Raw genomic sequence first — 141,395 nt, 5'->3', positions numbered from 1 at the left:
AATGTGTCATTCAAGTCATTTAAAAATTAAATATCGCAAACACTGTCAAATAGCTGTAGTATAAAAGGAATAAAATACATTGGGAGGTGCTGTTATTGAAAAATAATTGGAAACCCTGTTGTGGTTTATTCCTCACTTAGCGTGTAAATACCTTCAACCGAAGAATTTATGAAAGCGTTTTACTAAGTATGTGTTTAAACAACTGCCCTTTATAAGTTTTGATTGAAAAGGCTGTCCATTCTTTTCTCAGTACAGGAAAACTCCTTCATGTCCGAGTAATAGTACTATGTAGTACAGATTTGGTAGATAGAGATTAGGCTGAAAAACGCTGGAGTATTCCTTTAATTCAATACTGGAAGAGTGCAACACTAATGTTCAACAATAGGAGTTCATTCAATACTGTAGATCGTAAAGATTGTAAATGTTTATTCAGTTCTATAAGGTACTTCTGTACAGTAGGTGCGAGAGTCATTTCAATGCTGTATCTTTCATTTTAAAGATGATATCTATTATAAGTGCTATTAACATTACATATAAAGTGGAAAGGTTTTCTGTGCTTGGGTCAGATGAATGAATGAAATACTCAATTCACTGGTATTTCCACATTCTTACTGCAGGTCAATTCTGCTATTTAGGCAATTTGTCCCTTTTATTGCACAAAAACAGGCATTTCTGGATTCAGGGTGAAGAGATGACAAGTTCCCAGCTCTGCACTTTTCACACTTGTATTACCAATGACAACTGTCATCATAGCCAATTAATCACCACAGATTAGTTCACAGCGATGTGCCTATTTTTTTCTAGATCGTCTATGTGTCAGCTGTCACGTATTATTTGATTAATTATAAATACACGTATATGTACTGTGCAAAAGTCTTAGGCACATGCAAAGAAATGCTGTATACCAAAGATGCCTTCAAAAATAATCAAATTAAATGTTTATACATAAAAAATACTATAAAGAGTAATAAATAAATAAACAGTAATAAACTAAACAAAGTTAATATGTGGTGTCACAACCCCTTGCTTCTTTGCTTTAAAAAACCCACTAGTCTCAGGTACAATTTGTACAGTTTTATAAGGAAAGTAGCTGGTAAGTTTTACTGAGCATCTTGAACAACCAGCCACAGTTCATCTGGAGACTATGACTGTCGCACTTGCTTCTGTTTTTTTCACCTGCAAAACCCAGCAGCCTTCATTATATTTTCATTATGTTGTGTCACAGTTCATGGGTACTGTAATAACACTGCTACAACATAATACTTACAATGCAATTACGACTGTCACTCAAATGTGGCTTTATTAAGCACATTCCACAAGCAAGAATTAGAAAGACAATCTACAGAATTTCACATTTTTCCTGAGATTAAGAAAGGAGGAACAGGATAACCCAAATAGGCCAAGAACACAGGAAGAGAGAAGAGGAAATGAATATAAAGAGCACTCTGAGGTTATAAGGAAATCGTAAGAAAGTAGAAGTGATATAGCAGATCTTTATGTGAGATGCAGCACTAATAACAAGTCATTGTTGCAAAAAAAAAGAGACTATTTGTGATATGTGCAAGCATATTCTAATGAATAATGAATTGCCCTACCTTTTAAATAATGTAGCACTTGAGTAAGGCTTGCCTGGCCATCATCATATAGTAAGCTTTAGGTCAAAAAACGAGAAGCGTCCTTCTGACTAATGATCATCACACTGCAGGCATAAAACTGGTAACATGATTGCAAATATGGAAGCTGCACAAAGGTTAGGAGAGGAGATGTGCTTGAAAGTGTGATGATTAAAAATTGGTGTTTCCTGTTGTCCAGAATTTATAAAGAAAAAAATATTTACTTACTTACTTACTTACTTTCCTTTATTGTCCACAAATGGAAATTTGTCTTTGGCTTCACAACACATTATAACAAGACCAATATAATAAAAGACACTTACATAACAACTCTAAAAGGTAAAATACAATTAACTCAACATTTCACTTTAGCATACACATATATACATTCCCACATGTACATATATCTGCATACATATTAATATTCATGTCTCAGCATTTAAAATTCTAACTGCAGTTGGCACAAATGACATCTGATACACATTTTTACTTGCCCGAGGTTGTCTAAAACGTCGCCCTGATGGCAACAACTGAAACTGACAGTGCAAAGGGTGTAGTGAATCCTCTATAATAACTAAAGCTTTTTGTTTAACTTTAGCTGTATAAATATCATTTAATTGTTTTTGAGTCTTTCCTACAATCGCATTAGCTATATTAACCACCCTGAACAATTTTTGCTTTGCTTTAGCACTCACATTTCCATACCACATAACCATATTGAAAGACATAATACTCTCCATGAGACTCTTATAAACCATCTCTAAAATATGCTTGCTCACACCAAAATGTTTCAGCCTTCTTATAAGATGCAACCTCTGCATTGGCTTTTTAAAAATATAGTCAACATTTTCATCAAAAGTCAGGTGATTATCTATAAATGTTCCCAAATATTTAAAACTAGTAACCATTTCCACTCGGTGTCCATTGAGTATCAAAGGTTGTAATTGTTCAGGAACTTCACTTTTATTTCTACTAATCACTAACTCCTTAGTTTTATTCACATTTATCTCAAGTGCACTCAATTGACACCAGTTCTGGAGGGAATTTATATAACTATAATACATTTCATTTCTTCCAGTTCCACCTTTATACAAAAGGCCAACAAGTGCCGTATCATCTGCATATTTCAGTAAACTAAAATGTGGATCTTGAATTTTAAATTCGTTTGTGTACAATGAGAATAATAAGGGTGATAATATTGTTCCCTGTGGTACTCCTGTATTTAAAATAATTGTCTTTGACACTTATTAGCGAGCACTCTTTGGCTGGTGTAGGAAATGGCTGCTCAAGCTGTTGGAAGCAGATAGGATCACCCAGTGACCCAGTGCAAAGAAACTTTTGGCCGACATTATAGAGATGTCTAGATTCACCCTACCTTGATGAGATCGCAGCTAGACAGGGCTGCTGGAAATGAATGATAAACAGCGTCTTTGTATGAACCACAGACAAGGTCAGACAAAGCTTAAGTTTGGTCATTACTGGAGAGGAAATTTTATTTTTAAAAAAACATCAACAACAACAAAAAAAAAGTAGTCTCAGGAGATGCCCAGGAGGCAGAGGTGTGTTTTAACTGCCTGCTATGATCCATCCATCCATTTTCTGTGCCGCTTATCCTACACAGGGTCACGGGGTAGCCTGGAGCCTATCCCAGGGGACTTGGGGGACACCCTGGACAGTATCATAGCCCATCACAGGGCACAATCATACACTATGGGCAATTGGGAAATACCAATCAGCCTACAGTGCATGTCTTTGGAGATGCCAGGGGGACCAGGGGGAGAACATGCAAGCTCTGCGCACACAGACGGACATGGGATTCAGACTCCAACCACGAACGTGCAGGGCAAACGAGCTAACCACTAAACCACCACTAACCACTAATGCCCCCAAAGCTATAATCCACAAAACAAATATTCTTACTTTGACAAGAAGTATGAAGAAAAGATGAGGGCTCCCTCTAGTGGTTGTACTCCAGTTGTGCACTCTTGCTCCCGTTGTAGCCATAATAATAAGTACTCGTGGCTTTTGGACTGTATTATGATGTAATGATTATGTTAATGACTACTACAGACTCATTATGTTGTTATATCATACAAGTAATATCTATCAATTTAATTTTAATGTTAATTAATTGCATTTTTTATACAACTGAATGGACTATACACATTTGTATTGGGGTTATGGTAAACTGATTCATTACATTCAAACTTTGGATTTAAAGTTATGTTTTTAAAAAAAAGGGGGAAACAAATTGTATGTATTTAGTGCTAGACACGTTTCAAACACCCAAAATTCATTTAAAAAAACAACAATATTTGACAGTTTAGTCCTGTAATGACGTTTAGCTTCGGCGTCGCTAGCTACGTGTCGTCATCACCCTGCGACAACGTTTTCTCCACTGACCATGTGAGATGAGCCTCGCAGGGATACAAAACATTCAAGTGAGGATTCTGTGATTATTTTAATAGCTTTTTGTACATAATATACTGTAATTAATCTGCTAAAGATTACGAATACTAAAGTTTTGCTTTGGTTTGATTACTGACAGAAGTTTAAGACAACTACAGCTTCTCTGATGCGACTGGTTCTATACTTAACAGTTAGTTTAATAAGTTACACATACATATTTTGGGGAAAAAATAAAATAATGTATGTTCTTGCTAACGTCTTTTCACTTTTGAGAAGTTGTTGAGTAAAGATACACAAAACGTTTTATGTTTGTTAATTTATGAAACTTTGCACTTTGGAATTTGAGTCAAGATGTTTACAGGAGAAATGATGTAAAGAAAGTAGATTTGGTCAGTGTGTGATACAGTTGGGGTCATAAGTTTACATACACCTTGCAAAATCTGCAAAATGTAAGTATATACATACACACACAATAATAACTGAATTTACATAAATGAACCAGTTCAAAAGTTTACATACGCTTGATTCTTAATACTGTGTGTGTTACCTGCATGATCAACGACTGTTTTTATGTTTAACTATTACAAAAGCTGCAAACATTCACTGATTCTCAAGGAGCCAATGTGATACATTAAGAGCCGGGGGGTGTAAACTTTTGAACAGGATGATCAGTGTAAATTGTTATTATTTGGTCTTCTGGGAAACATGTAAATATTTTGTCTAGCTTCTGAGGGGCAGTACTAAATGAAAAAAATAAGATCTTTGAATTTACACACATGAACCAGTTTACATACGCTTGATTCTTAATGCTGTGTGTGTTACCTGAATGATCAACGACTGTTTTTATGTTTTATGATAGTTGTGCATGAGTCCCTTGTTTGTCCTGAGCGGTAAACTGCCCACTGTTCTTCAGAAAAATCCTCCAGGTCCTGCACATTTTCTGCTTTTCCAGCATCTTCTGCATATTTGACCCCTTTCCAACAGCGGCTATATGATGTGAGATCCATCTTTTCACACTGAGAACAAGTGAGGAACTCGTACACAACGATTACAAAAGGCGCAAACATTCACCGATTCTCAAGAAGGCAACATTAAGATACATTAAGAGCTGGGGGGTGTAAACTTTTGAACAGGATGATTGGTGTAAATTGTTACTATTTTGTTCAAAGATCTTATTTTTTTCATTTAGTACTGCCCTTCAGAAGCTACCTAAAATATTTACTTGTTTCCCAGAAGACAAAATAATAACAATTTACACCGATCATCCTGTTCAAAAGTTTACACCCCCCTGGCTCTTAATGCATCACATTGGCTCCTTGAGAATTAATGAATGTTTGCAGCTTTTGTAACAGTTAAACATAAAAACAAATCAATGATCATCCGGGTAACACCACGCAGTATTAAGAATCAAGCATATGTAAACTTTTGAACTGGTTTATTTGTTTAAATTCTTATTATCTTAAAGTTATTATTTTGTGTTGTGGGCTATATGTAAACATCTCTTACGTGAAATCGTGTATTCAGGGCAGTACTAAATAAAACAAAATGCAATTTTTATGATCCTTCTTTTTTTTTTTAATTAACATTTTGCAGATTCTGCAAGGCGTATGGAAACTTATGCCCCCAACTGTACTTTGAGTCATCAAAATATTTAATCTGCTGATTGACATTTTCACTGATTATCACAGAAATTGTTTCCAACAAAATAAAGCACCTTTGTCATTTACTACATCACACCAGCAAGGTCATCCAAAGTGTTATATATTATAGGAAACTCCAACCTGAACATATTAAACAGTTTTACACTGACTTACTTATGATGTGTTTAGTGATGCTGGTGATAATTTTATGATTGTTGCTGTATTTTCATTATTCCTGTGAGAAGATATTGTTTTGTCCCAGGAGGACATTGTTATTGCTAGGCATTTAATAGGAGGAAAAAAAATCAGCAATCTCAAACATTAGGGATAGCTTTTTTTAAAAAAAAAAAAAAAAAGGAAGCGCTTCTTTTCTCACCCACCATTTTCTAGCGATGTTCAGCATAATGAGAAATCCAGTGTAGGAGTAGTGGAGACATTGGAACAAAGTCCCAGAATGCAATGCAGCTATACGATGCAGGTGCACTGAGTTGTGGCAGAGGCTCGACTCTAGCGATCTACGAGATGACGAGCCTGATTGTGATGACGGCTGTATTCGCATGAAAGTTGAAGCTTTGGAAGCTGATCTGTTTGGAGTATACAGATGAAGTGATGAGAGAACTGGACAAACTAAAGAATTAAAGTTCTGCTGCTTTGCTTTCTGTAGTTAAGAGATGAAGCGAGGGCTTAATCCCACTGGAACCAGTAGGAGCAGGTAGTCGAACAGTTAGCCAAAGTGAAAACATACCAACATGTAAATGAAAGAAATTTTAACCAAAAAGTCATCTCAGAATTTCAACACGAAATAAGTCTCTTGCACAGCTGAAAGTCACATGTTGGTTATAAACACTGATATGTGGATTTGACCTTTAAAGGGAATTAATGTAATAGTGCGATTGCTTTCACTCGCTATTAATATTGCTTGCATTCATCTTTCAGATACAGAGAACTAGAGGAAACTTGAAGTGTGACTGAATGCTGAGCACATTTTGTTTGCTTACTGTGATACACTGATAAGAGAGAGATGGTGGAGAAGATGGGAGCAAAAGATCAGAAGCATTTTGGTGAACAAGGGCAGAAGAGGATGAAAAAGAAGCCTGATCAGAGTAAAGGAGGAGGAGGAAACAGCAGCCGTGGTGAGGAAGGAGGGAAGAGGAAGCGTCTGGATGCGATGACTGTGGGCTATTTTCGTCGTGTGAGTGAGAGACTGAGCGAAGGATTCACAGACGATGAGGAGCGAGGTAAGAGATTAAACAGAGGCCAAGGTCATGTCTTACCCTACAGGCACTGTTATAGTAAGAAATGCTCTTGGATCAGTTTCAGCCTGCTGTACTTCATTCCAGATCTTGCTTCTTGATTTATGATAAACTAAAAACTAAGACCATTCACAGGCCTGAAACTGTACATTATAATTTCACCCACACATTTAAAAAAATGGCTGTTTCTTTCCCCCAGCTCTCTTTGTTGAAAACGTTCTCTCAGAGGTGAAGGGACAAGCTGGCCTCGTCACCACGGATATGACGGGCAGTCTGGCTCTCCAGAAGCTTCTGTCATTGGCCAGCCTCGAACAGGTGGCAGAGGTCCTGGCTGAACTGGGTGGAGAAACGGGATCAGAGTTTAAAACTGTGTCATGTGACAGATGTGGGGGTCATGTGATAGAAAGTGCCATCAAACAGATGGCCAAGTGGACAGGTATGAATAACACAATCAATAATGAATCTATGATTGATAACAGTGAGTGATAACAGTGAGCGTTATGAGGTGATTTTTATCTGTATGACACCGATTATTCACTATCCTGTGCTTACCAAGATCAGACTGATGGACTTTGCCTTTCCCTGTAGAGGACATCCACTCTGAAGAGAAGAGCAGCTCTGGAAATGAACAAGAAGAACCAGAGGCCGAGAACTGCGGGATGCTCGAGGATCAGGTGCTAACTCTGTGCCGAGTGGTGAGAGAGAATATCGTAGACTTCATCAAAGACCCTCACGGATCTCATGTGCTTCGAACGCTTATACACGTGCTCGCGGGATGTTCGGCGCAAGAGCAGTCTGGTGCACATCCAGGTGGGAGAAACGAGTCTCTCACATATAAGTACAACCATCATTATTGTGTACTACAGATTTATTTCTGTATGAATTGGTCCTTTTATCTGTAGAATTGACCAATTCATAGTTTAGTATCAGTTTTAATATTTGTTGGTTGCACTCTTTATTAGAGATACAGTAGGGTACAAAAATCTGAGACCACATTGAAAATCTTTTTTTATTATCTAAAATTGGAAATAAACAAACCTTTAGAACTGTAAAAAATTAAATCAAAAGGAAATGTACAATATCTTGAATATTCAAGATTCTGCACTATTATTGAAAATTTGTGATATTGACCGTGTACCAAGTCCAAGGTCAGATTTATACAAAAGGTCAGATTTTCCTTGAGTCTTATGCCATGATTGGATCAGCGTTAGTGAATTAGCTATTATACAGAGCACTGATCTAAAAAATGTAATTAAAAATGGAAGATGGGAGAATGTATGTGATTTTTTTTTTCTGTAATAGCTAAAAAGCAGAAGAAAGCGGAACCTGAGCTGACCGACTTTGAAGCACCAGCATCATTCTGGTGGGAGCTCAAGTACCTTTCAGAGTCTATGATGGAAAATGTTAATGGTGAGTGCCATAGAAGTTATCATATTAAAAAAAAAAAAAAAAAAAAAAAAAGAAAAGTGACCCTACATTCTGAGTCATAATCTTTACAAATGTCACAAAATCAGTTCATTATCCTACCATTTACAAGGTTTTTTATTTAACTAAAGTAGACAGAATGTAGAAGAGAACTCACACTCGTTTTTTTTCTGTTCGTTCCTCGCTGTCATAGTCTGTGCCACCAATCCCACTGCCAGCGCCGTGCTCCAGACCCTACTGACCATCTGCCACAGGAAGAGACCCATTCTAGTTAAAAAACTAAACAAGGGCATCATGGAATACCTAACATCTCTGAGCTCAGCTCCTGGAGTCAGGTCAGGATGATGGATGAATGGATGGATGGATGGATGGGGGAGATGTGGGTGGATGGATAAAATAATGGTGTAATGGGTAGATGGAAAATAACACTAGGATGGATGGATAGGATTAATAGATGGATTGATGTGAAAAATGGATGGATGCTGTTGATGGATGGATTGGACATATGGATGGATGACTGGATGGGACATATAGATGGATGGGATATATAGATGAATGGTGGGGATTGAATATAGGATGGATGAATGGATACAGTTGACATTTGGATGGGACAGATGGATGGATGGATTGGATGGATGGGATATATTGGATAGATGGATGGGACATATAGGTGGATGGAATGATGGATGGGATATATTGGACAGATGGATGGAAAGATGGGACATATAGGCTAGATGGATGGAGGGATGCAAAGGACATGGAACAGATGGATAGGTGGACTGTACTTATGGATAGAAAGGGGAAAGGGTAAATATGGATAGAAGGAAAATGGGTCAGGTGGATGGATAAGTTTAATAGATGGATTGATGTGAGTGATGAATAGGTGGGGTTGATAACTGGTTGGATGATCATATGGATGGATGGTTAGGACATATGAATGGATTGGGAAACAGCAATGTGATTGACAGATGGAAGAATACAGTGGATGGATGGATGAATGGAGGACATATGGGTTGATGGATGAATGTATTGTACACATTGATAGAAGAAAGTTAAAATGGGTCAGATGGGTAGGATTAGTAGATGGATCAATGTGAGGGATGGATATTAAGGACATAAGGGATTGATAGGATAGGTGGATGGACACTACTTACGGATAGATGGGTTTAGGAAGAGAGATGAGACTATAGATGGATGGATGATTGGACAGGTGGATGGATATGAATAAAAAGATTCCGTATCTCACATCCATCTAAACATTGTCCTGTATCGTTCTGTCTCTGCCTTTCCCTTCTCTCTCTCTCTTTCTCTCTTTTCACAGCCCCCTCTTGGTGTTTCTGAAGGACCAGTCATGCAGTCGGCTCATCCAGACAGTGTTCCAGTTCTCCCATAAAGTTTTGCTTCGAGACACCTACAAGAACCACCTGAAGAACCAGCTCATGCCTCTGGCGCTTCATCCGTTTGCGAACTACACCATCCAGTCCTTTATAGCAGCCTCGGTCAATTACAAAGTGGTGTGTAATTCAGATTTCTACACAAAGCACATCAGCATGATAAACCAGCATTATCTTTATCATCAAGTCTCTTCTAATGCTCTTCGGTGCTTTCTTAAACCTCTGTCTGTTTCTCTCGTAGTTTCTGAAGGTGTTTGACGAGTTGGCGCCTGGGTTCGAGGCGATCCTGGCGGCGGGTCACATGGGGGTCATAGTGCAGCTGGTGGAGAGCTGCGTGCACAGAGAGGAGAGGCAGGCTGACATGCTGCAGCGCCTCCTAGAGGTGAAACTCTGTTACTATGTCTCTCCAGAAGACCTCATAGCATACAGGCTTTTAAGACTATTTAAATGTTTACATTTTATTTCCAGTATATATTTGCCATTTATTTTACTTCAAGCCTAAACTTAATAAAACATGTTGTATGATTAAATCCTTTCAGTAAAATTAATTTAAGTGCACAAGCTTAAAAAGAAATATCAGTGAAAAATCTGATTTTGTTTTGAACATGTATATGTGCATTTTATAGCATCATAAAATATAATAGCCGATTAGGTTTTAATACAAGTTTTACCACAGTGAAGGGGGCGGAGCTGGGGGCTGGGGGTGTTCCCAATTTGCATATTCATAAAATTTGTAGGGACTTGTCTGTTTTTTCTGTTGTCTGATGACCTTTTTCATGAAAGCGCCATTTCAGGCAAGTTATTTAATACGACTTAAAATATAATTAAAAAAAAATTAAAAACTTTAAAACTTGTATATAAGTGATATTGTTTATTTTATTTGTTTATATTTGTGTAATCAACTAAAATTTTAAGTGACATTATTATTATTATTATTATTCAAATAATATGTATACTATTATTTTCAAATTTTGTTAAAATACTTTTAATTATTATTATTACTATTTTGTATATGAATTATATTATTTTATTTATATTTCTATAACTATTAGCAAAAATTTGAATGACCTGATATTTATTTATGTATGTGTGTGTGTATTTAGCTATTATTTACTTTTTTTTATATTAAGGCACTGGCTTTCTGAACAAGGCAAATTTTAATATTATATTAAGAGACCATTCTACTAAATCATGGACCACACTGTGGCTGTGGTGTTTAGTAAAGTTAAAATACCTGTTTTCCTGCATTAAACAGCTTTAACTGGATTTCCTCACAGGCTTTTCACTGCAGTGAGCCCTCCACAAGGCACCTCTCCTGTCTCCCTCTCTTCCTGTCCTTACTGACATATGAGGTGTACTATAACACAGAGGCAGCAGAGGGCGACGCTGTTCCTCAGGTAACACACGCACCTCACACGCCTCAAACAGCTTTGTTAAGAACCTGACACAAATGTCAAACACTGGATAAAAAAAAAAGACCCTGACTGTAGGAGCAGTTGGGTCCAAAAGTGAGAGTTCACTTCCAGGAAACAGTTATGAAAGCAAGTGCAGTTTTGTTTTATATTACAGTCAGCATGATACATACAAAAAAAACCAAAAACAAAAATGAACACATCATATGAAAAGTGCATATTCAGAGTCAAGAATTTCTTGAATTGTAAGTATTACCTGAGTAAGGTTTTGTATTATATTTTCTGTAAGGTTTTATGATGATTTTCATTATACTGTAAAATATACTTGGATAATTAAAAACATATAACTGTATGTGCATAATTGTTCTCTATATTTTTGGTAAATATTTTAACTAGTTGAAAACAGCTTGTACATAATGTCTGTCTCTGAACATAGAAATTATACAAAAAGAGACTGCAGAAATGATCTGAAAACATGGCCAATGTTTTCAGAGGTTCTTTTGTCTATCATGAAAATAAAAACAAGTTTTAGACCTGTAGTCTATGTTCACAGATTTTGCGTTCCTTATCTTTGCCTACATCCTTGTTTAATCTGTGTTTTACTGTGTTTTATACCCCAGCACCATTACGCTCCACATGGTATGGTGATGTTTTCTCAGGGGAGACCTTTATTTAACATTTATGGAAGGAGTCTCCAGTGTCAGCTCTTTGTAAAAGTCAGTGGTGAAGCTGTTATTAGGTTTTCTGACACAGGAAAGTCTTCAAGATGAAGGGATTTGTACTTTCTGTACTTTTTTCTCTGCAACATGATGAGCTGCTTTTTTTGTCTTATTAACTTCATGAGAGAGAAAAAAGAAAGGAATTGTTTCACAGACGTTCCATAACGTTAAATGTGACTATAAACGGATAAAAAGTAAATCGTTCTTTAATTAATAAAAATGATGTAAATGCGTCAGATGAATAAAACACTTCATCAACAAGGGGGAAGGTGATTATTTTCCTATAACATCACTCCTCGTTGTGTTTTATGTCTTTTAAAAAAGGGCCATATAACTGCAGGTCATCATCACGATTGTTGTTGGCCTTGTTATTTTTAGAAGAACTTACTTTGTGGTGTACAGACTCTCATCATCTCCGTTCACAGATTTGAGTAGAATGTAATTGTTGCCTGTGTTTTGTTGAAGCACCATGTTGCTGGAACAGTGTGTTTGCAGACATGCACCTGTTTTTCAGCAGCTGGCCTTGAGATTAGGATGGTGTGATAGGACGGTGTTTTTCCTCTGCAGCGCCCTCTCTCGATCTGCTACCACGGCTCGCGCCTGGTCCAAGCACTGGCCCGCTTTAAAGACCGCTCCATCCTGATGAACAGCCTGCACAGCCTGAGCAGAGAAGAGCTGCTGCGCCTGGGCACGGAGCAGACGGGCAGCCATGCCCTCCAGGCCCTCGTCACGCTCTCCAGTGACAAAGGCAAGGGAAAGATCCTGAGGAAGCTTGAGGTGAGACAGAAGAAGAGAAGGGACTCTGATGATCACCACAGTGTTGTCACTGATTTCAACCTGTCTCTCATTTCTGTCTCACTTACGCAGGGACTCTATACTCAGCTGGCCTGCTCCAAATACGGCAGTCGTCTGCTGGAGGCCGTGTGGAGCAGCGCCACCATCAGTCAGAGGCAGAGCATAGCAGAGCAGCTGGGTGAGCTAACCAAAGATCGCTAAGAGAGTGTAGCTACTTACACATGTGCTGCTCACCAGAGCTGTAAAAAAAAAAAAAAGTCTAATCTCTTCTAACTCAACAGTTGTCCTTCTAAATTTGTGTTGCATGTCATAACGTCATCTACAGTCATTTAAAATCACCTGAAACTCGTTTTAAAGATTTTTTTTCTATATTGAATTTTATAAACGACAGAACAGTGTGAAGAAAAATGCAAAAAAACACACAGCTTCACCTAAACTTAACCCTCATCATCATTTTTTTTTTTCGGGTTACAAATGTTACAAGATTCATTCTTAGAGTTACAATAGCAATTTTCGGAAAGTGTACAGGTTTTCATAAAGTTATCATGGGCCATAAAAAAAAACAAAGATACACTAGAAGATGGCGCATAATATCCCAGACCCAGATTATTAAAATGATGTACTTAAAAAATAAATTTAAAAAAAATGATGGAGTAACAATTACTACAAGTATTACAGTAAATACTCTGATTAGTGGATGAACCAAAATTTATTTATTTTTTTTATTTATTTTAACATAATCCCAAGGAGGGGTCAACAGTTACTGGATTTTTGGTGGTTGTCATATTAATTTTTCAAGCAGGAGAAGCCTAGCAATTTGGGAAGCCTAACAACTTTAGTGAACTTTAGCGACACAGCCTGTGAAGAGTAAAATACGAGTAAAATTATGGCAGTTGCATTTCTGTTTCTTTCACCAGTTTACATGAATATGCAATATCTCTACATGCACCCATCCTCTTCCCGCTGGAAAACTGGTGTTACATGGCCTGTATATGCATATTGGTACATGCTTGGCTGTTATCTTTCACATGTTCAACACTAACTCAGTTTTTACAGTGAAAAGAGAGAGATAAAGGAATCTGGCAAAATCTATCCATGAGACATTTCACACTTTTGACCAGTCTCATAATCGTGCCAAAAGCATGTCATGTTTATAAAAAAAAAAAAAAAAAAAGGGGTGACTTTAGAGATTGCATACACACCTAGAAATGTGTTGGTTTTCATCTGAGATTGCAGTGATCAGCTACAGACTGCATTTTTTGTCTTAACTTCAAGAGAGAAAAAGAAAGGCTGGTAAGGGAACAACAGTTTATAGCTGCTATAATGTAAGTGATAACAAGAACTGTCTTGACTCTTGGATGTTCCACAACATTAAATGTAACTATTAATGGTTAAAAAGCATGACATGTCACTCTTTAATTAAAAAAAAAGTTTGCAATTTTCTGTCATATAAGAAGAATAAAACATTGCTGTCACATATATAATTTTTTTTTTTTTTGCGACTGTAACAGTAACAGTCCCTCTGCATCGGGCAGCGTCACACCATTCCTGTCGTGTTTTATTCCTTACTCAGAGCATAAATACCTTTGACTGAGGTACAGATAGACTGAGATAACAGGAATTAACTTGTTTTGCAAACATTGACTGTAACTGTAAACAGATAAAAATGAAAAAAATGAAAGTGTGGTTCATTAATGAATTCAAAATTCTAACATTTGGCAAATTGCTGTGGTATAAGAGGAGTAAAAGACATTGTTTTAGGCAAATAATCAACTTTGAGGTGGTAAGAGTAAGTACGCTTTGTGTCAGCCCACATCACACCACTCCATCACTGATTATTTTCCTATAACAGCATACTCTCAAGTGATTTATTCAATACTCATCTGCTTGATGTTGTTCTAAGGGGGTGCAAACTTTTGCACTCAACTCTCCTGAGCACAGTGACATTATTTCTAGTGCACAACCTGCATGTTTTAAGGCTGAGAGCAGTTTTCCTTTGCATTTGGTGAATGAACTGAAAGAAGTGAAATGAATTTTTCCCTTCACGCTCAGCTTTTCCAGTTAATTGGCTTATCTACACTGTTGTACTTTAATTCTTATCTTGGTGTGAACCTATAAGAAGATGTCTGCCATGATCGTGATAAATATTACAGTGCAATCCAAGCTTTAAGTAAATAAAAAGCAGCATCATATATATGTTTAATGCAGTATAGTTAAGCAAATAAACTGTAATAATCGGTGTGCATGTTTTCTCTCAGTCCCCAGTGAGGCTCAGCTGCGCTCGGATCAGTTTGCACGCCACGTCTGGGCGAAATTTGGCCTCACACACTTCCAGAAGAGACGCGGTGCCTGGATGGAGCTTCAGACGGGACAATCGAAGAAGAGAAAGATGTTCAGTGACATTCTGGAGTAACTTCTTTGAACTGGTACTTTTTTTTTTTTTTTTTTTTTTTGCAGGGCTTAAACAAGTGTTAAATCACCTCCTGTGGACTGAAATCCTACACTGTTAACACAGCTCCTACAGAGTTACAGTTAATCCTCTGGTATTTGATTTGGTCAGAAGTTAACTCTTGAGCTTTTTCAGTGTAGGTGACGAGTACAAATAAAATTCTGCATTTTTCTATTCTTTGCAGTTGCACTCTCATCTACAATGTCATGATACATGAAGAATTTTCATGATAACACAATGTTTATGAAATATTTAGGTTTGGCAACAAAGAGTCACCACAAGAGAAGTGCCATATTTAACAGTGATGTCAAATCTGAAATTAAAAAAATAAATAAAGGATAGATTTTATCATTTAATAAGCAGTTTTTGCTGTATCAGTGGACTTGATTGGAAAAGTGTATTGAAGCCTAATTAATGATGATATTTCTATTGTATAACTGCATTATTATTTCATGAGGCCTTAAGCAGAAATAAATCTTTTGTATGTAAATTATACATTTGTGAAACTTGTACTTTGTGAAATTCCAAAACATAAAGCATCAGACATTGATATACTGATATGTATATCTTTATTTATTTCTTCCTTTGACCTGTAACAAGCATTTATGGTGCTGATGGTGGAGGTGTCATGAGTGATGAATATCTCACAACCAGAAAACGAGTGAAAGAAGGAGAGCAAGAGTGAGCAGAGTGCAGCTGTGACTTCTCCTGCACTCTGTCTTTCTCACTATCTGAGTGGGAGAGAAGGGAGAAGACTGCGAGCCTGATCACAGGGGCGATGTGACATTCAGCTGCGAGAATCCCCTGACCGAGTCAACACCAGCCTGATAGAACGCTTCACACGAGAGCCTGGGAACGTCAAACAACTCTCACTAACGGCCATTAACGTCAGCCGGTGTGCAAATGAGTTAAATTAAAAGGCCACTGTGGTTTTGTCTAGAGCTCCTTTACATCACTCATCTGCAGAGGTGTAGGAGATTCAGTGTGGTCCATTAAAGAACAATAAGAGTTTTATGTAGTGGTGCGAAACAGTCGTGCACCGATTAGAGGCGAGATTTCTTCTGGCTGGGTTATTATTATTGATAGCATTTCTTGCATATAATTTCTCACAAATTGCTTTGTGAAATTACTTTTTGATTCTTTTTCACCATGCAAGTGTTCTCACCTATAATAAAGTATTCAATTATAGCCTGAGAGTGAACAATGAATAAATGAGGGATTTGACAGAATTTAATTTTTGTCCTTAGTCGCCAATAGTGGGTAAATGATAATAAAATGTAATATATAAAAAAACTCACTTTATTCCCTTGAGTCATTTAATTACTAATAGAATCGTTTATTTTTTTAAATCCATAAAATGAAACAGTATAACAGAAACATTTTGCATTAACTGAGTAAAAAAAAAAAAAAAAAAACAGACACTTTACTGATGCATTGAGCCACAATGTTTTCTAATAAAACCTTTGCTGGATGCCTACTGAAACAAACGATCCAGGATCCAGGCCCACTTTCCCATTTCTAAGTTCATCTTAAATGATAGAGAGAGTGGTCAATGTGATGCGCACACTACCATTTAATGTAGCTTTTGGTGTCACAATGTTTTGGGGAAAATCAGTGTAAATAAATAGATCCTTTAGATCGTTTATTGATCCTGTAATGAAAAAGGTCATATTTAATAATGCTATTGAAGGCTAGGCATCAGAACAAACGTTTAGGACCTTTAAGAGAATGTTTCCGGTTCTCATTTCGGAGTAGTCCGTTCTTTTCACGGATAAACTCATTACAGCGTTGTAAGTGTCAAACTTCAGGGACCCTTTCTTCTGTGAGCCGGTGACAGTCATCAGGCTTGATTCTCCCGCAGGACCCTGAATGTTGGGGATTTCCTGGGGGGCTGTGAGCCTCCATAACCTCCCTCCTCATTAGTGATCCGTTGATGGATAGCGCAGCTAATTGTGGACCTGCGGATCAGCTCTGGAGCTGCCCATCTGCTCCGGTCCTGCAGCTGTGGACACTTATCAGTTAGGAGGTCCTTCAGTGGAGTTATTCCAGCTGGGTAGCTCTCTCTGTCTCACACACATTCACAGAGCAGAACTAGCTGATAGTGCATTGTTCTGGTGCATAGCTTTGTTGCTTCTTCTATTAACATTGTTCTGAGATATTAACATAAAAAGCATTTGATGACGGTTTCAGTTCCGTGTGTCGGAATTGTTCCATTTTTGGGAAACGTAAACCATCACAAAGCTGCCCTTCAGAGTGATACGCTGAATATTAGTGAGGTTTCATAAACCTGGGACTGTTTTATTCCTCTTGTTGCTATATTCATCTCTGATGACTGTGTGGTGGCCTGGGAAAACCCTTCTGAAAACTATGACAACTGAAATGTGTTTCTATTTTTCATGAATCTCAACCAAAAGTAACAAAAAAAGTTCACATTTGAAATTCTGTAGTTATCTCAGACGTGAAGAGGAAGAAATTGCATTTCAACATTTTATTCCAATTCCAGAAAAGCACAGCACATTGTTTCAAAAGCAGCTGCTGTTTATTTATTTCATTGCATTTAATTTAATGTGCAGTAAATACGGTATACAAATTACATGTTCAATTTATATGTTCAATGATTTAGCAAATTATACATTTACAATGGGAAATGTGTCGAGATTTTGATCATAAGTGTCATCCACACCCCTTCTTGCTCCAATTATTGCCAAAGAGTTCTATTACTAAAGAGTTTATTGTCCATTGTGGAACTTGTTCCTGCTGCTTTCAGGTCGTCCTGCAACTCTTTTCAATTGACTGATGACTTCTCTCTTACCTTCCTTATCATTAGTTTGAGATCATGTTGTGAAATCATGCATGCTGCACCTGTAATTGTGGTTGCATGAACTTTCCATCTGCATTTTATTAAACCAGTTTTACCGAATCTCTTTTGTAATGACATCTGGTGCAATTTGCTTGAGAAGTTTTTTTTTTTTGGCAGCATTTATATCTGGAACTTGATATGTTTTTATGTAAACTTTACATTTATATATATTTTTAGTATAGTATCTGAATACTTTTCTCCCTGTCTTTTTTTAAAATATCTTTAGGCTTATGAATTTTTTCCTATTTACACATTATATGTGTAAATTTGAAGTAGATATATGACGAAGTATATTAAATAACAAAAACAAAAGTGCGAAGTCCGAATACTTATTTCTCCTCCCTGTATTGTGATCACGCCGGATGTCTGCCTCACTCTTTTCTTACTGTTGCTTTGTGCGAATCTTAAAAAAAAAAAAAAAAGAAAAATTAGCTCTCTCTTCCACTGACATACACCAGGGGTTTTGTGGTTAAAATTTCTTTTTCTCCCTGCTAGGATTTTCTTGTTTGTAGTGTTGGCACTATGTGGTGGTGACTGATTAATAATAATCTTCTAGCTTTAATAATTAATATTAATTAATCAAGATTCTGGCTTAACCATTACATTCAAAAACCTTTTTAAAATAAAGTTGAGATAGAAGAACCATAGAAAAACTTTTTTTTTTTTGATTCACAATTTTTTTTTTTGTGAATTTTTGTTGTGGCTTCAGAGAACCCAGTAAATGTTTCCCCCCACCGTAAATGTTACCATCATGTAGAAGAATCTTTCTGGTGGAATATGATTTGTTTATTATGGCAATAACAACAAAAAAAGGCCCTACTATGAGAAGAACCTTTTCTTGAACCCTTATTTTTAAGAGAGTAGCCTGCATTTTTACGCATGACACAGAGGTGGCATGATTATGATGTTAGATTGGACTTGAATGTGTGCTGTGAGTTTCCAGCGATATATAAAAATATAGATATTACCCCACTTCTGGGAAATCGTTTGAAGATGAGCAAGTCTTTGCAGCGTGTCACAAGCACAACACTCAAACTAGCGCAGAGCAGTAAATTAGTCACAGGCGACTTATAAGATCGGATCTTTAGATTAGATTAGAGCTCTGTAAGATGGAATTAATAATAGTACTGGTGAAGAGTATTGTGTCACTGTAAACCTTTCCTTTTTAGGATACAGTGTTAGAATTTTTCTTTAAAACGTCATTATTATCCTACACCACGTTTCTATGTTTGTTTATTGCTTTTTAAGACCAATCCATTTCGAGCCTGCGCCTTCCTCCACACACAGCCGCTCACACACACTCCGTTCAGTCTCAGATTTCAGAGAGCCGTACAGTTTGACCGGCTGTTTTAACTTTTCTCTTCTAATTAGGCACAGGACTGAGAGATGCTTAAATGGATCCCTCATCACCAATTAGCCCGATCTCCTTTTCATGCTGCCGTGCAGTAATTAGCTCAGTTGTAAAGAGAGAGGGGTGTGTGGGGATGTGTGTGGGGGGGGTTCGGAGTGAGCTGGAATCGGCTATCTGTCTCTGTGTGAGGTGTTTTTCCACTCCAGACAGCGGAGAAGGACTCAATAGGAGATGGGTTGAAATCAGTTGTCCAAACGCCCACATGCACGGTGAAGGCCGAGATAGGCGCAAGAAAAACAAACAGAACAAATACATTCTGTATGTGACGATTATTAGGAAGGTGCCTTTGACGGGATGAGTTGAGAGAAGGATAAGATTGGTCTTTCGGAGAAATTTAGTGCTGAAATTGTGTGGTTAAATGTTGTTCTATCCCTGTTCTAATATGAAACAGATGTTCGAGTACATGTGGAGTTTACTTATGAATTTTTCCACTGGTACAAAAGTAGGAAAAAGTTTTTTTTCATTAATTTAATATGACAAACAGTTTTTTTATTACAATTTGTTATAAATAATTTTTTAAATTTATTACAAATTGCAAGCTTGACAACTGATTGGTAAGTCAGACTCTTAGTATGGCTGGGTGATATGACTATTATTCGATATCAGATAAATATCACAGTATGCTTTTCTGAAATATTGTGAGATATATATATATATATATATATATATATATATTTTTTTTTTTCCTATAATTTTCACTTTAATTTTTACAGATGTTTACAAAAAAAAATTCTCCTTTTCAGTGTTAATTTTTTTAATATAATTTTTTAATTTAAAAAGTAAAAATACAGTTCGTTTTGTAGGCACTAAATAAAGAATCATTGACCAGATTTTTTTTTTTTTACACCACTTTATTGCTGGCAGTTTGTGACCAAACCTATATATCATGATGCATATCATGTATCGTAGAAATACCTTTGAGAATCATGATATTTTTTTTGTCATATTATCATACCCAAACCTACTTTTTAGGTTGAAGGTTGACAAATAGGACGGTCTTCCTCAAATAAAATAGTCCCTATGAGTACATTATGAACACATAGGCCTACTATATATACTACTATGTTTAAAAGGACGGAAGTGCTATAAGTGTTAAAAAAAAAAAAAAGCATTAAAACTCAGAGCAACTCCTGGCGCTGACAGAATCCGTGAGGCCCATGCTGCCAAATACAACAGTCCATCCATTAGGACCTTAGCATATGGCCTGTATCCGAAGCCTGTTTCCTGTAAGAGCAGCACTAAGAGCTGCTCAGGGTTTATGGAAGGCCGAAAACGGACGAAGTGCCTAAAAAGACGTAGCATGTAGGAAATCCATGCGTTCAGGCTGCGCACTGAGGGTCGCCCGCGTGTGAGGTTTTTGGCACTCGCTTACAATGGAAGGATACGGCTGTTATTCTAACGATGGAGGCATGAATAGAATGGAGGCCCGGGCGTCCACGTCTCATGTTGGATGGATCTGATAACTGATGGATGAAGGTGTGGATGTGGTTTGTCCTGAGGTTTTTTCACATCAGTGTATGTTCATGTGGTGTCAAAAAGAGATGTTGGATTTGACTGATGGATTAGATGTTCTGTAAATACTTTAGGATAAGAAAAAAAACAGATCTCGAGTATATATAGCTTAATCTATCAACGGTTCTGAAATTAAAACAGCTCAACGTCTGCCGTTTAAGAGAGCGGACCCTCGGTTCCTGATAAACATCGCCATCATTTCACACAGTTTTGCCCCATATGGTGGTTAGCGGGGGCCTACCTAGAGCTGATTTTCCCTCACTTTCGCCAAATCAAAACACGAGGATTGTCTTTCATCTCAGGAATTGCACACGAGCTGACCTCATCGCCCAGAAGAGGAGAAAAAGGGTGTTCAGCGGGCAGTACAGGGCAGGCGTGGATTTTATCATGAGCCTTCACGCTCTCCAACTGGGGGGGGGGAAAAATGGAAATTTGATTAGCAACCTTGGTAACACAATGGCGAGGTCACAATAGTCCTCATAGCTAGATATGATAGGCAGAAGTACACGCTAGATAAGGTATGTGGTGTGCCATAATTCACCAGTCTTGAATTATGCCTCATATTTCCTATTTACTGATTGTTAGTCAGGATCATTGCATGCATTTGCTTTGGATTTGTCCACTGTGACTGGCAATGGTTAATAGTTTCAGATTGCGATACTGTTCAGGAGAGCAGGGTGACTCATTAATAGAATTTAAAAGCATTATGGGAGCTGGGCTTAATGCGATAAAGACCTGAAATAAGATGAAACGGTCCTGTAGGCCGTCAATGTGTTGACATCTGTGATGAATCTTTTGATGTCATAAACGTGATGGTGACCGTAGTTGAAATGTGCTGTTGAGGGGGAAAAAAAACAGTGTATGGATCATTTGGTCCTCTCTGTGCTCCAGCTTGAGTCTATTATTGATGTCATCTTGATCCAATTTGATGAATTTTAGGGGTTCGCCCAAAGAGAGGGGCCGTCCGGAGCAAACCCAGGTCACGTTTCTCCAGATTTCACCTCGTTTCTCGCGCTGATGCTCACACACACACACACACACACACACACACACACGCACACACACAGACGCACACACAGACCACTAATATCTACTAATAATCATGGCTGATGTATGGTTATTGCCTTTGCTTTTGTGTGAATCTCCAAGATTCCAGCATACTCATTTAGCCAAACCTATCTCTTTCAAGTTGACCTTGAGCCAACCATTCTTATGTGAATGACTGCGAAACCTTGCAGAATCTCATTCAAGACTAAACAAGAAACAGGTTGTTCTAGAACGCACTTTACTTAAATAGAGTGCCGAGGTACAGATTAATCCACTGCCGTGCCAAAGGTCACTAGCACTAATATGCCTCGAGAGATCTCGCATGCAGAAAAAGCCATAAGCATTGGAGCCTCCTCGGTCTGGATTGTGTTGCGTAATAAATCGGTTACCAATTTGTTTTCTAAATTAAAACCCATTTTGCCTCCACCCTCTGTCAACCTAAGACCCTGTCTCATTCCTTTAAATCTAATTTACTTCTCCTTGGCCCATATCCGCAGCTGAAGCGCCTGGCTTTGATCCGCCCATGCCTCTGTGAGGTAATGGCACAAGCGGTGCCATGTTGCATTCAGCAATGACGAGAATCATAGCCGTGGAAGCGCGAGGTTGTGGCCCGGCCCGGCGTCCCGTGGCCTCAGGCGGCTTCAGGACCTACTCACACTCACGCTTTATTGAGTCTGGCAGGTCTGAACTTTGTGCCCCTCACATGAGCTCGCTAAGGTGATGAGGTGAAAGGTAGAACATAGATGGAAAAGGTGTATTTTTTCCTGAAAGGGGGCTTTGTGCAAAAAAAAATCACCAGAAGGATGGATAAATTTTCACTCTCATATTTAATAGATAAATACAGCTTTGAATATTCCAATACCAGTATCAGGTTCCAATATTGTGTTCATTTACTCAATACCAACATCTGATACCACGTGATACTATGTGACTTTATCATGCTGATGAACAGACGACACAAAAAGACAGCGATCTGGACGTTACTTCATGATTAATGATGGCAATCAAAGCAAAGCAGACAGCAAACTGTGCTCTGCATCCATACTGTTAACAAATGTTGTGTAATATTGTTCTGCTTATTTAATTGTCCGTTACATCTGGATGGGAATAGACTCATGCTTTATTTTGTCATTGCGTCATGACTTTAACTGAAAAAGGAACACATCCAGAGGACATATGAGATACAAGTCAGTAGCACCCTAGAGAAGCACAGAGCAGGATACAAGTGTTTTTACAACCATTTCCACATTGCAAATACAATAGCTGTTGTCAGCCATGCCATTATGTCCAATAAGAGTCTCATTTGGCAATGAGCCAGGTTCAGGAAAGGAAGTCACAATGTGAAAGGACCTGAAGTTTAAAGGTTGAAGCTAAGACAAGTTTAGGTGCTCTTATGTATATAGGGAATACAAACATTTTATAGATGACATTTAATAATTTATAAACATTTGATAATTACATTTGATTCTGCATCAGACATTTTATTTGAAATCACTAGGTACAGTTTTACACTTTAATTGACTTCTATACAAGGACTTTTATGGAGCTTGGACTTTTATGGAGCTTGGACTTTTATGGAGCTTGGACTTTTATGAAGCTTGGTTTAAACTTGCTAGGGATTCGTTTGCCTTTAAAACATATCATTCAAAATTACATTTTATGCTTTTGAGATTAAAAAAAAATTAAAACCACAAATACAAATCTAAAAAAAAAATCCCCAAAATACAAATTTTTATGTAAATTAGGCCAAAGTAGACACTTTCAGAATGGTCAAACTCAGCATTTATCCAATCACAGTCATCTGTCACGCTCACATCCATGAAGTGAAGTGAAGTGAAGAGACATGGAAACAAAACGCAACATAGAAACCGTAACGAGGTACATGCATCTAATGTTTTTATTTTCTACTAAAATAGCTAAATTCCTATTAAGCAACTAACTTTGGCTGGTAATGTTGGCATAGCTTAACAAGATAATGTTGGCATAGCTTAACTGGCTAGAACATGAGCTAAATAGCTACACTGGGAATATACTAAGTGTGAGTGTTTAATGTCACTGTAGAAAACTAGCTATTTGTGTAGAACATTAAAATTGTGCTTGATCACTCTGAAAACATGTACTTTTCCCTGGAAATCCCGGATGCTTCACGTTTGGTGTACTTTACATAAAACCTGTATTGTTGAGATTTGTATTTAGGGATCTGATTTTTTAAATCTCAAAACCGTGACCTGTAATTTCAAAATATAAATTTCCTAAATACATCAGAGGAAAAAAAATCTTTATTTAATGTGATGTGTATATAACTCAAATATACAAAGTTCATATTCAAATACTATACACTATACACTTTGGACAGTCCCTTGTAGAGTTCTACATTTACAAATTCTTATTTTAAATTTAATAGTTACTGTACAACAATACTCATGCCAAGTGTTGGTTGAAATCTCAGCTATGTTTCACGAAATTTGGAAACATTGGGGATACTTTGGAGAAATCATGGTAGTGGGAGCAGACACCAGTGAGGACTCTGCAATGAAGATCTTGTTTACAGCACTGAGCATTCTCACTGAACAGAGAGAGAAATGTGACTCTGTGGAGTGGACTTGTGGTTTTTGGCCACTCTCATGAACGGTTTCGTCCCAGAACCTCAACTAAAGGTTGTGTAAGATTTTCAGAATCTCTGGTTTCTAAGATTACCACAACCCCAAACCTCATCTAAGTGAAATTCTAACCCATCTCGTGGAGCAGCTTGAACCTTACTACAGTTCTACACAAATAGCTTAAAGCTAAGAGAATTAGCCACTAAACCCTACTGCATTTTGGGTATTATCAGCTCCAAAGTATAAAAATCAACAAGGATTAAGGATGGCAAATGCAGTTTCCTTAATCTTTATGTAGCCTTTGTGAGACAGTGGAGCGTCTTGTAACTCATCCTTATCCTAAAACTAAAAACTCTCCTAAAACTTTAATCCTAACTCTATTGTGCTTTAATTGTCAGTTGAAAGATTGTTATCTTGTTAACATTTTGAACATGAATACATGACAAGCAATCTTAGAGAGAAAAAGTTCCATGGCGCCCTTAATAAATCTTCAGTTTGTCCCACTAGGGGAACCTTTTAAGATTCTACAGTGAACCCTAGAACAAAGGGTCTAATAAAGAAAGCCAAAACCATCACCTTACGTTCATGCTAGCAAGTGACAGGTGACCAATGAGATTTTCTAAATTCTATGCAAATTAGTTTCGACATAGTAAAGCGACGAATCCAAACGATCGGCTTGAATGATTCCTTGAACCAATCCTATGGTGCGTGGGGGCCACAATTTCTTCAGTTCACAACTCCTGCATGCACTTAGTTCCCATTTACTGTTTGCTGGGCAAAAAATGTAAGGAAAACTTATAACCGTGGTTTCATCTTATCTTGTCATATAAGACCTAATGTTAAATGTGTATAGAGACATTATGGAGAGAAATAAAGCTTGAAAGGAAGTAGCAGAGATTATTGGTGCCTTTGGTGAGTGAACATAGCTAATCTTTCAACGAAGCTAGTATTAAGTCTAGCATGTAACTCAAACAAAAAAAATCAAACAACCAATTTTCATACTGATTAGTGCATTATTTAATTTATGTTTAACTAGTTCCCTTTTAGAGGTGTATAGATATAGCAACTACTGTTTTGCATCAGGAATAAAAACAAAATGCTGAACAGTGTGTACACCTAAAAGCAACAACAGTAGCAGTTGCTACATGTCCACAAGAGACAAACTGCAAGCAACAAGAGTGACTTGTCCCCTGCTAGTGTAAACCATCCAAAGAAGCCTGTGAGCAACCATTTTTTCTTGTCCATACAAACCCAATGACAAATCCTTCCTTCACACTGCAATCATCTGTACAGTCCACTTTAGCTTGTGTTACACCCGAGTCCCGGCCAGCGAAACTGACAGCAGTGACAGAGCCATCATCTCACACCCGCTGCCCTGCTGCCCTCAGAGCGTCAAATTCCTTCCTCTGGCTCTTAACACCTGCTCCTGACACCCATCTGAAGGACAAGAGGGGGGCAGACATGAGAAAGAGAAGCTGTTATGGCTCAGGGTGTCCTATAGTAAGCACTCGCCGCTGGGTGGGCATTTGAGAGGCAGCTGCTAGGCCGGGTTTTTATACAACGCTAAAGAGTCGAGGTCTTGAATTGAGACTGTATTTCTTTGACTTGATCTGCTTAAACCCTGTTTTGAAAACACCAAGCTGTAGATCACTTACACTAAGCAAATGTTGTTGCCTTGCTCAATATGTGATGTAAACCATCCCATAAATCATGCTAGACAGTAGGGGTATAATGCAATGACACTATCTGTATCTGTATCTGTGTAATGCTCAAAATAGCCGTATCTGTATTCAGATTCAAACCTGAAGTGGGTGTGGCCTAAACTAGAAAAGTTTTTTTTCTTGTTGTTTGAAAGCTATCACTATGCCTCTATAAACACTGGAAAACACTGGGGAAAAACCCAGAGGTAGAAATGCCAGCACTCTCACCATGGTGTCTAAATTCTGGCTCTGACAGTTCTTCAATCTCAACTACATCACTCAAGTTCATAATTGTTCTTAACTCTAGATGTGCATGGGACTTTTTTTTTTTAATCCTGCTCATGCAGTTATTAGCTATTTTTCTGTACTGTTTGTGATATTTTCTAACAAATTTAGTTGATTCTATTTCCCAAAATATAAACAGCTATAAAGATAAATGCACAACTTTTTTTTGGTTCATCCAGTCACCTGGTCCCAATGCACACATCTGAAACAGACACCCTGCGAAGCTTTCTGAAGAAATAACAATTGCTCACAAGAACAATAGTGTACCTCTTGTTTGTATCTGTATTTGAATGCTTTTAGAACACATTATCTGTTCATTATGAATAATATATTTGTATTTGTTATACCCCTACTAGTACACAGACTTATTGGAAGTTTTATATTTCCTTTAATTTACAGTCTTTAAAGAAAGAGTGTATGCACCTACATTGTGTGGTGCCAATCCAGAAAGGTTAGGTCATTATAATTTCTATTCTTCTTTATAATTAAATAATTCTAGCATGTGATGCACTACTGGAGTTATACACCATGCTGAGCCACCCAACAACCATCTTCCCAGAACATGTTTGTCACTCGCCTCTCGAAATAGATGCTTATCTGCCATTAATCAGCATACCTGTTGAGGAAAACCCAATCACCCACCACCTAAAGCAAGTCAGCCCTGGCATCGAAGAGAGCAGTCACGAATACCAGCATACGCAAAAAGCAGCCTGGCATTGAACCAAGCAACTCCCAGCACCCTTATCACCTGCATCACATCCTCCATTGAGCTACACTCCCCATGATACTGGCTCCTGCACAGGGGCCCTGCTCTTTTCATCATCGGAGGAGGCAGGGACCAAGACGCGACCACTCACATTCATTTGTCATCAGTGGGAATTGTACCCTGTAGTACAGCATTTGGGGGAATTTTGTTGAGCTGGAATGGTGGCATGGGAAGGTTCGATTTTGGAACCGTTTACGTAGGCTAAATCTTCAGGTCAAGTTCGGACAAGTGGAGGAGCGCATAATAAAACTGTATTTTTTGCTAGGTCCTTGTTGTTCTTGTCGTGTCTTGATTTTAATCAACTATAAATTTCTGAAGACACTGTAAAGAAAACCAGTTGAATGCCATGAATCACCATTCATGGGAATGCAAAGGTGTTGGATTTCTTACATAGATTCCCCTCACTTGTTACAATTCCAGGGAATTCTTCTAAGATCAGGTTGTCCGAAGGGCAATCAGGTAGCCTGCCAGTTTGAAAAAGCCTGATGAATCATCGGAATCAACTGTGGTTTTATCTTATTGTTCACCGTTGTGCCCTAAGCTCCAACTCTCCAGCGTCGCCGACTCAGCCGCTTTTAATCTCCAGACAGTGATGACACCATCAGCTCTGATAGGGCCCACCAGATAGTGCAGCCCATTTCTTCTCAAGCAGTTCAAGCTACCCAGGGCTGTGGAGGCTTAAGGCAGGTATAGACAAGCTCGCCAAAAGGGGCTTAGCGGCTATGCTCGCTCTCTGAATGAGGGAGGAGGGAGTAAGGACATTCCACTTCCATTTATCTCACACTTACAAGGATATTTATCTTTGTTCATCTCCTGCTGGATCTTGCTTTTGTCCTGTATGTCTTTGAATACAACTTCCATATTCCTCATCTTCATCTGATCACTGTGTTTTGCTCTTGATGGACCTATAGCAAGGATATCTATGCAGTGAAAAGGTATAATTTTGAAAAAAAAAAAAACAGACAGATCTAATCGTTTTCTGTTGACTCATTTGCATGTTTAGTCATCCATCATCATCATCATCATCATCATCCATGTTTTTAACGTTCAATATTCGGGCTGGAAGACTGGCTTGTGCATTTGCTTAATTTTTCATTCATCCATGCTCAGACTGGGACTTGAAGTAGAACCATTTCCTGTAGGGCACCATGCAGCAGTTATACGGTAATATTCACTCTGCTTTAACATGGTAACTATCAGTGAAAATCCATGTCTCTCAGCGTAAACATCCCCCAGGCACTGGTAATGCTATCTGGCCAGACCGGGTAGACTGACGTGGGTGGGGGCGGAAGCACACTTATAGTGACAGACTCACACCTGGAAGGTCTTGGACCCTTAAATGATGTGTTGAAATCTGGGTGTTCCTTCAAAGTGGTATATATACACACAATTACGAACTACTCTTGGACTACCGGTACTTGAGACTCAATAAGATGTCACAATTGCGAATATTTGGTTTGGTTTTTACATCCATCCACTTACAAACATGTAGGGAAAACATACAGACTAGCAAATAGTTTTTAGTAAAGTGTTGGGCCAACACGAGCCATAAGAACACCTTCAGTGCACCTTGACATAGATACCTACAATTCTCTGGAACTATAGTGAATGGAGCACTGTTGTTCCAAAAGATATTCCCTCAGTTCATGTTTTGATGATGGTTCTTGAGCGCTGTCTAACACGTCACTCCAAAATCTCCCATAGTTCCTAGTGGGTTGAGTTCTAGTGAATTCATTTTCATCCTCTTCAAACCATTCAGTGGGCCCTTACAACCTGTGGGTCATCTTGGAAAAGACAGAGTATAGAAAAGCTGATGAGTCAGAAGAACTTCGTATTGATTAGGAGTGATGATTCCCTCTAAAGGGACAATTGGACCCAATCCATGCCAATTCCCTTCACCACCCATTACTCAGTGTGTTAATAGTAATCGAATTTTATATGACATTCATGTATACTTGTCTCCAAAGTAGATGCGCATACTTAGCCCCTGATGAAGAAGTCTGAATAAGACATTTAAAAAGTGTCTGACATTTTCAATTCTGAATTTATTTTCAGAAAATACCTATCAAGGACCCGACCGATTCTTGCATCAGGCAGATGTTGAGATGAGTTGAACACTCCTAGTCTACTCCCATACTCCATATGAGATAGAGACAAGCTTCAGTGGAATCTTCCAGATGCTCTGTGGCTCCCCTTGTCCTTGGGCGAAGTACAAGTGCTTAGTCACTCTGCAATAATTTGGTCCTGCTTTCCAGAAAGTGCATTTTGATACTTGTATTTGATCCTTTTCTCTATTATCTAACTTGAAGTTTTGAGCAACTCATCTGTGATCAACTTTAAACATTTTAATACCACATAGGATTATTTATTTGCAGGCAGGGGATGAATTTTTATTCATTTATTCAGGGAATGAGATAAAAAAAAAACACACACATTTGTATTCAAATTTTCAAAATGCTTTCTGTTTTGTATTTTTGTAGCTTGTATCACAGCAGAGCTGCTCTACAGTTAGAAATTAAAAGACATTAAACTCTTATAAAAGGCAGCACCTTGTGTTTCATCATGAACATAACAGTTCATAAACAGTGCACGAGTGCTTCCAAACCAATATAATCTCATTAGAAAATCAAGAGTGATTATTTATTATGTATGTAGTACTTCATCTTGAGTCAAGCAAATTGTTGTGAATTTTCAAGTGTGTACATATGCCTGGACTTGTCAGGAAGGAAATGCAAAGTATTATCTGACTCATTTTCGAATGTCGTTATTAGATGTTTGCAGTTGTGATTGTATTCACCCTTGTTGGTGTGAAACCCATAAATTAGTCATCAGAAGTGATAAAAAAAAAGAATTTTGCCAAGAAAAATGGACAAAAATATCAGGATCCAGATGTCCAAAGCTGACAGAGACATATCACAGCAGGTTAATTGTAGTTCTACCAAGTGTTAAATCCAAGGGGTGTATATATCCACTTATGCAACCAACAAATGCCTGGGTTTTTTTGTTGTTTGTTTGTTTGTTTGTTGTTGTTTGCCAGTTTAACTCGGGGGGGGGGGGCACTTATGCAATGCACTGTATTCTTTTTCCACATAATTGTTTTTTATTACCTTGTATTCCAGTAGCTAGTGAGCTGAATGCTAGCAGGCAAAGCTGCTACAAACTATGTAAAATTCTTGCTATTGCTCAAGGAGAAAGCATAACATCGGGTTAACATTCCTGGTACACTATTACTTTAGAAAAAAAATGTTTAATTGATCATTATACAACTTTGTATAGACTAACAGCATGGTTTCTGAAGGATAGCTAGCATAACTGTTAGCATAAGCTATCAACCACTGACATGCTGTCAAGTGAAGTGCAGTTATCAAGTGAAGTGGCAATTTGAACTCGTCTTCCATTTTTAAAATACAAAATACATTTTTACAGTACTGTGTACATTATTTTCATACATTTACATGATATATTTTATTGTTGTTGATATCAGAAGCATTTAAGGCATTCTGTAGAATGAAAATACAAGAGCACAGAAATAGGAAAACAATACATTCGTTTCCAGGTACAGAGTTTGCTGACAGTCTCACAGGATGATTTTTCATCAATGTAACTGTCCCCTTTTCACCCATCTGTTTTTCCAGCACAGTTCCTCAAGTCAATGCCCCTCACCCCCATCCTGGCGAGGACCTCCAGTGTCAGAGCAATGGTTTTGCTTACCTGCTTTTAACAATACCTGTGAACACCTGCAGGGAGTGTGATATGTGTGTGTGTAGGTACATGGTCAAGTCTAAGCATGGTTTGGGAGGGGGGTCCAGCACTCTTACACACATTTTACCACAGGTGCATGCCGCTATTGTGCCTCAGTGCAGGAGGGTCATGTCTTCTCAGGCTTGGGCTTACCTGTCACTCACTTGGGCTCTTTGATATGACCGAGCACTTGAGCAGCTTCCTGTGCAGGGCTTAGCATTCCTGCACTCAGGGTCACACAGGGCATGCTTTAAAGGGCTGAGCGAAAGCTCGGGGGAAGCTGCTGTGTCATGGACTCGCTTGACAAAACGACACTGTGATTGTTTAGTCAACTGCATGAGGATTACCAGCCATTCCTGTCTCACTGATCAAAACAGCTCTCTGTGTAATGGTTATGACGAGTGACTAATAAATGGAGATAAAAAGCAAAAGCGCTAAGAAGCACTACTTAGGCAGTGTAACAGCCGAACTCAAAAGCAAATCATAACAAGCTATCATTCACTCTCTTAGAGAGGACAAGTGTTATGAGAAGTATTTTATTTGAGAATTTTCTCAGTATTGTATTTATCACTAGCTATGCCACGCGAGCATATCAGCAGAGCTGACATGACCAAGTCTACCGGCTTCTGCATGTCAACAGCCGATAAGGCACAAGTGGGAGTCTTTTTCCCGGAGGAGAGGCCTGGAGTGGCTAACACACACACATTGCTGTGCCTATGTGACGCCGTGTACCAAGATACAGGCAGAACACAGTGAACTGATGAGGGTCTCAGCGTCCGATAGACATCACTGAGAAAGGCCTGCCTCTGAGGTACTGGAATATTACCTAATGAAAACTAAAGGAATCATTGAACACACCCAGTGGCCATGGTTAAGACAGGCTTCAGACAGGAGATTTATTTCAGAAATCTCCTAATTTTTATGGACAAAAGTCTCTTAGAGTTTATACAGAATGCTGTGAAAACAAAACGATTCCAGTGAGTGGAAGGTCTGCAAGCAGAAATGCCTTGTTGATAAGAGAGGTCAGAGGAGAATAGTCAGACTGGTTCAAGCTGACAGGAAGGCTACAGTAACTCGAATAGCTACTCTTTACAACCTTGGTGAGCAGAAAAGCATCTCACAATATGTTGAACCTTGAGCAGAAGACTACACTGGGATCTACTCCTGCAAAGAACAGGAATCTCAGGCTACAGTGGGCACAGGTTCACCAAAACTGTACAGTTGAAGAGTGGAAGAACAGTGCCGAGTCTTTTTCCTCTGTCCAGCCTTTGCCCACTGTAGCCTGAGATTCCTGTTCTTCGCTGAAAGGAGTGGATTCCGATGTGGCCTTCTGTTGTTTTGTCCTATTCTGATGTTTGCTAAGAAGCTCTTGACCTGTATCTGCATGACTTTATGCATTGCCCTGCTGCCACATGATGGGCAGGGGCACAAGTGTTCCTATTAAAGTGACTGCTGAGTGTATATTACATATGTACACATATATTTTATTTTATTCATTTAAGTATACTACTGACGAAAAAAGAACCTTTACATGTTATGAGTATATTCCACTCTGTAAGGAATGACAGACCTAAAAATGTGGAACAAAGTGGAAAAAAGTGAAAATACAGCAAGATCAGCAAAATTAATCACTGTGGTAGAATAATGTCTGACCTTGAATGTGTTTATAAGCCTCACATATTTAAAAAATATTGCAGTTTAATTGAATTTAACCTGATTTTATGTAACAATGTAAAAGTACATGTCTGTGTACAAATTTCAAGTGCAAAAAGTAGCCGAACCCTAAAAATAAAAGGAAGGTTTATTCAGGAAGGTTACTTAAGTAAATGCAATGCATTAATGCTCGCCTCAGGCTATCATATTTGAAATTCTGTACATTAAAAATAAGTCATTATCTAATACAAAGTATCACTGCTATGACAATTGTGTCTACATAATGAACTATACTAAAACACCCTTTATTTTTATCTTGCCAACTATGCGTTATGAGATCTGAAGGAGATTAGGCTGTAGTAAACATTTTGTCACATATGACTCAATGGAGCTTACCGGTAAATCTCATTGAGCCGAGTTGTTGAGTGTTTGAGTTCAGATAGACAGCCCACTGCGTAAACTAGCCAAGTGTGTGTTGATGTGTTCTTAAATAACTTTGTGAAGCCAATAATAGAAACATAATATATTTTTCTGTAACTTAGGGTAATGAGAAAGGGGTGTTTGCTGCGTCGTTGTTATGAGTCACACCATTTTTATCACAGAGGCACTGTTCTGAGGAAGGCGATAAAATGACAATCGGAATTCTAAACAAAATGAGCAGTGTTATGTCTAGAGCGTTCACTATCGCTGGTGGCATTTAACATTGGGGATGGGACCTACTGGGTGGCTCTGTGTAGATTAAAATGAACCCTGCTTGTTAAGCTAGCCACTTCATCTCCATGGGGCTGAGAGACAAGGCAATATACATCAAAATGTATTTCGATACATAATACAAAGTAGCCCAAATGTAAATCCAACAAAATAGACCACAAAATACTGCATCCACATAATCTAGGATCTGTAACTTATACTGCAAAAGTAATTTTAGCTAGCGAATGACAGGTAGTGCTGGTTATCCTTTATAAACCAAACTAAATTATAAGGGATTTTATGATAGTTCTGAGAGAATTTAACATACAACAGCTACAAGATGGCCTGCTTGCTAGCTAGCAAAAATAATGAAGCATAAAAATACAGGATTAGCTACCATGTAACATCTTTTAAACACTTAGTCATGGATGAAACTAACACATTGCTACCTTGCTACTTTGTGTCATACTGAAATATATTCAAATTTCAAATTAAGAACATGTGAAAATGTTACCTAAAACAGCATAATTAGCACTAACCTGCTAGTTGACAGTTGTTGGAGTAGCTAAATATAATAGCTAAATTGCTAGCTAGCTGAGTAATTATCTAAACAAAATAATGGATTAAAAAGCTACAGTTGCAAGGAGAGTTTATTACTGCAGGAGCTAAATGAGCTAGCTAGCTAGCTAAACACTGTAATATGGATGGTGTCCTCCAGGTCTCTTTTGGGACCACCACACCTGCTCAAAAAATCTGCCAGAATCACATAAACATCGGTTGACATGATTATTTTCTGTGTTTTGAAAGCACAAAGTTACAAAGCACAAAAGTATTTGGGTATAAATGATATACAGTGTGTGGGGGAAGTGGGTAGTGTTGCCGCCTCACAGCTCCAAGGTCGTTTGCTTCAATCCTGAGCTTAGATTACTGTCTGTTTGGAGTCCCACAAGTTTTCCGCATGTCTGTGTGGGTTTCCTCCGGGTTTTTCAGGTTCCAGTAGGTGGCTTGGCTACGGTAAATTGCACTGTGTTTGAATATGTGTGCCCTTTGCGTTACATCCGGGGTGTATTCCCATCTCATGCCTACTGTTTCCACCTCAACCCTACCTGCAATAAATGAATGAATTATGTACCAGTTTCTATGATTATCAAATGCAAATTGCAAGATATTATTTTGTATTTTAAATATGCATGTATCAGAAAGGTGTGTGCGCTGGCTTGTGCTTAAAAAAAAGGCTTTGTTCTACATGTGAGGTAACATCCATGTGGGTCTCTTTGCACGAGTTAGTGAATGAGCAGCATTAACCTGAACCATTGAACTCCACTGCGTTAATTCAAGGAAGCTGTGCTGTCAATCCCGCAGCCCTGTTCGTTTTTTAGACCATGCAGAGGTCGTCTGCCTGCTAGCTGGTACTCATACAAAAGAGTGCGAAGCTGAGTAGTGCAGCGACAGGCCCCTTTACCTTAATCTCATTTTATCAGCTAGGTGAGACAAAACATGGGGTCGTTCACATGGCAGAGGCAAGCTGTCGGTGTCCCCGCTTTTGTCTGACACTCGTCACGCTTGAACGCAGGACAAGAAAGATGTCATGGCAGCATGTGTGAAAATGACTGATCACCCTCAATAGTGTGAGATGTGGATGAGTTCTCTCTGTTTTAATGCTACACACTCATCCTCACATACCCCACCAACAACCCCACCCCACGTAGGCCACTTCCACCCTGTTCTGTAGTATTAGTAACTATAAGGAAGGCTGACAGATATAACTGAATTCATGTAAAGCTTCACTGCAGCAGTTTGTTAGCTCTAATCCACAGGGAGAGGCTCTGGGAATGTGGCCTGCTGAGATCTGTTCTGTTTTTATCAACCTAGAGGCACAGCTGCTCGGCCCGAAGCCGAAACCAGCACTGCACTTCATATTCTCCATTCAGACATTTCTAACAGCTTCTTCAGCTTGTCTCTGTATGCAAGCATTTTCCTTGATGGAATGAAGAACTATCAAATCATCACTTTGTCTTTTAGACAGTGCTATTTCAGCTGTCTTTTAAGATGATTACTTTTCCCACTGTACAAGATCGCAATAAAATCTTGATTGAATTCTATAACAGACTGTGCAATAACACATGTTCTCCATGTCATGATGACGATCCACGAATGATAGACCCACAATCAAAAGATCTATGATCTACGATCTGCTTACATCATCAATAAGCGTGATCCAGGCTCACGGAGAAAATAGAGTCGTATAAACGGAAACATTCTTGTGAGCTTGAGGTAATAAGGATTTTTTTCTGTCCATTAGCATGTTTCATTTATGTTTCGACATCGCCACTACTGTATTTGTAGCTGTAACATGAGATTTCTGACATAATGTGCCATCCTGCTATTGGTGGCTTTTAGACGAGTATTGTAACAGCGCTCACACTCTGAGGTTTAAATAAAAAAATTTCGGACACTGCCAGAACCTGTTGTCAGATGTCTTGGTTGCAATGGCATTAAATTGGCTGCAGGTGATCACACTGCATACCAAAGAGGTGGGATTATTGTCTGCGACAGCAAAGTTAGGCTTTACAGTATAAACCCAGCTTAAGGGGTTCAAAAAAAGGCAAATCACAAAACAGTATCTTTTATAGTCTTATATTTTTGCATATTTGTGGCATGACGTGTTCACACAGCACAAGGATAATTTGGACAGCCTTATCCCTCTACACTACACCCCTGAAAGCCTGTGCTTATTATTCAATTATTAATCTTAAAGCTTACAGCAAATCTAATAGGAAAAGTCTGTCGTTATGAGAGTTTGAATTGTAGGTCTGGACCTGCTGATGGCTCCTGGGAGTTTAAGGAGTTAATTTTCTGTCCCAAATGTTCTGAGTTATGGATTTGATTCAACGTACCACTATGCCACTACTATCTAAACATTGTCACAGTGTTCATTGTTTATTATGCAATATTTGTTGGCAGGCTTCTTTAGATTGCTAAGAGTCCATTTCTTGCTCCCATCAGGTGTCTATCACATATTTTAATTTACTTTTAATTGCAAAATATTATTTGAGATCACTGTTTGAGTTCAACTGTTATCAATTGCTATTATAGTTGCAATAAATATTATAGTTCTAATCTGAATTGAAATGATGCCAGTTAAACTAATATGATTCTCATAAGAAGAAATTTGAAGCTTAATCATTTAAAAACACACTTCACTAATGATCTAAGTGCAATTTTAGCAAAAACTCAGAAATATGCTATTAATCTGAAATAAAATGTTTCAAATCTACAATTTATCACAGGTTTTGTGTGTGAAATATATTTTTTAAATGCCCATGGTTCCAATAAATAAGTTTTATGGTACTTAATATTTGTATAATTTGATTATACTCAAGAAATTAATCTGTGCTGCGACCACAAAGGAGCCCTTTGAATTTTCTGAATTTCTTTTACACTAAATGAATAAGTCTGAAAATCCCTGAATTACACAGGCAAAGAAACTTTACTGATTCCATCCGGAATCTAAAGCCCTGTACATCTGTGTTAATAAATACACAAACACCATAAGCAACTCCAGCTAATGTCTTTCCCTTTGTTCTAATCATGTGTTGACTGTTGCTAAAGCCCATGTATTAACTTTCCACTATTACCTGACTGTAATTGTTTTCTCTTTCTCATTTCAGCTGTCATTCATTAGTGGCGGCACCTCCTTAAGCTCTGTATTTGTTTGTTTTGCTTCACAGGGGGCAAGTCCTCATCATACTCTAAGACACACACACACACACACACACACAAACACAAGGCAGAGGAGATCGAGGCGGAGGTAGAATCAGAGGGGATAAAGCAAAAAGAGAGAGAAAGACAAGGGGGACAGAAGGAACCTGATGCTTCTGTGCCTTGTTAACAAGAAAGGTGTTTGTTTTTTTTACCTTTCCTTTCCTTCTTTTCTTTTTCTTCCTCCCCCTCTCCAGGAGGCAAGAGCCGAGCGCTGGGCTCTGGGTGGCTCTAGTGGAGGAATCAAGGGGGGGTTTCTCTGGAGAGCTCCATGGCCTTTTCTTAAATCAGGCTCTGCTTTTTTTGTTTGCGTTTCCTATGATTGAGAACACATTGGCCAGGGCCGATCCTTGCTGGGGTCCCTCTCTCTGGGGTCGCCCCAGCTCCTTCCTCTGCTTAGAACTGCAGCCGGAGCCTGACCCCCAAGAGAAAGGTCCTGCTGCGAGATGACCCTCCACTGCCCCCAACAGGGGGTGACCTGCATGCCACCGGCCGTCCCTTCGGTCCCTCTACGAACTCCCAAACACGCACACAGATACTGCACCCGTCCCCCACGGAGGAACTCTGATCCTCTCATATTACCTGAGTACCTATATGAATTACATACTTTCTTTTACAGCAATAGTAAGCATTAAGTAATAGGATTTATGAGTTTGTAAGTTTTCTCCTGTATGCACTGTATTCCATATTCGTACGAGTGCACGTGCACGTGTTTAGCTAAGTCCAAACGGCGAGGCCACCAAATCCGTATGGTCCTGCTTCCCTCAGGAAGACTGCACTGAGGTTCAACATAAACAGGACATTGAATCACGAGCAGGCGCATGCAGCCTCTGCCATCACCCGCGGCTCAGCCGCACACAGAGACAGCCTTTCAGAAACTCGCCTTGCCTGGCAGCAACGAGTTTTGGTGGATGTGCCTAACCGCACATGGCAAAACATTCAAAATCCTGTCTCTGTTAGTAAATTTTACTCCATGCTGATTTGACAGGTCCATATTGAGGTTTGTAATGTTCCCTGTACTTGAATAGAAAAGAATTTTAGCTTCGTAGAAACATTTTTGTAGAGAAAATACTGCTTTTGAGACATTTTATTACCACGATGGTGTTGCTTGAAGTTTCTTTTAAACATATCCTAAAACATCCTGTTTTGCTGAAATTCAGGCCCATGATGATGCAGGTCTTTATTGGATTGCTACACAACAGGTGTCAAGAACTGTTAAATATTACAGTGCTGACATTAATGCTAAGAAGTGTGTACTGTTTCTCTGAGAACAGTTAAGAGAAGATCATCTGGATCTAATCTAACCTGGATCTAAATTCCAAAGAACAATGAATGGTTACACATTTTTACTCCACACCGTTTTAACGTAACACTAGTTTAATATTTTTGCATTGGTCTCCATGTAGTTGGTGGATAATAAATGCTACAGTTTAGAAATGTGAAGAAACACATAACCTTGTCATTTTTAAAAGTAATTTCAGTTTGCATTAAGCACTATTCTTCTCTTTTTTTAACAGTGACCAAATCAGAAGATAAAATAGTGATTTATTCATTAATTATAGAGTTTCTTTTTGGCCCCCACTGAAACCCCCTTTTGGATAAATGTTGGGAATCGATGAAGAAAGCATGAATATAATCAATATTTGTCGCGCTCGAGGAAAGAGAGAGAGAAAGATGAGGGCAGTGCACCTGTTCACCAAAGGGGTGTGTACGTATGGTAGCAGAATGACCCAAAACACAGCTGTCAACACCCTGTCTGTGAGCCGCCAAAACACTGCGATTCCAATGTGTAAGATTAATGTGAAAAGTTAATGTGAATTGAACCCAAGGCTTATCAGGACTGAATATCATATAATGCACACACATTATAAATGTACCAAAACCTGATTCTCAATAAATCAAGTTTTTTTTATTCATAAGATTTTAAAATTGTATCATTATTTATAAGAAATAATATGATCATGTTCTCCTTTCTGGGTATTATGTAATGAATAAAACATTTGGGGGCATGCTGTTATAGGAAAATAATCAACAATGAAGTGGCGTAATGTTGCGTGAAACAAAGTGGCTTATTGTTACCACCCTGAAGTTGATTATTTTCCAATAACAGCACATCCTGAATTCCTCTTATTAACACAGCAATTTGCAAATTATTAAATTTTTTTCATTTATTAATGAACAATACATTGTATTTTTAACCATCTGTAGTTACATTTAATGGTGTCGAATGTTTACAAGATAAGTTTCATGTTACAAAGAAACCAAAAAGGGCAAACCGTTAGGTCTTCTGTTCTGAAGACTCTCTCGTGACAGAAACCTTACTGACTGTCCTGGCACTGGAGACTCCTTCCATAAATGGCAAGTAAACTTCTCCTTACAGAAAACTTCACCATATCAATGATTATGTGTTTTTCTTTGTTAAATAACATGTTTTTTCACTTGTTTATTGTTAGCCTCCCATTATGTGCGACAATATGTAATTCCCTGTGAATAAATTGTTACTATAGAAATGATAACATATTAGAGTAAGCGCATTAATATAAACCTGCTGAGTCTTACTCCACATCAACACCTTGTGACCAATCAGATTCGAGAATTCAGTAGCGCTATGGTTTCTTAAAGAGTAAATTCTATCCCCCTTGTAGTTATCTCCTTGAGTCTGCAACATTATTTTCAAATTTTTAATGCAATTTTTTAAATCTTTTTATTGTTCTGTGCTGTGTGTTCAGTCTGCTCAGGAAAAGGTGCAGGCTAACTGAGAGGCTAGATCTGACTAAACCATGTTGGGACTTGTTTACAGAGCCCTGGTCTTCTTGATCAAAGCTGCACAGGCACCTTCACCTGCTCCTCTGGAGAAACAAAGGAGCGTAAGCGGGCCAGAAATAGCGCTGTGAGAAAGCTTCCTCCTGGGCCAGAGAACACGCCATCAAAGACCACGATTGATTGCTGCTGTGTGTGGCAGATGAGGATCAAACTTCCAAAAGCTCTCTATGTATCAGAGAACCCGTTTGAGAGTTAGACTCAGGTCTTTATTGCTTAAGCCCCCCACTTTAGGTGTGGTTACACAAATCTCAGGCCTTCACGTTTTTGTAACGCGCCAGCAAGCGACCAAGAATGAGCAAGTCAGTGTCCCTAATGACTGACTGTGTTATTACTGATATATTGTGATATTCTTCTTAATCAAGGTAATAATTAGCATAAATAATAAGCAATCCTACTCAGAGCTGTTCGCTTTGGATTTGGAAATTAGGTGTTTATGGAAATGTACACAATGTCTAAATGTTAGCTAACATTGTTTTAAAAAAAAAATAATAATTCTGATTTTATGGTACTGATTATTATAGAATTGGGAGTGTATAGACGTATATATATATATATATATATATATATATATATATATATATATAAATGTAGAAAGTAATATTAAGTTATCCTGTCTTCAGGATACCTAAATACCTAAATATCCTGTCTTCAGAATACCTACCTTCATGGACCTAAAATAGCTCTTCAAGATATAATTACAAGTGGGATTTTCACAGTACTTTATACCTGAGTTTCTGACTGGATACTTATGACAGAGTGTTAGTGGTCAATGGTGGAAAAAATCTTTATTTCTTTAAATAATCCATTGATTATCCATTGATTTTCACAAATTGCAAGCTTGTAGGGTCTAATAATTCCAATTCCATGTCTTATCTTCCCAATCTGAAAAGAAGAATCCTCAGATAGCGCGCGCACACACCGACCCACCCACACACACACAAACACACACAAACACACACACACACACACACACAAACTCACACACACACAGTTTTCAGCTAATATTGGCATAACGTACACAATGTCTCAATGAGGTCATATAAATCTCATTTTATGCCATTTTTGACCACTTTCAATGCATGTAACATGTAGCTTTAGACGAGTTGAAATACGTGTTCAGTTTATGACAGTAGTGAGTCATGAGTTAGCTGACTAAATGAACCAGAATAGTCAGTTATATATTTCACAGGAAGAAATTTGCATTTTACAAACACTGACAGGTTTAAATCACATATTATACTCAAGGCTGGCTGAGATTATCAAAAAATGATGCAGATATTATGATATCTTCCCATTTAGGTAAACTGTGCATGTTGTCACATTATTTTATTCACAAGCTATTTTATTTTTCATTCATTAGGGTTCCAGTGCCGTGAAGATGCAGAAAGTTGTGACTGAAAAGTTTCTGACAATGTTCTTCGCAATCTATTTGGATAAATTATATAGGCTAACCTTGTTTTCTCTAGGTAGCCTTGCTGGATTGGGTCACATTGTAGTGTTAGGTTTTACAAGAATAAAAAACCTGCATTACTGTCAAACCAATTACTGCATCTGTCAAAACCACATCTATCAGGAGTAGGTGAACTTTGACTGCAGCTCATATTTCTTTACCCCACCCCTCCTTCCAACTTCAGAAACAATTACATACACTGTGTAGGATCCCATTCAAAAATCCAAATAAGCCACCTCTGCTGTTATCTTCAATCTCTGGAACATTATGGAATATCCATCAAATAAATGAAGTAGCCTAAATGTCAGTCCCACATAAAGTGTGCTAAGGATTTATGGATATTTTTTTTCCCAAGGTGCAATGCATTATAGTAATTTGACAGATGAGTTGTTGGAAGAAAGGCTCAGAGCTTCCCATAAGTTTCCTGTCGCTGATAAGAAAGGTAAACATGATCTGTACTCTCAAAGCAGACACACCGAGCAGCACCTACAGGAAGAGCAGCAGTGCTCCGTGCAGCTTTGTAATTTAAGGCAGAGGTCAATCCTGGGCTTTACAAAGTGAGGAAGCACCCGCCGATTCATTAGTGCTTTAATAGGAAAGCTACGCCATGAAGAACACAGAAGTCCAGTATATAGGGTCCATTTCATCTTTAAAAACTTAAATTAAGACTTACAGTTTCATAAAGCCACCAAGATCTTGACCATATAGCCAATTTGCACTTACCTCAAATAATATAGGCTACAGCAACATAATCTAATAATCTCATAAATAATATTAAGTGATTTCAGATGCTCCCAAGCAACATCTCTCAAGACATTATGCTTATCTTCCCATTCCGCAATGGCTTTCTGAACACTGCAGTAGTAGCCTATGGGCCGAATGCTGAGCTTCAGTTCAGTCCAGGCTGAATAAAATGAAGGAGATGTGTGCTGTCCCGCTGACCTGCAGAGCTCATATCCCTCCGCATTCCTGCACTCTGAACCGTAAACATCCTCATTTCAAAGCAGCAGGCAGGAAGTCTAAAAAACGTTTAAAATCTCCCTAAAATATCATACTTTGCTTGCAGAGATTCAGAAATGACGTCTTGCAGTGTGGGTCTTCTTCAATTGTGAAACTGAAACGGTGCCTTGCTAATCACTAAAGCCTTTATTGTTTGACATCATCACTTTTATTATAATATAAAATAGTCATATGATTTATAATGGATGAATGTATAACTGGGCAATTTTAAATTTTGTTTTCATTTTGAAAATGAAGCAGTAGCAACAGCAAGTATTATTCCATTGGGAATTATTATTATTATTGTTATTATTATTATTGTTATTATTATTATCATTATTATTATTATCAGATAATTCTAATATGGTACCTTTCCTTGTCACTGGGGTAGTATCCTCATGGATACATGTACATGGTTCATGGTTACATCTTTTATAAACTTAATATGTACATTTTTTCTGTGGAATGTGAATATATGGATTTTTTTTTAAGATTTAAGATATATAAATGGACCATAATCAGTTTTTAGTGTAAAGCTTTAAAGGTACAATACCTGTACCTCCCTAGGTGAAAAATACACATGAAATTTCAGAAATCTGACAAGGAATGGTACAGTTTATTATCCTTTTTTCTAGTACACTAAGAGTGTACTGTTATTATTATTATTATTATTATTATTATTACTATTATTATTATTATTATTATTATTATTATTATTTAAGAGTCATACCCATAGCCTATATCTAAGCCTCTACTATTATTATTTTTTCTGGTCAGTCAAAGGGGAGGTGAGTGGATGGAAGGTGTTGACATACAGGACAATGCTGTTGCACCTGCACAAGTCAGCCACAGAGCCTCCTGTTGCATGGGTGGTTTAAAAAAACAGCTTTCCTCTTTTCCTCTCCAAACTTATATCTATGACTGCCAAAAAAAGAGACCTACCTTTATTAAACTTGAATTATAAAGCTAATTCACAAAACAAGAGAATTATTCGGGTAATTAGCTGAGCTACATTAAAACCAAAAGCCCCAGGACTATTACATTAAGGTCTATGTTTTTCCAATTATTTTGATCTTATTAAGAAATTCTAAATATCGGATCGCGTAATCTTAATGTCTTAATATTTGGAAACGAAGGCGTGTCCATAGTTTGCCAAATGTTTATCCAAGACTGTGGCCAATTTTAACTTAAACGAGGAAACTGATACTCTTGCCTTGGTTCAAGAGCAGTCGAGGCTGTTAGTGGATCAGAGAGAGAGAGAGAGAGAGAGAGAGAGAGAGAGTGACGAAAGCGGAACCCAGAGCATCGTCAGAGCGCACGTCTGTGGGCGAATAGGATGCGCCAAACGCAGAAGAAAGCGCCGTGTGAGCTTTTAGAGGAAACAAGCGGCAGAAGTGCGCGGCGCAATTTGGAGTTTGAGGACACGGAGTTGTGAGAGGCGCGTATACATCTCGGGAGACGTTCTTACCTTTTCCATGGCGCTTCAGTAGTTCAGGCCGTTAAAAAGGCATGCAAAGAAGAGGACATAATTCCTAAATTACCAGGTACCTTTGCGCACAGAGAAGTGGCTCGCGTGGCTCGTGCTTTTATCTCCATTGTAACCTGTCTCCATTTGTGTTTTGTGTTGATGTTTTGGTTTGTTTTTGTTATGTTTCAGGAGCGATGGCATCTTACCACGGCTTAGAGGGTGACGCAATGGCCCTGATGGTGCACGACACCAACGCGGTGAAGACGGAGGAGTTCGTGAAGGACGAGCCGGTCCGGACCGAGCCGAGCTCGGAGAAAGCGGACCCGTCCCAGAAGCCGCCGTACTCCTACGTGGCCCTCATCGCCATGGCCATACGCGAGAGCTCGGAGAAGCGCCTGACCCTGTCAGGCATCTACCAGTACATCATCAACAAGTTCCCCTTTTACGAGAAGAACAAGAAGGGCTGGCAGAACAGCATCCGCCACAACCTGAGCCTGAACGAGTGCTTCATCAAAGTGCCGCGCGAAGGTGGCGGCGAGCGCAAGGGGAATTACTGGACTCTGGACCCGGCGTGCGAGGACATGTTTGAGAAGGGGAATTACCGGCGCCGGCGGCGGATGAAGCGGCCGTTCAGGCCTCCAGCGGCCCACTTCCAGCCCGGCAAGTCTCTGTTCGGCGCAGACGGCTACGGTTACCTGTCGCCTCCCAAGTACATCCAACCGAGCTTCATGAACAACGCCTGGCCGCTCGCTCAGCCTCCTCCTCCTCCTCCTCCGCCGCCCATGTCGTCGTACGCGTCGTGCCAGATGCCGAGCAGCGACGTGAGCGCCATCAACGTGAAAGGCCTTTCCACCGCGTCCTACAACTCATACTCCCGCATGCAGGCCATGGGCTTTCCGAGCGTCATGAACTCGTATAACGGCGTGAGTCATCACCAGCACCAGGCGCAGCAGCTAAGCGGAGCGGCGTCCGCGCCTTCACCCGTACCAGGCAACAGCGCGGCGGGCCTCCAGTTCGCCTGCGCCGCGCGTCAGCCCACCGACCTCTACTCGTACTGGGACCACGAAGCCAAGCATTCAGCCTTGCACTCTCGGATTGACATTTAGGCGGAAACGAGAGCCACAAAACTGGAAACTGCTTGACGACTCAGTGTTGTGAACGTTTTCTAAACCGCCTGGGAGGTCTCTTTTACATTTCTTTCCCTCTCGAGACTTACACGGAATAGAAACAGGGTAGCTCTGAAGAAAGCAAAAAATATCCCCTGGGTTGGATTAAGCCTTTGTAGAGCTTCAGTTGATAGATAGATACACACAGATGTTCCTTTATCACAATGCGTATTAATTCAACACTGAAAAATTGGCTCTGAAGTGCAGATCTCGCTTAGAAGGATCGCGCGTGCACACTTAGATTTCCAGTGTCAAATTAGCTTTTACAGCACAGAATAAACTCGTGCAGTCTTGAATTTACACCAGCAAAGATGAATGAACTTTCACAGTGCCTGTCTGTGTCCAGATGTCCTGATCTTAGCACAGACAGTGCACAACGCCGGGGCTTTTGCTGCGCAGCAGCTTGGATGGTTTTTAGTTTTGGGCTGATGAAGCCTACAGAGCGCACATGCAAATATAAAATCTAAACAACTCTAACTACAGCCGATAGGTCAGTGTGTAAAAGAAGAGCTCGGACTGTGTAAATTCAACTTCATCCAGTGTTTTTAAAATGAAGCTGAGTGTGTTTATATGATTCTTGTGAGCCCTAAAGTAGCCCCAGTCTGTTGTTTACTCCATGCAGTGTAGATTAGCCCTCTAGCATACTGACATCCTAGCTTTTTAGATCATTGTAAAATAATCTGTATTTTTAAAAATCACCAGACCAGACCTCTTTTCGTTGATATTTTTTTGATACTCTATTGAAATATTGACATTGTTGGGACCATGTTAAATCGGCACTTATTTTAAATAAAATACTTTGGTGAAATATTTCTTTGTAGATTAATATTCTGGATGTGCAGAAATATTAACCAGCCACCAGGTCAGCCTTATAAATTTTTACATTGAATTAAGAAGTAATAGTGACCCAAAAAGACTAAGAATGTATGTCTTTAGTAAAATTCTGTGTATTTGAACAGAGAATGTTTTCTGACTGTAAACTTAACAGACCATTGGAGTGTTTTGGAGCTGTTTTGCTGGCAATAATTTAGTTTTTTTATACTTTCTTTAAAATAGATAATCATTTTAACAGATAGTGATTCACAAACATTTCCTTGCGTATTGCTTACAAGTCGTGATAACTGACATATGAGATATATTATAAATAGGTTAGTAAATTCGCATATTTTAATTAAAAAAAGGCCATATTACATAAAATACATGCATGAATTTAAAATGTAATATTATTTAAATTGTAAATTAATAGGCTGTAATATAGGACCTGTACTGTTGTGAGGTTTTAGGCTGTGATAAATCATGTTGAATTTGCGCAGTTCATAAAATAATTAATTTATATTTTAGTATAAAGTTATCTTTACAATCTGAACATGGTACACACACTTTTCAGTTCTGTCATTGTAGGCCAGTAGCCAGTATAATATGTAAATAAATAAATAAATAAACAAATAAGCCACAATCTATATATACATATATATATATATATATATATATATACATATATATATATATATATATATATATATATATATATATATATATATATATATATATATATATATATAAAAGGGCCATCGACATGTGAGGCTAAACGAAAAACAATGCAAATATGAAAAAAATATATATAATTTTAAGTTTTTTTTTCTTGAACAGTAATTACATAATAGGCTTGCATGGCCAATCACACAATAAATATTTCATGTGAAAATCACCTCCATGTGGCTCTGGGCACTGACAGTAGTTACAGTAGCTATAGGCTTAAAAGTAAAAAAAAAAAATCTTTAAAAAAATCTATTGTACAAACTTGTTATTTGTTTAAAATATTTGATTGTAGGCCTTTAACTATGGAAAAAAGAAATGCCTTTATGAACATTTTAGCGCATTTCACAGGGATATTATTTGTTTATTAGAATATTTCAGTGTAAGATTTCTAAAAAAAAAAGAAAAAGTATACAGACTAGGCATTGACTAGTGTTCATTTTAAGCAGGAAAATATAGTCGAATTATTGATGATAGATAAAAGTCATTTCCAATTAATAAGGTAGAAACTAGAAACGTTAATTAACATGGTGGAATAAGAATATAAATAAAACACGGCGGAATAAGAATATAAATAAAACACGGTGGAATAAGAATATAAATCTGTATATATCCTGACTTGCGTTTAAGCACCACAGTAAAATTAGGGTGAAACTAACAATTATTAACCCTTTATAGACCACTTTATAGACCAGTTGTTACTAGTACATTGCGGTTATGTTGTTCTATTGAGCTTTGTTTTTTAGAATAATCTACAATTAAAACACATAGCCTCTTGAAAAATTACATTCAGCAATTTAATCATATTTTTAAAAAAGAAATCAAGCCACTTAGCAAAATTTCTCAAGGTCAACGTCAAAGTTTAGTACTGGGTCCCTTATTTTACTGCTTAAAGGAGGGTGTTTATTTTTGTCGCATTTTATCCCATTTAACATCTTTTCTTTTGCCAGTTTATATATATATATATATATATAATGTGAAACTAATTGAAAATGGGGATGAAAACTATCATTTTTTTATTGGCTATATAGGCATATAGTGTGTGTAATAACAGGTCAGAGGTCAGTGCGGTTTGCTAACATGCACTTAATAATTACTCATTTATTATGAAAGTAACAAATGTTTACATGGGCACTTGCCAGTGTTCTTCAAACCGAGCATCAAAACAAACCTTTTATCTTCTACATCTATAGTCTGTAATGTCTTAAGTGCAGCTCTGGAGCTGTAAACAAATTCGTAAGAGAAAATGTAGGCAGATGTAAACAAATTCGTGAGAATTCGCACGAGCGGTAGAACATTTCGGATTGAAATTTAATTTGTGTCAAAATCCAAGGACGCCATGGCTTGTTCCAGTGATGTCGGGCTGCTAGGTATTTCTAGTTCCTCCTCAAAAAAGATAAATAAATAAATAAATAAATTGAAGCCACGAGTTACAGTAGATTTTTTAACATATTGTGTCTTTTATATATACAAATACAAAATTTTGAAATAAAAAAAAAAAAAAACAATTTGCAATTGCGCAAATTAATATTTCCCATTAATTCTCATTCAGTGCATAAATCTACCAATAATACAACACACATTAGTCTGCTGCTGCAATATATTAGTCCTCGATTTGTTTATTTAAACAGAATTTTCCACTATTTATATTAAATTTAGCAGGGTCGGGTGTTTTAGGGTTTCTTTTCTTTCCTTTCTGCCTGTCATGGAATTATAATAGAGTTGAACTCTGCAGCTTTCACCCCGACTCCATTGAAATGAAAGAATGAGGGTCATCACTATTTACAGTACAGTAAACACTGGTCGGAATGCAGGCTTCTCCCTGGCTTCTGCAAGTCCGGGAATTGTTCAATATTACTAAAGACAAACTTTCCAAAATGCTCAAATCACATATGTTGTCCAAAAGCACGAAAATTGCTTACATAAGCCATGTGAAAACTACCTTCTCTGACCAACCCCGAGTTGATTGAGTGATACAGGATCATCAGTGCAACCAGACAAACACTAGAACACTGCACAATTTACAATTTATTTACAACAATTTATTGTAAATTATGTTGCATCACGATGAACAATATTCAAAATCACTTATATGCATGGCGATGAACAGTACATGGAGATATTCTGATATTTTGCCATTACTTAAAAAATATTTTTTTAAGTAAAAGATTAAAAAATTTCACTTCTGAAATACAGAATCATGAATGTTATTTTAAAAAGCTACCATTTGCTGCCATAATTAATTAATTCCAATGTTGTTATATTATCATTTTATTCCATCTCGGAGTGAACTGATGTGGATGACTGAAAATATTCATCCCTGCAGCTCCTGAAGTCGCCTCCCAAAAATAAAAAAATACAATTCAAAAATAATAATATTGCCATTTAATATTGAATAGAATTTTCTTTGGAATTACTGAAAGTCGGTAAATAAAATGAACCTTTATATTACTATATCCACTAAATCTATAAGCATAAATGAAATGATTAAATTCATGGTTTTCTCTTTCCACATGGTTTGCTCTCAAGTTTGTCTCAAATCCCAGTTAGTTCATTTACATTTCTGTGATATTAACAGCCATAAAACTATCTTTTGCAACTTTACATGTAAGCATAACTGAAATAATAACAAACACGTAAATATATATTTAAAATGAAATTAGATTTATTGTCTAGATAACATCTCGGTCACACACTCCCCAAAAAATCGCACATAATGATTTCGCTGGATTATGTACCCTGTGAATAATCTCTAATCTTGACCCTAATCTAACCCTAATCTTGATCATTAGTAACCCATTATACGAGTTATCTCGTGTGTTTTCTTGCGAATTTGCAATTGTTCGAAAGGGTTGCAAACTTAGACATTTGATAAATACTATGGCTCATGAGCGCTTTTAGGAATTTGCAGACGTGAATCTTGTTGAAAAAACACGGAGCACTTCACCTCTCTAACCGCTAGAGGGCGCCTCTTATACTCATTTCCAATAGCGAGGAAACTGTGCACGCTGCAAACTGCAAACTCCATCGAGTTATTATCTGGGAACAGTTCAGAGAAAATGAACAAATAAATGAAGTAATAAAAATATTAAATAAATAACAAAACAAAAAAACCCTAATAATAATAAATAAATAAAGAATAAATAAATAAATAAATAATTAAATAAATAAACTGCCTATCTATCCTAAAATCTGGCATAATTCAGGATATTTACTTATAAGATTATTTATCTTATTTATTTATTATACAGCATATTTCGTGTCTTTTTGTTTATATTTATTTCTCTGTTTATTTTTTCTGGATTTCCTTGGCATTATGATAGTAAGGAAGCTGTCAGTCAAGTCTCACTGCGACTGCGACCCTTTTTTCATTTGTTAATATCCGACATGACTTTCAACAACACATGCTGCTCTGAATAGCTGTACTTTTGTAAAATAAATAATACACACACACGCACACAGACACACAGACACACACACACACACACAAACAATATATATACAGTTTGATAAGTGTTTAAGCTGTACTGCTTAAGCTTGATAAGTGAGTTGCACTTCATTTACCTTCAGCACCTCAGATTCATGAACTTGGTCTGAACTTCTGCAGGTCCTGAAGGTCGCAGCCCTGTAGACTGTTGTCTTTCCTCCTCTAACATACCAAAAGCAACCAGTTGTGGCCTTGGTAATTAGCTCATGAGTATCAGGTGTGTTAAAAGTGAATGCTAAATTGCTTATTAAGAAATAATATTTCATAGACTAAATAGACCTACATACTACATAATACAAAGCTTTCATACTTAAAAAAAATAAAAATTAAAAAATTAAAAAAAAATTGAAATTTAAATTGGGTGAATATAATTTTCGGGAAAATTCGGTTTAAAATAGCTGAATAAATATATAGACCTAACAATAGCCTAATAGAAAATATGAAATCCATTCATAAATCCAAAATAAACATATGCGTAAAAAGAAAAATGTATAAAATAAAAAGACGAAATGATAAAATTAACAAAACCAAATAAGAAATACTACATATGCATATACTACATTTTTTACACTCCTTTAAAATATTTTTAACATCTGTTTATCTAGTGATTTATGTATTTTGTTTATGTTAAAAAAAAAAAACGTTCATTTCGTGGCGGATAGCAGCGCACATTGCTGACAAGCTGCACTCCGGAGCGAATCCAGACCCAGATACTGTATAATCAGTAATAAACACGGTAAATTGTCTTTGTTTATTTACTGAGTTAAACCTTAACGGTCATTTGTGTCCAACAGGTCTTTAATCCAACACAGATTTTTTGCTGCATGACATTAAAGACAATGATCAGCTATTTATAGTGATTCTTTCATTAATAGGTGCATAAGTGCATGATAGTAATGACAAGAAAATTACTAAACAAAAGTTGGACATCTCTCAAAGAGTGGAAATGTGCATTCAGTTAGATCCGGGTTTTATCTGAAGTCCAGCAGTGAGCGCAGTGAACAGCGCATGTGCAGAGAGCTCATCTACTCCGCAGTGCAGTGAGCTGACATCTACAGCACTCTGATTTCATTTCCGATTTCTCAGTCCCAGTAATATATTATGATAAAAAAAAAAGGAGAAATGGCAGTATGTTTTACTATTTGGAAAAGAGGTGGGCATATTGTTCTTCTTCTTCCTCTTCATTATTATTATTATTATTATTATTATTATTATTATATTATATTATTATTATTATTATACCGCATCCCACGTCTTCTACTCTGTTTAAAAAGGTGGGACAAAATATGTAAATTTACTAATGTAATAATTTTTTTTATCATATATACAAGAACACTGTTTCTTTTCTGATACATTAAGAGCTATAAGATTTCAATGAATGAAACTTTGCATTCACATTACCGTGATGTTACCCGATTTTAATCAAGTGGTGTTACTACTAAAGCTCATAGTTTAAAGCTTAGAGTTTACAGCCTAAAATTTTTTACCTTCCATTGTTAAAACAAGAAAATAACAAAAATAAACACAACAAAGTGTCCTATACAATACAATACTTGTAAAATGCACCCACTAAAAAATACAGGCAAACTTCCTTAACTGACACTCTCTCTCTCTCTCTCTCTCTCTCTCTCTCTCTCTCTCTCTCTCTCTCCCTCCTTTTGATCCAACTTTTCTCAGAGAGGCTCAATTGGGTTAATGCAATTGGACAGGCCATTGGCTTACAGAATTACCTTCCTCTCCACATTTCTTGCACAGCTTTTGCACTTCAGAAAAGGCAAGGTGTTCCCAAACATTTCAGCTAAGGCAAATTCTCTGAATCAAATCCACATGTCTTTGGGATTGAGAGGTCGATAGCCAAGGAAGCTGCAAACAATCTCACTTTGGGGGAAGAAAAATCAGTCTTTGTTCCCTTTTTTGCGATTTTTTTTTTTTTTTTTTTAACATTAACAGCTTTTCCTGTAAAGAAAATTTTGAAAATTGAAACGTAAAATCTACATTAACGCTACTGTGTCTCTGACCAGGAAAAACTGGCTTCTGATGATGAATGAATGAAACAAGAAATATTTCATTTAATAAATACCCACAATAAAATGGAATATTATGTAGATATTTTTTTCACATTAGTTCCTCTACAGCTGACCATTTTGCATAAAGGCTATAGACAACATCACTCATTTTCCTATCCAGATTATGCCCCTGATATCACCAGGAATCATGGCGTTGTACTCGACCACAATGAATGATACTTTTGTTACCCTGGTTATATGCTGCTGAATTGGTCACACATCAGCTTTGACCACTGGAAATGTAACATCCTTATAATGTAGCTATATGCAGTAAGCATCAGAGAATATAAAAAAATTATTTCACTTACATTTTTTTTATTTGGAGACATAAGCAGAGAAGCAAAACAACTAAATGTTGAAGGTCTTGTTCAAGGGCAGATTTGCCCTAGGATTTGAACTCACAACCTTCTGATTACGCAAACTCGTAAATAAATTATTCCTTAGTGACCACTTCAACTGGCCCACATACTGCCTATAAAATGACGGCGATGAATTCATGCAAATCTGCCTTCCAGGAGACAGTCTTCATTCAGTGTTGATGAGACTGCATGTTTATAGCTGTTCCACTTTGGGTATTGAAATTCAACACTAGAATTTATTGCATTTGGGTCTTTTTTTTTTTTTGGACCACATTTCAAACGCGGTTAAAAACTTTAAATGTTGCTTAAAAGCTGCTTACTATTGCACAACTTACACTTGGCATTGCCATATCTGGCCCTTATGTGCATAAACTCAACCATATTTTCACCATTTTTGTCTGCTTTCTGAAGAACCCCTCAGCTACTACTACCTCTTTTTAGATGTATATATAAATGAGTGAAAGCAAAACTATTCACAGTTAATGTGTTGTGCAAATACATAATTCCTAGAAGCAGAAAAACCTGTTTATCATCCCATCCACTTCTCCTTCTCTGCATAAATTTGCAGACAAAAATAGAGTAGTGTTACAAAAAGAGGAACTCATGATTTTTAGTCTGATCCCTTTCTGACCTCTTGGGGATTTTACTTAAATTACATTTAGATTAAATCCAGTAATAAAAGCTTTCGCAGTGCACTAACAAGTGTGGGTATAGTATTACCATTCTCTATTGGCTTGTGGTTAAGAAATGTTGACATATCACATGAAATGAGTTAGTGAGTTTGGCATATAGACAAAGTGATATTTAAATCCTAGTGAAACAAGAAATGGTTGAGGGCAAGCTCAAGATGCTAAACAATAATTTGTGGATATTCTATTCGGCCATTATATTATGCTGTGGTTTGTTGGGGAATCTTCCTGGGATAGCTTTTGTTCCCAGGGAGAACAGAAAGAGCTAGAAGAGGAGATATGATGACTTTTAACCTGTGTGTGTGTGTGTGTGTGTGTGTGTGTGTAAACATATTACATATTTTCCTGTATTGTTTTCACCATGTATCAATGGAAGTATTCACAAAGTAGTAAATCTTTATTCTAAAAATTCACTGTGTAATGTGTGTACTCTTAGTATTCGTAATGACACCTGGTTCAGTAACAATTCATTACAGTTCAAAAACAAGACACATAACGACATACCCGACGTGACTGAACAACTAGTTCAAATCAAAACTTCTTGTTCACAGCAACATCTTGTTCACAATTTCAGTCTGTATCATGATCTGTATCAGCTAAGTTGTTTTTGTGATCGTCATCATGGTTATTATTTATATGATCAGCGGTGTCTAAGTGTTCAGACAAATTATAAAGGTTTAGTGAAAACCAGTTACACTGCATCGTTACTAGCGGCATTAAGTGTATCCACTAGAGGGAGATATTGTCTCACGATGTCCATCTTGACAGGACAAGGTTAAATATTGTTTATTTATATACAGTAGCTTAATATACTGTACCTAAATGACATAATATCATTCTAGTACCTATGCTGTCCCAGTAGTATGAGTAGTTTAATCAGATTTCAGTGTTACTCCTTTACACTTTATATGCTAGGATCGTGGTGTTCTGCTACTTTCTAATATCAGGACACTTTGTTGGGCATCATCTGTTAAGTATGGCACATGCCATTGTGTGTGTGTGTGTGTGTGCATGTACTATAAGTGTGTTACACATTACTTATTCTAACTCCCGACGGACTCCCGTCTCTCCCCCTTCCCCCTTCCTGGCCTGCTTCTCTATAACTCAGCTCCAACTGTATCTTCTCTGGGTCTCCTCCCTCTCCGCTACTATGGTAACCCTGCTGGCTGGTGGGTGAGGACTGTCTGAATATGGGTGGGGTCTTGGCCCTGACGACCTTGTCAAAGTAGGCAAGGTCAGCAACGTATTTCCCCATTGGAGACAGAGAGACAATGGGTGGGAACTCATAGCCCCACAGAATCTCTTCAGGCAGGTAGGATGTTCGCACCTGGCACATAGCAGACGTCGGCTCCACCGTGGAGCTCATCATCACCAAGAGCTCAAAATCAGCCAGCTCTGGCTCGGTCCATCCAACACCTGAGACACAGAGAGAAAGGCAGCAACAGATGGAGAAAGACAGAGATGGTGATGGAGGTATTAGTCCAGGCTAGATTTAAAAGTTTTGGTGTGTTTGAGACTATACAGGAATACTCTGGGCAATTTTCAATTCAAATGATTTGCAAATATTTAAGCAAATTTAAGCAAAAACTATGAACTGGCCTGATAAGATTACATAATCAAAAGTGCATCAGCCAAACAGATGTAGGCTAAGCCCAAAACACACACTGCTGTACCATACAGTAAGTTGAAATAGTACACAACCATAGACACCTACCTCATATTTACTCACTATTTAGCAAACAAGCTTTTTTCACATATCATTACAAATGACCATGGCCTCGCTCTACTTCCAAAATATAATATATCATTTATTTAAAAAACATTAAGACATTATTTTTTAATTTCTGTCATTTTCATTTCACAGTTACTATGGTAAGTGTACCCTTGGCAGCCCACGCTCGGAGGGGGCTCTCGCTGTCGATAGTGTGGTAGAAGGTGAGAGGGAGGATAAGGAAGGGGCTCTCGCTGGCTGTGTCCACGCTGAACGGGACGTTCTTCTGGTCTAGACGAACTGTCTCGCCCTCTTTAGGAGCACAACGCTGGAGCAGCTTCCCAGTCACCTGTACAGTGCATCTTGGTATCACTCAGACACATAACGCACATCCAGTATAGAAATATTCCCTCATCATAGTGTGTACCACTTGTCATAGTTGCCGAGAAGCACAGTCAGCAATAAGCTGATCCAACCACTGTGTAGCAAAGAAAGCTGAAGAACTTTATTTCTGCCAAATGTTGCAAACTGCACACCTTATCCAAAGGACAGTAATTATCTGTTTTGAGAAAATAGATGTGTTTGTAGCCTAAATATGTGTTGAATAGACATTTCATCCACATTTTTGGGGCCTAGTTTGATTCAAAGAAGGTAACGCTGAATCTATAGACAAAAAATGTAGATGAAATGAAATGTGGTTACCTGGCAGCCCAAAAGGAGGCTCTTGCGCATGTTGGCCACCCGGATCATAAGACATGGCTGCCCGTTGTGACTGGCTATGACAGCATGCTGGCTGAAACGAACCGTCTCCCCACGTTTCTTGGGCCGAGCAACCTGACAGAAAGAGTATGTAAGAGCGTAAGAAAGAGAGAGTCCTTCACCAGCTTTAAAGGCAGCAAAGCCTTGCCACCAGCTTTAAAGGCATCAAACTCTCTGCAAATTATTGTACATCTGATCCAACATACACTCTTAAATATATGCTTAAGCTAACAGGAGAACATAAAATAATCCATTTATATAAATGTCATTTTTCATGTGCCTCAAAATGTCAGCTCATTTGTCACTGGCCATAGGTGCTTTCAGCTAATACCCACAGTGCAGCTAAAGCACATGATGGGAATGCATATCAGTCATAGGTATATGTGTACCATTGCAACAGTTAGATCTGAGAGTTAGAATAGGAAGTGTAGTGCATCTTTCACTTCTCTGTGTAAATGATTGTGGCCCAAATGCAGCACCTTGGCGAGGAAGGTTCCTGTGATAAAGATCTCCATGCCGGTGGTAATAAGAAGCTGGATGACGAGAAGTACAATGCCAGATGGACACTCTTCTGTGATACAGCGGAAACCGTAACCAATGGTCGTCTGCGTCTCCAGGGAGAACAGGAAAGCTCCCGTTAGAGTCTGCATCTGCATCACACACAATGTGTGGTTGGCTGGAGGATCGAATTCTGAAGATGAAGAGATGAAACACTCAAACACACACAAAATTGACTTTGGTCTGACCTGTGCCTTTCTTTCACTCTGGTTATATATGCTCTTCCTTAGCCTCCTACCCATTACTATTTTCTCATTCATGTGCCTCTACAGGCTTGCTTCATTTCACCTACATTTTCCTTTCCTTCTTCTTTTTTCACAGTCATCATGATTTCCACCTATATTCAGTACATTTATTGTATAACTGAAAGGGAGTAAGATTGGTCCATGCACACACCTCTTGTGAGGTAGGGGACCTGTTTTGAAATTTTAGCTAATTAATATCAGTGTCAGTGTGACATTAGTTGCCTGTTCAGACGCAACTCACCCAGCAGATCTCCATGCACCAGAGCCAGCAGGTACCACAACAGGCCAAAGGCAAACCAGGTGCCCACAAAGGTGGCACTGAACACGAGCAGCTTGTATCTCCACTGCATGTCCACACAGGTCGTCCACGGATCACGTAGATACAGTGCGTGCTGCCCGCTCACGTGGTCCACACGCACATTGCTCCGTCCATCTTTGGACATTAAGCGCCGACGGCGGCGAAGTGTTTCAATTCCACATCCTGTCCCTCCGAGTAGTGGCTTCAGGGCATCTGTCTGTGTCTGCGAGTGGCACACCTTCTGCCCGTGTAGTGTTGATGTCATCTAAAAAAAAAAAAAAATCCATACTATACCTCTGCAAAGTATTATAGGGGTGGAACAAGAACCCAAAATCTCAGTTTTACACAGAAATCTCACAGAAGTGAGAGCCACAAAGGGTCATCAAATGACAGCTTCTGTTACCTCTATTATAACACCATTAGCAAAATTAGCACTCTAAAAAATGCTAGATGGAGTTTTATTGTTATTGAGAAGGTTGCTCATATAGCAAGTTAGTATTTAAGTCGACTAGTATGTAAGCAGGCCAGTATGCAAGTATGCTAAAATGCTTGTATGGATGTAGGCAAGTGTACAAATGGACTAATATGCAAGTATGCAAGTAGGATATTATGGAAGAATGAAAGTTGACTAGTATGTGACTACTATTTCATAAACAGACTGACACAAATGTCCAATTGTAAACATATTTGTCCCTCCATAAAAATAAAAATGGCTGTGTTACTTCTGTGCCACATTGCCTCATCTGACCACGATAAGTAAAACACCTGGCAAACCGTGTTTATCTGATGAATTAAAACAGGAAGGAGTATTGCTTTACACAAGAGCTGCCTTAAACACACAAAGAGGCTACTTGTTGTGCCAAAGAAAAAATGGATGAAAGGGAGGCATTAAGTGACCGAGAAAAGTCACTTTCTCCAAGTTCCCAGGCTATTCACGCATCTTTTCCTCTCCATTTGTATCTGTCCTTCTGCTGCTTGTTACTACACACCTCTTTCCTCTCAGCAGTTCTCTCTTATGCTATGTGGGCCACCTATTCTATTCTATCATTGTGTGACTGTGTATTTTGGGAGGGATTAGTACAAGTGGGATGGGTGCAAACAGTCTTAAATCCAGTTTAGAGTCTCAAAAGCGTTTACAAAGTGTGTGTAGTCTCTTATTATTACTTTGTTTTTTTATAGCTGCCTCAACATGATTCCCATTACAGTACATAGTTGTATTTTTGGGCATTAAAACTTCAGGTGAAACAGGATTCTTGCTTATTCCATAAAACTCCCACAACTACACACTGACTGGTGAAATGTTGCCTTAAAAATGGCCCTGGCTGCTAAGGTCCAGAGAAAGTCCAGGCCAAACGACTGCTCAGCTCGTGGCATAAGCATGGTCAATGAACGCTTTGTTATACACATGTCGCATTCAGTATAAATTCTGCATGAACACACATACACTCAGTACAGGAATGTTCAAACCCACTAGACTTTTAATTCAGTAATCAATATTTGAAACCATCTCCAGTGTTGTGTCATTACATAAACTATTGTTGGCAATATTCCTGCAGTTATGCAAGCTGCAGTGATTATAATTACAATAGCTACAATAACAGAATACTAATTTCTTTCATTCATTCCTCTTTTGTCGCTCTGTCTCTTTTACACTCTGTCAACATCTTTATCTGTCTATAAAATGGTCTTGTTTACAAAATGTGATAGGATATAATGCTGTCCACTATGATCCCACAAATCCACAGACGTTCTAGTGAATAAGGAATCTCTCTCTGCACTTTCTTCAGTTACAGGATCACAATTCATGCCACCTCTTTAGATCTTGCCATCCCTTTCTTTCTGGTAATTTCATTCCTGGTCAGTTCTTTCTTGCTCTCTTTCTCTGGTACAATGGATTGCATTGTTGAAAGCACTGATGAAAGGAACAACAAGACATCAACAACAAACATATTTTTGTAGTCTGTGTGTGAGCAAAACACAATCCCAGACAGGCAGATACAGAGAGAGACAGAGGGAAAGAGATGAGGGTTGAAGCAGACACGACCAAAAGCCAAAAGGCCCTCATTAGAATTCAAAGTGGATAATAATCCCCCTGGGCTAAACTCAAAAGATCCCTCTCTTCAGCATCCCTTTTCGCCATCAAATCTCTCTCTCTCTCTTTCTCTCTCTTTCTCTCTGCGCTAACCAGGTTATGTCTAGAGCCCACACTGTTCTTGGCAAGTGTGAATGGAAACTCTTCTACAGCCTCCTAGAAAGAAAAGCTTTTTTTACTCAGCCTTCACCTGGGCCCAGGGTTTTCTGACATTACAACCAATTAATTATTCATTTCATTTGTTAGGCTAAACCTTGTAGAATATGTGCATAACAATTCCCTGTCATTTTTATTTATGGCTGTTACATTGAAACCCTTACTTGGTATTGTAGTACTTCTTAAAGAATCATATGGCCAGGTTATAAACTTGTACATCATTCATTTATTCCTTTTTTATTTTCCAAAAAATCATTAAAGGTTAGTAATGAGTTCATGCTGGTTTGTTCTTTATTCAGTCTTCCTGTCCTGGGTTCAGAAACTGACATGAAGGCTGGAGGATGATAAAGAAGCAAGTCAGTGTACACAGTGTTTAAAACACCCATCAACAGTGCTGTGCCCGATACACTCCTATCAGTACACACACCACCATCGGGGCAGAGCGAAGGGGTGGCCTAAGACAGCTAAGAGTAGCCAGTGGCCACCCTGAAGTATCACTGGCCACATCAGACTGATAGCGCATTGCTCATTTAAAATTTTGGGAAACCAAATCTATTCACTATGAACTTGTCCTTTCATTTCTTGGGTTAGAATTAGAAACTGAGAAAAAAATCCCCGGTAAAAAAAAAAAAGACCAATAAATTTCTTCTTATTTAATCCATATGATTTACACTAGGGCTGCACGATATTGAAGATAAATGTGGTGTATGTATGTATGTATGTGTGTATATACACATAAAGAGAAAATAACATACCTAACATGCATGTTTCATGTTCTTTTGAGGAAAAGAAAGCATTCTCTGTTATTTGCGTCACCCTAAAACTTTGACTTTTCATAACTTTTTGAAGTATTAAAATCATTTAGTTGCATATAGTATTATATACTATATGCTATATATAATATATACTATATTATATACATAACTTTTTGAAGTATTAAAATCATTTAGTTGCGTCACCCTAAAACTTTGACTTTTCATAACTTTTTGAAGTATTAAAATCATTTAGTTATCGCAAGCCATAGCGATATGCATATCACCATATTTAAATTTGCGATATTTCAATAATTTCTATAAATTGTGCAGCCCTAATTTACACACAACATTGCCATGGATGTAGTTAGATTTCTTTATGTCGAACCAGTTTTACGAGGGTCTCTGGTTCAAGATTGAGCTCAGCTTTCTGTCTGCTCTCCCTGAGTTTATTCAGGTTTCCTCCAGGTTCTTCAGTTTCCTCCCACCTACCAACATCATTGCACTAGGTTGACTGGAGACTCTAAAGTGCACTAAGTGTGAATGAGGTTGTGAATGTGTGTGTGTGTATGGTGCCCTGCAATGCACTGGCATCCCATCCAGAGTGAATTCCCGCCTCACGCCCAGTGTTCCCGGGATAGGCTCCGGATCCACCATGACCCTGACCAGAATAAAGCAGTTACTGAAGGTGAATGAATGAAAGAATAAATAAATAAGGACTGAGGGAAATGTATGTATACATAATTAATTTTTATATGGTAATCAATCAAGTTGTCCCTCTAATAGCCTCTAATATAAAATAAAAGTAATAAAATATTTGAAATAGACAAGAGTTTTATCGTATTTGCTTATTTATTATCAAAAATGATTAACAATAAGTCCCCACAATTTGCTGTCAAGTCTGAATTCTTCAAAGTCTTATGGTTTTGAGGGAAATGCTAATTTGCTAACGTCGCTGCTAATCACTTCAGCCTTATTTTAAATTAACTTCTTTTCGTCTCTTAGAGAGAATTTAATTCGTATTAAGACGTAAACTGTCGGCTAAAAAAAAAACATCGATTAAATCGCTGTACGTTTGTGTAAATGTCTGTTTGAGGCTTACCTTGTCGGTTTGCTTAATGATGTCCCTAGACACACACAGAAATCACCATCAAGCGTCCGGTGGCGCTTCAGCTCCTCGCGCTCAATGCTTCATAACTACGGCTCGCGTGACATCCACACAGCCTGAGGTAAAAATTTGAGGTAAAATCTGAGGTAAAAACAGACTTCCGCTCATGAGGAAGAGGAACATTCAAGCAGCTCTTGCATCCTAATCTCTCTCTCTCTCTTTCTCAGACACACACAGCCACTTTGTCCCTTTTGTGTGTCAGTTGATTAGCCAAGCAGCTCATTTGTATAATCACACACTCTGTAGCACACATTCAGCACCAAACTCCTAGACACACAAAGTTAAAAGGACACCTTTTCTCTGTACACAGTAAACAGGCAACAAACAAGTATCACAACAACCAACAACCAAAGACACTTGAACAGCTATTAGCATTTTGTCAGTCTATTTTTTTTTTTTTAAATCATTGTCTTGTGTTTTGTTTTTGTACTACAGCCTGCTAACATTCTCAGCAGGGTTTTTAGAGTGGATGAACTAGCATGACGAAATGTTCTTGATTGAGACTACAAAGAACTTCTGTAAGTTGTTCTGGATAGAGCATCTGTTAAATGCAAATATATGTGTGTTTGTGTGTGTGTGTGTGTGTGTGTCCATGTCTTCCATAATGTATGAATTTTTAATCTCTGTAATCTGACTCTGTAATAACGTTCTGTCTATAAATCATAGTTGAAGGTTGGAAGGTCTTCCTGCAAAAATTTGACCTCATTTTTGATTAGTTGTTTAACATAATATACAGTTTGGATGTTTAACATGATATACAGAGCGACACGTGGCTTCTTACGCACTGTATGTATGATATCATATAGTGCATCCCTCTCAGTCATTCAGCCTCTTAAGACTCCTGTGTGTGTGTTTAAAATTGAAGAAAACATTAGGTATAGGCTTATTTTGAGGCAGCCAGGTATCAAGTACTATCCCAAAGGTTTGCTGCAGGATAAGATGTGTCTTCCTTTTTTGCCAGTTTTACTTTGGATGTGTCCACTCTGTTGCAATTACTCATCTATCTTTATTAATATAGGCCAGCTCACTTTCACATGGTAACCTATAGGGAAGTCAGGGAAGTGGACAAAATGCATTTTTTCTCTTTTAAAAAAACAAAAGTTTAACTTTTTAGGGAAACACCTCAGTGATGTCAAGTGTTTTATTATTAAAACACTTGTTCACTGCAGGTGAACGGCAGCACATATACTAAAATTAGAATGATATAGAGAAGACTAGCATGGCCCCTGCGCAAGGATGACACACAAAATCGTGAACATTACCAAGATGGAGAGTAGAGTACCAGTTGTAAGGACGTTTTCCACTGGTGGCACAGGTATCATATGTTTTTTGGGGTTTTTTTTCACCATATAAATTTCACCATCTCCAGGCCTAGTTATGCTTCTTTTTTCTCTTTAAATCAGTAGGCCTATGCAGCAAAGTTATATATTCTCACACCGCAAAACATTATCATTAGTCCAAATGACCACCAGGTGGTGGGCTAGAAGTATGCCTCAGCTGCTGGTGTCTTGCCAAAGTCACAACATTTTGCTGGCTTGGCAGGCCACATCTCAAACCAAAATCCTATAAAGACCCCTTCATACAAAATAGTGCTTTCTAAGACACTTACTCTTTTGAGAGCACTAAGCAACATGACACCCATGCAGTTTTCTCAGAGGTTTTTAAACTCCTTTTAGAAACTCTTTCCCAACCTCATTTCCCTGAACGGAAGGTTCTGGGACCATTCTGGGACTTACGCTACACAAAAGCGGCACAATTCGTGAGCAGCATGAGAGAGAGATACAGACTGAGAAAGCCTGCATAAGCACAGTGTTTGAGCAGTTTACATATTTAAACAGTTTAAGTGTTTATCAGTTCTACATAAATGTTCAAATCCACAATTCAGAAGATTTAAATAAAGTAAGTGAGAGAAGGGAGAAGACATGATATACTTACTGCTATATATGAAGCTTATACCTTAGTAAACTAATAAGGGCCTTGGTTTTACTTTTAACACAACCTCTTGTTTTGACTACAGAAATGCTCTTTGCAATAATTTGTCATCCATTATCACTGCTAAACAATACTTTGCAATATATTTAAAATTCAGGAGCTTTCAGGTATCCCACCAGGGGGCAAAACTTTCTGGTGTCCCACCAGGGGGCAGTGCCGGACTAAAAGTTGAAGTGGGCTATAACGCTTCGCATAAGGGCATTTCCTCAAACCCCTCTTCCCCCTTCAAAGAGCATAAAGGGAAAATATTTGATACATAATGCAGTATACCCCAAACGTAAATGTATCAAAATAAATAACAAAATACTGGAATCCAAAAAAAATTGCTGAAGTGGCTCATTATGTCCCATTTACAAAACATATTTCTCTATTTTCAGAATACAAAATAACATACTTCTCTTTGATGCATTGATGCATGCCACTTTACTTGATAATATTCTTGCCATAGAATATTATCTCTCTGGGCAAGTTTATAACATTTCCATACAAAAGTTTTTGCGTAATATGTATTTTGAATATAAAAATGCAAAACAGGCAAAAGACATGCAAAATTCTATGATTATGTATCAAATACAAATTAGAAAACATTATGTTGTATTTCACAGTCCATATTTGAAATACGTGAACCAGAAATATTGTCCATCCAAGATAGGGAACTATAAAATGATTCAGCACATTTTAAAACTGTTTCACAATGTTCCTATTCCAACAAATACATCTAGACAATTAACCAAAAAAACTACCCTCATTCAACATGTTAGTTTCTCATGGAGGGTTTTGCATAATAGGTGTAACTTGTGACTTGGCTAAATATTCCTGAACCTCTGAGTAGTGGAGCTTTCTGTCTTCGAGTGGGAAATAGTTTTAAGCTTGGCTAAACATACACATGCCTCCTGACCACGTTGCCCTTGGAGAGACTCCAGCCAATCACATGACATGGCTACTATACATACGGAAACTTTTAAATATGTCCAAGTCAAATTTACAATTAAAATGAGCAAATATTATAGGTGTGTATGCTACTGTACACATTATACAGTAAATGTCCTATTACAATGAACAGCATAGACTACCTTCAGTCTGATTCTGGAGATGGTGTTCTGGCTAAATCTAGGAGGCCTCAGCAGCCCTGAGGAGCCCATAATACAAACTGATAATACAACTTCTGACCTTCAGATCTCTACATGGTTTTGTTGCCACAATCACAATTGGCTCATATTATAGAGACCTAGTTATGAATTAACTTCCACACTTTTGACTTCCTCTTGGCAGTTCATTCAGTGGTTCATAAACTATTTAGCAACATAATTTACTTCTATAACTGTAATATCCCTATCTCTAGGTTTCCAGGGTCCTAAAAAGACTTAATTTCACTGAAATTCAGACTAACTAAAGGTCTTGACAAATATGAGATCTGTCTTAAATTTAAGTTAATACAATTTCAAATTAAAAGCCACAGACATTCTTAATTTGGGGTCATTTCATTTTATGCAAAAGCCTCAGCAGGATCTCAGTATTGCTATACCTGGATTACAAAAGGCGAATAGAGGAATGTGATGCAAAAAGAGAAGAGAAATTCTCCAGAAGAGTAAGTTGAGTAAAGCAAAAAAGAAGAAGAAGAAGAAAAAAACAATATTCTAAAAAAATGCAAACCACTTTAATCAACAATGCAACACAGGCAGCTGCACAGAGCAGCTTATCCCCAAGTCAGCAAGAAACTTGAATAGCTAAAAGCGGTAGTTATAAAAGAGATCAATTTAAAATGTTATACTGTAACTGTCAAATCTGACTGGTCAGAAGGCGTTCATTAATTTTCTGTAACAGCAGCTCTAGCAGTAGTACCAGCTATATATGTGTGTGTGTGTGTGTGTGTGTGTGTGTGTATATACATACATATATATATATATATATATATATATATATATATATATATATATGCATCTGCCCTGTGTGCGTGGAGTATGCATGTTCTGGGTACTCCTGTTTCCTCCACCAGTCCAAAGACATGCATTGTAGCCTGACTGGCATTTCCAAATTGTCTGTAGTGAGTGAATGTGTGTGTGAATGTATTGTGCCCTGCAATCGGGTGTCCCCTGCCTTGTGCCCCGAGTTCCCTGTGATAGGCTCCAGGTTACCCTGCGGCCCTGTGTAAGATAAGTGATACAGAGAATGGATGGATGTTTTAACACACCTTATGAAGGACAACAAAACATATAATTTAATTAAATTTAGACTGTAAAAAATTGCAAAGGCAAAACATGACCCAAATCATAACACTATTACTGGAAACACAAAAGTTACTGAAAATAAAAAGACTGCAATATAGCAAAAACCTATGTAAATGAAAAATGTACTTAAAAAAACTGGAAAATTATCATGTGCACACTCATGAGATTCTCACAAGATTTATTTTAGTATGTATGTTTACACAAAGGTCCCTTAGGGGCTCTGTAATTACCTCATTGTTTCTGCTAGATGATCAGTTGTCAGCAAGTGTCTCTGCTGGTACTGAAACGTTTTCATTCCATGCAAAATGCTATACATCAGTGTACTATACATTACAGGTGATAGGATGATTTTGCAGAAGTTTTAAACTTAAATTTCTGCAAAAAAAAAAAAAACAAATACAAAAACAGTAAACTTTCTTTCTTCAGAAGGCCAAAGCTGAAATATTCTTTACAGCTAATGCTAACAAGATTTCATGTTTTTTTGCATAGATTCCTCAGTCAGTCATTCAGTTGGTCAGTCATGCCCCAAACTATGGAATTGTTGTAGAAGAATCGTCTTGGTGTCCCTTGTCTGGGCAACAGTTGACAGGAGCTTCTCGGTAAACAAGGAAATGAGAAAGGCTGAGTAACGCAAAAAGAATGTGGCAGTACGCATACAAATTTGCTGAACAAAAGTAAAAGCAAACCTTACAGCTCAGCTCACTTTTTCATAAAGTGTTAAGACAGTGGTAAGTCTGAAATTAAGGCATTATGAGCCAGAAGGCTGTTATGTGAAATGCCAGCACTGCCAGAGAGCCACAGTGTTTAGATGGATGGATGGAAACTTTATTGCTCTTAAGGGTAATTAAAATGTTACAGCAGCAAGAACATTGAAGGTACATATTAAAATGGTTAAATTAAAAAAAAACAATATTATAAATATAGATTATATGCGGAATAATGTAAATTAATAAATTAAAAGGCATATAAATAATTACAAATGTGCAAAGACTTCAACATGACTGGTTTCACAAATAAATAGATGCTGTGGCTCATTATAAAGTCTTTTAGCTATAGATTGGAAAGAGTGAACCACTGAAGCAGTGTTTGTACTCCATTGACTCTATCAATAGAAAGAGGGGTGGGGGAAGGAGACTTGGGCCACCAGAAGGCCACCATCATCTCCACTCTCTTTCTAATGTTAAGCTGCTGCTGATTCAGCTTGCATCACTCAAAGAGGCATACAAGTGAAGCAGATGTCGTCTAACCCAACACCCGTTCACCCCCACCACCACCCCTACACACACACCATCTAGAATTAGTCCAGATTCAGCATATAAGTATGTATATTTGTACTCATGCATACATAAGACCTTTAGAGGGTACGGAACGCAATGACCATTATCTGCTAGCCTTGAGACAAAAGGTACAGTACAATCGCTTACACATGATAGAGCGGAAAGAATGTGATGAGAACATTCTACTTGTGAATTTTTATCTAACAGCTTGAATGGGTTGCTTTGTCTTTCTAATGCACCTGTCATTCCTGATAGTGAGTCAAGGCCAAACTAAAAGCAGCATTCAAATAGCATACTCACATGGTGGGGTCTTCACGTCTATCTGTCTGTTTAGCTGTCTTTCAGCACAGTAAGATCACAGCAAAATTTCACACTGAGTGACAACAAAATCCCCCAAATGTTGAAATAAGTCATACAGCTTTTGGACAGTTAGTTCACCATTTAGTAGTTAATGCAAAACTATAAGTTTGCCTGTATTGGTTAGATTGAGGTTCTTAAAGTGAATTACAGGTGATATAGATATTGTTGTTATTATATAGTTATATATATAGTTGGGGGATCAAGCCTCAGCACTCATCATGGCTGACCCTGCCCTCTGACCCCGGCTTCCTAGTAAGCTGGGGTATGCGAAAACTGCATTTCATTGGTCCTATACTCATACTCTGCACAATGACAATAAAAGCTGAACCTTAATCTTAATCTTAATAAACACAATCAACAGGTCAGTCAAATGGGTGAATGTAAAGCTAGATAATATAACGACAAGTATAGGAATTAAAAACTCTAATTACTTCTATAAATAAATAGAAAGATAAAATAAAATTAAAATACATCTGTGCTGTAAATATGATGGGTTCTGTGAATTATTTATTTATTTATTTTTTCTTAACACTGAATGATCTCTGAAAGGTCACATGACACATCAGGGTACATTGTCCTTTTTACTACCACCGTGTAGTGTTGTCAAAGAGTGTTGAACTTCCAGACAATTAAACAACCAATGTCAAGAACACTGTGTGATGTCTGTGGTATTTTAGTTAGACGTTTGTGACAATTTTCAACCAAACAGGCCTGTTTAGATTTTTTTTTCCCTAAAAAACCTCTCCAAATTAGCTGCCATGGCACCTGAATAAGGTGGCATGAGTGCATGTTTAATATCCATTCGAGCTACTATAATTAGACATGTTACTGGTGCTGGTTGTGCCTGTTGTCAAGACATTTGACTCCTATTTATGATTTACTGTAGTTTTGGTTTACAAGTTTAATTAATCATTTATGCTCGTACTGTGGGGCCCAGGAAAATGCATTTTTGCTAACATTTTCAATGCTGAATGTACACTGAATACTGATGCAAAATTTGTTTATTAGCTAATTACTTTATCAAGTATCTTTGCCAGATTACTATCAAAACATATTTTAATAGCAATTTTATGCCAAAACTGAAAGTTAAATGACCACCCAATTGTACTGAAAAAGCAGAAAAATAGATAGAAACAGATACAAGAAACATGTATTAATCATATTAATTTATTCACTTAGGATAGAGATTTCTGCACAAGACCATGGTGTTTACCTGTGTTTCTAAAGAAAGTATCTGGATTAGCAAGGTGCCATTGTTTATAATTACAAGACTGTGTTGTAAATTTGGCAGTATTGGCTTGACTTGTGGTTCTCAAATTGAATTATAAGTGATAACGTTATATTGAATTAGAAGTGGTAATGTATTTAATTATAGTTTATTTATAAAAAAATAATTAACAGTAAACAAGCAAACAATAAACACACATTATTTCATCTGAAGTATCTACGGATCTGTCTTCTATTTTACTCGATTTCAGAGAGCTTCTAGAAACCGTACAAATCTCAAATCTCTCTCAGTTGAGTCTGAACATCTTTCCTATCACTTTTCATATCAATTTTCATTAAAGATGAAGAGAGACTAGAGGATTAGGGCTAGGCGGGTGCTAGCATCCTTAACCCGTGTAAAATATATGATATGATTCATTTACATAGTTCAACACATCAAAAAGTTGTAGTACTTTAACATTATCTTTTCTCCACATTACTCTAGCAATAGTATCCTCAAATAGAGCGCCACATTTGGTACCCTATTAGGGGAGTTTGGATGTAGCCATTGTAACCCTGTGTGCACTGCAACGTGACTTCCTCCACATTTTTAGAAGGAACTGACTCAGGGGAGATGATTTTTTTGTTGTTGTTGTTTTATTTTGTCTTAGGTCATTGCCGATGCGGATAATGTCCTAAAGTGACTTTATATCCATATTTCAAGCAACATTGTTTTTTGGTGTATATTCCATTTTTACATGAATGGTGTTCTAATGATGTTTCTAATGAAAACATCTGGATTAATATTACTGCATTGTAAACTTGACCATATTGGCTAGACTTATGGGTCTCAAAGTGAATTATAGGTGATAAAGTTATTATTTAGTTATTACATAGTCATATACATAATTAACTGCTCATGTTAATTAGATGGATTCATGTAAAGCTAGATAACTTAAACACAAACATAGGAATGAAAAGTTCCAATCGTTTCAGTAAAGAAATATAAGCGTACATTCTTTGTCAGTATATGTCAATATATGTCATATTTGAATAGTTTTTATTTAATCCCATAAAAAGTTGAGCTGTGAGCATAATAAGGTCTGTGGTTTTTCATTGGTTTGTTATTTTCCTTAACAGAGAATGACTCCCTGGCTGTAGAAAGGACATCATCTTTACCTCCACTCTGTCCTAACAACGAATGTTGAATTCATTTTCAGACAATTAGACAGCCAAAGTAAAGACCACTGAATAAAGTCTGTGATATTTTAGTGACTGCTCTGTGGCCCTTCAAGCCATTACACCTAAATCAGGCGGCATGAGTGTGTGTTTAGTAACCAGTATATCTATTGTAATGTTTTGTTACTGTGTCTAATGATTGTAGGATATTTTAATGCCAGAACTAAAGGAAAACTGAAAACTTAGGGCATGGCCACAATCACAGGACAGAAACAGATATTATGGAAATTTCCTTTAATCACATTAATTCACTCATTAATTTATCTTCAGTAAATGTTGTTGTTTTTACATGTCCATATAATATGAATCTAACAGAACTGTTCCCTCATTGCTGGCATGCATGAAAAAAGTAGTGCTCCCCAACCACGTACCATAATCAAACGACGTCAGAGTTGATGTACAACTTACACAACTTGGGTTTCTGTGAACTGACGCTATTGCTGTGTAACAAACATTGCAACATTTACATTTTGCAGCTGAGAATCTGAACACTGACGCCTCCAATGAGGAGGCATTTAATGACTTCTGAATTAAATTTTATATTAATTATGTTCAGGCCAATAAGCCAAATAAATACACTATATGGCCACCTGACCATCACACCCATATGTGGTTCTTCCCCAAACTGTTGCTGCAAAGTTGGAAGCACACAATCATATAGAATGTCTTTGTATGCTGTAGCATTACATTTTCTCTTCAGTGGAACTATGAAGATGACAATGCCCCTGAGCACAAAGCGAGCTCCATGGTGTGTTAAGGTTGGAGTGGAAGAACTCGAGTGTCCTGCACAGAGCCCTGAACTCAACACCACTGAACACCATAGGGATAAATTGGAACGCCGACTGCACCCCAGACCTCCTCACCAAATATCAGTGCCTGATCTCACTAATTCTCTTGTAGCTGAATGATCACAAATCCCCACAGCCACGCTCCAACATCTAGTGGAAAGCCTTCCCAGAAGAGTGGAGATTATTATAACAGCAAAGCAGGACTAAATCTGGAAATGGATGTTCAAAAAGCACATATAGGTGTGACAGGTCAGGTCTACACATACTTTTGGCCACATCTGCAGATTGTGTCTCCTTAACTTTCACCAAACAAACCTGGAATCCTCATCCTTTTTTGCCACATATTACATATGTGGAGACATATGACATAATATGACATTGAACATCGCTGGAACATGGAGAATGAGAAAAGAAGCTCTTGTTCTTTTGTTTTTAGGAGCGAACAGTGAAAACCTGGCTGTTATCTCGTATGCCTGAGGCTGAAATTTTACCTCCTGGTACATGCCAAAGTAATTGCATTAGCAATAACAATGTCCGCCCGTGACGTCAGTGTGACACAACTCCTAACTTCCCAAAATTACAGCACCAACCAACAAATTCATATCCGAATGCCTAAACACATCACAAATAGTTCAGTATAGGTGAGCTGTTTCAAGACTTAACGTGTTTAAATGTACTTTTCGGAAAGCATGATATTTTTTTCCCCCCATCCAGAAGAAGGTGGTTTGCCAGAAGTGCATCCGTGAGTCAGAACGCTGACGTAAGACACGCCTCCGTGGTTAGCCAATAGCAGCGCGAGAAAGTGACACTAGGCGGGACATAAATACGAGTGCTCGTGGAAATTCCTCTCAGCGACGACGTCAGGCAGCGACTGCGCGACATCTTTATCCGAAGTATCTACGGACACTTGTTCGGTTTTACTCCATTTCAGAGAGCTTCAGAAAAGCCTGCGATGTTTCCCGAATCTTCAACAGAGTGAGTGAACCCTTTTTTTCATTTCAGTTCTCGGTAGAAGTGAGGAGAGACTGGAGCAGTAGGGCTAGCCGGGCGCGTTAGCATCCTCAGCCCGCCACGCGATGCAGAAGAAAGCGGAAGATGATGAAACGTGTGGAAACAGTCGGCCTTTTTTTTACACTGTTCCACTCAAAATGGCATCCTTTTATTTCATTTATGTCATTTATTTCATTACCGAACTAATTCCAGAGTTAAGCGAAATTTCAGTGATTAAAAAAGTGTGTGAAGTTGTAGCTATGTTATGGGATGATGCAAGAGCTGGACCACCAGAGGACTGCATTACGGTCCAAAGGCTTGACGTAAAATATAAAATAAATTATATGTATTTATATTTATATAAAATATAATAAATAAATAATATATTTATACTTCTCTTCGTGAAGTTTCAGTACTGTAATGTTATCATTTCGTTGGCTGAAACTGGTTTGGTTATGAATAATGATATTTCTGATGATAAAGTAATACACTGTGGGTCAAATGTCAAAAAAAATCATCATTTTTATCAAAACCAGTGCTGTAAAATGAAGCAAGGCAACTGATTATGTGACTTTGACACTAAAAGAAAAGCATGTAGCGTGGACATGATGCTATAACTCATGATGTAAGGGCCGCGTCCCAAACTGCACATTTCTGTATCAGTAGTATCCTACAATAGAGCGCCACATGTGGTAACTACAGGCGGCACTGTTTAGTTGCCTATTATGTAAGTTTGGGTGTAACCATGGTAACTCTCTTGCGCGCGCCGCGACGTGACTTCCGTCACGTTTCTGGAAGAAAACCGACTCAATGGAACAGATTTTTTTTTTTATAGTTGCTTGTATTAGGTCATGGCTGATGTCTAAAATATAAAGTGACTTTATATTCGTATTTCAGGCATCATTGTTTTTGGTGTATATTCCTTTTTTGAAAGAAAACATTACTATCTAAAATTACAGATTATTATTATTTATAATTATATTATTATTATTATTATTATTATTATTATTATTATGAGCATCCATTTAGTCTTTTATCATATCTCTATGTTCCCAGTGTCAAGATAAAATAAGATAAGATATCTTTTATTAATCCATAATGGGGTAATTTTGTTATGGAGAAATGATAGTAAGAAAAATAAGGAAAAAAATATATAAATATAAATATAAATAATAATATGTAACAGATTATATGTATGCTGTATCTTTATGTGAGTTTATTTGCATTTCTAGTTATTTTGTTATTTTATTGATGTTCATAAAGAGAAAAAAAGCGCCATGATGTAGAACAAATTCTTCATTATCATCAGGATCGTGTGCCTGAAATAAATCGGGAATGGGATATTCAAACAGTACATATAGGTATGATGGTCAGGTGTCCACATACTTTTGGCCATATAGTGTATGTTGTTAAGTGAGAGAGTTTAGACACCTAATCTAACACCTTTGTTCTGTCTATCACAGCTCCACTGGGTTGTGTAGTTGTCTTCTTTTTAGCTCATTTTATTAATAATATATCAATAATAAGTTTTAACAGGGAAATCTGCTGACTCTGTCATGCTGTGAGAGTTTAACATCAGGAGATATGAGTCAATTAACACCGAGCACGTATCTCAAGCATTTTCAGACGCACAGCATGCTGCAGATATGCGTGAAAACATGTCCATGTCCCCTGTTGTGTTTCTTTTTTAAGTCCATAAAGATGCAATGAATTCACACATTTCCACTTTGTGTGCTCTGTAAACTTCATCCCGCTCTCTTGTGTCACATGTTTAAGTGAACTCTACTGCAAATACAGCTGTCCCAAAGAAACTTTCCACATCCATCATGTTTCCTGGGCACTGCTGTATGTTTGGGCGTTAGTTTCCTTTATAAAAAATTTAGCATGTTGTCATGCCAGTGCAATATCACGGTGCTGCACGTTGTGACACGTCCAGTATGAAGCTTCTAGGTAGTACTGCTCTTATATATTACATGTAGTATAGGAAGAACGCTATTCAACCCCTCAGTACAGTTACTTGTAGAATCATTGCCAAGGTGTATTGAAGCTGTTCTTGTGGCCAAAATGTTGGTTATGTTGGTCTTTCCTTTAATTTGTCACTTATCTGTAGATAAATCTTGTGATATGGTCATGTGACTTTATTTCCTGTTAGTTACTGTGACTTTATGTCCACACTGTGTTTAGTCACTGTGTATAAAGCAAACATTGTGTTTTGTGGTGTTAGAAATTATTGCATATATGTGGGTGTGTTTGTGAGGGTGTGTGGAAAAAACTGAGAAATGTTGTCAAGTACGACATTCTAAAAACCCACATGATATAGTGTTGTGTTACAATGCGATTTCTTTAAATCATTTTGCCTATTTTTTCATATATATATATATATATATATATATATATATATTCTGGTTGTAAGGATATAATCTTTAAACTATACTAAAATCAACCATACAATGTGGTAGTCTGGTGTTTGTTTATCACAGTGCTCTTTATATCATGTTTTCTCTCTTTTATAACCCACCAGACATGCCACGTGAAACTTTCTCATCCATCCACTCCCTTTTTTCCCGTCATGACTCACCTTGTGTATGCGGACACTGTGAACACTGTTTTTATAGCCTGTTGTGTTGACTGGATACCTTTCTGTTCCCACCCTGTCCTTCAGATATGGTTATGAGGCCTGCAAGGCTACGGCTGACTGGCTGCTGGATCAGGCTCCCGTGCGCCCCCTGGTGGGCATCGTGTGCGGCTCAGGCCTTGGCGGCCTCGCTGACATGCTGAAGGATCAGAAGGTTTTTAGTTACAGCGATATCCCCAACTTTCCAAAAAGCACAGGTGAGATGCCACATTATATAAATATGTTTAAATATCTAATGTGTTTGCATTTTGACTACTTAATAATGACAGGTTTGTGTAAGAGTCATAAGTTAAAGCAACAAACAAAAATCTGAATACCTGATCTTTGGTTATCATGCATCGTCGGTTTGCTGTGACTATTAACTCTCACTTTTTTTATCTTTGAGTGATTGTTATTGGTTAATGACTGCCATATCACTGCTCTAATTGGATGCTGTGTGTCCCCTAGTGCATGGTCATGCTGGTCGGTTGGTGTTTGGTACTCTTAAAGGAAAGCCATGTGTTTGCATGCAGGGACGGTTCCACCTCTATGAAGGATATCCCATCCAAAAGGTGAACTTCAGGCACCAAAACTTCTTTATTTCTCACTTATATTACTAATTAGTAACAACCACGACCCATTACGCACTTATATCCCATTTATAGCATCACGTTTACTATAATAACACAGTTATAACACCCTAATTACTGCAGTGTTGACAGGTTTATTTGTTCATCAGAGCTGAAGCAGTATGCTGATAAAATCAAAAAATGGATCAATATCATTATGATGTTTTTAAGTTCAATATTGAGTGCATGTAGGACAGTTTTCATTTGCCAACAATGAATTTCAACTAAAATGAAACCTGCATGGCACTGTAACTACTGTTTAATAGCAGCAGGTAGTCTAATGCTTCATTGTCTATTACAGTGTTGTAATAGTTTTACTATATCATGTGAGTGTCCTTGGTTGCTGAATGATGTTAAATCATGCTACATTCTTTCTGTTTTAGATCACCATGCCCATGCGCATCTTTAAGCTGATGGGTGTTGAGACGGTCATCTTGACGAATGCCGCAGGAGGACTGAACCAAGACTACAAAGTTGGAGATGTCATGATAATCAAAGATCACATCAACATGCCAGGTTTCGCTGGAAACAATCCCTTGTGTGGACAAAACGATGAGAGGTGAGCAGGAAAAGCACAGTCTATTAGTGAGTGAGTGTTTGTAGAGCAACGTTAGTGTGTAATCATGACGGCTTTTCCTGTGAGTGGTTAGGCACATCACATTGATTCTTATTATAATTAACGGATGTGTATGTGCTCATTTCTCTCTCTCTCTCTCTCTCTCTCTCTCTCTCTCTCTCTCTTTCTCTCTCTCTCTCAGGTTTGGGATTCGTTTCCCGTGCATGTCGGACGCCTATGACAGGCAGATCAGGCACCTGGCTCAAGAAGTGGGCGCAGAGCTTGGCTACTCTCACTTCCTTAAGGAGGGTGTGTACTGTGTGCTCGGCGGGCCGTCCTTCGAAACCATCGCTGAATGCAGAATGCTTAACCGTTTGGGTGCTGATGCTGTGGGTGAGTTGAGAGGACAACAACCCGTACTATCATGTAATAGTTACATAAAAGAGGTTCAGAACCTGATGTTTCTCATAGAAATCCTCTGTACATTGTGACAAAAATGATTTTGACCCCCTCAGTACAGATTTATTTCACAAACAACCCATTAAAAAAGTTAGGCATGTTATTTAAATGAACAGTAAGACAAGACAATATGAGATACTTTTTAGATTCCACTTAACATTATTTATAGGCATAATATCTTTGATATGGGTGGGTTGTGATTTCCACTGTAACAAAAGAAAAAAAAAAAAACACAGACTGTCTGGCGAGACTGAAAGACACCTGGGGTCCCTGAACCCCATTTCGAGAGCCATATAATACCTTTCTCTAATGCTTCTATCACTGTTGCATAGGAATGAGCACAGTCCATGAGGTGATAGTGGCCCGCCACTCTGGAATGCGAGTCTTTGCCCTCTCCCTTATAACCAACAAGGCTGTGATGGACTACGACAGTGAAGAGAGGGCCAACCACGAGGAGGTTCTGCAGACGGGAGAGCAGCGCTCCCAGCAGCTGGTAAAGCTGGTCTCCACCATCGTGTCTCGCATCACCCAGCCTAATGACATCTAACACTGAGTTGACTATAAACAGAGCCACACTCCTTTCTATATTTATATCATCCTTGTACAACAAGCATCCTGCTATGATGATCTGAATATTGCACTCCTGCCTACTTGCCTGTAAAATATTAAAATGGTTTAATACGTATCATTAGACCTTGCTTATACTGTACTTTTAAATGTTTACATTCCTAAGGAAAAGAGTTTGGAGAGAATGCGTTCAATGTCTTAAAGTAAATATGATGCACTAATGCACACTGAACGGGGTGTGTGTTGCCAATTAATGTAGAAATACTGTTTAATTTGATACTAACTTGTCATTTCAACCAGACTATTTATTAGATGTCTTAAAAGACCGCTCTGTAACTTAAGTTGAGTAGTGATGAAGGCTGAAATGTTATTTTATTTATTTTTTTTCCTCAATAACTAAAGTTATTGGATGCTATTGGATGATATCTGCCAGTGGTAGCTTTTAAAACCATATGTGAGTAAACACATTAAGTTAAATATTTTTTATAAAGATTATGTTGTATCTGATATTAAAACCAGCAATGTAATGTGGACCAATCAGGACCATTTTGTAAAGCATATATTAAATTCACAAATCTAAAATAAAATAAAATAAATGACAATCATTGTGTATGGACTGATTATGTTTATTTATTGTGTCTCCTCATTGCTACATCACCTTTTCACGGCTGTCTTTCAGTCTAGCAGTATTAGTGCTATAGCACCTGCTGTAAGGTTAGGCTAGTTTCCTGTTTTCTTGTTTTCTTTTATAGTTATATAACTTGTGATTTCATGTTATATAACACTTGAAATCACACTTAAAGAGGGACAGAAAATCAGATGCCCATTTAGATACTGTGACAACAATTTCAAGAAAACAATCAGTGGTGTAGAAGGGCCACATGTTGAAATGACATTTTGTTGTGTGGCGTTTCCACCCACAAACCTTAGGATTACTATTGGGATTTTCTCAAATAAATGTTTGTCAGATGTTAATGAAACAGAAAACATTTAAGTCTGGCAGCCTAGGTAAATCCATCACAAATTTTGACACTTTTTGCTACATGTAGTAAGGGGCGTAGCAGCCATTTTAAAAGAGGGTGGAAAGCAGCTGTTAGTAAGTACTGTAAATCGCGCCCCCAGATCCACACCCCATCACACCAGGGAGACGCACCCACACCCAGACTCTAATGCTGCATCCGATTTAACTTGTAAATGGGAAGTTTGAACTCGAAATTGCATTTTATTTCAACTATGTGCATTCGAGCTAGGTATTACTGTCGATTGCTCTAAAGTAAATGCTAATATAAACTAATTTAAAGAAATATTTAAAGTGATATTTTATTTACATTTGATGGTGTGAGTGGCCATGCTGATATGATATCATGTGATGAACTTGGAAATAAGAAGGCCTTGCCTACTTTCCAAGTAGGGATTTCAAGTTGAGGTTTTCTTTGATTTTTCCTAGTCAGAGGTCAGACATACAAGTTATGTGCTTAAGATGACCACAGCATAATTCTCACAAGGATCAAATTCATCAAAGTGCCACATTTATAATCTATTCCTCCGATGGAAAAACCATTACTGGCAAATTATAAAAAATTATAAGTTTGTAGACACTGTAAAATGTTTCTATTGTGAGTGCTGTGAAAGAACCGGTAGTACTGCACAAGCAGTACTGAGAAGAAAGCAGAAATGTTTATGCAATAAACTCATTGTGTCAATTTGCTGGTACGCTTATAAAACCAGAAGTCTTGTGGTTTCAGTGAAACTGTACAGTACTCGCTGACAATATCACTAAACTGGCACGGGATAAAAGAAGAAAACACAATAATGCTATGTGAGAAGTATCAAGGGATAACTGTAGTTAAACTCATCATTGAGTAAAAAACTCAAACTCAAGAAGTGTCACAATTGTACCAGCTCTCTCCTATTTGACAAACTAAGGTCCAGATTCAGATTTGGTGACTTATGTGGGAAATTTAATGTCAAAAGTTACATCAGTATTTACACACGTACAGTTTTCCATATTCATAAATGGTTCACACAGGTGCTTAGCTTGAATGTCTGGATGGCTTCTTTAGATGATTAAAATGACCCACTCTGTAGTTCATGCCTCAGAGGATGCCAGCCGGTTCTTGTGTAGTGCTCTCAGGACAGAAATTTTTCACTTGTGTCTAGACCACTGCATTTAAATCAGGCACTGAATCTCTCAGCTTTCTTCAGCTTGGGAAAGTCACACTGATTTTCACTTTTGTGTTTCCTTTTTCTTACTCCCATTCCTTCCTGGAGGCTTCCTTACCTTACCTCACTGTACTTTTATTTAGGTTGTTTTGTAGTGTAAGTCACCAACTGTGAACATGTAATCATAACTATTGTTTGAATGTCAGCTTCTCTTCTGTCAGTTCCATAAGAAATATCAATAAGTACTAAATATCAGTACAGTCTAGTCTCTATTCTAGGCTTTTTGTTTGTTAGAGTATACAGTTGTGTGGATGCAGTGCATGTGCAAAATAAGTGACAAGCAGGGGGACCACCGCCTTACAAAGAAATATCATGAAAGCTAGTTTAGTGAAAGATATCTGGATGTAAATGCAGTTTAGTTTGTGGGAGCTAAACATAACTGATTGCAGTATAATCAATATCTTAACTTTTTAAGTTACTGCAGGAATTTCAGGAGTGAGATAAAACAGCCTCAGAAAGCTGGAGAAAGAGAAGGAGTTACGAATTGTGGGGAAAAAGAATAAAGAACTGGAAATATTGAGCAAGAGGAGAGAGAAAAGACTTCAAATGAGGATGAAAGCAAATGGTATCACCGTGAAAACAGTGAGTTAACTGCACTGCTCGTGATGGCAGTAGCTACAAAATCAGCTCCTTTCATAGGTGTAGCAACAAAGGTAGCTCCATTGGTGACTGGCCTTTTTTTCCATTCAGTAACACGAAAGCCAAAACATATATCTGTCTTATCGTGTAAATTTGGAAGAATCAATAATGTTGTGGTCCTCTAGTTCAGGGGTATAAAACAGGCACAGTCCATGTTCTAAATTATGATTGCCTTGTGGACTATAATTGAATTGAAAGATATTAAAAAAGAGCTAGTATCAATACAGTTTTTCTCATTTGCCTGAACACATCTGTCCATTCAGAAGTTCAGGCCTAAACTTAAAGTCACTGGCCAAATTGACACATTTTGTTTGCTCTAACACTCACAAAACATTAAAAATAGGCAAAAAAAAGCAAATATTTCCATCAAACACCACAAATTGTTCTCAAATGAATATATTCCTTCAGTCAATCATTACATAATGGACAACAAAATACAAAATACAGCTATCAATACGAACCTCTTCATCCTTCATTTGTGCTAAGCCAAATTCAGGCATTCATTATGGTACAGTTCTTGTATTGCACTGTTTATTGTATTACGTAAACAGAAACCAAAGAAAGAATTTCATCCAAAATCACATTTAGTCCATTCGTTTCTGATGATGAGGCCGCAGGTTCTCATCTACATCATATTTGATGTTTTCCCTTGCAATACACCAAGGGAAAAACCTCCTTGCATGGCAGTCCTCTGCACCTATTGCCAGGCAACCAGCATTCACTGTCTCTGGGAGGGACATCTTTTCATATGGTCAGTTATCATACACCTTCCATCTTCAAACAGAGAAGAATTCCTCAATCGGGTTCAGAAAAAGAACATGTGCAGGGAGGAATTGCATCATCATATGGGGAGTGTGCTGCAAGCCATTCATTCACAGGGCAAGAGGGGTGGAAGGCAACATTGTCCCAAATGATAACATACAATGTCATGTCAGGCCTCAACAGCCCTTTCTGTTCAGGTGGAACCAGTCTTTCATTCAGTGCATGTAGAAATATGATGAGGCGCTCTGTATTGTATGGGCCGACAGTTTTATATGGCAAAGGACACCATCATTGGAGATGGAAGCACACATGATGATATTGGTGCCCCTCTGCCATTGACTCTCTTTACAAATACATGCCTTTGGCCTCTTTGATCCATGCTTGTAAATAGCAACTCAAAGGTGGCCTCTTTATAGATGGTTATAATGATTATATGGTTATAATTGTTATGGAAAAACAACATTACTATAAAATAAAAAATATATATATATAAGCTTGTAGACACCAAATGTAAAATATAGCAGTTGCAAGGTGAATGAAAGAACTAGGAACAGTACTGAGAAGAATGCAGAAATGTTTGTGCAGTGAACCCATTGTGATGATTTCCTGGTACACTTATAACACATGACTTCTTGTGGTTTCATGACAAAAGAACACACAAACACAAGCAGGATGTTATGTGGGAAGTATGAAGTCTGTAGTTAAACTCATCATTGAGTAATTGAACTCGAGCCGGTTAATGTTCCAGTTGTACCTGTTCTCTTCTATTGACCCCAATGGCTTTCCACAGTACAGTAACTTGATTCTCTAGCAGAAAAACGAAACTTTTAAGAAGAGGGCTGTGAGGACTGTGAGAGAGAGAGGACCAAGATTCTGTGTTGTGAGTAAATATTTTGTCTGTGATCAAAAGTGAGTAATTTATGCACTTTTTTGTTAAATTTTTTTTCCCAGTTGGTAAATAACTCAGTAGGAACAGTGTTTGTTGAGTCATAATGTCATTCCTGATTTGATTAGTAGGGATAGAGTAGAATTGTACAAGACAGATTTACCATGAGCAACAACATTTCAAACATGTGAATGCTTACTGCTATTGATATACAGTACTGGGTAAATTCGGATATACTGGGACATTTTTTTTTTATTTTCAAATTGTCTAAGTTTTCTTAACATTAGTTAAACAAAATACTCGGCACATGAAACATTTGTGTAATCTTCAAGGTGCTGACTCCCTATATATGAAGGAAAATATTTATATTTTTATATTTTAAATTCTAAAGAAGCATGTCTTACCCTTTTGAAAACCAATATTTAATGATGTTTGGTAATTTGGGACACATATTTTCACTGGTTTATGACTTTAATTCTCAGAAGTGTGTTTAAAATTTTATTTATTTGTAGCATATTTATTCATAACATCAATAAATCAACAGCAAAACATCCAAAATTCATCATAACCATAATCTAATATTGTACAAACACAGCAGACTAAGTAAAATTGCAAAAAAAAAAAAAATATTTTCTAAAATTCAGTATGAATAGATGAAATTGTCTCAGTAAAAACACACCTAAAAGTTAAGTAACATATTATAATTTATTTCTTGCAGTGGTGGCATAACACAGGATTTGAAACAAAATAAAATTCAACATGTAAATTATATACATTAATGATGCATTTACTCATATGGATTCAAGTATTTGTAAAAGGCCAATAAATGGCTGCCAAATATTGTTTCTCTAAAAAATACATTGAAAAAACAAAGCTTACACAGTTTGCCTTTCTATCCAAAACAGCATCCAGAGATGAGGCGTTCTCAGTTCAGGAACTCTACCAGTCTGCATGGAGCTGCCCAGTCCCCAGTAACTCAGCTGCGGTTGGTGCTGGTGGGCAGAACTGGTTCAGGTAAAAGTGCCACTGGAAACACCATCTTGGGTGAAGAATGTTTCCCATCTAAACTGAGCATGAACTCAGTGACAAAGCAATGCAAGAAGGCATGTGGAGTAGTTCATGGGCGGAGCCTAGCGCTGATTGACACTCCTGGCTGGTTCGACACCTCCCTCCAGCAAAATGAGATAGCACAGGAAGTGTCTAGATGTCTGACCATGTGTTCACCTGGACCACATGCATTTCTGCTCATCATACCACTCGCTCGCTTCACAGAGGAGCAGCAGCAGACTGTAGATATGATTGAGGAGGCTTTCAAGAAGAACATGAGTGATCACACAATCATCATATTTACCCATGCAGACGAGCTGGAAGGAGAGCCCATTGAGCAGTTCATATCAAAACAGGGCCAGAAAATCCAGGATATTATTGCACGTTTCGGTGGGCGTTTCCTGGCTTTCAACAATGAGAACCCAGAGAACCAGGACCAGGTGAAACAGCTCCTGAAGAAGCTGGATGAGTTGCTGGAACAGAACGAGTACCGTCACTTCACCAACCAGAAAACGGAGGTTGTAGAGAATATATATCTTCCTGTCAAGGAATTTTGTTAATTCATACCCTCAAAACTTAATGTAAAAGTCTTTTCATAAAAGTGCTACTGGCTTAATGCAAAGAATTCATTCTGATATGGTCCCACGCAGCTTAACTTTGATTTGTTAGGTTGCCGTTCACTCACTTAAATGTTGTGTGCTTTTTTCCTCAGAGATTTGTGAATGTCGGGCCCAATTTAGGGTATGTGCACTGTGCAAAAATGGGCAGGGGACAGAATCACTTGGGGAAAGTGCGGGGCCACATGTAGTTCTGAAACTACAGGTTTCCTTAAACCATCCAATTTCTGTACTGCTTATCCTACACAGGGTTGCAGGAGTAGCCTGGAACCCACACACTACAGACAATTTGGTAATGCCAGGCAGCCTACAATGCATGTCTTTGTACTGGGAGAGGAAACTGGAGTACCCAGATGAAACACCCAAGGTACAGGGAGAACACACAAGCTCCGTGCACCCGGAGCACAGGCAGGATTCGAACCCCCCACTCCAGAGGTGTGAGGCAAACAGGCTAACCACTATGCCAGCATGCCCCCAAACCAAAATATGTATCTCAATTACAAATAAAGGTTCAGAATTTTAAAATCTGGTTACGTGGAATAGTGAAAAGTGATAAAAATTACATTTGAAAATTCCATTCCAACTCAACTGAAAAACACCACATCTATCTCAACTTTTATAACCTAATCTCTGACAAAATGTAAAGAGCATTATATGTTTGCAGACACTGACTGTAAAATACAGCCATTGCGAGTGCAGAGAAAGAAACTCCCTGTAGCGGGTGTACTGTACCACCTTGCTCTCCTTTTGGCCCCAATGGCTTTCCACAGAGCAGAACCGTTACTCTTCAGTGAGGAAACGAAACTTAGGAGAAGGATGCTGAGTGAGAGAGAGAGAGAGAGAGATCCAAAAATCCGTCCTCTGAGAAAAGGTTTTGTCCGTGTTTAAAAAAAAAAGAGTAGTTTCTGAACTCTTCCTCATTTTTTTCGCATTGTTAATAGCTCAATGATTCCAAAAGTAATGACGTCATTTCTGATTTGATTATTAGAGATAAGGTGAGATAATGCTAGACAGATTTACCATATGTGCATGCTCCTGTAGGAACCAAAATTTCAGCATTGTTTCTAGAAATGAGATTAATTGCCAAGGTCCAGTGAAGCAGCTACACCCATACTGTTACCCTTCCTAATGGGGCAAGTGTTTACTGCTATTAATATACTGTATACCTTAAAATCTACTACACTTTGTAAATATATATATATATTGTGTGTGTGTGTGTGTGTGTGTGTGTATATATATATATATATATATATATATATATATATATATATATATATATATATATACACACACACAGTATATACAGTATTGTGCAAAAGCCTTAGGCAAAGTTTTTTAGTACAAACTTTGTTATAGATTTTTATTTTATGACTTCTACATTATTGATTCAGTACAAAAACATTTTAGATTCCAAACATTAGTTTTCCAGCACAAAATTAAATGTTACAGAAAAATGTATGTCAGTAAAGAAAGCAGCATATTACATAAGAGACACTTTTCAGACAAAAAAACATAATGAAGGCTGCTGGGTTTCACTGCAGAAATAACAAGCAAGTGTGACAGTCAAAGTCTCCAGCTCATTTCCTTATAAAACTCCACAAATTGTACCCGAGACTACTATTTTTTTTTTAAAAAGTGATGGATCGTCACACCAACTATTGACTTTGTTTCATTTATTACTGTTTACTGCTCTTTATAGTATTTTTTTAATGTAGAAACATCATAATTTCATTATTTTTGAAGGCATCTTTGCACTCCGGCATTTCTTTGCATGTGCCTAAGACTTTTGCACAGTACTGTATATAAAATAAAAATAGAAATAGCACATCTTGTTTGGACCAAAAATATAAGACAAACATTTCCAAATGTTTCCAAATCTTTTTCAGTTATATTTGCAAAACACATCCAACTAAAACAGGCCTTGATGATTAAAGGAATGAAAAATATATAAAGGAAAAAATACAGTATTTAAATGAAAATAGTTTTGGCTTTGGTAAGGACATCAGAGCAGAAGATCATATCGTAGACATATCACTCAATCTCACAATGATATTAACAGCAGCAGCAGCAACAACAACAACAGCAACAACAATAATTGGTAGTAGTAACAGTAGTAGTAGCATTACAAGTACAGATTTCAATAGCTCTTCTTTATTTCATATAATAGGACTCAGTAATGACAAGACTACATAAAATCAGTGTAAGCTTCAATACATAAATTACTTTACAGCAACATATTCACCAAAGTTATGTCAATATTTACAATTTCAAGTTAACAGGCCAAATGCAGCATTTTGTGATGATAATTAAAAGGGCATGGTTGAAGAGGTGAAGAGGTGATTGATAGTTTTAGACACAACGCTCAAATGTCATGAAAGTGCGCACACTTTCCAATACACGTCTGAAGCTCTTAACAGTTCTGTAGCAAAGACATGTCTTGTTCTGCTATAGTCAGACCATTAGCAGGGAATTCTTTGCAGTTTTTCTAGTACATTGCTCATTTTGACATCTAAGCTAGCTCATTGTACTGACATTATGACTAGCAAACCAACGTGAGTGAACAAAATTATGGCATAAAACAAAGCATCCAACACTAGCTAAATTTTATAACAATTTACTACTGACTGTATGACCTTAGCTAATACTAATAGTAGCTTAGTTTATATTATATTATATTTTCACTTGGTACTTTACATTAGCTACTTATAATTACATTACTTTGAGTAACATGATGGCTAGGCCATTGTCAGCTAGCTAGCAAATGGTGGTAGCTCAATCAGTTAGTACTTAAAATGATAAATTGTAGCTGCGTAATTGTTTAAGTATTTTAGGTACTAATCAATAACGCTGTACTTACCAATTTGAGAAAGCACGCCATCTTAAGTTGCACTTCAAATAATAGCTTTCAATGTGCATGCTCCCATTAAGCAGGGGAGTGTCCATGACGAATATAGGCAGCCAAGAGATCACTTTCAATTCAATCAAATTTAGGCTTTAAAACTGCACAAGGGGAGTAAATGGCGCCATGCTGTTCACTCATATACTGTATAAATTCATTGGTAATGACACTCTAGCTATACATATATACTACAGTGTTGTGTTGGTGTTACTGAAGTACTATACTTCATTCTTTCAAACTATATACACATACTGTAATAAGAATAAACAATAAACATACTGCTTTAAACATTGTGTAACTGGTTAACTAGCACAGAAACCTCAGCTGGAAAGCAGGTTGCATTTTGTTATATATAAATATTGATCATAATAGGCTTATGTCAAACTTATGTTTGAAGGATTTAGAAGGGTCAGTATATAATCACTGGCTTTTTCATTTTCAGAAATTCAGAGCATTTCAGAAACAAACCTCTCACAGTTTGCCTTTCTATCCAAAACAGCATCCAGAGATGAGGCGTTCTCAGTTCAGGAACTCTACCAGTCTGCATGGAGCTTCCCAGTCCCCAGTAACTCAGCTGCGGTTGGTGCTGGTGGGCAGAACTGGTTCAGGTAAAAGTGCCACCGGAAACACCATCTTGGGTGAAGAATGTTTCCCATCTAAACTGAGCATGAACTCAGTGACAAAGCAATGCAAGAAGGCATGTGGAGTAGTTCATGGGCGGAGCCTAGCGCTGATTGACACTCCTGGCTGGTTCGACACCTCCCTCCAGCCAAGTGAGATAACGGAGGAAGTGCTAAGATGTCTGACCATGTGTTCACCTGGACCACATGCATTTCTGCTCATCATACCACTCGCTCGCTTCACAGAGGAGCAGCAGCAGACTGTAGATATGATTGAGAAGGCTTTCGAGGAAAACATGAGTGATCACACAATCATCATATTTACCCGTGCAGACAAGCTGAAAGGAAAGCCCATTGAGCAGTTCATATCAGAACAGGGCCAGAAAATCCAGGATATTATTGCACGTTTCGGTGGGCGTTTCCTGGCTTTCAACAACAAGAACCCAGAGAACCAGGACCAGGTGAAACAGCTCCTGAAGAAGCTGGATGAGTTGCTGGAACAGAACGAGTACCGTCACTTCACCAACCAGAAAACGGAGGTTGTAGAGAAGGCACTAGCAATGTTGGAACAGAAAAAGCAAGAAAAACTAGCTGAATCAATTAAGAAGGCCAAGCAGGAAGTAAGGCAGATGGCTGAACATCGCAAGGCTGACATCATTAAAAACCTGGAGGAGGAGAAGCAAGAGATAGAAAGATGCAGGAGTCACATCAAGGTTGAAATCCTCCATTTAACAGCAGAAATTAACAAAGAAAATGAAAACCTTTATAAAGATCCACACAGGCTGCAGTTGCTGCAGGGATCTCTACAGGGTGCAAAAAACAGCCTCAGAAGGCTAGAGGAAGAGAAGGAGTTAAGGGTAAAGGAAAGTGCAAAAAAGAAAAAAGAATTAGAAATATGGATCAAGGAAGAAGAACAGAGAAGAGAGCAAGAGGAGAGAGAAAAGGCTTCAAATGAGGATGAAAGCAAATGGTATTACAATGAAAAATATTTCACTATTCTGAAGTACCTCATCATTTTTTTGGGAGGTGCTGGAGCTGGATTTGCGCTGGCACCTGCACTTTTTATGACCGCTGCAGCACCTGTAGGACTGGCAGCAGAGTTAACCGCACTGCTCGGACCAGAGCTTGCAGCCATCGTGATGGCAGCAGCTACAAAAGCAGCTCCTTTAATGGGTGCAGCAACAAAGGTAGCTCCATTGGTGACTGGCCTTTGTTCCATTCAATAACACAAAAGCCAAAACATATGTCTGTAAGTTTGGAGAAATCTATAATGTTGTCATCCTCTAGTCCAAGCGTGTAAAACAGGCACAGAAAATGAATGTAGAATCCGTGTTCTAATTTATTACTGTGTGGTGAACCATAATTGAATTAAAAGATAAGAAAAAAGAGCTAGTATCTGTTTTTCTACTAGAGAGCAAAATAGACCAATAAATTGATCCGTAATTCTCCATTAGAAAGCTACGAATTTTACATATAATCCTAACTGGGTCCATTTCCTAATTAAGTCCATGTATTAGTCCAGTATAATCCTAATTAAATCCATTTCAGTTCCAGTTTGTAGCGCTACAAAATTTGGAAAGGTTCAAGGGGGTTAACATTTATGCAAAACACTGTATGGTAAAACCATAATTTAGAAATGAACATGCTAATGGTAATGAATTGTTCATTTGTTTTGTAGGTGATACAGTGTATATTCAATCTGGCCCACTTGACATTGGACTAAGTGTCATGTGGCCTGTTACCTAAAAAGTGATTAACACCCCTGTTCTAGTCTGTCTGATGATATCAGATGTTTGTAGTGTGTAGGAAGAATAAGAAAATGAACATTTTTATTACAATCATAATCTGTTTTATTATTCATTTTGCATATACTAATCGCAGTCATTGTACTGCTTGCATTCTTCGCTACTTAGTGTAAAGCAGCTCTGTCTTTGGGCTTTCCTTTGATGCATTAATTACAAAATATTTTACTGCTTACAGAAAAAAACAATATATTAACTAGAACTGTAATTCGAAATACTTTTATGTTAATATACTACTAGTATGTACACATTCAATTAATCAGATACATAAGTGTGTTTCCATGTAACAAAGTGTGGGGTTCATAGATATTATTGCAATGATAATGTATCCTATAAAATAAAACAAATTTGAGATTTTTCCATTTGTGTCTCATTTGCATTTATTTATATATCTTTCTGATCATATTGTGTTTATATACATACTAAATGTGAAGTGCATTTATTAGTAGTAGTGCTGTCATTGGGTTTAACCTGTCTTTAGCTTGGCACCAAATAGAAAAATAATTGATTCTATTATTCTAGAGCTTGTACAATGTGCCAGTGGTACATCACATTTCCTGTTTCACAGAATTCATAACACTAAAAACATGCCCCCCATCATGCAGTATGACAGCATGGTGTAAATATTTATTTTGAGCTCTCTGGTTGCGTTGCTATTGTGGGTTGTTTGAAAGACTTGGACACCAGTAACAGAAACATGGCACAAAAGCTTTCCATTCAGCATTGTGTTCTTGTTTCTTTCAAACGGAAACAAAGTGGAAATGGCAAAACGAGGTATGGATGTGCAGTTGTGGAAACCTGAATTTTTCCTTTGCTGTGGGGGAAAATGAGCTTAATATAGTTTGTAAACTCTGCTAAAGTTTTGATTTGTACCACTCATTTAATGTAGATATATTCACACATTTAAACATACCTGTCCAGTCACTTTACAGCAGGTTAATCTCGCCTAGGGATGCAATGATACTTTTTATTTCAAAACAAGTACAAGTACATTTACATGAGTTTTCTGTTTTACCAGTTTTTAATCGCTGATACCGTATGAGCTACTGGCAGGAGAAACAGAATACATTGATCTGTTTTGGCAACTCCACTTATCAGTGAGTTTTGTTTTGAGAGATATTAACTGTTTAATATTTAATAATTAATGGAATACGCCTAGCTCAAGAGGTACCAAATCCCCCACTGAAAAACACATGCCCTCTCAGTCAAGCTGATCTAACTTTCCCATTTATTAATTACTGAAACATTTTTGCCCAACTGTACTGAGGAGGATGCCAACATTACAAATAGTATGGAAAGCAGCCAACAACCAAAAGAAGTGGAAGAGTGTCACTTTGTTCTCATTTGCTGCCTGTTTTTCCTGCAGTGACAAAACTGTTCAGCTTAAAACATGACATGAGAAACTGGCGCAGAATAATTTAATAACATATTTTAATGATTATATCTAAGAATAAAGTGTAGCCTTAGAGAAAAAGATAAAAAGACATCAGCTCAGATGGTTTTATTCATGTTGTAAGTTATTTATCTGAAATATGCACGTAGATTGTCACCTGCTTGACTAGATCGCCTTGTAGTTTGACAGATACTAACTAGTCAGACTGGATTTTTTTTAGTAGGATGTTTCCGGATATGTTCTTATTATAGGTTTCACAGTACTTAGCATGTGATTAATGAATGAGTGTATCCTAGCTACGTAGCTAGGCAGTCGAGGTAGGAAAAACAGCTATACAGTCCGGTTCAGTCTTTTACCTGACTTAATGTACTCTAGGTTCTTGTGGTCTGTGAAAATGGTGAACAGATGGGGGCCCCCTTTAGCCAGTGTTGCCATTCCTCCAGGGCTATTTTCACTGTGAGGAGTTCCTTGTTGCCCTTGTTATAGTTGCGTTCAGCTAGGGAAAGCTTCTTCGAAAAGAAAGCCACGGGGTGGAGTTTGGGCTCCTGTCCAAATTTCTGTGATAGAACGGCCCCCACCACTCTTTCAGAGGTGTCCACCTCCAATATTAAAGGCTTGGATGGGTCAAGGTGTTTAAGTGTGGGGGCCAAGGTGAAGGCCTCCTTGAGGCACTCAAATGCTTGGTTTGCTGAGGGGTTCCACTTCAGCTTCTTGGGTCCCTTTTTTAGCAGGGACATCGGGGGGGGAGGCGATGGTGCTAAAACCCCTGATGAACCTCCTGTAGAAATTTGTGAACCCAAGGAATCTTTGCAGCTCCTTAGCAGTAGTGGGAACGGGTCAGTTGGTGATGGCCGTGACCTTGTCTTTGTCCATGAACATATCTTCTGGGCTTATGATATATACAAGGAATGAGATTCTTGAAACATGAAATTCTCACTTCTCCGCTTTCACATACAGGTGGTTCTCTAGCAACCGTGCCATGACCTTTTGGACATGGTCGATGTGCGACTCTTTGCTTGAGGAGTAGAAGTTGTCATCAATATACGCTATGACAAATGTTGCCCACATGTTGCTGCAACCATGTTTGTAGGCCACGTTGTGTTCTGGGAAATGTAGTGTAACGCAGATGGTGTTGATGTGACAGTAGTAATGTTTTTCTGGGTATAATATGTTTTTTTAGCTTGGCACCTAGTAGAAAAATAATATTCTATTATTCTAGAGCTTGTACATTCTGTTAATGATGTTTCACATTTCCTGCTGAATTTCAGACCTCATTAGTACATGCTCTGAGTATCACAGCATGGTGAAAATACTTTATTTGGAGCTTTCTGGTAGCAATAGCTGAAACAACACAGCTACACGGTGAATACAAATTCTAAATATAAATGTTTATTCCATTCAGACCTTTGGGTGTCATACCAAGAGAACATCTCACCACATACTGAGAAGTGGCTTTTCTCTGCTATGGAGGCACTATCATTGAAACCTGAATTTTACTCTGTCTTTAAAAAAAGAGCTTGTAAACATCTATAGTTTGTAAACATTGTTAAGGTTGGGATTTGTTTTTATTGAACATCACAGAGCACATTTAAATACCCACCCATTCACCTTACAGCATTTCAGCCCTACCCATTCACCTTGCAGCATTTTAGCCCCACCCATTCACCTTGCAGCATTTTAGCCCTACCCATTCACCTTGCAGCATTTTAGCCCTACCCATTCACTTTACAGTAAGTATTAATTTTATAGCAGATTAGTCCCATGTATTCACTTTACAGGAGGTTAACTCCAGCCATTCACCTTATAGCAGGTTAGTCCCATTTATTCACTTTACAGCAGATTAGTCCTGCCTTTTCACTTTACAGCAGATTAGTCCCACCTTTTCACTTTACAGCAGATTAGTCCTGCCTTTTCACTTTACAGCAGATTAGTCCCACCTTTTCACTTTACAGTAGATTAGTCCCACCTTTTCACTTTACAGTAGATTAGTCCTGCTTTTCAGTTTACAGTAGGTTAGTCCTGCCTTTTCACTTTACAGCAGATTAGTCCTCCTTTTTCACTTTACAGAAGGTTAACTCCACCCATTCACTTGACAGCAGATTAGTCCCGCCTTTTCACTTTACAACAGATTAGTCCTCCTTTTTCACTTTACAGGAGGTTAACTCCACCCATTCACTTGACAGCAGATTAGTCCCGCCTTTTCACTTTACAGCAGATTAGTCCTCCCTTTTTACTTTACAGCATATTAGCCCCTTCCATTCCAATCCACACACTAATCTTACCAAACTTTACGTATACCACCAAATATTAACCACGTTAGCTAAGAGAAGTTTAGTTTAACAGAAGAAAAACAGTAGGCCTATTTAAATGGTCTCAACATAGCCAGCAACCTGCCCTAACTCCTGCATGAAGTTTGAAAGCTTAAAATTTGAAAGCTTAAAATTCACTTCAAATAAACGAGCTTGACGTGGAAAGTTGCCCTCTCCAAAATGGCGTGATGGCTTACCAATGAGACGCCATTTTTTCCCTCTGTCGTCAGGGTAGTTGAAACATCTCTGTCGCCCTCTTGTGGCTGGCTGCAGTTCAATTCTTATTCTAGCCCAATCTCACAGATGGTCCATCGTATTATGAGCAATGTAGTTTAACCTATTTCCATGGAACGTTATATTACCATTTAGTTTGGGCTTTGTAAAGTCGTATTATTTTGCTAGCATGCTAACAAAGAAGTTACATGAGACTTCATTTATACAGAGTAACTACACAAACCAATATTTAAAACTAGTTTATAGGTCTACCTTTTCGTATAAATAAAAGTCCACCCTTCCTGAAAGGCATTAAATATGTTTATACTGAGGTATTCATGATGTGTTTAGTGATTCTGGTGCTGTATTTTGAGGTGTTTAGCAGTTGTCTGCTGCACCAATGTCACAGGAGGACATTGCTAGTTTCGATACAATGCAATCTTAAACATGAGGGAGGGTTTCGCTGTTAGCTCCTACAAACAAAAGAGCAAGACTTTCTTTTTGGACTCCAACATTTTCCAACCAACATTCAATGCCGTTAATAAGAAATCCAGCATAGTGGAGACATCAAATTTTAGACTCAAAGTTTCAGAAAGGCACCACAAACACATTCATATAGTAACAACTTAGAGTAGCCAGTTCATATCAGCATGCTTTTGGAAGGAAACCCAATGGGACAGTAACCCCAGCTCAGGACTGAACCATGGACCCTTGAGCTGTGGGGCACCAACACTACCTGCTGCGGCACTGGATCTTCTACTTCTGTGTGATGTTGTTTTTTTCAGGTTATTGTGCTATGACTGACAAAGTGTTCTTGTTGAGTAAGAACTTTTGCTAGTGTTTGGTAAAGAATGAGTTGCTTTTGAAATATTTTTAAAAGATGTAAGCCAAAACCTATTTACTGATAATAATATCATTGTCTATTATGCAATACATTAATTTAAAAAAAAAAAGTAAACGTCAGCTCTGTTATTGATTAGCCTCTTTCTGTCAGAAGGCAAACTCATTACAGTACCAAATGATCAGCAACCTGTCTTGAGCTTTACAAGGGTTTGGCATGTAGGACTGTAACTGGAGCTCCAGCTTGCCATTCCCGAGGGTTTACAGTTGTTAAATATAACCCAGATCAGCCAGCTAAGCAAAAGAAGCCACCACAGGAGCTGAGATAAGCCTGGCATTAGCCATGCTAGCACCTGCACTCAGGGCTGACTTAGCAACCTTGACCTGATGTGTCAGAAGATTTGGGAATTTTTTTTTTAAATGACACCTTCAGATAGAATATTATAGTTATATGGTAACATGTAGAAAATGGAAACTGTTGTGCTCAATTAATTTATTACAACACATTATTTGGAGCGTCTATTGCTGATAATAGAAAAAATAGCCTATAAAGACTAAGGAGTTCTAAGGAAGAATATAGCATGTAGAAAAATTATAAAGGGTAATGTAATGTGTAGAGGAGGTGTAAAGAGGGGTTTAAAGTGTAACTCGGAGTGCAACATGTAGAGGAAATGTAAAGTGTAACATTAAAAAAAACTATACCTGGGATTGTAACATGTAATGTAAGTGTAAAGAATAGCATAACATGAATTGTAAAGTGGAGTGTACCTTAGAGGAAGTATAAAGAGGGGTTTAACATGTATAAAAAGTTAAAAGAGTAAAAGAATTGTAAAGCGCAGAAAGCATAAAGCAGAGTTTAACTTGCATAAAAATGTAAATGGAGAGTAAGATTTAGAGGAAGTGGGAAATGTTAAGAAAGTGGAAATGGGAGTGTAAATGGGGAATGAATTGTGAAAAAAAAATGTAAAGAAGAATCTTACACATAAAGAGTATAAAGAGCAGTGAAACATAAAGAGTGTGTAAAGAGGAGTGTAACATGTAGTGGAAGTGTAAAGAGGAATGTGATGTAAGGGAAGTGGAAATGGAATGTTACAGAGTGTAAAATGTAGTGTAAATATAAAGGAGGTGTAAAATGTAGAGGAAGTGTAAAGAGGAAAGTAGTTCATATGGGAGTGTAAAATGCAGTGTAAATATAAAAGAGGTGTAAAATGTAGAGGAAGGGTAAATAGGAGTGTGAAATGTAGTGTAAATATAAATAGGAGTGTTACACATGGAGAAAGTGTAAAGAGGAAAGTAACATAGAGGAAGTGTAAATGGAAGTGTTAAATGTAGTGTAAATATAAAGGGGGTGTAACATAAGGAAGTGTAAATGGCAGTATCAAATGTAGAGTAAATAAAAAGGGGGTGTAACTTGTAGAGAAAGTGTAACTGGAAGTGTAAATATAAAGGGAAATGTGACGTAGAGGAGGTGTAAAGAGGAAAGTAACATATAGTAGGTGTAAATGGCAGTGTCAGATGTACTGTAAATATAAAGGGGGTGTAACATGTAGAGGAAGTGTAAATGAAAGTGTAAATGTAAAGGGAAATGTGACACGTAGAGGAGGTGTAAAGAGGAAAGTAACTTATAGTATGTGTAAATGGCAGTGTCAGGTGTAGTATAAATATAAAAAACGGGGTATATCATGTAGAGGAAGTGTAAATAGAAGTGTAAATATAAAGGGAAATGTAACATGTAAAGGAGGTGTAAAGAGGAAAGTAACTTATAGTAGGTGTAAATGGCAGTGTCAAGTGTAGTATATATAAAAAAACGAGGTATATCATGTAGAGGAAGTGTAAATGGAAGTGTAAATATAAAGGGAAATGTGACATGTAGAGGAGGTGTAAAGAGGAAAGTGACATATAGTTGTAAATGGGAGTGTCAAGTGTAGTATAAATATAAAGGGGGGGTAACATAGAGGAAGTGTAAATGGAAGCGCAAATGTAGAGTAAATAAAAAGGTAAGTGTAACATGTAGAGAAAGTGTAACTGGGAGTGTAAAATGTAAAATAAATATAAAGGGGAGTGTAACTTGCACAGAAACTGTAATTAGGAGCGAATGCTAGCGCACTGACGCAAGTTGGCATTTAGCTGCGCGCTGAGAGGGACGGGGGGAGGTAAACAAGATGGCGGCTACCTTGAAGCAGCTGCAGCATTAGGATCAGAGCAGAGGAGATATATGACTGCGGTGACAACACGCAGGAAGGAGGCAAAGCGAAGTACATTTAATATTTGCACTTGTTAGTATTACGACCCAAGGTGAGACTTTTGCGTGCGGTTCGCGTTGCGTTTGGCGCGACGACTCTGTGGTGCAATGACTGTTTGACTAGCGGTTAGCTCCTTAGCTTAGCTGTGTGTGAATGTTAGTAAACCCAGCTAGCTAGGTGACAAGACTAGCCTAAACTTAGTCTTTTGACCAAAATATTATCGATAACGAGTCCTGGGCTGTTGACTTACTTTGGTTTAACCCGGCTCAGCTTGCTGGTTGGTTTATGTAGCTGGCTAACAGTTACCTTAGCTTGACAACAAATCGATAGGTACAGAGGCGAAATGCCGAAAATGTGTAAATTAGTTGTAACCACAAAAAAAAAAAAAAAAAAAAAAAAAGGGCCGCATGTGAAATGCGGATAAATTGTTCTAGTAAAGGATTTAAAAAGACGATAAGTAGCAAAATGAAGTCGGAAGAAATGTTGGTGAGGTACTGATTAGCTGTAAAGTCGGAGCTTAATGCAGCTAACGATGATTTCAAGTTTAAACCTACAGCATTAAATGGATAACCTTGCTCTTAAATGGCCTGTTTTATATTGTTAGCGTTATTCGGCTAACCATAAATGCCTGCCGATGGCTAGAGAGCTAATGTAAGCTTGAGTTTAAGTTTAAGCTTAACCCTAACCTGCTGTAAATGTGACCTGTTTGTAACTATCAAGTTGCTCTGAAAGTTTCACCTTCAGTCTTCCTAAAAATACATCTTACAAAATACATACAGAAAAAAATCTACAAGCAACCAAAGACCAAACTCAATATCTATACGATTATTATACAATAATTTTCCATTCAGTAGTTCTCAGTGTAATGAGAAAAAAAATATTAAGGAATAAAACACTCCGGCACATGCTGTTATAAGAAAATAATCAATGACAAATGGACAAAGTTGATTATTTTTCCTCTACCAGCATGTTCTGAAGTATTTTATTAACTGTATACCAGAGCAGTAGGGCTGCACAATATTTCGAAATTATCGAAATATTGCGATATGCATATCACGAGGGCTTGGGATAGGTGAATGATTTAATACTTCAAAAAGTTACGAAAAGTCAAAAATTTAGGGTGACACAGATAGCAGATCTCTTCCTCAAAAGAACATGAAATTTATATATATATATATAATTTTACATAGATTTTACACACTTATAGCATTGTCATACCGCATATTGCATTATTTAACAGGTTATCGCGTACTGCATTTTTCTTCAAAATCGTGCAGCAATACACAGCAGTGTACCAGCAACTGAATGTTTTTCATTTATTCAACAATGAAATGTTGTACTTTTATCCATTTATTGGTACATTTAATGTTTTAGAACATACATGATACGAGTTGGTTCCTGTTAACACTTATTTTATAGAAGCTATAAAAAGCCGTTCCTTCATCAACCTCTCTAATTTCTGTCTCTCGAAGTTAATAAGACAAAAAAAAACAACAACAACAGTTTGTCATGTTACTGAGACTTTCCCATGGTGGAAAACTTGATGATACTGGCGGCTACATCCATGAATTTTCAGTAAACATCTCCCTACAGGGTTAAATAACCACACACACTATTTAAAATCGGTTTCTGATAAGGTGTAGATTATGTGGAGTGTCCAATAGTCCCTGTGAACGGGCAGATACTATAGAAATGATAACGTATTCCAGCAAGCACATTAATATAAACTTGTGTTTTGAATTACAGCCGAAACTACTGTCAGAGTTGCTGTTATAGAAAATTAATCAACACCTTCTGACCAATCAGAATCAAGAATTCAACAGCGCTATAGTATAACTCATCATGTCAGTAGAGCATTATACACTTTTGCCTTTCATTACTGATTATGATTTTTTCTTACTGCAGGTTTCTTGCTTTTCTTGGACTGGGATTTGCAGTGTTGGGGGGGAAAAATCTTCTCCTGAGAGGATAAAGAATCGCTTTTATTAACCTGGACCTACTTGTATCAGTGTGAAGATGTGTCACAGCATGATGGAACTGATGAGCTAGAGGACGTTGCGTTGTCCAGCGGGAAAAGCCTGACAGACGGCTTCACAATTTCTGAACTGATTTACTTTGTGCTGGATATGTTGTCAGAGATGAGTAGGGGTCCAGTCATTCCAAATGTGGGCTAATGCCTGCCAATAATTGGACAGTGTATTTTGAATACAAAAGGCCAGTGCTCAGTAAAGTCTGGTGATTTTTTTTTTTTTTGTTTGTTTGTTTCTTTTTTCCCTTTTTTTTTTTTTTTTTTTTTGGTTTGCACTGGACCTTTGGCCCTTTACCCACACCCTCCGTTACCCTTGCACTCGTGCTACTTATGTTTACATCCTTGTTAAACTTGAGCCCACCGAAAAGCAGCACCTTTGTTGCAATCAAGTATCAGTTCTTTCAGATGCTGTTCTAGTAGGTTTTTCATTTCCCAGCCAATCAGAATTGGAGATACAGACCCCATCTCCTTGTAGCGCTTAGGGAGTAAGCGAGGGAAAGGGAAAGACAGGCTGCAAGAGAAGATGAGTGTCGGGGAGCTTCAGCACCCGGGCTACCTGACCGAGAACGAGCTCATGGGCATGGACACTTTCATCCACCGCATCGACTCCACTGAGGTGATCTACCAGCCACGGCGCAAGCGCGCCAAGCTGATCGGGAAGTACCTGATGGGCGACCTGCTGGGCGAGGGATCTTACGGCAAGGTGAAGGAGATGCTGGACTCTGAGACTCTGTGTCGGCGAGCTGTGAAGATCCTCAAGAAGAAGAAGCTGAGGAGAATCCCTAATGGAGAGGCCAATGTGAAAAAGTAAGCTGTTGATCGTGTTTGATGCTCTCTCTCTCTCTCTCTCTCTGGCTCATGTTGCTGCAGTATGCTTCTTGATGACAGTGAAAAAAAATCACGTTTCAGCACTAAAGTCGTAACTGTCGGTCACTGGAGAAATGCAGCAGGCTGCAGGGTGAAACAAAAACAGTGTCTTGATCATTTTTATCCTCTCCAAATAATTTTACCTGGCTTCACTCACTTATAGCAACAAAATCCTTAGCAGTTCCAGTAGTGTTTGGCCGTGGATGTCATGTCAGTTTGCGTTTTAGACAATAAAACTGTTGAGAGGCTTACACAGATGTAGTATGAGCATTTATTTATGATAGCCCTGAATGTAAATGAACATAAATAAAATATTTGCCTGTGTTAAGATAACAGCAGCAGTAAATGGGACTGACCAGCAGAAACACTTCTTAATATCAGAGCTTAAAGGAATGCTCAAATGGTTTTATAATTACCAAGACAAGAATTGCCATGAATTGCTATGAACTGAGGGGGGGAAGCAGAAAAATTTTACTTATTAATAAATATTTAAAATATGTGACTATATCATGGAAATTTACAACAACTACAACTCTTAACAGTAAAGGTCTTATGAAGAGACCGACTTTTTTTTTTTTTTTACATTTTTTTTATATAAACACAGAATTATTGCTGACCGGTGCATTTTTTTTGTGCTGATATGAAAAAAGTGTAACCATAACAGCGCTCTTACCAATCCTAGCTAGTATCTGCTAACTAACTAGCCTATCTTGCTGTCTAGATTAGATTTATTGGCATCAGTAATAAAGGTAAAAAAGAAAAAACTCTGCTGATGAGGTTGCCTTTGCTGTTGTGCATTTTCAAAAAATATATTTTGTGCAAAAGTAGAAAATCAAGAGAATTTGAGCTGCTTATGCGACTCAGCTGTGTGAATCCGCAGTTAAAGAGGGACGTCACATTGCGTACCAGTGAATGCCCCAAAAATAACCATGTTGTTATTTTTAGTTACAATGGTTTCAACATGTCGTATGTCTCCTTACGGTCACTCACTTACAACTAATTTTTTTTTTTCACCATTACTACCGACCAAACCTCCATGTTTGTTTTTCTCATTTGCCAGCCAATTTGCAACCTGATTGCTTAGTGTGTAAAAAACAAAAAAACAACAGCAACAACAACAACTTTCAACTCACTCAGTGCTTTGGAACATGAATGGGAAGCATCCTAAGGGCGCTTGGACTCGAATTAAAATATGCGACTATATAATGCAAATATTAAACTCCTATACTAACACTAGCAGTTTTGATATGAGAGACATGAGAGAAAGTCTTGTGAGTTTTAGCCGATTGTCCAACACTGGAACAGTACAGTAAGTCTTTCTTGAAGGTTTTGTGGTATCCATTCACCATCAGACCCACACATATAGGTTGATAACCCTATCAATGCTGGAAAATGACTCCCATATATGTGCCAGAAAGTGCCCTTTGACTTTTCATTATGTTTTTTTGTCTTCTGTTCTGTGTTAGTGTGTTAGTTCCTGTCTGTGTTAGTCACACCATGCATACGCTTCCAATGCAGTAGATAAAGATTAGGTTGAAATACGCTGGAGTTTTCCTTTAAGCTTGTTCACAAAATATTATTTCCCTTTTTATCTTCTGACAGTGCAGCATCCAATGGAGGCTTCTGAGATTTTTTCCATTTACTTGTTTATAGCATAAACTGGTTAATTCCTTCCTGGCTTGCTCACCAGTTTAATTTCCTAATGTTCTTAGCCAATTTTTTTTTTTTTTATCCCCAGCTCATTTAGAGTGAAGTTTTCTGAGTATAATCACACCATGAGGCTTAATTAAAATGCTGTAGTGTGGAGCCTCGGGTGCTTCTTTAAATAGCATGGAGGGTTTAGACCTACATCAGAAAATGTTCGTGTTTGTGTGTTGGTGCACATTACAACAAGAGCTGGATTATTACTGGTGCTTAGAAGAGTTAATGTTGAATTGAGATGCGTGTATTGTTTTAATCTTAAGCCTCATTGAAAATTTCACTTTATTAATATTATGAATAGGTGTTAATGGTATATTTTCATTAATAGTTGTTAATGTGTGTAAGTTCCTTGTTTACGTTTTAATCAGTTGAAAATTTCACGCTGCGAGTAAGAGGACGAGCCAGACAGTAAGGCTGAGAGAGAGAAGCAAAAGGAGCTATACTTAGCCTTATATGGATTGCTGGGATGCCATAGTAGCCTCCTCATTCACAGCAACAATTAGCATTCCTGCTTTCCAAAGGCAGCGTGCCCTGACTGGCACACACACGCGCACACACTTTGGAGAGGCACTGGTATTGCGTAACAGCTCCCATTCTTGTGGTGGTGTTGGAGGAATGTTGAGGTGGAGTCGAGCAGGGCCGAGGTCAGTAGACTAGAGCCATAGCTGGAAAGCCTTTTTATTCAGAATTAACTTCAATACGTCAGCGTGACTCAGTAGTCTACGTTACAGTGTGATATTAAATGTATTGGGCTGTAACAGGACCTAAAAATGACAACAGAGACTATTTTTGACCTAAACACATGAAGATTGTAGAACAAAGTAAAGTGCAATAAAACAAGCTGAAGTCAGCTGTATAAATTTCTTTCACCTACAACAGCTCTGTTTTATAGTATGTATGTTTATAGCTCTTATAACACAAGTGGTAAAAACAGGAACTTATTTCACAGGTATTCTGCTATGATAAATGTAACTGTAAATGGATAAAAAGTGCAACTCGTCATTTGTTAATAGACTTCAGTAATTGTAATCATTGGCAAATTGCTGTGATATTAGAGGAATACAACACTGGGAGGTGCTGTTATAGCAAAATAATCTTTGGGGTGGTAACTAAGTCCCTCTCGTGTCAGGCCACATCACACCACCCTGTCGTTGATTATTTTTCTATAACCACGTGCCACCTCATCCCTCGTTATATTCCTAATACGGTGCCAGCATGCCTACGCTTACTGTAGATAGGACTGTGAAGTAAGACTGCTGAATGTTGTTGGATTTAAGAGGAGGATGCTTTAAACTTTTTTGTTTTTTATCTTTTTACAAGGGTGAGTCAAATGAAAACCTTAAAAGGAATCTGGACAGTCGTTAAGCACTGGAACACCTGCATTGAAAGAAATTTTTTAGAAAATGGTACACTTTTTTGACACACATTTGCAGTAAACAATGCAAAAAAAATATATATAAAATATATATATTAGGGTTATTATGTGACTAAACTTAAACTGGGCTTTTTTAATTGCACATATGTTGTAGAGGGTCCAGTCACTGTTCACTGCATGACTTCTTTCTGATGCGTTTGTTAATGATTGGAGCTGACAGAACTCGCTGATAGACACATAACATTGCTGTTGTGTGTGTGTTTGCACCACCACCCTTCTCCTTGTGGCTATTTTTGGCTTTTGGAAACAAGTCAGCAGTGTGAACTCCAACGAAAAGCTACAGAAAAATTTGCTTTGTGTGTCTTTTCTCTCTCCCCGGCCATCTCTGCTTCAAATTTGATGGATGATTGGTAATTTTAGAGCTGCTGTTTCCACTTTTATTTAGTTTAGGTTTGATTTAAAATCAAACTTTATTGCCTTGCAAAGGATCGAAGTACCCGTGCGCTTCTTAATCGTTCCTACTCATATCAGTGTGTGTCTGGATCAGGTTTGTTACCATAGCAACCACAGTTTCACATTTTAACTTTTTAAAATGGACATGTTGTCAGTACTTTCATATAAAAATGGATTTGCAGAGCATTACATATGAGTGTAAGCTCAACGACATACTGTGTTAAAGCAAAATATTACCCACAGGACCAATTTATGAAAGAATTACTGGAGAAATGGTGACCGTGGGGCTCCTGACTGCCAGAGCCATCCATGGCCAAGAGTCTTCCCTGTCGATCAAAGAGACACTAGCCAGTCGTGGGCATCTGTGAGCTCATGTATGTGGAAAAAGGTAGATAGCTCGTTCCTCTGGGCGTTCAGCTGGTCTGTGGCACAGCATGAGCAGCAGTTTGAAACATGCGGCTGACTTTGCTTGTCTCGGAGGGAGCGTGCGCTAGCAGTCATCCTCCCTGATTGGTAGTGCCAGCTAGTGCTGGGAACTGACACATGACAAAACTGGGGAGAAAATGAGGGAATAAATGGTGATATTGGATAACTTGCATGTTAACTATTTTTTTTTTTTTTTTTTTATAGTAGTAATGTACTTATACAGTATATGGCCAAATGTTTGTGTGGAGATCTGACAATCACACTCGTATGTCGGCCTTCCTCAAACCATTGCCACAAAGTTGGAAGCCCACAATTGTATAGGACATCCTTGTATATTGTAGCATTACAATTTCCCTTCGCTGGAGCTAAGAGGCCCAAACCTGTTCGAGCATGACAATGGCCCTGCACACAAAGTGAGCTCCATGAAGACATGGTGTGTGAAGGTTGGAGTGGAAGAACTCGAATGTCCTGCACAGAGCCCTGACCTCAACCCCACTGAACACCTTTGGGATGAATTGAAACGCCGACTGCACCCCAGACCTCCTCATCCAACATCAGTGCCTGACCTCACTAATGCTCTTGTAGCCGAATGATCACAAATCCCCACAGCCACACTCCAACATCTAGTGGAAAGTGTTCCCAGAAGAGTGGAGATTATTATAACGGCAAATAAATCTGGAATGGGCTGCACATATGAGTGTGATGGTCAGGTGTCCACAAACTTTACAGCATATTGTGTGTGTGTGTTTGAATTAGTGGCACACTCATAAACTGGTGGATCAAAGTGTGTCATTTTGCTGTTGATTTGCCCTGAACAGTCTAACGATTTTAAATGTCAGTATGAAACCACAGTATCATTGCAGTTTTGGCCTGTGTGTGTGGTGTATTGTTAGCTTCATTTGTATACACTACTCATTGTATGAGATTACACAGGAACAGTGCAGGGACCTCAGGCATTAGGCCTGGCCTTCTCTTTAATGTGGCTGAAATTTAAATGTCACAGAATGTCTTCAAATTCAGTAACGAGATGCATCAGAGGACATCTTTTGTCACCATCAACCAAATGACATGTATTTCAAGAAGCTATTAACTGGAATGTAAAAGGGCATCAGTTTAACAATAATTTTTCCATTCTTTTGGTTTGGTTACCTCCTTGTGTGACTCATCCATGATTGGCCAAGGTGACCTTAATAAACTGCAAAGTCGATGTGGTGCGGAAATGTAGATGTATTGAGTCATTTCCTTTACGCTTAGTTTTCAGCAGTCTTTGTTCAAATGGGGCAACTGTGACATCAGCTGTGATGTTCATCCACTTCCTCTTTATCAATACTCTTTACTGCAGCTCTCTATATGGGAGCTTTCAGAGTGACAATGTTAGACAGTTCTCTAAAACACCACTGAAACGCCAACTGAAGGGGACATGGAGTTCAAGGAGTATTGTAGCAGTTTTGGTGGCCTGTGGTGGTCCAACATCTTACTAAGACGCTTTTTTAATTTTGGATTTTCCATTAATTTGTCACCTGTCTGTATGTGTCATGTTGAATGATGTTGAAACAGAAAAGGAAGGTTGTGAAATGCGCTGTAAAAGCCCCAAACTGTGTTCTGACCTCTCGCAGCAAAAATCGTTCTTGCATTAAGGCACATTTTCTCAAGTCTTATTTTGAAATTTTTCACGTCTGTCGTAATGGTTTATACCTATTCTGAATTTTCGTTTCTGATTAGTCAAAAGGTGTTGATTAATTTTCACATTAATATAAACCTGTGATTTGAATTACAGCTAGCATTGTCAGAGCTGCTGTTACAGAAAATTAATCAGCACTCTGTGATGAAATTGGATTTGTGAATTTAACAGCATTGTGGTGGGGGTGTGTGTGTGTGTGTGTGTGTGTATATACTTATGAAGGTTTGTTGTGATCAAATACTGTGTTGTCTGGTTTAGATGTATTTAATGGATCCTTTAAAAAGGTAAAAGCTTTTGTCTGCCATAAATGCCTCATATCTCCAGAATTGAATTGTCTGCTCAAGTCATGTACAGCAAAGATTTTAAGCATTAACCCACTGAATTTGTGATATTGCAGTACAAAAATTTACAATATAACAAACCAGAAAATCATATTCTAACCCTAAATGAAGAGTCTAAGCAACACTCGGAAAATGCAGAAAGCCTGGGTAAAAGGGAAAGAGTGCCGTTTGTATAGGTAAATAGTTTGTGTGTAAATTGAACCTGACATTCTTGCAGTACTGCTGTAGACATGGCCTTTTCGCACTCACACACTTAAACACGACTGAAGTGCTTTGCTTTTCCTGAGAGAAATGTTTAATTTATTTTGTGCTGTATATTTGCTGAGGAGTTAAACAGCCTGCCACATGAATCAGTTAATGAACTTTAACTTCTAGCAATACTAACTGGAGTTAATTATATGAATACATACTTAAGGCTACTTTTCTGGACATTAGACAAGTCCTCCAACTCCATTAAAAGGCAGAATGAAGAAAGCTTTACTTTTTTGCTTTCTTCTTTCTTGCTTTTTTTGCTCAAAGAATGAAGAAAGCTCAAATTGCATATCCAACCTCAATGCATGTTTCCAAAGTAAGATTTTAATCTTTGTATTTTGTGTGTGTGTTTCTTCTTCAGGGAAATTCAGCTGCTACGAAGACTACAGCATAAAAATGTGATCCAGTTGGTGGATGTGTTGTACAATGAAGAGAAGCAGAAAATATATCCTTTTATGTATAGTGCTTTTTTTTTTTTTTTTTCTTTTCTTTTTTCCCCCCCTTCCCTCTCCCGCTGACGTAAATGTGATCGCACCACTGTTTTCACACATTGCTCTCAGTGGTAGTGTTACTTGTCTCATGTTCACACACAAACTTGTCTTTTCTTAGATGGTATAAAATGTGTATAAAAAGCACACATTGTTTGCATTATTGAGACGGTTGATGAATGGTCTGCTGTATGGTGTAAAATGTGTGCCTGTCGAGTTTTCTAGAAAGTAACTTGAGCATTTTAATGCATACACTGAGTATGTTTTGTACTCGTTTTAGGTTTGATCTTATCTTCATAGCCTAATAAGTCTCTCTCTCCCTCTTCTTCCCTCCCCACGTTGGTGTTTGGCGCTGGACTTCAGTTGATAGTTTTACTTAACACCCGGTGCTGAAACGCTTTCAGGAAAACAAAGTAAACGGATGAAAAACAGTTTGAAAACCATGGTTACATGTGCGGTGGTTTTGCACAACTTGTGTATTAAGTCAAATACACCAGTCACCTGGGTAGTTGTATCACTACTGCGTTATGGGATTTTAAAATTGGTAGATTTTCTTCAGTTTCACTTTTATAGCCTATAGATAGACACCATTCCACCATAACCTGACCTGTAAAACTGTACTTTTTACAATGTTCTCTCATTGTGCTGGTCTAAACCCAAAACTAAAGATGCGCTTTGAGAGTTGATTAAATAAACCCCGCCTCCAGTACCACTTAAAGTCAACTTCTGTGTAATAATGGACTTTTGTTTAAATACAGAAAAGATCAAAATAAGATTGACTTCAGTTTAATTATATTTGTGTTACATTTTTCCTGATATTCGCTGTTGCTGTTTAATACTGTAGTGCATAAAAAAAAAAGCAATTAAGGAGCAACCGTGCAGTGAGTTGGAGATATATGCTACAGGTAGATAAGTTGTCATGTTCTTGAATAGCTGCACACTGTAGTATGCATAAACCGCTCAGACCTTATTACAGCACATTTTATATGCAGTCACTTTCCTTAAATGGTTTCAGGATGTGTTGTACCTTCAGAAGTGAAACAGTAGGATTTGCAGTTTCAGACAGTAATAGCCTTTCACTGCTGAATAAATCACTGAAGTGTGCATTTACTTAAATTTAATTAGTTGCTGATGAAGTAAATGGCTCTAGCCTGTAATTTATAACTCTTTTGACAAGACCTGCAGTAGATTATTTTTATCGAGGCTATAGCTTGAAGGAGGCAATCTTCTTTGTGCAGAGACTCAGGCTTTTTGTGGCAATATTGTACACACTTCCTACCTCAAAACCCTGAAGATAACCTGAAACAGAAATTGACGTGTCCTGATGTAGTAGTGTGGGCTCCGTATTTTGGGAATGGTGGGGTGAAATATGTTGAGTTTTTTTTTTTCCCCAGCTATGATGGAATTTTTTTCTTCCTTGACTGCTCTGATACGTATATGGTAATGGAGTACTGCGTCTGTGGCATGCAGGAAATGTTGGACAGTGTTCCAGAGAAAAGGTTTCCAGTATTTCAAGCTCACGGGTGAGATTCCTGTTTTTTTTCTAGATGATTAAGCTAACCATTGCTTCAGAATAAACCTTCAGCAGAATGTTTACTGGTATTTGATTATTTTTGTAAATTGTTTTTATCCATACCATATATAGGAGAGAACAAATCTTACTCTTACCTTGACTCTTGACACTTGAATCTAGAACAGAAAACATTTTTTCTTTTTTTTTTTTTCTTCATCTTTTTTTTTTTTCCATCTCAGGTACTTTTGCCAACTTTTGGATGGCCTTGAATATTTGCACAGCCAGGGAATCGTTCACAAAGACATTAAACCAGGGAATTTGCTGCTGACCACAGATGGCGCTTTAAAGATCTCTGACTTGGGCGTAGCAGAGGTGAGATGAACTCAGTTGCTTTGTTACTGTGTTTTTTGCACAGAGTAAATTTTAAAAACGCTAATTCAAGTAGGTTAAATACTAGAAAAACATGAATGGCCCATTTCATTGAGTAGTGCTTAAAAAGGGCTTGAAAGACATTTAATGTGCATGAGTAAGTGTGAAATTTATTCACCTGTTATGAATGTGCCTTGCATTTGCAAATCTTAGAGTGCTTTCACACTTTTTCCTCTTCAGTAAACATGCTGGCCAGCGCGCCTTTTGTGCTGATATGAGGAAAGAAGAAAAAAAGAAAAAAAAAAACATGAACGGCTTATGCAGTGTATAAACTATAACTATCCCAATGTTCTTAGCAGTCGTAGCTCGTATCAGATGACTAATTAGTCTAGCTTCCTATCGGGATTGTCAATAATGAAGGTGAATTAAAGATTGGTTTAAGATTGAAACAGGAGCTGCTTGTGTGTGTTTGTGTGTGTGCAGCACAGTTAATGTGAGACACTACATACCGTACTGGTGAATGTCCCAAAAATAGACTCTTATTTTTGAATTACTTTGCAACTTTGGATAATTTGGCAATTAAATGTTTTCAATTCAACATTGTAAATCTCCTTATTTTTGCTTATTTTTTACTGCCACTTTGTCCTCCATGGTTGTTTTTCTTTGCTGCCTCCAACTTGCGACCTGATTGGTCTGGAGATGAAAAACAAAACCTCTTCACATAACATTACTAATGTTTTGGTGTGACCAAAAAAATGCCTGCATCAGTGCTATTTAAAAGCAGATAACATATAAAACATGCGCTGGCAGTAGTGAGAATAAAACCCCAAGTTTAAAAATATGAAAACTTTACTGCTCAAGCATCTCCGTGAACCCTAAATGTTAAATTAAAAATGAAACCAGTGGTTGTGGTAGTGATTTGACTTGTTTTATTTGAAGAAAGATACTGATTCTAGACTGTGAGCCACGTCATACATAGAGTCTGTAACAGCAATGTGACCTTTGAGTCACAGAGCCAAATGATGATTGTTAAAGCCCCAGGAGCTTAAGAGCTGACATTTGACCGAAAGTGTGTGACCATTGGAGTGTTCATTTACTGCTAATTGCAGGCTACACTTCCAAAAGCCCTCCAAAAATCCTTAACACTAGTATGAGTCATTTGCTACTACGTCAGTAACATTTAGATGTCTGTATTGTTACTTCTCTGAGCTGAATGTGTGTTTTTGTGTGATCTCTTACCTCCTGCCATAGGCTCTCCACCCATTTGCGGAGGATGACACATGTCGAACAAGTCAGGGCTCGCCGGCCTTCCAGCCACCCGAGATCGCCAATGGCTTGGACACCTTTTCAGGGTTTAAAGTGGACATCTGGTCTGCCGGGGTCACACTGTAAGTGACGCACGTCGGGCAGCTGGCATTGATTATCTAATGCTGAAATTGATCCTAGATCAATATTACACTGTGCTACTGCAAAGGCAGACATGGCACATAAAACTACTAATACTGGATCAGAGCGAATTATGAACATTCTGTGTGTCAAATAAGAATTGCGTATGGCAAACACAAACACGCAAACGTTTCAGGATGTGATGTTCTTGTGATGTTAATCAGTGACAGGTTGGTGTGATGAAGTGGAGTTACTGTTACCACCCCAGAGTTGACTAGTTTCCACTAACAGCACATCCCATGTGTTGTTTTTTTTTTTTTTTTTTTTTCCCCTCTTATACCACAGCAATTTGCCAATGATTAAAATTTTTTTAATTACAGAGTGACATGTCACACATTGTTTTCATTTTCTAGTTACATTTAATGTTGTGGAACATCCTAGACGCAAGTTAGTTCCAGTTATTCCTTATGTTATAGTAGCTATAAACAGTTGCTCCCTCAACAATCCCCCCCATGAAAAGGCATGAAAACCTTTTTTGACAGGCATCTAAACTAATATGAAGGTGTATAAAGATAAGATAAAGAAAAAGGTCCACTTCGTTGAGTCTATAGCAGTAATTTATCTGCTCCTTCTTTACAGATACAACATAACGACGAGCCTGTATCCGTTTGAGGGGGATAACATCTATAAGCTCTTTGAGAACATTGGAAAGGGAGATTACACTATTCCAGAGGATTGTGGGCCGCTGCTGACCGACCTGTTGAGAGGTACACGCCTGAGTTTTTTCCAGTTATGTGAGCATAGGCACAGAATAGGTTTACTTGTCATGGTTTACTTCAGTAGAGAGCCGCAATTAATGTGGTGAGTACGTTTTAAAGGCTGCATTATTGTGTTACAAGCTGCTTTTCATTGATTTGGACAGTAGATGGCGCTGTGCCATCACATCTCAATATGAGTATTTTCTCTCTCTCTGAGTCGTAAGCAAGCCTGTAAGTATTCCTTGTGGATGTTCTTCTCATTGCTGGTTGATGTTTGGCTCTGAGGAGAGGGAACTCTAATGCTAAAATATGGAAACAAGTCAGTGTGAATATTGAAATCTGAAATGGGCACTTTTGGAAACCAGTTTAAAGATGTGTAGTACCACTTTCAGGGCTGTCATCCCTCATCCGTACTTCGTAGTGCTCGTAGACTTGTCCATTTGTCTCTCTTACTTTTTTCCCCCCTAAATGTGTTCTGTGTGTTAACTCTAACAGATTTCCTTCTCTCTATCTCTCTCTCTTTCTGCCTCTGTCTCTCTCTCCCTCTGTGTCTGCCTTTGTCTCCCCCTCCCTCTCCCTCTCTCCCTCACTTCAGTAGTTACATTTTGGTATCATATAATGTCTGCAGTTACATGTTCTGACCTTTAATAATTTAGACAAGCTCTGTCCAGTGGTCTTTTTTTCTCTGTTCAGTGTGTCATCACTTGTTACTGTCTTTGGCATTCACATTCCCTCCCACACTGTGTATGTGGATAGCTCTGACTTCTGCCCTTGAGGCTGGTTCGGTAGCTGCAGAGCCTAGCTAATAGTCAAGTAGTCATTTGTCTAATAATAAAAGTTGGTGTAGAAAAAGCTCTTACTCTATTCGCTTGTTTTTGCAGGAATGCTTGAATACGATCCTGTAAAGAGATTCTCAATACAGCAAATTAGGCAGCACAAGTAAGTCAACATGTAAAATGATGAAAAATTGCACTTTCTCTGAGTTTCTGGCCTGTGTTTAATAGGAGTGGGAACCTCTCCAGGTTGAGTTTTACATCCAACATTCAGTATAATTACTTGCTGCTCTTCAAACATGTTATAATTTTATTCATGATGAAAATACTAGGCTTAATGTTTTACTATTGGATTGGGCTGTTGGAATGAATTTTATATAATTCTTATAATCATAATATATGATTCTATAATATAATAATATAATCATAATATTTCAAAGCAAAAAAAAAAACAACATATTTTTGTTCCCATTCAAGTCTTTTTTTGGCTAAATGACACTATACACGTCATTATTTTCCTATTTATATCTATTGTACCACAGCAATTTGCCAATGATTACATTTTTATTAAAGAATAACAATTTTTGTATTTGTCGTTTCATTTAACACCTGCAAACAGGTTCCTGTTATCACTTATAACAGCTATAAACAGTTATTCCTCTCACCGGCCTCTCTTTTTTCCGCCCTTTATTTTGAAGTAAATAAGACCAAAAAAAAGCTTGTTAACGAGGAAACTGCAAGGCCCTTCATTCTGAAGACTAACTGTTACAAATCGCTGACACTGGAGACTCCTTCCTTAAATGTTAAACAAACATCTCCTTACAGAAAAGTTCACATTAATGATTGTGTGTTTTGGTTTTTTGTTTTGTTTTGTTTTGTTTTATTTTGTTTTTTAACTAACAGCACATTTTTAATCCAGCTATTATTATTAGGCTTAGATTATGTGAATTATCTGCCATACAAGTCCCTGTGAATGAGCAGTTGCTATAGAAACGATATTGTATTAGAAAGAGCACATTAATATTAACCTTTTATTTGCTGAGCTGCTTTTAATACAGAATTAATCAACACCTTCTGACCAATCAGATTTGAAACTTCAACAGCACTGAGAATCACAGGCATAAAGATTTAATCATAAACTTACAATACTGTTTGTAGTCTGTGGCACTGTAAAACTAGTGGCACATTTAATATGGTACTGGCAGTATTTTTCAGTAAAAAAAAGAAAATAAATAAAATAAAAATTTACACATCATTCAGACACAGAACCATTCCAGAGAGAATCACAGTGCTTTCAAGAATTGATTCTTTTTTCCTCATCCCTAGCATTTAAGGAGCTGGCTATGATTTGATTCCTTGTGAGCACTTAAACACTTCGGAAGATCTGTTTGAAGTAGATGGGCGTGTAGTAGCACATTCTGGTAGTCTCGCAGAGGACTGGAAAATACAGTTACAGATTAGATTATGTGTGAGCAGAGCAGACATACTGTGACGCCATTCATTTTTATGCAGGAATGAGAGCTGGAGAAGAAACCGGGGAGGAGAGTGGGTTACACAGTGTTGTAGTCGGAAGAGAAGAGTGGGAGAGTATCAGAATAAAGAAAATGGAGAAGGAGAAAATGGGTCAAGATTAAATGAGGGGAGGCGTAGGTGTGGAAATAGACAAATGTGTGGGATTGAGATGGAGCAAAGGAGTAAGAGGTAGGTGGTGAGAGGGGAAAAAACGGAGTGCATTTGGAGAGAATGGTCAGAGGATCTGAAAATAAAGTGTCTTGAGGAGAGAGACAGCTCAGCGTACTGCTCTGAATGAGGTCGTGAGCTGTGATTTCCATGATTGTTAATAACGGCCTTTGCATTCTGCAGTGCTGATTGACCTTCAAATATCTTTTAACCGAAGTGAGAGAATGAGTGAAGGAGCAAGGGAACAGAGAGATGGAGAGAAGAAAAGGAGAAAGGGGTAGAGAATAAACAGAGAACGAGGAACAAAAGGCGTGAGAAATAGCGGAAAGAAAAAAAAAATTAAAATCAAATCAAGTCTTAGGACTGAAATTTAAAAAAAAAAAAAAAAAAAAAGGGAGCTGATGTTAATGTATGCCAAACCTTGTGTAAACTAGAACATGTTAAGAAAGACAAATGACAAACTGCTGCTGAATATTTTAGCATAAAGCTTAATTAGGAGAAGAAAAGGTTTGTTTTCACATTAGAGAAATTTGTCCCCAGAGGATATGTTTGTTAAAAGGCACAGTTGACATTTTTTGTGCTGATAATTTCGCCAAAGACGTAGTACGCTTCACCTCTTTTCTGTCTTCACACCTAACCAATTATAATAGTTTCTGTTACCAGTAGCTGAATGTTAACAATTCAGCAGCAACTAAACTATCGACAGTGTTGAATGTTCTGTAATAATGTTAATAAAACATTATATTACGTTACATTGTTTTACTAAACATTTCGATTACTCTAGCAGTAGTTTTGAATTTGGCCTAAAACAAAATTCTGCATTTACAACTGTCTATTCGAACATGTCTTTGACAAACATTAACCATACTTCTTAGTCTTTGTATGAATATGAGCAAATTATCCATATGTGAGGTAATCAAAGGCTGAATTGAGAACCTCTAATGAGGAACCTTTGGCCTAGGAATGCTGATTATTTGCCTCATTAGAGGTTCCACACTAAGCCCTTGATTACCTCGACAATTTGTTCATACTCATACAAAGACTAAGAAAAATGGTTAATGTTTGTCAAAGACGTGTTGGAATACAGACATGAGGCAGGTAATCAAGGCCTGAGCAGAGAACTTCTAATGAGGCACCTTTGGCCTAGGAATGCTGATTACCTGCCTCATGCATACGTGGAAAATCAGAAAATCTTGAGAGCCAAAGAGTTTCCATTCCAGAGAGCACATCAGGTCCTTGTTTTAACCTGTTCTCTTTTATTTGGGTGTAGTTGGGTGAGGAAGAAACACCCACCTTCGGAGCCACCAGTGCCTATCCCACCCAGCGCTGAGACCCGGGACATTTGGAGGAGCATGACAGTGGTGCCCTACCTGGAGGATCTCCATGGTTACGGTGAAGAGGAAGAGGACGACGAGATGTTTGACGGTGAGGATGACATCATCTATACTCAGGATTTTACAGTGCCAGGTAAAAACACACAAATTCTAAGGTGATTGGTTACAAAATAGTTCTTTATTCATTAGTGACTGAACTATTAGTCTGATTTCTGAACATGCTTGAACAGTGTTTATTGACTAATGTTTTGCATCTGCATGTTGGTCTACAGGTCAGGTGGAAGAGGAAGAAGAGGAGGAGGAAGAGTGCAGTGCAGAGCGGAGCCGTGCCACAGTGAAGCCGGTTTGTGTGAATGGGACGGAACCGGCAGCACTGAAGCCCAAATCGGAACGGCGCTCCAGCTCCTCGTCCAACCCCTCCCGCAAGGGCGTGTCCACAGCCAGCAAAATCCGCAAACTCTCCACCTGCAAACAGCAATGACCACGCCCCCTCACATATGCCCTGCCCACCTGTCTCTCTCTCTGTACAGGTGAGCGCAGAGGGGGGGTTTACATGTTTCCTCTTTGACCTGCATAAATTTTTCAGATATAGAATATATCAGAATAAAATTCTTCATGTTCTTGTTTTATTCAATTTTTTGTTTATGTAATAAAAACGCTGAAGTGTGCTGCATTTTCCTGCAGCAAAACCCAGTTTAAGAGAGAGGCAAGGCAATTCATGTGCATGCATCCATTTAAAAGTTTCGTTTAATTTAAAAAGTTACAAGAGTATCTGAAATTAGGTTGTGCTTGTTTTGTATAAAATTACTTAAAGGATCATTGGATAAGTTAGCTAGCCAATTTTCTCCGCAGCCATTAGCTCACTGGATTGCACTATTTATCTGACAAAGTTCAGTTAAATAAGTTAAGTTTCTGTCAAATTATGGAAGACAATGTCTATAGGTCTGTTATATGGACCCTTTTTTCCCTCTCCATTTGATCTGATAACCCAAAATTCTATTTTTGTGATTAATGGTAAAAATGAATCCAAATTTATGGGTGTGTGCGCATGTGTGTGTAGATAACACTACTGAAGCCACTACTTCATCAGCGCATATGCTGCAAAAGTTTGAGGCTACTCAGTCTATAGTGTCTTATTTATTTATTTATTTATTTATTTATTTTTGGTGACTGAACTCATCAGCTTGCTGGTGTGGAGGTGGTGAACGTCCTGCTGTAACACTCGCCTGTTCACACTGCATGTCCTTTCTCATAAAGCTAGCCTTTGGGATGCTAACATAAATGCCCCTGCATGTGTGCATGTGTATGCTGATAAGCAAGCAAGAGGACTGAGAGCTGAAGCAAGTGTATGGAGTGTTAAAGATTCACTAAATGACAACCAAGCTGAGGGAGGGAGGGAGGGAGGGAGAGGGAGAGAGAGAGAGAGAGAGAGAGAGTGTGTGTGTGTCACTCAAGCTTTCTCACGTTGACAAGCTACAGCAGTGCGTCGTGATGACTCACTCCCTCTTCATACTCCACCCTCCTTCTTTTTTCTTCCCTCCCTCCTTCTTATGCCCATCTTTTGTGTCATCTCTCCTTCCATCTGTCAATTCAGCCTCACCCCTCCCGTCTTTCCCCAGGGTTTTCTCCCTTAGGCAGGGGGATGACGACGATGTTCTGATTTCACACACACACACGCACGCGCGCGCACACGCACACACACGCACACACACATACTGCAGAGAGGCAGAGTATTAACGCTTTACGTGGTTGCTGATGATGACTCAGACCCTTCACTTGGCGATAAACAGTGCTGGGAGTGGGAGTGAGAGAAAGACAGAAAGAGGACAAAGGCAGGGATTTATCACTCTGAGTCCTGCATCTCGAATGGAAGGCTAAATATAATGTTTAAAAATGCTTTCGTATTGATGCACCATACAGAGTTGGCTGGTTTGGAGCAGTTTTCCAAGCGGCATACAAAAGGGCTCCTCCAAACAAGTGAAGGCTGAATGGTTTTTTGTTTTTTTCAACTATTAATGCATTATTCCTGAATTGAGGAAATTAAAATAACCACCACATATTTGTTTTAGTACCATATATTTTAACACGGTACACAAATGCAAAAAGTATGATTTCATATCACACTATTAAAGCACAATTAATCATGGTCTTCCAATGCTTATGTAAATTTGTCTGAGATCTGCTGCTTGGGTAGGTGCCTTGTCATTAGCTAGTTTGTTTTGTGAATGAAAAGTGCTGCACCATCCCAGAGCTTGAATTTTAATGTCCATGCCATTACAGAGGGGAAGAACCCCAGAATAACCCTACAGTCATTTGTCTGTGTTTAATTTAATTGAGTTTTATTTGTTTAGAGTTAGCAATAGGCATTGTCACAAAGCAGCTTTACAGAAATGCAGATGTAGATAGATTTATTTTGTTAATGAGAAAGCCAGAGCAAATAGAGACAAGGAAAAACTTTGAGATGACACGGGGAAGAAACCTTAAGAGGAGCCAGACTGAAAAGGGAATCCGTCGTCTTTTAGGTGACACCAGATAGTAAAGATTTTTAATTGCACTCTTCCACCAATGTATACTATAAAGTCTATTGAAAGAATGTTCACCATGAGCATATTGTTTTTTTGTTTTCATGTCATTGATGCTTCAGTGGAGAGATGGTTATTTCCCCATGCTGAAAATAAAGCATTTCAGTGTGTCTAAAGTTATATAGCAAAATATTGTTTTCTGAGCATTAAGTTAGTGGCCTGGAGAATTGATCACAGAATGTGTTTGCTGTACATTGGGATCCAAAATGTGTCATTAATCAATTGTCTCTGTTGTACAGGTTTGTTATTTTTCCCATCCTCTGTTTTGGATTCCCAGCGATGAAAACATGCCACAGTTGCTGACACACACTTCACCATGGACTATGAACCCTAACGGAAACGATGGCAGGAAGTGTGGATATATGACTCTTTTCGAGGTCTTTCCCTGGAAAGGACTGACTGATTTTGGGATGCTGTATAAGGGAGGAAACTCCTGTTTTTTCCTTCCCTGGTTACATATTTTCCTCTTGCTCTCTGTCTCTCTCGCTCTCTGTCTGTCTCTGAGGCTTTCTTAGATTAATTCTGTTGAACTCGCTCTCGCTCTGTCTCTCTGTGAGGCTTTTTTAGATTCATTCTGTTAAACTCTTTGTCACTTTCTGTCTCTCTCTCTCTCCTCCCTCCCTCCCTCCCCACCGCCCCTCTTTTGCCACAGATCACTACCCAAAGGCGTGTTGTCCCCCCACCCCCTCCTTCGTGCCGGGCTCTTGTTGCCCATCAAATCTGACCTCAATGTTTAGTTCTTTAGGTGATCTTTTAATTTTACAGTAATTAACTGCAGTTTAAGGTGCACATGGAGTTTATGTAAAGAATGGCATAAAAGATATCAGTTATTATATAGAAGCCATGGTGAGAATGCTAAAGATAATTATACCCATATGAATAAAAAACTGCATGCTGTGAAGAGCTTTGGGGGAAAAGGGGTATGATCTGTACTGGCAGATGTATTGACGCCTGCTCAGTGCAGGATGGTTTGGTTAATTTTTTTTTTGTTTTGTTTTACATTAGGCTTTTGTTTTGTTCTTTTTTTTCCAATAAATATTTTTTAATTATTATTTATATAAAACACCTCCCAACCAAACCAAATCTGCTGGTCGTGTGTATTTTGTTTTGCTTTTTATGGGCTTGACTGAAAATTTATCACAAGTGGACAGGACGGAAGATTCAAATGGGTGATGAAATAGCCATAGCAGAGGCTAATTAGCATGCCATGTTCAAGCTCAGAGTTAATGTGGAAGGCGTTATTTGGGGAAACATTTATTCCGGAGGCGCTGGCAGCCTCTTTCTCTCCTGCAGCTCTCCATTTTTAGACCCTGTTTTGTAGTTGCTGTTGCTGTTAGGAGCAGACATTTTTGCTGTTCTGAGCGTTATATAAAATCCCCCTGTTAGTGCCTATAGGCCACGGTGACTCACTTCCATTCTGATCCACTCACTCAGGAGTGAATATTGCGGGTGTGAGGGACTTGCTGATTTTTTTTTTTCCCCCCCACAATAAGGGTACAAACCTCTAGCATATTCTGAATTTTCAGTGTAGGATTTGATATGCTTTTTTTCAGTGAAATCCAATACACGGAACTGCCATTTTCTCACAATACCTTGACAGCTGTACATGTAAAGTGCATCAATATCAATCAATATTTTTTCCTTATCCCCTAAACACTAAGCACTTACTTGCAAGTATTGAGTTCACACAAACCCAAGTTCTGTTCAAGAATAATCTGTTAGACTAGGATTGTTACTGGATGGACCACATTCTGGATGTAGAACCAGCAAAGTATTTAACAGATCAAATCAAGCAAAAATACTGTAGCTGGATCAATCACTGTATGGAATGAAGTGGTCATAGTTCATGGTCTTTAAAACTGAACAGTTGTGGCTTCTGGAGCTGATCATCTTGCCACTTGTTGCGACCAAACACATGCATTTACGGTATGTAGATTATTTACCTGAAGGAGAGTGACAAAGAGAGTTTTTCCAGACTATTATAGATTTACCCATTCTGGTCTAATTAGTGAAATGACTTGTTAAAAAATTTACAATGAAAATACAATGTTTACATATGATTGGACAGAGAAGTAAGCATTTATTCTCTGCTTCAGGTTCGAAACAGGAGTCTGTTGCACTAGTCAAAAGTGGTAACTTGCTGGCATCAGTATAAAATAAACCCTTAAAAATGCCTTATTTATATATACATGAACTAATCACTAATGGTTAAGTATTAAAAAGTGGCTCACATCACCATTCAATCATGATAGGTGCTTATCCAGACCTTTGTAAGGAAGGAATTTTATACACATTTTAGTTGAATATCCCTGTATTAGACCATAATACTGTGTTCAGTATTTTAGAAGCCAGCAGCATTCTGTCCCTGTATACACATGCTAAATAATAAACGATGATCAATGATGCCTTGATGACTAAATGATGGAAAGCAGTTCCTCCTGAGCTTCCTGTTCTGACCAGGTTAAACATAATTGGAAGTAATTACATAACACTGGTCCAATTTTTTTTAAATTGACAATAAAACCCTATATATACACAAAGCCAATTAGGAACAGTTAGGCTTCAACCACCACAGTCTTAAAGAAAACCCTCTGAAAAAAATGAAGGATCAAAGCATGACCATTTATTCTGAGAAAAGGAAGAGGGGACTCGAATGCATTCAGTAGCATTGAAACTACAGAGAACACCAATGTCATGATTTCCTTTCTTCTCACATGCAGAACTGCACAGGAGTGCAGCAGTAGGTTCAGTCGTCCACGTACACGAAGACCAGCTGCAGTTCTAACATGTCCTCAAGCTCCTACATGGGGTTCAGGTCAGAATATGCACATTCACATCAGATACTTGTTCCATTTGAGAGAGAGGGGGAAAAAATGTTTGATATGACACATATATAAATGGTGTATTGCTTCAAATGTCTACCTGGCCATTTGTTAGAAAGAGTTAGTTTACAGTGAGCGATTGTCAATGAACATCAAATGCTTCAAATAAAATAAAATTGAAAAGCCATGCTGCAGTCTGATAAGGTTCTACATGATTGTAGGTGGCAGGTTACATCAGGCGGTATTCTAACTGTTGGTGGGGGGGATGAAATTTGAGTGGAAGAGACTACCGTTCCCTCAACAGATGGAGGGTCAAAGTTGGTGCCATGTCCTCTTGAGTACTTAATACTGTTACCATAGCAATGATCTTTTCACTTATCTTTTTGGAGGGGTGATTCCTTGATTAGGGTGCCATTTGTGTACCACTCATATTACATTTACAAATTATGTACGTAAAGGTAAAAGAAATTTTAAACACAGTTAAAGTGCCCTTCACAACAACCCATGTGTGTTTTTCAGATAAAAATTTCTGCACTTTCCCCAAGTCCACTATTCCTACACTTTATCTTGAAAATATAATAATAAAAATGCTTAAAACGTAGTATTTTTTTACAAGGTATGAATCCATTTAACATCTCATGCTTGAAACACCCCTTTCTGTGAGTCATCCATATAGGTTATGAAAAATTATACATTTTAGTCGTGTCCCACAATATTCACCCCTATGAAATATTTGGAATGTTCCATGTAACATGTTCAAACGAATGTTAGGATTACAAGGAAAAAGAAAAGAAAGTTCGCTGATTCTTTTTTTTATGTATTTGATATTAACTTGGTGGGTTCACTTTAAAAGTATAACCCTGTTACCCAAATTACTGATTGAGAAACCTTATTTCAAAAAAATATTTAAATCATTTGAAAGTCCCTAATGTCATCATGTCGTTAGCATAGATGCTAGTCAACCCTGTTACTTATTTATTAGCAAAATGTAGCCATCACCAGCAAAGAAAGCTTGTAAAACATTGAGACTGATATCTGATATGGGTTAACACATTATTTGATTGGTTAAATACATGTTTTCGTAGAACAATGATAAAAAGTAAAGTTTAATTTTTAAGCCTTACAAGGGCTAAATGGCACTGCAATCGTAGAATCACCCACGAAGTATCCTAATGGAGAGTAATGAAGTACATGTACACATGACCACTGTGCTTCAGGACCTATTTGGAGTATTTATATACAGTACTTTGAACTTTTATTCCTCTACTTTTCTGACTCCACTAAATATTCCTGACACATTCATTGACTGTGTATTCAAATTCAAATGCATTCCTCATCTAGATTCACCTCCAAATTTAATAGTACATATAGTATTTAAGTAGTTTATTACAAGTAGTTTAGTACTTAAGCTCAAGCGTATTTATAGTGGCTGGACCTTCACTTTCAACTGAATGACATATTCCAAAGAAGTAAAGAATGAGTGTAGATTTTTAACTACAACTAATAAACTATAAATGTTTGATGATCTGCCATAACTTGTGTGATGTACTACATCTTATGTCATACATCTTATGAACTATTACATGACTACTTCAGGTCTGCTTAATGGAAGTTTCTGAGGTTGCTATCACTGCATCATCTAACCTCAGGCAACAAAAACATGCTTTTCTCTGTCTTATCACTGCTGTTTAAATGCTGTCTTTTCTTTGCTGCTAATCAATATGTAATATAAGAACAAAGAGCTTCAAGAGAAAGAAAATGAGAGATGGGGTTGTCATCAACCTCTGACAGTTTCATGTCCACAAGGACTAGTGTGCAATGAACAGGTATGTTTAAGATGCTTCAGGTGTTAGACCCATGGCAAATCTGTTATACAACAGCCTTTCTTGTGGAAAAATGGACCAGTGATGCTTGGTACCATTCTTTTTAAATGTTTGCTTATTAAAACCAATAACCCTAGGCTTGATTTCCATCATATAAACCACTGTAAGGTAATTTGATATTTGGAATGGCATCATTGTTTATTAAAGTTGGTTCTGTAAATTCAGTCATCCATGAACTTAATACTGTAATTTAGTTCTCTGTAGCTAATATTGCATATTTCAAGTTTTGTGCAAATTTCCAAAAATAACAATTTCAAGATATTTTTATGTCAGAGGCCTTGGAGCTAGACAATCAATATCTCACAATCTCCAAGCTCTGGGCCATTTACCCATCTCCTTAGTCAAGATTTAATGTCTGCTTAGCTCTGTTAGATCTCTTTATAGAACATATGACATTAATAAATATTATAATTAGGACTGATAAAAGATCAATAAATAATATTAAGGTATAAAATGGAAAGTGACTATATGACATCTTTGCCAGAAATCTTAAAGATGTCTGACACCACTGGCCCACCTCCGAAGATTGATGCCAGTGTCAAATATATCATACCAACAAGGACACTTGAAAAATGAGATGAACAGAATTAATAGTAGGAAACAATAGTCAGCTCCCCTCAATCAAAAGTGCTGTTTTAATTTTCCTTGCTCCTTATTTTCGATGTATTATTGATTATGTTGACATGTTCTGCAAGACTTTATAAAATTCTCTCATGATAGTCCTACGATTCGATAAAGTGAATACATTCTACTATAAGTGACTTTTTAGACGCACATCATAGCAGCAATCGCATCCTTTTGGTCCAAAATTTCTGACACTCTGCTAGAACTTGTTAATCAGCTATCTTTTGTTGCAAACTGGCTGGTGAGTACATTGTATTAAGTGATCTGGGACCACCAAATTTTAACTCACAGCCAACGAATTCTTTCACAGTCTGTGATTTTTGTCTGCAACCGCAAGATCATAACAGATCGTACCGTGTAATGCAGCCTTTAGCATCAACAAAGCAAAAGCAAGGGTTGGTGAGGAGCTCTGGTTATATGCCTAATAGTTTAAAATTTAGGAGCATAATTTGATTTTTGAACTCAAAATTTTAAATCATCCTGAAATAGGGAAATATTTTGTGGATGAAGTGCTTTAATCTGTGACCTGAATGAGCAAAGAGGATTATGAATCAGCATTATATGAAAGCTGTGATTGAAAAGAATGGAGTGCTAGGATTGGAATAGAGTTGCAATTCCAAAATAGCATAGGACCCATGGGACCCAAATAGATTAGAGACCCATATTTTGGAGTAATGTGATTATAATTAAATTATCAAGAAACTGCTGACTTCCTTTGGAAGAAGTAACTCAGTCTAATGTTTTTCTTTGAGAGGAAAATGCTGATCCTTTATCATAAATTGTAATTAACAAAAGTGCAATTGACTCTTGTCGTTATTACTCTGAATTGCCCTGTAATTGTATGTTTCACAAAGCACCCTAGTTTGCCTAGTTTTCACAGTGCAATTTGCAAGTGGTGTTAATATTGACCTGTTAAAAAAAACCCTAGTCATCTTTTTAGCATAATTGTCTGCATATGGATTTTTTTTACTACATTTTCAGACATTTCCCTAGTTTTAGATTGCACCATACCCACTTAACCCTGTATTATTAAGGAACAGACATGCATTATTTATCAGAAAATGGTTGAGGTTGTGGTAGTGTGTAATTGGGTTGCCTTAACAACTCAAGATGACAAATTCATGTTATTCATCTCTCCTGTACTCCGCAGTGTCCTCCTGAATTCTTCAGTCATTGAATGCTGCTGTTTATCATGCTCTTAGTCCTGACTGAGGTCTGGGGAGGTGCGGGTCACAGTCACCATGCATTCCTGACTGCCTTGAGTCCTCCTCAGGCTAGTGTATAGTCGTTCATCTAGACTGCTCACCAGTTTATCGGATGGACTGGGTTCCACTACACTATGCATGTAGCCTTTGTCCATAAGGTCCTTATCCATGTGATACCTGTTCTCTGGAATGTGAATGCCTGTGTTCCATTGGCTGTTACCTGTCTTTACAGGACTGGGGTCTGTGACTGACCATCTGTGTGTCTCTGTAGGATACCCAGCACTCCCACAACCCTCCAGTATCCCAGAGTCCCCCACGGTGCTGTCCATTGAGGGTGTGGAAAACAGCAGGGTGGGATGATCCTCCTGTGACTTTACCACAGGACTACTGTTGTTACTGCTATTGTTGGAATTGTCTTCAGGAGCTGGACCAGAGCCCTGTGCTTTGGGTGATTCAGTGCCTTCACTGGCTGCTCCCTCACTGGCCTCCTCATCAGCAGCACTAGCAATACGTGGTAGGGTGCTGTGGTACCGTGTATCCAGTGGGTAGTTGGCACTGTCTCCCCTCCGCAGTGCATAACTGCGCTGTCTTTCCAGGGATGGTGAGTAGCGAGCAGCTCCAGGGTCACTGTACTGCTTGGTGCGTTGCCACTGCTTGCGCAGGTGGATTCGTGAGCGATGTCTGTGCCGTAGAGAAGGCGAACTCTGCTGGTCGAATTGTGGATCGTGGCGCAGGAATTCATTAAACAGGGCCTCTGTCTTCTCGTCGATGCTATAGTCTCTGCGACGAAAGCGTGGCCTGGGTTTGGTTTCTGCCTGCATTTCTGGTGTGTCTCTGAGTGAGACGCTCAGTTCCTCCTGGGGTATGGTACTGAGACCCTCTGACTCTATGCTAATGCTGCTTTCTGAAGCATCATCTTCCAGCTCCTCCTTGAACAATCGAGTCTCAAAACTTTCACACACCGTCCCCTTGCGGCCAGCATTTGTAAAGAACCGACGCCGTTCTGATGCTGTCTTGCCAGACGTGCTTCCAAACAGCCGTAGTTCCTCTGGTGCTTTGCATGGAGCCTCAATGGAAGCATAGCCGCTGTCCATTTGCAGAAGTTTCCTGCTTCCTGCGTCACTGTCGCTGCCTCTCTCTGAGTCCACACTGTCTCTACCATTCCTTCTGCCACTAACCTCTTTGATCACATCATCATACGGAAGCTCACCATCCCCATCAATCTCATCATCTATGTCTTGGGATTGGTAACTAAGCATACCTGTTCTGGAGGCACCAAGGCCCCCTAGTGAACAGACACTATCAGCATCACTGCGTGTGGAGTCTCTGTCATTGCTGCTCAGGTCAGAGGAAGCATACTGTTCCAGTGATGCTCGTAGGCTCCAGATGTCCCGGTACATGTTGGGCTGCTCCAGGCTTTCCTGTCTGTTCACCAAACCAAATTCAGAGGCTACTTCAGCGCTAGTCCCTTCTCCTCCTGTTGCTCCTAGTATAGTCTCTCCATTATCTCTATTCTCCTCTACTTCTTCCTCCCCTTGAGGTCCAGTGGATTCTGGTAACTTCTGGGCTGTTTGAGTCCTGCTGTCTTCAGCCCTTGGACTTACTTCCAACACAGCCTTCACTTCTAACCTGCAGGGAGTCAAAGCAAATAAGACCTGAGTCAGAACAGTCTTTAGTCACACAACATTTCAGATCAGATCAGATATACTTTATTTGTCCCAATGAGGGAAATTTGTTTTGAGCATACATGTGCAGCTGTGTAACAAGACAAACACATTGACAACATTCATACAGTCATGTCATTCATATTAGAGTTCAACAGTTTTGTAGCCAAAGGAGCAAAAGAGTTCTTATAGCGGTTGTATCTAAACCTTGGAGTGCGGAAATGTCAACCAGATGGGAGTAGTTCAAATTCTAGATAGAGCACTATACATTACTATACATTTTTATGGTAGGGCAGTCAGCCCCAGCAGCCTTTTGTCCCATTATCATTGTGTGTACCCTTTCACTCGTTTGGAATTGCATCCAAAACAGCAGGGACATCAAGGACCAACAAAACATTTCATTTCCAAATCTTACATTTCTGTCTGCAAAATATGGTGAGAATATACTGAATATACTGATCCTTAAGTAATTTGAACAAACAGTTTCTTTTTGTAATGCCTCGGTTGTCAGCACAAGGTAAAGGATGAAAGTAGACCTGAGGTAAGCAAGTAGATGAAAGTACTGTACCTTCTGAGTGGGGCCGGTGGGGGTGGACAGCCTGTAGTCGATGACTCCAAAGAGCCAGCAGAGAGTCGTCTTGGGGGGTCAGCTTGTGGCTGAGGGGGTTTGACACGCAACAAAAAATCACTTCCTCTACCTGCTCCCGGCTGCTGGATGTCCTCTTCCCCTTGTTCCAGAGTCTCACTTGCTGCTCTCTGTCTTTGAAATGCTCGCCTCCGTGGAGAACCTGTGAAAGGGGAAGAGCACAAAAGAATGGAAGGAAGGAAACGAAAGCTTTAAAGGTGTATTAGGTAAGATTAGTCCACCATAAGGTGGGTTAGACATTTGAATGATTTTTCTTTTTTTTTTTTTTTTTTTTTTTTTTTTTATTAAACTTCTTGATTCCACCATAGTCCCCACCCCCCCAATCCGTGTTCACAAAGCTTCGCCCCCAGGATCTACGGTGGCCCATATTATAGAGTGTCTATAAAATGACTAATGGGAGGCCCATCGAAACACAACCAAGCATGGACTGGAAATCAATTTTCCACATGGGTTTTCTCATCCATATAATACTTTTGCCCTGACAAAAGTAAGTATGTATACACTGCACCAAAAGACAGAGAGGTCGAGAAGTCCGGGCTGTGTGGTCAAGCTATGCTCCTGTGCTCCAGTAATAGCAGTATGTAATTGGATCTAGGCCTCATTAAGAGGAAATGAACATGCCACACTTGCTGACCTTTCACATCAGGTGAAGGATAACAAAAATTTTTACATCGTTAATTTAGCAGGCAGAATCTCTTCATCTTCCCCTGTTCTGTCTGCAGCCACTTCTGAGCTCACAGTCAGCCTTCACTCAGCTACTCTAACGACACACTTATTGATCCAGGATTGATTGGTCTCCAGTGGCCTGTTCATTAAGCTCTACATGGTGCTTAAAGCTGCCTTTCCTGTAGCTGTCATGTGTTGCTCAAAAGCAGCATGACCTTATCAAATCATCAAGGAACCCCAGACAGTCGACATTTTAGCTCTTCCCAGATCCCAGCACAACTTTGTTAAGTGTTCTGGGTTGCTGGGTTCAGATAGTTCTTTAGCTATTCATTAATTCCTAAATGAATCCTAGAGTACCATGCCTTGCATGATCTAATAATTTTTCTTCTTTATGCCTGTTTATCATTTATGATTGGCTTATTTAGTGAAATAAACAATGAATAACTGTACACTGTAGTGGTACTCCAGGCACAGATCATAATAATCTCCTTTCAAACCAAACAAAATGTGGATTAGATTTCCATCCAAAAATGCTTCTTCTGTTTTAATGGCATGGTAACCATGCTTTGCTTACTCCTCACCTCTCATATCCAGACTGGCTGCTCTGTTACTGCTGTCTAGCTTCCACTTTTTGATGGTGAAATAGGGACTGGCTCCCTCCAGACTCGCGTGCCGCCTGAGTCGGGACAGGAAGTGCAGCATGGTGCCCTGCCCTGAAGATGAGCCACCTCCTCCTCCTTCAGATGCTCCACATGCTCCTGCTGCTTGGGAGGATCCATGGTTGCCCTCCATCTTTAAACCAGCACTTCCCATTGCCTCAATCTGAGACAAAGATTGGGATGCTAAACAAACACGAGCTCAGCCAGCATACTAAAATCAATTTATAACGAAGGACTGTTACTTTTTCATCATGACTTGTGTAAGAACTAACTTTGCTTTATAGGAAGGTCCACTATTTCTTAATGAAATATGGTTGATAAGACTGGTCAACCAACACAGTTCAATATTTATGCTGAGGTTTTATAGTAGACAGGATGACAGGGTGTGATGACATGAGTCCTGAGGCAGTGATGGCTCATGAGTAATGTAGTGTCTCTGGTGTCAAGTGGTAAGGTTTGAAAAGGTGACTGATTTTTATTAGTGGGCATATTAAGTGCCACTTTATACCTGCTTCTCAGTACTAACGCATATACACACTTAGTATATTTATACATTTGTGCCTCTGATTTGAAGCTGAATTAGAGACAATTTTGGAACATTGTGTTCTACTACTACAGTACTACAAATACTGGTGATTTCATTGTTTCTGTGTTTGTGAGTGTATGAGTTACTCACTGTCCTCGATCGAGGTGGTTCAGAGCTTCCTTCACTAGTGTTGGAAATAAAGCTGGTGTCCAGAACAGAGTTTAGTGTATCTCCAGGCAGTGCACAGCTTGGGCTCTGGTTACTCCAGGGCACTTGAGATTCAGGCAGGGTGCCCTCACCAAGCTAGACACACAGATCCATACCAGACTTGAGTATTTGTATCCTATGGTGTATATTTAACACACAGCAGTCTTGTTGTAAATGAAAGACCATTCATTACTGGAGCAAGACCAGAAAGCCAGGGCACTCAGGGAAAAAAAATATATATATATTTATATATACACACACACAGCGCGCGCGCGTGTATACTCTGTGTGAGCCTATCCCAGGGGACTCGGGGCACAAGGCGGGGACAGGGTGCCAGCCCATTGCAGTACACAGTTGCACACTTACACACCCATTCACACTATAGACAATTTGGAAATGTTAATAGTTTATATAAAGAAAAAGTTCATACCACCCAAATAAATGTTATTGAACTTCAAAATGGTTTTGGAATGGAGTGTACTATGTGCATGACCTGGGAGCGAAAACTCTGTGCATTACCTGAAATATAGATAGGGATGGTTTGTGCTGCAGCTGTTCTCGCAGGCTGATGCTGTTCTCAGGTGAGTCACACTCCATGATGGTCAGGATATTCAGTGCTGGAGGTGCAACGTGTAAGTGGGTCAGACGAGCCTTCTTCAAGTGGTGGAAATCACCCTCTGTAAGAGTATACCTGACAGAGAGAAAGAGAACAAGTGTCGAACAGATGCCAACTGCTTAGGATTTTTGAAGGATTTTTGACCTGAACTCTTTTTGTAAACCTAGTTCAAAGTGCTAATTTAAAATCAGCAAAATATCACAATACCTCAAACCAATTGTAAAGAAAATTGAAAAAGACTAAAGGCACATTCAGCATGATAATAAATGAGAAGTAAATATGCCAAGTCTGTTGTGAGTCATATCATAAGCACATATGCTGACAAGAAGTTTCTGATTCCCCATAACAACCAACAGCATGAGTTTCTATTTATACTTTACTGAAAATCATCAGCCAAGCTTGCAATATGTACATTTTAAAAGAAGATTGTGCTGCCTAGTTTTTGCTACACTTAAAACCAAAGCAAATAAAATAAAATCAGTGGGAGCCATCCTACTGGAAACAAACATGGCTTTGTTAGAGGTGCCAACATCTATGGTTAAGCCATAGCTTTTATGTATTTTGATATGGGAGCAAACTGAAAACCTTTCTAACTTCTCACCTAAAGCAGCAGTCAGACCAAAGACAGTTCACTGAAAGGGAAACGGTGCAGGACGTGAAAGACGCTCAGTTGCTTCTGGTAGTGATTACTTTCCCTTTGTGCTGAATTGACCTGGGTGATATTCATGAGCCTCAGTATTGTGAGCCAGAAGAAACCAAGTGAGTAGGACTGTGGTGTTTTTGGTCTGTAAAAAATTAAATAGCACTCACCCAGACTTTTGCCTTACTGTTTTATTTCTGAAAGGAAAAAAATTTACTGTCTCGTCCACTGACGTACGCTAGGGTGTTTGTGATTGAAGTTCTGTCTTTTATCTCTCCCTACTAGGATTTAAGCAATATTGGCACCTCTGCTACGCTAGACCAGGTTTGTGGAAATAGAATGAACATATTTTTATGTCAACTATGACCTCAGTTTAGACAGAAAACAACCCACACCACTCAACCCCACCTATTATATTCCCTGACCTTCGGCCTTTCTCTTGGTTCTTCTTGCTCTGCTCATAGATGGCCATCTCATTGAAGGAGACCCGTCGGCCTGTGTACACTGAGGACTGGAAGCGCTCTGTGTTCTCATCACCTTGACAGCTGGATGTAGACAGTGTGTCCGTGCTTTCCATCCTAATGGTGATGTCTGTCAAGAAACATGAAACCACTTAAATGAATGCATTTATTTCCTATTCTGTATAAGTCAGGTATAGTAAATTAAGAATGCTACTCTAGAACCAGCTTTCCCTTTCCTATATAAACATATTTATTAGGAAAGGAAAAACAAAAGCTAGACCACTGCTGGACCTGATACGTGCAAGAATTGAAGTTAAAAGCACGGAAAGCATCAAAAATTTCTTAAAACATTCTTAATTGCTTAATTACCTTGAGTAGGTTGACTCTCTTCCACATATGTAGTGTTAGTTTTCTCCAAGTCATCGCTGGCCCTAAGCAATTATGTAAAAGAAAAGAACTGTAGAAATATGCTTCATGGCCAGTGCATGACTAACAGTGTGTTATACTGTATATACATATGCAATTGAGTGCAAAAGTTTGCACTCCCCATGTTTTTTTAATGGAAAATAAAAATCACAGCTATAACTATTAAGAGGATCCCAAAGGATCTGAAAGTGGTTATAAAGGCAGAGAGAAGACAATGTTTATAACATTCAGAAAGTGAATTAGTTTTAAACTGATACAAAGTTTTGTAAGGTTTGTCAACTTTGTACAAACTGATACAAAGGGTTTTTTTATTCTACCAAACACTACCAAAAATGCATTCATAATTCAGTTGATCATAATGACTGATACGTGAGTTATTTCTGGTTAGCCTGAAATACATGTAACACTTGTTTTTGCTCTCCCTGTCAGGTCTGTCAGGACAGGTTTCCTTTGCTCATAAACACAGTGTCACGTCGGCTTAAGCCATACAAGAGCTAAATTGGATTGCCTCTCCATGCATGCAGAACAGTGAAGGCGCACAGGGCTTCTAGTCTGTGATTCAGTTCAGCTCATGACTTCTTTCAGCTGGGCTTTGATTTCTACCATTGGTATGAAAGAGCTTTATTTTCTCTGTGTGTGTTGGATGGTTATTTCTTCAACATCAAAAGAGCTTTATGATGTTAACATAATAGCACACCTGCTTGTGTTGGAAACACGTACACGCGTAGGTTAAGGGATCTATTTTTGTGGAGTGCTCATGATCACGTTCAGTTATACAATCTGTCTGCGTAAAATGTGGGAGAACAAAATCTGTAAATCTCTATGCTGTAATACGCATCATAGGATCAATAGATCTCACCTCGAGTAGCGGCGTCCACTCTGACAGCAGCGATGGCAGAAGATGAGGAGAACAGAGAGCAGAACCAGCGTTCCACCAGCGAAAACACACAGCATCACCAACAGCAGCACATAGTTATCTGGCCTGGCTGATGCCACTGGCACATCCTACACACACAGAGTTTATGTGATGAATTTTAAAATTACAGATTAGAGGGCATAAAAGGGATACAAACACAATGAGGCACAATGAGGATAAAGGTCCCTCTGCCACCTCCACACAGACAGTTTCCCCTGCTGTCCTTGATACCAAAGAACAGAAGATAATACAGTGCCAATCTATCAGTGTGTTTATTCAACTCATATCCTGTGATGGCACCGGTCTGTGTGTGGAAACACATTCCAGGTATGGTGTGTATGGGCTTGTTTTTATATCTTATTGGAGACCAAAGGTCAGCACAAGGTTAAGAATATCTGACAGTTTTGAACCATGAGGAAACTGCCTTTTTTTTTTTAAATACAAAAACTGCAGCTTTTATTTAAAAAAAAAAAAAAGAGAGACCCAAAAGCTTTCCTTTTGATTCCTGAGATTAAGGTTAGGTTTAGATGTAGGTGTAGACATAGCATTAATTGGTTGTGTTAATAATAATATCAGTGGAAGGTCTGCACAAGGGTAGTATTATAAACCTGTGTGTGTGTGTGTGTGTGTGTGAAAGAGAGAGAGAGGAGGGAAGCAGCTGTGTGGTCTAAAGGTGGTCACTCACATGTGTTCCTGGCATCAGCAGGATCAAAGGCAGAAAATTGAAACTGGAGAGGGAAGCGTGAATGGAAACCTGCAGCATGGGCAGTGGTGTTTCTGAACTTTTGGTGACCCTAGGCAACAACCTTCTTTGGACCTCTACCAAATTCCCTCCACTTACTCACCCCATTATTCCACTGCCATCATATCTACTTAGGCAGATGTTCCTTGCCATTTTATGTTGTTTTTATAATCTGAGTACACACACTGAGGGGAAAAAACATCCTAAACTGTACGGTTTCATGTCACTGGGGTGCTGCTATTAAGACTACATCAAATGTAGCTTCAGTATGTACACTATATGGCCAAATGCTTGTGGACAACTGACCATCACACCCATATGTGCAAAATGAACACCCACTAACCTCCACTCTTATGGGAAGGCTATCTACTAGATTTTGGAGTGTAGCTGTGGGGATTTGTGTTCATTCAGCCACAAGAGCATGAGTGAGATCAGGCACTGATGTCAGGTGAGGAGGCCTGGGGTGGAATCAGGTCAGGGTTCTGTGCAGGCCACTTGAGATCTTCCAAGCAAACTTGACAAACCATGTCTACATGGAGCTCGCTTTGTGCACAGGGGCATTGTCATGCTGGAACAGGTTTGAGCATATAAAGCCATCCTATACAGTTGTGTGCTTCCAACTTTGTGGCAACAGTTTGGGGAAGAACCACATATGTGTAAAAAGATGAACACCTGAGGGATAGTGACAAGGAAAGATTCACTCATTCATTCAGTATGATTCATTCATTCTTCAGTAACCGCTTTATCTTGGTCAGGTTGAGGTGGATCCGGAGACTGTCCCAGGAACACTGGGTGCAAGATGGGAATACACCCATGTTTGGATGCCAGTCCATCACAGAGCAGACACACTTTTTTTTTTGTTTGTTTGTTTATTTATTTATTTATTTTTAAACACTATAATCTCACTGTAATGAAGAGATATTTAGGGTTCAGCGTACAACAAGGGACCTGTTGCATGAATTGTGACTGTGTCATCCTAATCATCCTAATTAGCAGAGAGAGTATTCAAAATAACTCCCACCCCGGCACTTAATGTTAATGATCTTTGGGTGGAATTGGTCCCTGAGTGTTTAAAGGCAGATATGTGCCAGTGGATAAAAGTTTACTTTTGGCCATTATGGAAGATAAAGACACATGGAGAGCATGCATTAGCAATGCTGTGATCCTGAGGTTTTAATCAGCAGTGAAATCTTTTACTTTTTTTAATTTCAAATTTTAAGTTATAAAACCATGTAAGTATGTGAAAGGTGCATATGCAGCTGAGTACAAAAGTTTGCATATAATAATAAAAATAACACATATCACAACTAAGGATCCAAATCTGCCTAAAAATCTAAAAGAGGTTATTAAGGCAATGGATGGGCATACAAAAGAATATTTATCACATTAACAACTGATACAATTTTATTTATTCTTTTAACATCTTAACATACATTATTTGACAAATTTTATTCCCTTTGACATCTGTGAAACCCAACACATAAAATGTTTGGGGTTTTAAACAGAAATACTATCAACAATACTTTTACTTGTTTTAATTCCAAATTTCAGCTACAAACCCACAGAAATTCATGCACTGAATTCAAGCGCTAAATCTGTTGTCTGCTGTTCCCTTTCCATCAGTTACTCCCAAAAAGTGTTTCTGTTTTATTTAAATCAACAAAACAGTGCAGTCTATAAACACAGTCCATTACAAATGAGTCCTAGTACAAAGTGTGAGCATTTTGTAATGTAAAATTGTCACTGAACTAGTGACATAATGGATGTATTATAGTCTATAATTAATTATGGAGCTGAATAATTTAAAAGCCAAAGTGTAACTCCACTGATGATAATGCTTCTTTTCAAACATAATATCACAGCATGCAAGAAGAGTAGGATAAAACAAGCATATTCATGCATATCCTGCAAAATGCAGTAATATTTTTTACTTCACTCCCTGGCATGATAAACCATGCAAGTTCACATGAACAAGAAGCCAACACTACCAGAATAGTAAAGAAAACACGGTGTAAAAATCACGGAGAAAATCTGATTAATGACCCTCTTTTTTTTTTTTTTTTTTAACTATAGGACCTATTAGTTGGTCATAGATTTAATGAGCTTGAAGTCCAACACATCTAGACAGCAATCAAACAATTATAAAACAAACAATTAACTTTGCATGAGACTGTTGATTAATAAGTTCTGGCTCATAAGTCTGCACCAGCGGTCCATAATCCAAATGCTAAATAGAGCCGAAATTCAATTCTGCAGCTCCTTTGAATGGAAAATGAGGGCAGAGGCTCTTTTGATATTAACTGTGGCATTAGGGGCTTGTATGTGAAGGATGCTGATCAGTGCTGGTCTTGTCCTCTTATTAGCTGTATCAAAATTCAAACAAATACTGTGCTCCCTTTAGTGTCCCCTACAGAGTCTGTAAAACACAAACCATAACACTAGTGGATGAGGGGCTGGTTTGGAATTGATAAGAGTCACATAGTATACTTGTCTTGATCGGTTGGATAAGTGTGGTCCACCCATTAGTTTTTAACCTCTTTTTTACAGAGCCTAGCTACATTTAGCTCAGCATGGCAATCTGTCCAGCAAAAAAAAAAAAAACTTTACAGTTCATTAGAAAAATCCACCATCAACTGAAGGCATGAAAAACATTTGAAAAATAACTACTAGATATTTGTAGAAAATGGAGGGATACATAAATGTGTAAGCATGTCACTGGCTATATACATGAGTTTTGTTCCATATTTAGAAATTAAAGAAGTTGGAACAGTTTAAAGAATTGGATACACATTAGGATGGATGAAAAAAGAATTGAGCAATGGAGCTTTTTAAAAAAATACAGTATCTCCATTAGGGTTAGGGTTAGGTGCCAAAGTATACTCACTAAAATATTGAGCTGGCAGCTGCTAAAAATTTGTGGGGAAACAAATCTAAATTTAAAAAAGTGCTGCTGCACATAACAGTGAGTGCTGAGTGTTTCTATTCATCATATTCAGGACAATTATCTTTCTTCTCTTGCTATCAAAACATTCAGTGGGCTTGTCAGTGGCCTTCGTTCCTTCTCAGAAACTGCTCTACTCATCTACACTCTTAAACACACACAGGACAGTCTCCAGGCAACAGCCTTTCCCTATGGATGCCTGTCCCTTAATACTACAGTGTACACTCCTGCAGCATAAAACAAGCTAATGCACATGTGCCATGCATTAAAATATTGAATATAGTCTTTCACCTGTACCAATAAAAAGTTCCCTACAATATTTAAGGAATAAAACAAGACAGGGTGAAGTTGATTATTTTCCTAACAGCATATCCTGAAGTGCTTTATTCCTCTTATACCACAGCAAATATCCAACACTAATAATTTTTATTTATTTACAATTTACATTTAATTTTGTAGACTGTCTGTGGAACAGGTTAGCTCCTGTTATCACTTGTTATAGCTGCTATAAACAATCTTTCCCTCATCAGCCTCTCTTTTTATCCTGTCACACTGCTGAGTAACCTCAAAATGCAAAAGCCCTTCATCTTGAAGACATTCCCATGTTTGGAAGCTTAAAGCCACAGCTTTGCCTCTGACTGTTACAAAAAGGGTTGAGTCTTGTTATTATTTAAACTCTACCGTAATACACTATAATACATGTTACACTTTGTGACATTCAAACTTGTGGTTACAGCAACGGTGCCATAAATTGTAACTGCTGAAAATGCTAATGGGAATTGACCTAATGGTCTGATGGTTTCCATTATGTTAATGCTTTCCAATACTCATTAATATAATGCGTAATGGAAACCATTACACCATTAAGTCAGTACTCATTAGGATTTTCAGTAACATCATGACTAATGCACGCAGCAGTTCAGAGAGAAATACGGATGCGAACTTTCGGTGAGCAGTCAGCGAGCGAGAAATTATTCCAGGCCATTTTGCTGCACTTTCAGCTATGCTGCCTCAGAGTGATGCAGCTCTACATAGCATCAAGATTTTGAAAGCTGAGAGCCGAGAAGAATACAGATGTGAAGAGCTGGCTTCCGTGTAAATGCAAACTGCTTAACATGGACTTTCTTTTGAGACTGGAAATCTGTTTAGGCTATTGACATAAGGCAGGGTGAGGAAAGTACAGATTTTGAGATCATGGAACAGCTTGGTTATAGGGAGGTGCTTCTAAAAACAATATAAAGAGTGGATTATTTCACATGGTTATTACAGATCATCCTTGCTCCGTTTAGATCCAATGCTGATCTGAGCTATATTCAGGAAAATCTGAATATTAAGAATCTAGTACTGTTTACTAATTATGAATAGATTTCCCACTGACCCAGGATTTCCCTTTTGATTTCAAAACTCCTCCACTTGCTTGGGATCATCCTGACGGCGTGTGTGTGTGTTTGTGTGTGTGTGTGTGTGTGTCATATTTGTTCTATTCATAAATATATCAGGGCGTGATTTCTGCAATCTTAATTTGACTTTTAAAAATTACTTTTCATGTTCATCAGAGAAACCCTTACAATATTTAAGGAATAAAACAAGACAGGGTGAAGTTGATTATTTTCCTAACAGCATATCCTGAAGTGCTTTATTCCTCTTATACCAAGCAAATATCCAACACCAACAATTTTTATTTATTTACAATTTACATTTAATGTTGTAGACTATCTGTGGAACAGGTTAGCTCCTGTTATCTCTTGTTATAGCTGCTATCCCTCACCAGCCTCTCTTTTTATCCTGTCCCACTACCGAGCAACTTCAAAATGCAAAAGCCCTTCATTTGAAGATGTGTCTGAAAACTTAAAGCTACAGATTTACCTCTGTTACAGAGTGCTGACACTGGAGACTCCTTCCAAAAATGCTCAATTAATGTCTCCTCACATAAAAAAAAACAATTACACATGTTTTAAAATCAGTTCATGGCAAGGGCAAACTAGAGAAAAATAATGTTGAAAAGAATCTACTTTATTGTTCTGATTTTAGTTGAAAAAAACCAAAATGTATGATTTTGAACAAAACAGAAACATAAATATGATTTTGAGAAGAAAGAAGAAACATCGGTGAACTTTCAGAAGAAAGAAGAAACATCATTTGAACTTTCAGAAGAAAGGTTAACCGGGCTTCTCAAAGCTTTTTTATTTGGTTGACAGTTCTGGCTTTTTACAGGGGAGAGACTTCTACCTAAAACCTCTATGGGTTCCTTTTGGCTGCCTTTTTTTCTAAGCATGTAGTTGTTTAGCCTCTGTGTGGTGTGAAGGCAGGGATACTCACAGTGGCATTCTCCGTGAGGGTGGTCAGCAGAGGTGGCTCATCGCTCATGGTCCTGGCAAGAGTGTGCACTTCCTGGACCGGAAGAGACACAAAAATGACAGGCAATCAGATAGACAGCTACTTTTCATTCAGCAGGCCCACTGAGTGTCTTGCTGACTCGGCTAATCTGCAAGCAGCTGCATTACAGAGAGCTGGCTCGGATGTTCACATCTTCCTCTCCTTTCTCTCAGCTCCCCAGTTTTGGCTTCACTTCAGGGACACGGATGTGAAAAGGTGCCAAAACATCCAAGATGTGAGTGTGATGCTTTGTTGTCTACACATTTTTCACTTTGCTTAAACAACACACCAATTGAAAGCCTTCTCAGTGCAGAATAAGTAGTGGTTAATGATGATGATAAAACATGAATAGTGACAGCAATGAGAGGGGGTATACAGTATATAAGAGGAAAATGAGATAACTGAAAGATGAAGACAAAGCATGCCTTGATGAGATTTTACTAATCCTTGAGGGTCAGATAACTCCCTTCTCTTCTTATCACTTATTTTCTCTCAAGGCTGAGTGCCACGTTTTATGTTAGCTATATGTTTGGCCATGTTATTTTACTGTTTTTATGGACCAAATGTCCCTGCTGTATCAGAAAAAATAAATAAATATAAACGTTACAACCAGGGAAATTTCATTACTCTTCATTAGACCACAAAATTCAAAGTATAAAAGACAACAAAGGCTTCCTCTGGTTATTGTGGTTAAGCTTAAAGGAGCCATTTGTAATTTTAGAGCCCTCTGCTGCCTGCAAAATGAATCACAGTTAGTTAAAACTAACCATGAGTTGCCTTTTATGGAAAAATTACAGAGCTGGGCAGGTTTTGTTTTTTTGTTTTTTTAGAATTTTACAGGTGTAGAAACACTTCAAAATATTTCAGACTGCACCTTGGAGGTGAAGTTTAGCAGTATTAGCTACCGAAATTCATTCATCTTCAGCAACTAGTTTATCCTGGTCAGGATGACAGTGGATATCCTGAGAACAATGTGTGAGGGAGGAATACACCCTGGATGGGACATCGGTCACAGGGCACCATGTACACACACACACACACACACTCATACTTAGAGTCACTAATCCACCTATTTGCAGGTGGAGGAAGGTGGGAGGAAACCGGAGAACCCAAAGTAAACTCACATGGACACAGGGAGGACATGCAAAACTCCACACAAACAGTAATCTGAGCTCAGGCTCAAATCAGAGAACCTGGATATGTGAGACTGCAACACTACCCAGTGCACCACATGCCAAAATTTTCACAGGCACATCCCATTAAAAAATATGCAATCATTATGTAAGTGTGAGAGCAAATCTTTTATTTAATAATTAGTTAGGATTAAAGTTATGATTGCAGTGTCGTATTGTATATTAGATTGTTTAAATGTCTAGCATATGGTGAACTGCAAAGTACACCATGAAAGATGTGTATGTGTTTGAGTCAGTGTCTAAGGACACACGCTCTGTTGTCATGTTATATTCACTGGACTGGGACCCTGCTGTAAGTGACAGCATCTGTGACAATCCTACATAGCACAGTGCTTAGCATCCTATACTGCAGTGCACACGCTAACAACAGCAGTGTACACACAGTGACATCATCTCCTGAGTTCATTCTGTGTAGGAGTTCATTTAATGTGTCTGAATTTGGTATACACACACACACACAGCAAATGGAAAACAACAAAGCTCTGTGCAACAAGAGCACTTCAAAGCCCACCTGTCCTGATTGCCCTCATCCTCATTTTCTCATCTCTAGCAAAAACACAAATGCACTCTCTCCCCTCTGTCTCTCTCTCTTAGTCTCCTATTCTCTCCCTTTTCTCTTTCCATCCATCCCTCTTACCATGGAGATGCTAGGCAGGCTGCAGTGCTCTGAGATCTCTAATGATAAGTCTGTTGCTGGTTGGCTGGTTTCAACCATTACTGCTAAACCAGTCACTGAGGAAATCCTGAAAGGGTGAAAAGTAGCAGTGTTTTCTCAGCTGTAACCCTTTAATGGTTTTATATAACTTTTTCAGATCTATACTGCAGTCTTTCTGCTTTTTTATACCTTCATACCTGATTGCCGGAGCCAAAACAATTCTAAAATATGTGAAAATTTTTACATCACCAACAAATATGGTGGAAAAAAAAGTGATGTATATACAAAACAGTGGAATGAAAAATGTACCAGGGAGGCAGCAGGACAGATTTTTTTCTATAACAGTTTTCTACAAATTTACACAGCTTATTGTAAAAAGTTATCCTAATTGTGTAGGAGTCAAACAATATATATAAGCAGTGAAGCTCTAGATCTCTACAGCAGTCATTATTCCCTGTACACACTGTTACATGCAACTGAGTCAGCATTAGGTGCACCATCATTTCCAAAAATACAGTGGTAACATTGTAATTGTGTGCTTTCAAGTAGCTTTCATGTTAAAGGCAGTTTTCAAAACCCCTCTTTAGCTAAATGCAGTACAATATGTGGAAGGATGGAAACACCATGCAATGTTAAAATCAAAGTATTCTTGCCATAACTCAGATTAGTGCTGCAACGGATTATCCACTACATATTGATTACAGTCATCTCACACATCTTTCTTTCATTCTGACATCTAAGCTTTGGTATCAAGTTACATAATATCACAATCTCCTCTCACACTCAAAGAGCTTTTAAGTTAAAGGCGGAAAAAAAGAGATTAACGTCTTCAGCTACAGAACTTTACCCACAGATTATGCACAACTAAATAAACAAATCCCTCAGGAACAGCTTGACTCTAAAACTAAACACACATCTGACTATTTGACTGTGGGAACCTCCTACGCATGTTACACTCCGGCCATAAAACCACTCCACCTGAATGTACTGCACACATCCAATTCATTTTCAGACAAGACCATTAACAGGCATTAACATGTCCCCGTCCTCGCCCCCACGCATACAATCTCCATTAAGCCAGGCCGTAATGGCTCCTGAACATGAGCAATGTACGGCAGCTCCGGACTTAGAGTGGCCTGTTTCTGGTCAATGTGTATTCATGAGGAAAGGAACTCTCTACGGTGCAGTAAAGCACCTCCAGGGCCCCCATCTCACTTTCTCTCTCCAACACACAAACACACACATGTACACACTTCCTCGCTAATGCTCAACAAGGCCTGAGCTCACTGTTTTGGGCTCTCCAAAAGCTAGTGTGTGTGGTGAGGTCATGTTTATGTAACCACACTTGAGGGCTGGAGGAGAGTCACCAAGGTCAGAGATTCTCAGTCCAGCCCTCACCAGAGAGGGGGTGTGTTAAGAGCAGAGAAGGAGCCCGGAATGGAACATGGGTCCATGCACTAGACAGTTACCCTGAAATATTTGAGTTAAAAGAATACTCTATTGTTTTTCAACCTAGCCTCTATCAGCTGCATCTGTAGCATACATGCAATACAATAAATCTTGACATGATTCACTATAAACAATTTGTTTTTTAATGTAAAGCTGAGGGCAGTTGGTGGAGTCATCAATAAACATTGATGCAAAACATGTGAACTCAAGTAGTAGTTTTTAGAACTCATTCATTTTTTTGTAAATTCAGCTCTTAAAGCTCCTATTTCATCCTTTGAGTGATGGGCCTTCTTTTTACACAGAAGAATTTGGGGTTATGTGATACCATTTTAGTAGTATGGATCAAATTATTCGAGACTGCCACAAAAACCTTCAGGAAAATGTTATGTAACCAGAATATTTTTTACTGTATTGCTCCAGTGTTGGAAAAATGAATAAAACTAAAACAGCTTTGGTAAGACTTTTTCTCATGTCTGTCTCATATTACATCTGGATGTAACTGTTGTGGTTCTTTCTTAATATAATACGTTCATTCATTCATCTTCAGTAAGCACTTTATCCTGGTCAGGGTCATGGTGGATTTGGAGCCTATCATGGGAACACTGGATGTGAGGCAGGAATACACCCTGAATGGGGCACACACATTCACACCTAGGGGAGATTTATTGTAACCAGTCCACCAATTGGCATGTTTTTGGGAAGGGAAGAAACCGGAGAACATTCACACCTGGAACCCAGAGGAAACCCATGCAGACATGGAGAGAACTTGCATAACTCCTCACATTCACTAACCTGAGCTCAGGATTAACCAGGAACCCTGGAGCTGTGAAGTAGCAATGCTACCCACTGCACCACCATGCCACTAATTTCCTTATGTAACTGTATAAATAATAAATACGGATTGATATAATGCCGGAATACTCCTTTAAGGTAGAGACTGTTGGAGTGGGGTGGGTGGGGAGCCCAGGATTTCACCCCTGGTTGGGAACTCCTCACATAAACCACACATTCTGAGCAAAGCAGCATTCTACACTCCCTGTTTTTTTTTTTTGTTTGTTTGTTTGTTTGTTTTTTATTTTTGTCATACAGAATCCTCAGGACTCATTTCTGCCCTAGGAACTGAAACAGGAACAAGAATATTTCTTAAATCCTAAGAAACTTAGCTTACTTACACAGGAACTCATAATAATCTTCTCTTGGATGGATCACATCACGCTCTAGCAGTGAGCTCGAACCATCCAGCAACATGCACAAATTTTCTGTTTAAAACACACATCGTGTCTGCGTCGTCACTGGCGCGAGCGTGTGTGTGTGTGTGTGTGTGTGTGTGTGTGTGCGCGCGCATTTGGCTGCGTTAGGGGAGGATGAGGATCCCCCATTCCTCACAGAGAGAAGCACTTGCGCATCCCCAAACCCGCCATAACAGCGCAGAGGGTGAGACGGATTCAGGAAGGCGAGATGCGATGATCTGAACCTCGAAACACCTCCAACCTCACGCCCCATTCAGTCCCACCACCATCCGCCCCCGTTATTATAGTTTACATTACAGTGCTGCGTTTTCCCCAACATCAGCACCGATGCAGAAATCACGCCTCGTGGGAGCGAGCGGGCCGCAGCAGCATCACTGAAACACAGCTGCAGCTGCAAACCGCCTTTCAGCATCACACATCTGCCTCACATCTCACCACATGCGGGACTTATGCGCGATCTCGATGTCCATGCAGCCTCTAAGAAACAGTTTTACCAGCTTTTAAAAACACAGCCAAGTCCTGGCGAGTGAAATGTCTGACTGTAAACACACTCTCGTCTCAGAGATAAGGAGGGAATCACTCACCTAGCTGGGATTCATGCGGCTCTTCACTGGGTGCTTTTAATTTTCCTCCTAAAGCTGAACGTAGTTATGAATGAACCTCGGGCTCGTTAGGACACGCCCACCAGCCGGTTGTGGATGGACACCACGTGACCTGGGGAGGTGGCGCGAACAGCGGGATTCCTCCGCGCCATAGGACACGGGCTGCGTCCCAAACCGCATATCACTGTAGTTTCCTTAAATATTCTGCTCACATGGGCTTCTTTTTAATGCGAGCTCTCTTAAACTTCCAAATCTGAACCTAATACCTGAGACAAAGATAGTGCTGCAATAAGGATTAGATTAGGGTTTGCTGATTTTGCTGAACAACTTAATATTAAGTTGTATGTTAATCCCCAAAGTTTCTGATTAATAACTCAGGGATTAGTTGATATTGTCTTCCATGGCGGATTCAAGTCTAAAAAAAAAAGTAAAAACAGCAATAACGGTATTCTAGAGATTCATTATACTGCTTCTTTGTTCCCATCACCTTTATTAAAAACAAACAAACAATAACTTTGAAGAATTCTTTCATTTCTTGCAATTCATCTAACAGGTAATTTCAGGAAATTAAACAACAGCTTTTAAATTATTCCTTAACTGAAACTAAAGAGCTGAAAAAAGTCTAGTGTAAATCTAAAACCAGGATAAAAAATGTTGCAAATGCAATCCTGGATATCTATCTATCTATCTATCTATCTATCTATCTGTTTGTTTGTTTGTTTTCGTTGTTGTTTTGTTGTCGGTGGTGGTGGTGGTTTAAAGTTTGCTGCATCTGGATTAAATAATCTTTGATTTAATCCATGTTAAATATAATTCTTCTTGGTGCTGTTTTTAAAAGATATCTTAAAGGAAAAAAAAAGGAAAAGTGCAAAACGAATCTTTAGATCTTTTTAATTAGCAGCCATTAGTGTGTGTGTGTATATAAAGGTATATATAAAGGTATATATAAAGGTATAGATAAAGATATATATATAAAGGTATATATAAATATATAAATACACACACACACATCATGCAGTCCCGAGGTCTCAGTGGTTTTAGTCGGTTGATGGCTCCGGCACAGGCAGGTAGGCTGCTATTTTGATAAGGTTTACTATGCAGTACTCCAGCGTGTGGTTTGGGACGCAGCCTCGAGGCGCGATGTGCGTCAGAGAGTGAAAGCAGAGCCGCACTCGTCAAATGATGACACACACCGTCGCCTCTTTGTTCAGGCTGATTCAAAAAGGCCAATTGGACTGAATGAGAACTGCTTCCATGTAATCTAAATATAGATTCATGAATTGCAGCGTTCTCAAGGTGATCTACATGCTATTAATCTAACAACGGCAAAAATCTACACTGCATTATTTTCACTTCCCCTACACAGTACATTAAATCTGTGCTACATCAACATACATGCAGTATTTACGTCCATCCCCCAAATGACCATTAATAATAATAATAATAATAATAATAATAATAATAACAAGCTCTAGGAATGTTGCTGTAGTGAATTCTTTCCTGTGTCCTAGATATATTTAGCTACAGTCAGTGTGAGGCATGCAGCCTGAGGATGACTCATAGTTTGGTGATTTAGAGAAGTTGTTATAGTTCTAGCCTAAGAATGTGATGCTTATGGCACAATAATAATAATAATAATAATAATAATAATAATAATAATAAGGGCAGCAGCAGCAGGATGGAGCTGTGTTTTGTATGCATCGTGCAGAGAGAAAACTTTACCGGAGAACTGCGGTGCTTTGCTGAGTGCGTCACCTTTTACGCAAGAGGCGCGTGCGCGTGCAAAAAACCGGACAGAAACGAGCAATGCACGTCTTCATCAGGAAGATAAAATAGAAGCGTGCACGCCAAGTGTGAAGAGGAAATATATAACAGCATGATCAGTTAAATAACAGATAATAA

General features: G+C 38.3%; 7 protein-coding genes and 1 non-coding gene across 13 annotated transcripts; 6 read left to right on the top strand and 2 right to left on the bottom strand.

Annotated features, from left to right (window-relative positions):
* Positions 1–3,915: 3,915 nt before the first annotated feature.
* On the top strand, positions 3,916–16,355 carry LOC113533139 (nucleolar protein 9). 2 transcript variants are annotated; one of them, XM_026925043.3, is made up of 13 exons: positions 3,916–4,054; positions 6,599–6,900; positions 7,115–7,351; positions 7,504–7,725; positions 8,218–8,325; positions 8,534–8,675; positions 9,662–9,854; positions 9,976–10,116; positions 11,012–11,131; positions 12,433–12,642; positions 12,733–12,838; positions 14,919–15,086; positions 15,710–16,355. In XM_026925043.3, exons 2-12 carry the CDS (start codon positions 6,684–6,686, stop codon positions 15,071–15,073), a joined length of 1,851 nt encoding a protein of 616 aa, XP_026780844.3. In that variant the 5' UTR covers positions 3,916–4,054; positions 6,599–6,683; the 3' UTR covers positions 15,074–15,086; positions 15,710–16,355. The 2 variants fall into 2 exon arrangements, with proteins under 2 accessions (XP_026780844.3, XP_053083700.1); XM_053227725.1 differs by lacking the exon at positions 15,710–16,355 and having other exon boundaries at positions 14,919–15,663.
* Positions 16,356–43,684: 27,329 nt separating this feature from the next.
* Positions 43,685–45,852, top strand: foxl2b (forkhead box L2b). The gene is made up of 2 exons (XM_026925105.3): positions 43,685–43,952; positions 44,066–45,852. The coding sequence occupies exon 2, from the start codon at positions 44,071–44,073 to the stop codon at positions 44,980–44,982; it is 912 nt and encodes a 303-aa protein (XP_026780906.1). The 5' UTR covers positions 43,685–43,952; positions 44,066–44,070; the 3' UTR covers positions 44,983–45,852.
* Positions 45,853–53,557: 7,705 nt separating this feature from the next.
* LOC113533121 (ATP-sensitive inward rectifier potassium channel 10) lies at positions 53,558–61,111 on the bottom strand. Its single transcript, XM_026925003.3, has 6 exons — positions 60,853–61,111; positions 56,694–57,015; positions 56,129–56,340; positions 55,593–55,724; positions 55,062–55,239; positions 53,558–54,595 (listed from the first exon to the last, which is right to left on the bottom strand). The coding sequence occupies exons 2-6, from the start codon at positions 57,013–57,015 to the stop codon at positions 54,207–54,209; spliced, it is 1,233 nt and encodes a 410-aa protein (XP_026780804.1). The 5' UTR covers positions 60,853–61,111; the 3' UTR covers positions 53,558–54,206.
* Positions 61,112–62,087: 976 nt separating this feature from the next.
* Positions 62,088–62,189, top strand: LOC113533663 (U6 spliceosomal RNA). The gene has a single exon (XR_003403441.1). It is a non-coding gene; the product is annotated as a U6 spliceosomal RNA (small nuclear RNA).
* An 8,634-nt stretch (positions 62,190–70,823) lies between these two features.
* Positions 70,824–76,428, top strand: LOC113533630 (purine nucleoside phosphorylase). Its single transcript, XM_026925894.3, has 6 exons — positions 70,824–70,983; positions 73,661–73,830; positions 74,081–74,184; positions 74,625–74,800; positions 75,000–75,190; positions 75,589–76,428. Exons 1-6 carry the CDS (start codon positions 70,961–70,963, stop codon positions 75,801–75,803), a joined length of 879 nt encoding a protein of 292 aa, XP_026781695.1. The 5' UTR covers positions 70,824–70,960; the 3' UTR covers positions 75,804–76,428.
* Positions 76,429–80,240: 3,812 nt separating this feature from the next.
* On the top strand, positions 80,241–87,680 carry LOC113533174 (GTPase IMAP family member 8). Of its 2 annotated transcripts, none has more exons than XM_026925103.3 (3): positions 80,241–80,356; positions 81,239–81,898; positions 85,396–87,680. In XM_026925103.3, exons 2-3 carry the CDS (start codon positions 81,248–81,250, stop codon positions 86,740–86,742), a joined length of 1,998 nt encoding a protein of 665 aa, XP_026780904.3. In that variant the 5' UTR covers positions 80,241–80,356; positions 81,239–81,247; the 3' UTR covers positions 86,743–87,680. The 2 variants fall into 2 exon arrangements, with proteins under 2 accessions (XP_026780904.3, XP_053083739.1); XM_053227764.1 differs by having other exon boundaries at positions 80,267–80,327.
* Positions 87,681–93,965: 6,285 nt separating this feature from the next.
* Positions 93,966–117,239, top strand: stk11 (serine/threonine kinase 11). 4 transcript variants are annotated; one of them, XM_053227571.1, is made up of 11 exons: positions 93,966–94,070; positions 96,222–97,152; positions 103,803–103,886; positions 105,363–105,452; positions 105,682–105,814; positions 107,063–107,199; positions 107,837–107,964; positions 108,837–108,894; positions 111,679–111,875; positions 112,015–112,272; positions 114,564–117,239. In XM_053227571.1, exons 2-10 carry the CDS (start codon positions 96,869–96,871, stop codon positions 112,221–112,223), a joined length of 1,320 nt encoding a protein of 439 aa, XP_053083546.1. In that variant the 5' UTR covers positions 93,966–94,070; positions 96,222–96,868; the 3' UTR covers positions 112,224–112,272; positions 114,564–117,239. The 4 variants fall into 4 exon arrangements, with proteins under 4 accessions (XP_053083546.1, XP_034170635.1, XP_034170634.1 ...); XM_034314744.2 differs by lacking the exon at positions 93,966–94,070 and adding an exon at positions 94,189–94,368 and having other exon boundaries at positions 111,679–111,833; XM_034314743.2 differs by lacking the exon at positions 93,966–94,070 and adding an exon at positions 94,191–94,368.
* Positions 116,926–139,568, bottom strand: LOC113533302 (voltage-dependent calcium channel beta subunit-associated regulatory protein). Its single transcript, XM_026925361.3, has 10 exons — positions 139,476–139,568; positions 134,288–134,359; positions 128,229–128,374; positions 127,313–127,374; positions 126,908–127,073; positions 125,746–125,917; positions 125,170–125,322; positions 124,416–124,656; positions 123,091–123,310; positions 116,926–122,487 (listed from the first exon to the last, which is right to left on the bottom strand). The coding sequence occupies exons 2-10, from the start codon at positions 134,333–134,335 to the stop codon at positions 120,852–120,854; spliced, it is 2,844 nt and encodes a 947-aa protein (XP_026781162.3). The 5' UTR covers positions 134,336–134,359; positions 139,476–139,568; the 3' UTR covers positions 116,926–120,851.
* Positions 139,569–141,395: the final 1,827 nt, after the last annotated feature.

This window comes from Pangasianodon hypophthalmus, chromosome 21 (assembly GCF_027358585.1).
Source record: "Pangasianodon hypophthalmus isolate fPanHyp1 chromosome 21, fPanHyp1.pri, whole genome shotgun sequence".
Lineage (NCBI taxonomy): Eukaryota > Metazoa > Chordata > Actinopteri > Siluriformes > Pangasiidae > Pangasianodon > Pangasianodon hypophthalmus.
Note: the sequence above shows the minus strand (reverse complement) of the source record. Positions and strands in the feature narration are given on the sequence as shown.

Bases quoted from the DNA above. Each gene is read 5' to 3' on its own strand.
- stk11 (XM_053227571.1), top strand. From the start codon at position 96,869: ATGAGTGTCGGGGAGCTTCAGCACCCGGGCTACCTGACCGAGAACGAG. The intron at 105,453-105,681 runs GTGAGATTCCTG...TTTCCATCTCAG, and splicing joins CCAGTATTTCAAGCTCACGG to GTACTTTTGCCAACTTTTGG. The intron at 107,200-107,836 runs GTAAGTGACGCA...CCTTCTTTACAG, and splicing joins TGGTCTGCCGGGGTCACACT to ATACAACATAACGACGAGCC.
- LOC113533174 (XM_026925103.3), top strand. From the start codon at position 81,248: ATGAGGCGTTCTCAGTTCAGGAACTCTACCAGTCTGCATGGAGCTGCC. The intron at 81,899-85,395 runs GTTGTAGAGAAT...TATCCAAAACAG, and splicing joins TCACCAACCAGAAAACGGAG to CATCCAGAGATGAGGCGTTC.
- LOC113533302 (XM_026925361.3), bottom strand. From the start codon at position 134,335: ATGAGCGATGAGCCACCTCTGCTGACCACCCTCACGGAGAATGCCACT. The intron at 125,918-126,907 runs GTCAGGGAATAT...TCTCTCTGTCAG, and splicing joins AACCAAGAGAAAGGCCGAAG to GTATACTCTTACAGAGGGTG. The intron at 123,311-124,415 runs GTGAGGAGTAAG...CCCCTTTCACAG, and splicing joins AGCCAGTCTGGATATGAGAG to GTTCTCCACGGAGGCGAGCA.
- LOC113533139 (XM_026925043.3), top strand. From the start codon at position 6,684: ATGGTGGAGAAGATGGGAGCAAAAGATCAGAAGCATTTTGGTGAACAA. The intron at 6,901-7,114 runs GTAAGAGATTAA...TCTTTCCCCCAG, and splicing joins CACAGACGATGAGGAGCGAG to CTCTCTTTGTTGAAAACGTT. The intron at 7,352-7,503 runs GTATGAATAACA...CTTTCCCTGTAG, and splicing joins ACAGATGGCCAAGTGGACAG to AGGACATCCACTCTGAAGAG.
- LOC113533630 (XM_026925894.3), top strand. From the start codon at position 70,961: ATGTTTCCCGAATCTTCAACAGA. The intron at 70,984-73,660 runs GTGAGTGAACCC...CCTGTCCTTCAG, and splicing joins TTTCCCGAATCTTCAACAGA to ATATGGTTATGAGGCCTGCA. The intron at 74,185-74,624 runs GTGAACTTCAGG...TTTCTGTTTTAG, and splicing joins AAGGATATCCCATCCAAAAG to ATCACCATGCCCATGCGCAT.
- LOC113533121 (XM_026925003.3), bottom strand. From the start codon at position 57,015: ATGACATCAACACTACACGGGCAGAAGGTGTGCCACTCGCAGACACAG. The intron at 55,725-56,128 runs GTGCTGCATTTG...TCTTTCTGTCAG, and splicing joins CAGGAACCTTCCTCGCCAAG to GTTGCTCGGCCCAAGAAACG. The intron at 54,596-55,061 runs GTACACTTACCA...TCTGTGTCTCAG, and splicing joins CCGAGCGTGGGCTGCCAAGG to GTGTTGGATGGACCGAGCCA.
- foxl2b (XM_026925105.3), top strand. From the start codon at position 44,071: ATGGCATCTTACCACGGCTTAGAGGGTGACGCAATGGCCCTGATGGTG.